This window comes from Parasteatoda tepidariorum, chromosome 1 (assembly GCF_982258835.1).
Source record: "Parasteatoda tepidariorum strain Cologne lab strain chromosome 1, Ptep-v5.0, whole genome shotgun sequence".
In the NCBI taxonomy this organism is placed as follows: domain Eukaryota; kingdom Metazoa; phylum Arthropoda; class Arachnida; order Araneae; family Theridiidae; genus Parasteatoda; species Parasteatoda tepidariorum.
In genome coordinates this window covers 123,623,537-123,767,715 of record NC_141755.1, presented here as the reverse complement: position 1 = coordinate 123,767,715, position 144,179 = coordinate 123,623,537, and the positions used below count along the sequence as shown (strand labels likewise).

General features: G+C 29.5%; 3 protein-coding genes and 2 long non-coding RNA genes across 26 annotated transcripts; 4 read left to right on the top strand and 1 right to left on the bottom strand.

The window, feature by feature from the left end:
- Positions 1-7,057: 7,057 nt before the first annotated feature.
- Positions 7,058-41,534, bottom strand: LOC147816875 (uncharacterized). Of its 15 annotated transcripts, none has more exons than XM_087152122.1 (12): positions 38,895-39,170; positions 37,748-37,865; positions 33,696-33,882; positions 33,487-33,575; positions 32,878-33,016; positions 31,736-31,839; positions 30,881-30,956; positions 28,021-28,100; positions 25,755-25,844; positions 21,661-21,722; positions 16,150-16,357; positions 7,058-9,939 (listed from the first exon to the last, which is right to left on the bottom strand). In XM_087152122.1, the coding sequence occupies exons 5-8, from the start codon at positions 33,008-33,010 to the stop codon at positions 28,057-28,059; spliced, it is 357 nt and encodes a 118-aa protein (XP_087008248.1). In that variant the 5' UTR covers positions 33,011-33,016; positions 33,487-33,575; positions 33,696-33,882; positions 37,748-37,865; positions 38,895-39,170; the 3' UTR covers positions 7,058-9,939; positions 16,150-16,357; positions 21,661-21,722; positions 25,755-25,844; positions 28,021-28,056. The 15 variants fall into 15 exon arrangements, with proteins under 15 accessions (XP_087008248.1, XP_087008278.1, XP_087008247.1 ...); XM_087152152.1 differs by lacking the exon at positions 28,021-28,100 and adding an exon at positions 28,750-28,852 and having other exon boundaries at positions 38,848-39,015; XM_087152121.1 differs by having other exon boundaries at positions 38,848-38,994.
- Positions 41,535-50,597: 9,063 nt separating this feature from the next.
- On the top strand, positions 50,598-87,556 carry LOC147816874 (transformation/transcription domain-associated protein-like). Of its 7 annotated transcripts, XM_087152073.1 has the most exons (7): positions 50,598-50,870; positions 55,508-55,638; positions 57,200-57,488; positions 67,323-67,441; positions 85,742-85,906; positions 86,493-86,542; positions 87,347-87,556. In XM_087152073.1, exons 5-7 carry the CDS (start codon positions 85,801-85,803, stop codon positions 87,521-87,523), a joined length of 333 nt encoding a protein of 110 aa, XP_087008199.1. In that variant the 5' UTR covers positions 50,598-50,870; positions 55,508-55,638; positions 57,200-57,488; positions 67,323-67,441; positions 85,742-85,800; the 3' UTR covers positions 87,524-87,556. The 7 variants fall into 7 exon arrangements, 6 of the variants coding, with proteins under 6 accessions (XP_087008199.1, XP_087008213.1, XP_087008208.1 ...); XR_015429318.1 differs by lacking the exons at positions 85,742-85,906; positions 86,493-86,542; positions 87,347-87,556 and adding an exon at positions 76,488-76,502 and having other exon boundaries at positions 50,602-50,870; XM_087152087.1 differs by lacking the exons at positions 50,598-50,870; positions 55,508-55,638; positions 57,200-57,488; positions 67,323-67,441 and adding an exon at positions 83,254-83,550.
- LOC147816873 (uncharacterized) lies at positions 87,552-96,273 on the top strand. Its single transcript, XR_015429319.1, has 3 exons — positions 87,552-92,918; positions 94,568-94,676; positions 95,119-96,273. It is a non-coding gene; the product is annotated as an uncharacterized LOC147816873 (long non-coding RNA).
- Positions 96,274-99,829: 3,556 nt separating this feature from the next.
- On the top strand, positions 99,830-119,025 carry LOC147816872 (uncharacterized). The gene is made up of 9 exons (XM_087157421.1): positions 99,830-101,776; positions 102,076-102,097; positions 103,958-104,045; positions 106,181-106,193; positions 107,486-107,510; positions 108,814-108,844; positions 108,927-109,023; positions 111,386-111,460; positions 118,868-119,025. The coding sequence occupies exons 1-9, from the start codon at positions 99,830-99,832 to the stop codon at positions 118,937-118,939; spliced, it is 2,370 nt and encodes a 789-aa protein (XP_087013547.1). The 3' UTR covers positions 118,940-119,025.
- A 1,747-nt stretch (positions 119,026-120,772) lies between these two features.
- On the top strand, positions 120,773-129,625 carry LOC147816871 (uncharacterized). Of its 2 annotated transcripts, XR_015429313.1 has the most exons (4): positions 120,773-121,803; positions 122,646-122,784; positions 125,000-125,076; positions 128,398-129,625. It is a non-coding gene; the product is annotated as an uncharacterized LOC147816871 (long non-coding RNA). The 2 variants fall into 2 exon arrangements; XR_015429312.1 differs by lacking the exon at positions 120,773-121,803 and having other exon boundaries at positions 122,150-122,784.
- The last annotated feature ends 14,554 nt before the right edge of the window (positions 129,626-144,179 follow it).

Genomic DNA, 144,179 nt, shown 5'->3' with positions numbered 1-144,179 from the left:
AAAATAAAGTAAATAGAAGAAAAAATTTAAAATTAATCCGAGACCAGGACCGAAACCCTGACCACCGAGTCAAAAAACTTCTTTACCCACAGCGCTAACAACCACACCACGACTCACACGTTGCTTCCTCGAATATATAGCTTAAAGCACTTCCTTCCGGTTAATTAACAAAATCTATTTTGGCCCTTTATGTGCCCCCTAATTAGTGTATAAAAATTCTCTTTGGTACGATTGTTTGGTATATAACACTCTAATTTCTGGCTGAGTTTGAAAATTATAAGTTAATATTAAAGAGAGTTACGGAGTGAATGGTGTGCGTAGCTCCGGAGTCGAAATATATCCTTTTTTCAGCTATTAATCCATCTTTCCCGAAGAAAAATAATTCTTTTTATTTATAAATAACTCTTTAATCACGTTGAAATATCTAAAAATAAATTTAAAAAAATAAAATAAAGTAAATAGAAAAAAAAATTTAAAATTAATCCGAGACCAGGACCGAAACCCTGACCACTGAGTCAAAAAACTTCTTTACCCACAGCGCTAACAACCACACCACGACTCACACGTTGCTTCCACGAATATATAGCTTAAAGCACTTCCTTCCGGTTAATTAACAAAATCTATTTTGGCCCTTTATGTGCCCCCTAATTAGTGTATAAAAATTCTCTTTGGTACGATTGTTTGGTATATAACACTCTACGTTCTGGCAGAGTTTGAAAATTATAAGTTAATATTAAAGGGAGTTACGGAGTGAATGGTGTGCGTAGCTCCGGAGTCGAAATTTATCCGTTTTTCAGCTATTAATCCTACTTTCCCGATGAAAAATAATTCTTTTTATATATATATAACACTTTAATCACGTTGAAATATCGAAAAATTAATTTAAAAAATAAAATAAGTAAAAAGAAAAAAAAATTAAAAATTAATCCGTGACCAGGACCGAACCCCTGACCACCGAATCTACAAACTTCTTTACCCATTGCGCTAACAACCACACCACGACTCACACGTTGCTTCCACGAATATATAGCTTAAAGAACTTCCTTCCGGTTAATTAACAAAATCTATTTTGGCCCTTTATGTGCCGACTAATTAGTGTATAAAAATTCTCTTTGGTACGATTGTTTGGTATATAACACTCTAATTTCTGGCAGAGTTTGAAAATTATAAGTTAATATTAAAGAGAGTTACGGAGTGAATGGTGTGCGTAGCTCCGGAGTCGAAATTTATCCGTTTTTCAGCTATTAATCCCTCTTTCCCGCAGAAAAATAATTCTTTATATATATATATAACACTTTAATCACGTTGAAATATCGAAAAATAAATTTAAAAAAATAAAATAAGTAAAAAGAAAAAAAAATTAAAAATTTTTCCGTGACCAAGACCGAACCCCTGACCACCGAGTCTACAAACTTCTTTACCCACAGCGCTAACAACCACACCACGACTCACACGTTGCTTCCACGAATATACTGCTTAAAGAACTTCCTTCCGGTTAATTAACAAAATCTATTTTGGCCCTTTATGAGCCGCCTAATTAGTGTATAAAAATTCTCTTTGGTACGATTGTTTGGTATATAACACTCTAATTTCTGGCAGAGTTTGAAAATTATAAGTTTATATTAAAGGGAGTTACGGAGTGCATGGTGTGTGTAGCTCCGAAGTCGAAATTTATCCTTTTTTCAGCTATTAATCCATCTTTCCCGAAGAAAAATAATTCTTTTTATTTATAAATAACACTTTAATCACGTTGAAATATCTAAAAATAAATTTAAAAAAATAAAATAAAGTAAATAGAAAAAAAAATTTAAAATTAATCCGAGACCAGGACCGAAACCCTGACCACCGAGTCAAAAAACTTCTTTACCCACAGCGCTAACAACCACACCACGACTCACACGTTGCTTCCACGAATATATAGCTTAAAGCACTTCCTTCCGGTTAATTAACAAAATCTATTTTGGCCCTTTATGTGCCCCCTAATTAGTGTATAAAAATTCTCTTTGGTACGATTGTTTGGTATATAACACTCTACGTTCTGGCAGAGTTTGAAAATTATAAGTTAATATTAAGCTCTATATTCGCGGGCCTGGAATGTGAAGCATGTGTCAATTGGTAGGTCTGTGGGAAAGTTAGATTTGAAGGCACAGAGGTCCCGGGTTCGACACCCTGCAAGGGTCGACTTTTAATTTTTTTCATTTATTTTATATTATGTTTTTTAATATACTTTTCAACAATTTAACGTGAAGCAAGTGTTGTGTATAAAGAAATAACTATTTTTCTTTTCTTAAATAGCGAATAATAGCTAATAAACGGTTAAATTTTGATAATTTTTAATTATTTATTTATTTTATTTTATGTTATTTTTTAACTTCTTTTTCAATATTTTTAAGTGAATAAAGTGTTCTATATATGAAAAGAATAATTTTTCTTTGTTAAAGAGCGAATAATGGCTGAAATAGTGACAAAAGTCGTATCAGGAGCCACGCACACATCACACCCCGTAACTCCCTATAATATTAACCTATAAATGTCAAACTCTGCCTGAAATTAGAGTTTAATGTAGCAAACAATTGTTACAAAGTAATTTGTATAGACCAATTAGTGGGCCCACAATGGGTTAAAATATGTTTTGTTGGCCAACTGGGAAAATGCGTGAATAAGGTGTTCTATATATGAAAAGAATTATTTTTTTGTTAAAGAGCGAATAATGACTGAAAAAGGGACAAAAGTCGTATCAGGAGGCACGCACACATCACACCCCGCTACTTCCTATGATATTAACCTATAAATTTCCAACTCTGCCCGAAATTGGAGTTTATGGTTACAAACAATTGTAGTAAAGGAATTTTTTATAGTCCAATTAATGGGAACTTAATGGGCCAAAATAAGTTTTGTTGACTAACCGGGAGGAGGTGCTTTAAGCTAAATATTCCGCGCGATGTGCCCACTTAAAACTTGGGGGGGGGGAAATTTAGACGAGAGAATTTTTTTTTAAGTACATAAATAAAAGAACCATTGTCATATTATGAGCAAGCAATGTAGCACTATTTAGAACAAGCTATTATGGAAGGGGGAAGTTAGCAAATTTTTTTGGGGGGGGGATGAATGCGTCCAAGTGCTTGGGGGGATGGGGACCACTGCCGCATGCTAGTGTACCCAACCAGAGGAAATAATTATAGGCTTACTAAGGGGTAAACAATATGACACTCAAGTTTAATATGTATGTATATACATAATATAGTGTTTATTATACTACGTTTCACCTTAAGTTGGCACTGCCGGGAAGGGTTGGAAATGTAATAAAAAAGTATATTTTTATTTTTAGCGTTATTTAATTTTCTTATTTAAAATAAATTATTTGTGATACTGAAAAGTGAAATAAGTTCTCTCTATCTCTTTATTACATAAGTATCATTCCTCTATGCTTTGTTATAAAAAAATTAAATAAATTTTTTTTTTTACATTTTATAAAGAAAACTAAATAAAAAGATCATAAATAAATAAATTTCTCATTTAAAAAAGAGGATTGGAACGTGTGCGGGGAGACTGTTTTATTTATTGTGAAGAAAGGGAGAACTCTATCCCCTGAGTCATTTTACCACCTGGAGTAAAATTATTCTTCCTGGATTATTCCTTACTGCCATATTCTCAGTTTGGAGAGGAAAACCACCCACGGTTAGCCTAACGTCAAGTAGACTCTAACCAGTGATCTGTCTATCACTGAGGATATTTTTTATCAGCACTGTGGTCGGTGCAAGTCGGATGCGGAACTTGTATTGACCAGTCATCGCTGGGATTCGAACCCGGTTCACCCCATTGGAAGGTGAACGCTCTATCCCTTGAGCCATCACGGCTCTAGGTAAGTGATATTGGTGAACGCCTTATAAAGCCACTCAGCTTCTTGAAGCTGGGTATATACTTTAGCTGCGAGCTGTCAATTTCTTGACCAACTAAACAGGGGTTCGAATCCCAGCGTTGACACCACACTATTTACTTCATTCCTTCAGCACATCAGGAGTTTCTACTGCCTGGCACTTCTCATATACACGGTAAGGTGAAATGCAATAATATTCATATTTACAAAAAATACGTTTACACAGACCCAGAACCGAAGCAATCAATCCGGAGCTCTCATATAGCTCCCCACGTCACTCTTAGTTGTTTTTTTAATTTTTTTTTTATAATAACCTATTATCAGTCTTTTAAATTTTTCAGGCTTAACATTAAAAAAGAAAGATTCTCGCGTTTTTAATGCATATTTTATTTAAACACAGATAATTTGTGTCGGGTCGAAATATTTAATTTTCGATTGGATTATGCAACAGTAGTTTTTCTTCTGATGTTTAATAATTATGACATACAAATCCTAATACTATCTAAAATTCCTTAAATATCATGGTCCATTTTATAAAATAAATTTTAAATTAAAATCTAAAACTTAAGAGCGCGCATTAATAAATAGTAAAAATGCTTAGCAGAGTTTAGCTCATTATCCAGGTGCGGAACTGCAGCATCAAAAACTGTTCGGCTCCCCTGATCATTGGCTATGAAAGCATTATCTCATTCTAAAATAGTCTGACAATAAATTCCTTTGTTCACCAGATTTTTTATTTAAAATAAATACTTTAGGCTAGGCTTGAATAAACAACGTGAAGGTATCTAAAAAAGAAAATTAATGGCAAAACGTTTTTTAATATATAGAAGATTAGCATTATTTGGTCCTTATCCATGTTTAGCTTTATTTATGATTACATAAAACGTGTCTCATATAAGGCGATTAAAAAAATAATTCACTGAATGATAAACTGAACAATCGTGTGTCTTTTTTTTTTTTGCCCTCAGTTTGGCTTTTAAAATAGTGATTTTGTATTTTGATTTTAGACATTCTGTGAAACTGGCGTAAAAGGAGTCTCGTAATATCGGAAATGACAGAAGGCAATTACATTGGCAAACACCACTCTTTTTGAAAACAACAAATTTTCAAATGTAATTGGGGTTTTCATTTTTCTTTTTCAGACTCTTATGATTTTGCTTCAAAATATTCTGCATTCCAAGAAACCTTTTAACTGTGAATCTTTTATAATAATAAAATAAAAACACTCAATGTTCAATATTTGCATCATAATCACCGTTTGTAATTAGTTTTCTTTTTTTTAATTGATTAAAATACTGTATCAATCATTCATTTTATTTATGAAGATTAAGCAAAGAATCATGTGAAATTTTCAACAAAAAAAAATAAGATAAAATTAATTTACATTTTAAATAGTCTTCTAGATCAATTTTAAAATTTTCCAGTTTTCAATTCTTGAATAAAAACGTCAGTAAATTTAAAAAAAAATTAACTTTGATATCCAGTTAACGGAGATCTGTCTAAGTGAGATCTCTCTGACAAAAACTTATATTATATATCAGGGCTCGAAAAACCACTCGTCCTCGGCGGTCAAAAATTCCCCGCGGACAACGAATTTCTCGAATCCGACGTCCGCGCGGACGGCCATTTTCCCGTTATACATTTCAATGAGTGGTGATATATTTTCAATTTTTGTTATCTTACAAGAGTCTAGCGCCTCACTTCTAAAATGACCCTCTAATCTAGAAATACAGCAACATACTGAGCATGGTGGAATTGATGTTTTCTACTGTCTCCCGTACTGCAGCGGTTGAAAAGGACTTTTCAGCAATGAACTTACAAAAAAAAAATAAGCATTACGTACTGGTCTTAAACAAGAAGCGTTAAACGCAATTATGAACATCTACCTAAATTGAAAACCCCTTTCAGATTTTTGTGCAGAAACCTCTGTAAATCATTAGCTTGATTGTGGAACTGGCAGACGTCATATTTGATTCATTTAAAAAACGCAGTACCCTCGGATAAATTGACATTCCAGATAACTTGACATTTGTCATTTAAATTATTTCATAAAAGAAATAAATTATTTTATAAAAGAAATACTAGGTTCATATTAGTAACCTAGTATTCCTTTTATTACTGTATAATGCAATCCTAGTATTTGTAATCCTAGTAACTACTAATTCATTGTGCAATTAATATAAATGTTTGTAATAAATAAGAGAAAATTATATTTTTATTTATTTAGAAGCGACGGGTTAGTTTCAAAGGAGGACGGGTAAAATTTTTGAGTTTTTTCGAGCCCTGCTATATATAGGTTCCCTGATATGGAAATATATTGATAAAAACTAACTGCAATCAGAGAGCAACGCAAGAATCAAGCAAGCTGATCATGAGACTCTAAACCAGTAATTTTGTCGCTTTTAACGATCTCCAAATTTGACTGCAGACAAAGAAAAAAATAAAATTTAAAAAAATGTTGTTTACTTACCTTTAATACACTGTGAAAAATTACAGGTCAATGAAAATAGGGAAAAAGATAATAATAAAAATCTGGAGAAAAAAAATATATATGATTCACACTATTGTATTGATATATTTTGCTTTGGCTATATTTATACAATATTAGAAAGCACTCCTTTTTGCAGACATAATCGTGTGAGCTGATGAAAAGATTATATCTTTCATTTTCCGGATTTTTCTTAATTTTTTTCCTTCAGATTTTTATTATTATTTTTTTCCCCTTTTTTCATTGTTCTGTAATTTTTTTTCATGTTTTCTCCAGATTTTGAACTTATTTTATGAGTTCTATTTACTTGCAGCTTAAGCGCATCAAATAAAACTTATTGTTTTTCTTCCTTTTGTATTTATTTATTATGCTATATATATATATATATATACCTTGTAACTATTCACATAAAGTGCTGGTCAAAATCTTTTTAATCCAAATGTTGAAACAGAAATTCTGTTACCCCTATAAATATTTAAGAAAAATCTCTGACTAAAAGCCAGAGAAGTTGACAGGTCTATGTTTGTCATGAGATTGCGGATTGGTGCTAATTTTCAAATAAATCTCTTGGCATGATTCATTTATTTTTATTCCTTCATTATTCATTCTGCTTATTTTCTTGATGAATGTAGCAAGGAAAAAGTTATTTTCACAATTTTAAAGTAATATTAAAAAAAATGAAAAAAGATAACTTGTAAAGCCAAACTAAAAATTCTTTATTTAAACTATTAGCAAATGTTGATACATGCCTTCAAATCATATTTAGTACAAAACATTTGAGTTCATTTGAACACTTGCGATAAAAAGTTTTTTATTTTAAATTCTACACATGCAGCAGCCTATGAAGGGTTAAAGCCTACTGAGCCCACACAAGTTTTTGTGGCTCTAGGCTCTGGAGTGCCAGAGCAAATATTGGGTAATCAAACAAGTGGGGAAATCCCCAATGTTTGGTACTCATTCAAGGTTCCCACTCAATTTCAGAAGGAAAAAAATTCCCTGACTTTTCCAGGTATTTCAGGAAAAATTCAGTGAAAAATAAAAAATCAGTGAAAATTTTTCATCAGAAGTGATTTTACTTTTTATTTGTAGTGCCAAGTACTAGATTTTTTGACCAAAACAATATCATTGGAAGAGGAATAAAACATGCAAGTTTGGCTAAAATGTTAAATTTTTGCAACAAATATCTGTAATAGATATCAGAATTATTTAACTCAAAAGTTTACATAAAAACTGTGGTCTACCAGTAAAAAACTTTTTAAGAGAGGGGGAAAAAACTAATTATTGCGAGTAAAAACTTTTTATTTTTTAACATAAATGATACTATCTTGTGATTTTTTTCTATTTTTTGAACATAATTAAACCTATTTTGCAGCAGGCCTCCCACTCAATTTCTGAAGAAAAAAAATTCCCTGACTTTTCCAAGTATACAAAGTAAATTTCAATGGAAATCCAAACCATATTTTATCATACTATGCAATTTTTCATCCGAAAATTTTAAATTTTTTATTTGTAATGTCAAATATTAGATTATGTGAGCAAAAACATATAATAGAATGAGAATGGAAATATAGAAAAGTTTCTCTAAAAAAGGAATTCCAGTTTAGACATACTTTAATATAGTCCTTTTAATATAGACATACTTTATAAAATGACTCTACTAGATGCTAAAATTAACTCGAATCTTCGATAACTGATTACTGTTACTGACAATTCTAAAACTGATCTATTACCAGGTATGTTAAAGAATTTTTCCGGGTATTTTGTAAAAAATTACAACTTTCCCTGACAATTAGAGTCAAAATAAAATTCCCTGAAAATTTTAGGTTTTTCGTGTTCTCCCTGCCATTTTATTGACCCACTGAATGGATGAAAGGCTGTGTCAACCTTGCCTGGTCCGAAGCAAGAACTCTGGACCTAAGAATAAGAGTGCAACTTTACCACTGAGCCACCGGGACTCTCTACAGTTAAAACAAAGGCAAAAGGTATAACAGACAGAAATTTTTTTTAAATACAGGGTATCTGCTACATTTTAGATTTTCAAATCCATGACTTTCCAAGAATTTTTCTTTACTTACAATTGAAGTTACAATTTTCGCCAACAAAAACACAACCATAAATTTGAAAAAGCATTGTAATAACATTAATTGAAATGATAGGTATAACTAAAACTGTTATACTCTGCATTTTCATATTAATAGATATTAAACTTAAAAAACAGAGTAAAGAAAGAGTTGCAGCAATAAAATAGCTGAAAAAAAATACAAAAGCAAATAACTAAATACAGTCAGATATATGTTGTTATTTAAAGTTGTTTTATTTCTTCTTAAAAATGTTATCTAAAAAGCTTAAACTAGAATTTTAAATTGATAAAATAAAAAAAATAAATAAAAAAAAAATTATGAAATCACATAAGTTTAAAAGTTAATTAATTCACTCTAGAAATGATGTTCTTTCCTTTATTTTTTGAAAGAACACTATACTTTTTAAAGAATAGGTTAAAAACATTTTATATTTTAATAAAATATGACTGTGAGTGGGGATTTTGCTACAAATTTAGATATTCGTTTTATTGGAACACTGTGAAATTGGGAAAATTCTATTTTAAAAATTACATTTGTCGGCGACCTAAATCCATGACGTATCATGCTTTTTTTTTTTAAATAGTTAAAATCATAAGATTTTATCACAAATTTTGTTCATTACCGAAATCTATGACTTTCCATGATTTCTCATGACTTTCTAGGTGCGCAGTAGAGATTTTTTTCCTTTGAGGCACAGTAAAAAGTAGCTGCTATTTTTTAATTATTCAAAACTATTATAAGCTCTCGAGTTTTAGTAATATTTCTTATGATAGTTAGAGCCTATAATATATTAGTAAAATTATTATAAGCTCTCAAGTTTAGCAATAGTCAAGTTTAGATTATCAGTGTTTATAGAAATATTTATCTGTATCAACGAACATTTATAAATGTATTCTTAAAAAATGCAACGTTGTTTTTAAACGAATATTTAAAACTAAAATGAAACAATATTTATTTTTTTATTAACAGGAAAACCATTCAGAAAATATTTTGATTATTTACAGTATTATGGGCTTTAAGACAGCTTTGGAAGAAAATCTCAAGTGATACTGTCAAAAACCAGTTTACGACATCCAAAAATTTCAACCTCCACGGTATAAAATCCTCTTTTTTTAAAATCCAGACACAAATCATCACTTTTGTTCTCTTTTTTTTACAATAAAAATACTGTATTTCTTTACTTAAAAGGATTAATTAAAATGAGCACTGCATAACACTCATATAAACAAACTGCAATTAGATTAAATGTTTAAAAAAAATTATCTCTCGTTTGCAATTAAATTGACACTTAGTCATTAATATAAAGTGACTTTAATTCAAGTTAAAAAGAAATCAAAAATTTAATAAATATCTTCATTATAGAAATATTTCACAAAAAACAATCTGTGTTCAAAAGTCGTATTCTTCTATCTCTCATCAAGCAATATCTTGACATTTTCATCCGACTTGTTTGCATTGTTTCCTTCATCAATTGTGATACTCGCTCTCTTCCGCTTCAAAACAAATAGTTAAAAATTTAACATTTTACAAGAATAAAAGTAAGAAATCAATAATGATGAAAATGGGTATCAATAATGGTGAAAATAAAGATCGAAAGATACGGAAATGAGTTTTCCCTACCTTTTAAAAAGATATAGAATAATTTTCAATTAAAAAAAAAAACATCCTTAAACATATGTTTGTATCTCATTAAATTTAAAAAACTGAATTGACAGAATACTACAAAGTATAAAAAAGTCATTAGTATAAACCAAAGTCAAAAAAAATTTTCTGATAATTCAATATACCTTGCACTTTAATGCTGCTTCAAATTTATGTTACAAAATTAAAAAAGAGTAAAAAGAGTAATATTTTTGGAGGGAGAGATGAAATTATTTGCGGTAAGAGTTATTTTCTAAGCATATCTGAAGATTTTCTTAAAGCAAACACAGATTTCTTTTTTAATATTAAAATCAGCAGACAGAAAACTCTATGTTGAAAATTTTAATTACTTTTCGTTAATTCTTTTAAAGATATCAAATTAAATAAAATATTTATTTACAGAATTTCAGAAATTTACATAAAATATGACTTAGTGCTACATTTTTTAATTTATGTACAATTTTCGCTTGATATATGTTAGACTATGCCTAATTTTTGGAATATGAAGAAATGGAATTCTTGAATAAAAGAATATGAAGATTGCACTTCAGATTAACTCTGTAAATTCTGCTGCTTGGTCTATAAGTTGTACAGAGCCAGCATCAAAAATACAAAAGTAATAACCAATCAGAATTTTTAAATGAAGGAATACATTGCATAAAACAGATTGCATAAAACAGTTTGCAATAAAGCATTTAGCATTGATTTAAAATAGTTCTTAAGTATCAAGAACAAAATGCAGCTTTCCAAACTAGCTAACATTTGGTGAATGAAATAATCACCAAGTTACATTAGAAATAATCATACCTGCCAGCATTGGAGAAATGAAATCATTGAGATTTTACTAGCGAAATTTTTTAGGCTACTAGTAAAGTTTTACATCATGCATAACCAAAGTCAAAAAGAGAAATTTCAAATTGGATATAATGAAAGCAGTTACATTTAGCGAGGTAAAAAATATGCGTATAAATCTTAATCTAAAAAATACTTTTTTAAAGCATTATTAATAATTACTTCAAACTATTTTAATTTATAATTGTCGTCTAACAGTCGACCCAATTTTTTGGGTTTACGACTACTTACACTCAATTCCGTAGAATTATAATTTTGAACCATATCCAGAAGACAAAGGAACTCCTGGATCAAGTATTGGGAGAAATTTGTCTTTTTGGAGGACTTTTTGATGGAACTAACCCGCATTTGCGTTACATGGAGAGGAAAACCACAAAACACTGCCACGGTTAGACGGCAAGGGGACTCTACCCTATGATCTGTCAACCACTGAAGATATTTTTACTTAAACTATTCACAATCATTATACTGTAGTACCGGCATTAGTACTATCTGTTGAGGAATAAGAAGTATTTTTGCCATCAAAAAATATTTTATTGCCAAATTTTTTAAAAAATTTCTTCAACAAATACGGAAAAATTTGAGAATATGCAGGTAAACAGGAGATAGTCGTAAAATACAAGAGTTTTGGTTAAAAAAAACAGGAGACTTGTGAGGTATGAATAATGTAACTCCAGAGAAAAAGATCAGAAAGTCTTTTCTTGAGTTAAGATGCGCATTGAAATAAAGATAATAATATTTGTTTTCTTAGAAAGAAAGATGTGTAATTTATGAAAGAGCAAAATGCTTTGCATTTATTTAATTTGCATAAAAACAATACAGTATAACTGTACAACAACAAAGATTTCAATAAAAGTTAGCGTTCACAAATAGTGGAATTCTACAATGCACATATTACTTAATTCTATATATGTATAGAAAAATTTATTTAGGTATATATTTAGAAAAAAAAAATCAATACCTAGGCAAATATACAAAATTAAAAAATATATGACACTTAAATTTTACATTTCAATGTCATTTCATTTAAAATGAAAGAGCTGTGCTTGAAAAAAAACTAGATAACTATATTTAAAAAAAACTATATAAATTTTTAATTGAACATGGAATAATTATTCATTCTAATATTATGGGTTATATTCTTGCATTTTGTTGGGGGGGTTGAATTATTTCCTTCTTCGCATTCTGTAAATTATCATCATAACAAAAAAAAACAACAACAACAAAAAAAAAAACAATTAGAAATCATAAAATCCGTAGAAGTATAATTGCAAAAAAAAGATCAGTCACGAAATCACGCAAATCGGACTCCTCAAATGCATGCTTCGTTTCAAGATCAGGCTGTTGTAATAAATATTGTATGAAAAATATCAGATTTAAAAATCATGGTGAAATTAATAGTAATAACTGCCAAACATTTGATAGAATTATTTCTTTAAAAAATAAATACTCTAATGCACAATTCGAATTTTCCATACTGAAATATATAGGAATACTTAAAATCCAAGTGAAAATCAATATCAACATCTGCTGAAAATACAAACAAAACATTATTTACACACCGACACATCGAATTACGATACTACCAGCATAAATTAAGCAAGTCAAAAAGTTATTATATAAATGCAGGATTCAAATATTACATGTAAATTGTTGTAAAAAAGAAATTTTTTTTTCAAAAGAAAACTCATTCTGCAAGAGAATTGAATAAAAATTAAAAACAGTATAGATACATATGAAAACAGTATACATATTTTTTTTAGTGCATATCTTACCATGTTTAAACCTTTTTTTTCATAAATAAATATTTCTGATAAAAAAAAATTTAATAAATTAACTTTTTAAATAATACATAACTTTATATATAATACTTAACTTTTTAAATAATACATAAATTCTAACACTTAAAAAAATATAAAATGCAGCAAGAATATTTCATTACACATGTTTTTAATCCATAACTAATAAACAGAGAAAAATCAACATGCTATTTACATGTACGTTTTGTTTTAAAAGTTAATTAATTGTATTCCAGAAAAGTTCATTAGTTTTCTATTTTAATTATTATTATATTATCATTGAAAAAGTGACTGAGTACTTTAAAACAGTTTGAAATATATTTTTGAAATTACAAAATATTTACAATTATGAATCTAGATATATTTTAGCCAATAGTGATATCTCTAAATATTTTCAATGAAATTGAAGATATATAAAGATTATGATATATAGACTTGTTTAAAAATGTTTCATGTGTTTTGAAAAATTTACGAGGGTTGTAAATTAAATAGTGGCAACTTAACCTTGAAACTCACAGAAGGACTGGCATGCGCAAATAGGATATGGGAGTGGTGAGGTGGCGCTGTTGTCGATGTGTAGAGTGCAAAATACAGTCAATCTGCTTAGAAGGGTAGTTGTTGTGTGTTGTTAAAGTGAGGAGTTTCGTTTCCATCGCTCTAAAGCATGTTTTAAAAAGGAGATCAGCTGTCGTCGCTTAAAATCGAGGTTGCCCGTGGCAAAAATGCGTCAGAATGCTATCGAGGATAAGTGGAAGCTTGTGTCGCAAATTCTTTACTGTATTGGACAGTAGCACGATGGGTTCAAGCATCTCGTCTTTTTCGTCATTAAGCCTTTTGAAAACATGCTTTAGAGCGATGGAAACGAAACTCCTCACTTTAACGACACACAACAACTACCCTTCTAAGCAGATCAACTGCATTTTGCACTCTACACATCGACAACAGCGCCACCTCACCGCTCTCATATCCTATTTGCGCATGCCAGCCCTTCTGTGAGTTTCAAGGTTAAGTTGCCACTATTTAATTTACGACCTTCATATATTTTTTCACACAAAATACCTATATATAAGTATAATTCAAGGAGTTTACTTTTGCAAATTTTATGATGCTTTTTTTTCTTCACAAAACTAAAAATATATATATATATATATATATATATGACATAAAAAGACACATTTTGGAGTAGATAGGGGCTTTTCCTTGTTATTTCAAAGTAAACCAAAAATGAGTTCAAAAATGTTTCAAAGTAAACCACAATTCTGACAATATTAAAATTCCGACAGCACTAAGTGGAATTTTAAATCTGTTGCTTCAAAAATTTATCTGAATGCTGGATTAAATAAAAAAAAATCACAGTTAAAACATTTACTAAAATTCTACTGAATTAAAATGTAACATAGTATTTGAAGTAATATTTTCAAAAAAAATTTGAATTCTCCAATCTTTTCATGAAAGCTGACAGCTACGCATTCTAAATAATTTTTTTATATCTAGAGTTACAACGAAACATACAATGACTATTACTTTAATTTCATAGATATCAGAATAGATTTTTGTTTTTTTCTATTCAGCCATTCTCTAGCACTAAGTGATGGGGTAGGCGCAGCAGTGTCAGGAACAAATCTTCTTGAAATTGTTCTGACTAATAAGTTCAGACTAATAAAAATAAGTTTTTAATATAATACATAAATAAATATATAAAGCCAGTTATGATATATTTTTGTTACTTAGTGCATAAAATCAAGAAATACCATCAAGTTAAGCGACAATTACAATAAGACATCATGACGAATACATTGTCAGGCAGAGGGTAAAACAGTAACTAGAATCAAAAAAGGAATTCTCTGTTTTAAAGTAGAACTTAAGAGAATTTCCAAGGGTAGTTACGAAATTAGTTGTAAATATGTTAATTACAATATCTTTTATTCCTTTGTGTTTATCATTTTCCCTATGAACGAAAAAGGTAAAAATATAAAAGTTTTTTCATATGAAAAAAAAAAGAAATACAGTCAAACCTCACTAATGCGAAATCACTTAGGGTGAAATATCGCTTTATATGAAATATATGTTTGGTACCATTAGTCAGCAATCAATTATTACTGCATTTAGCATATTTAACATGAAAATTTCAAGCTGACATGAAAGGTCACAACACAGATCAGAAGCATGTGCATAATGTGTCAATTATTCATTTTGAGGAATGCTATTTCTATTATCCACCTTTGTTAGGAGTAGCAGATGGGCAAATAAATAAAATAGTTAAATAAAATTATTAAAATTTTTAAGCTTATTTTAATTTGTTTGGGACATAAGTGTAGTAGACGATATGTATTAATAGTATGAAATAAATTGTTTTCATAATGTATCGGATAAGATGAAATCTGGCTAACATAAATAATTACGATATTAAATTTTTTGTTGTCAATTTCGAGTTCAAGAGGTTCGGCTGCATTAAAAAAAAATTTTGGTACCAGTTTTTAAAATTATTAAATGTTTTCTCTTAAGAAACAAAAGCATCCTTAGTAGTTAATGTGATATTTCACTAAAGGTATAGATAGTAAGGTATACATTATGTAAGGATAAGGTATTTCAACACTTCTACCTTCTAAGCACTACAGCCTGTTGTACATCAAGCCTTTCATTTTCTTCATGTGGCATTAATCGAACACTATGAATCTCCATCTGTTTTAGATCTGGCTATCATGTGGCTAACTTTTGTTTCTCTTCACTGTTTTCTCAACCAAGTAGTTAGGGAAATTTGTTTTGGCAAAGTGATCAACCTTGTGCTAAACCCCCAATCAAAGTTATCTTTGTACAGTATCTTTCCTCTGACCTGGGTTACTCTGTCTAAGCGACTGTATGATAATGCCTCAGTAACCCCAAAAACAATTTATAGTGAAATTAAGCCCAAGAAACATGCGAAATTTCAATGATTTTATAATATGCAGTAAATTAGACATCATATGCAGTAAATTAGACATCATATGCATATTTTTTAAAGCAAATCTATTTTTAGATTAATGAATTTTCTTTTCCAAAAAGAGTAATAAAATGCCCTTTCGTTAAAATCTGTTAATGCATTTTTCTATTTATCTTCATTTACATATTTTTAGTCCAAATCATATTAGGTACTAGTTAAAGATGTAAAAAAAAAATAAATAAATACAGTAATTCTAATAGATAATACTTTTTAATTTTTTCAAGAAAGTTTAATTTCCAAATAGTTACGTTCTCAATAATAAGTAAATCATTATAAAGCATACTATCCAATTCCATATTTGGTCAAAAGTTATTAAATTTTAAAGCTTCTTATAATTTTAAAACTGATACACTTTTATATGAATTTTATAAGGATATTGTATCATAAATGGAAATAAATAATTTAATTAATATGACTTATTAACAACTTACTTTTCTCGGCACAATCATAGAAATAGTTTCAGAGTGGTTTGACAGCATGCAGTTTGTAGAAACGAAACTCTTCACATAGCAAAACATCCAGACCTCTTTTGGGCATGATTCCGAGGCCCTGCAGAGGAAAGCCAGTCAAAAATTGACTCAAATAATAACACCAGGGTGGTTCACAAACTATTTTGTAGTAATGTATGTTTCTGTCACCCTAAAATAAGAAAGACTTTGTTTCGTAATTGTAAAAACAATCAGTTTAAATGTTATTTGTAACAAATTTATATAAACAGATAAAATTCAATATTATTCATAAAAATTATTAATGTATTGCTGCACTTGTGCCAAATCAAATCCATGCAAAGCTATAATAAGCATTCTTCTCATGCACAATGTGTTATATATATTCCTTAACTTTTTTTTCTGTTCCTAAAAGATTTAATTTAAATTAATAACTTAATGCTATTACAGAATTTATATTGTTATTACAGAAAACCAAACTTTTCTTCTTTTTAAAATGAATGTTACAAGTCTTTATTTTCATTTTTTTTAATGATCTATTTTTTAAATACGTAAAATAAAATTAATTAAAAACATGGTCAATATTTATGGCACTCAATATTCCACTAATTAATTTATAAAATTCATTTTTCAGTAATCTAAAGTTAGTCTATAAGAAAGAAAGAAATAATAATAAATAGCAAATAAAATGTATGCTTTTTAACAAAGAAATTTTCAAATAAAAAAGGAATTATTAACAGAAAATTTGAGAAACTTCACAATAAAAAGGAAATTTTTTATAAAAATAAAAAAAAAAATCCAATTCTTTAACCATTGTAGCAGGCTTTAAGTTCATGAAAATATTATGAACAAAACAGTAATTTGGTAGAGAAAACAGTTACACAGTTGGTAGAGAAAATAATTTTAACAAATCATAAATGAATTCATATTTCTAAAATATGTTTAAAAACTTAGTTAATTATATTATTTAAACTAAACCTTTTCAGAAATTAAATATTTTCAATTTATAATTGATAATTAATGAAGCTTTTTTAATTCTTTAATAGACTAAATGACAAACATTAGGCACAGTCATTAAAGGCAGCAACAGCTACTTCATAAAATTTATTTGATAAACTTAAAAAGATTATCCACAATTGTAAAGGCATAGTAAATTTTAATAGTATATGGTCTACTTTTGGCCCACAACATATTGTAGTTAAAATAAAGATTTTGATGGCATTTGCATTTTTGGATACTTATGCAATATTAGAATAAGTTTTTCAATTTATGGGGCATATTATTAGTTTTTGGGAGGTAATTTTTCCTTTTTAGAGCAAATGTATTTTTTTTTTTTTTTAAATTTTGGAAGTACAAATCTGATTTTTACACGTTCCACAGAATTTAACCCCAGTAGACTATTCTAGTTAGAAATAACTTCAAAGAGCTTAGGTTAATTTACAGTTGACACAAAAGTACAGTCTATTTATATACGAATCTGAATTCTCTAAATCTAGCCTGTGGCATTATAGTTCATGTGGCATTATAGTTCATGAATAAACATTCAAGTTTATTCATGAACTATAATGCCACAGTGATGTGTGACGATTTTTTATTTTATTAATTCAATCTCTCTTTTCTTGCGCAATTTATTTTTTCTTTCTTTTTTAGTGTATTTAATTTTTAAATACTCCATCCACCTTTAAAAATAAATTTAATCAAATTTTTCTTGCATTGGAATATTTTTGTCATCGTTCCTCTTTTTGTGAGTCAAGGTCACTTTTACTCTTTCAAGGTTAGTTTTCTCCCCGTCTCATTTTTGCTTTTTTTTTTTTTACCATGACTTTGAATCATCTTCATGTCTTGGGTGACACATTCAATTGGCTCAATCCAGTTTGTTGTCATTCCCCACAACATTCTGACACTGCCTTCAGTCCTGAAATTTTTTCTCCTTCACCAAATTTGGTATGATGTTGGGCTCCAGAGTCCCTGACTACCTCTTCTCATTAGCATGTCAGACTTTCTCTCAAAGAATCACTGTTCTTTTGGAGGGCTTGATAGTTCTCGCCTCTTGGGGACGCAGCACACTTCCTTTGGAGCCTGCTGAACTTTTAAACTGAAATTTTCATTAATGCATTTTTATTTATAGAAACTGCATTGAAAGCAAATCTTGTAGCATTCTTACATAAGTTTAGTATAAAACACATTGTTTAATGTGAAAGATGATGGATGAATCTGATGCTTTATATTTATTAAAGCTTTAATATTCGACTTAAAGTGAATCAGGCTTTACCATAAATTTTCTCAACTAGTATTTAATGTGCTGTTTTATGAAAAATGTTGGCAGCTGCACTGAAACCCTTTTCGAGAGACATGAAAATTTAAAATCTTTTAAAGACTATTATTATGATAATCAATAACTGTAGTAGATAAGTATCTCTCTCTAAATTTAGAATCCTCGGCAAACCTTTTAAGACTATACCTTTTTTTAGCACTTATCCCAAGAAGTTCTTGGATTGGTAAACCACTGTTTTATTTCTAGAGTCAAAATCTCCTAAAGACTGGTTTGAGAGGCTGTATAAAAGTTTTTTAAATAAAAGAACAATACAACATGCTCAAGAAGTTAAAACAATATTAATAGGACTTTAAACATTATCATAATCTTTGTGTAATCAATGAATTCTAAAAGAAAAACTAACATAAATGAATTTTTTGTCAAATAAAAAATATATTACTTTCGTTCGCTATTTACAGAAATATTTTATACCTTCCCATAAATATAGATAATAAATTTTAATATGCTTTTATAACCACTGGCAAGTTCAATATTGATATGAAGTAACTTAAATAAACCTTCATTGTTGTAATTGTAAAAGCAAAATTAAAACAAAAAAAATTAAAAGAGTTTGTTTTTTCTGCTTTAGTTAATTTCTAGGTAATAAAGCCAGAATTTTTTAACTCTCGGAATCTTATCACATAATTTATAAAATATTATTAAAAATATTTTTTATTTTATAAATTAAACAACTTCCAATTCTTCTGCAAAATCTTATTCCTTGGGTGGAACTTGTAATAGAGAATTTATATCTAAATTCCCTTCCTGCTTAGGAAGCATTCCCACTGCAAGCGATTGCCCACACGACACATGTCATGTGAGAGTTTAAGAACTATGTGTAAGATGTTATATGCAAATGTTTGCCAAGATGCAAATTGCACTGATTTAAGACCACGTATGCGAATCGCATGCAGTGAGAATGTTAGATTCTTTAGTCATAGTAATTTTTAGTTCATAGAAAATTTTTGTCGTAATTCTAGAAAAATGACTAATTTCAAGAGAGTTTTCAAATCATCCCCCACAGAGGTGATCCACAACATTATGCTGAATGGTGGAAAAATTCTTAGTTTTAAATATCACAGCAGAAAAAAAAACAGTGCTATAAAGAGCAGTGTTTGAAGGAGGGGAAATCGAACAAGGTCTCCCATTATAGATGAGTTCGAGCTCACTTATGGAGGTCCTGACCTGAATTATATTCCAAAACCACTAGAGCCTGAGATACATAGGATTATTTAGAGCCAGAGATTATATCAGGTCTTACCATTCGACCTTTGATGCCTAAATAAAGAAATTAGCAATTAAAACCTTTTTCACCACTAATCAATAAAATAAAACACAAAGAGGAAAACTGAATCAACTGAAACTCCAAGACAACTAAAACAAAAGTTATAAAAGAAGATCAAAAGAAACAGAGAAAAGCATGGGAAGAAGAGGACATGGAACAAGGTTTCTCTTGAAGGACTTATTCAAGCTCACTTTTGAAGATTGGAACCAGCTCAAGCAAACCAAAACCTGAGATAAATATGATTGCTTGGAGCCTGGGATATATGTCAGATGAAGGTATAAAAAGAAATTAGTATAAAATTTCTTCATCTATTCTTTTTGCATTGTAAATATTTTGATTTTCAAAGTTCAAATAAATGTGTAAATAAGTTTACATAATTATTTCTATGTGATTGTTCTAAAAACATTCTCAACAATTGTCATTCTAAAAAAAATTTATGGAGTTATTAATGTACCTTTCCTGTAAATGGACAACCCTTGTAAGCAGACAATTCTTTCCCTTTGGACAATTTTGTCCCAAGAGTGTTCACTTAACCAAGGTTTCCTTACATATCATAAATTAACTATACATTGAAAATTTGAACAATTGCCAGAAGACAAGCGATAAGTTAACTGCTGGATCAAACATAGGTACAAATATGCCTTCAGAGAAGACATTTTAAATTAAATTTGTGTAATATATGGAAAGGAATCCACAAAAAATTCTAAAGCTTAGCTTGAGGGCAACTCTAAATCATAATTTGTCTATCACTGAAAATATTTTAAACCAGTACTGTGAACAGCTTTGAACCAGTCATTACCGGGATTAGGATTTGCCAATGGTTTTCCTCTCTTTGTCATTTTCTTATTTCTTGTCACTTTACAATATTTAATATTTTTGAGATTACTAAAAAATTACTGCATACCAAAAACTTTTTACAATATGAAGTAAAAGTTATTTATATTTATTGAAGTAAAAGTTAGTTATTTTTAATACAAAAAGAATTTAGAGGAATATAATTTTAAAGAAATTAATATGTATGATAAAGATTTTGATAATTTATATAAGACTGACAACTCAGTTTTTTTTAACTGGATTACTAAGGAATGATTTACTTTTTTATTCTATTTTATTTACTATTCAACAGAGATTATTTTCCTCAAGTGTCTGAAACTAAGAAATAATAAATTTCTTTAAATGTTTCCTACAATTTTTATAAATTAAAAGCAACTTTATCAAAGAAAAAGCGTTATTATTAAAGAAAATTTTAAAAATTCAAATATTGTCTGGTATACAGTTTTTTTATATGATAAAATCAAAATGAAATTATTTTTCAATAATAATGCAAAATATAGAATAAAATAACTTTTGAAAAAAGGATAGTTATTTATTTATTATTTTTATTTCACAAAAAGTAAAAAGAGTGTAGTTAAAAAAAAATTATAAAATAAAATTTGTGACAATTAGATAAAATAGGTATTATTTTCATTTTAAACCAACGTACTAGTTTTGGTTCATAAAATTAATTAATAACTAAATTAATTAGTTTTGAAACTAACAAATTTCAATTTCATACATTTATTATGTTTATCCTAATCTCATTTCAACCAAGATGGTAAAAATTATTACTGAGGTAGATTTATAGCTTAATTTAATTTTAATTAGTACATCTTCTGTGTTTTAAATCACTACAGCAGTGCTTCCCAAAGTGTGGTGCGTGTACCCCAAGCAATAAGCAATAGTAAAATACATTTTAACATACAAATTAAGTTGCATATAATTTGCAAACTCGTATTAACTTAACTCTTAAAGAAAACACAAAGGTTTTAAAGAATTTAAAATTAAAAGAAAGCATCTTTAATTAATAAAATTAAGAAATTTCGCACAGACTAAAACAAAATATATGAGTAGTACGCACTTGACTTTTGCTGCCAGCCGAACATGATGAATATCTTCTCCAAGTTTTAAAACGTCTTTAAACTGTAAAAAAAAATTATTTTAATTGTTAAAAGGTTTCACAAATTTTGGGGGAATATTTCTTCCTTAATACTATTTCTTTTGCTAATTACATGAAAAAAACTTTCTAACACAAAGACTACAGATTAAAACTTAAAAGGCTAATAAATAAATTAATTAAATAAAAAGTTTACTTTAATTTGACTATGATATCAAACCAATCAGTTGGAAACAAAAGTTTCGATAGAGTTCTATTTGTTATTATCAAAAAAATGTACCTTACATTCTTATTAAGCAGACACTGAAAAAATTTGTTACTTTTATCTCTGCCTATTGCCTGAAAATTCGATCATTAGATCAAAAGTTATTAATGTATTCTCTCTCTTTTTTTTTTTTTAGCTCTGTACCCCACAAGTAATTTTAGATTTAAACATAAGAATATCTAAGGTTTCATTAAATTTAATCTACCTAATTGTTTAAGATTTTATAATTTAATAAATAGAAAACTAAGAACAAAAATAAAGACTTCCAATTGAAAGAATAAACTCTAAATGGTGGTAAATTCATGGAAAGATATATTAAACAGACAAGATTTTTTTTTAAATTAAAAGAAAGATTTCTTAAAAATAAAAGTAATAAAAAAATTATAAGCATTATTGCTGTTTTGAACAAAGAATAAAAACGTATTTAATAACAAATATTTTTTAAAATTGTGTTTCACCAAAAGATAATAGAGATGTTTATGTAAAAGGATAATGGTAAAAATATATTGCTTTTATAATTGGATGAAGTTTATTTCTTAGTATGTTTAGTTTTGAAATTAAATAGTTATTTATTGAAATAGTTGTAATGTTTATCATGATTTTTTTTATTCTTATTCATTGTTAACTCAAATAAGAATTTAAAAATTCAGAAAAAAATAAGGTCAAGTATTTATTCAGCAACTTTGCAATAAATTTTTAGAATAATAGAAAAAGTGGGTTGGCAGATATGTGAGCATTGATGAAACTTTATAAGATATAATGTTGAAAAAACTTCATAGTACTTAGTTTCCTCCTTATGAAACTGTTGAATGTATTTAAAATTTGGTTTCTTTTAATTTTTCATGAATTTTCTTTTATCGTTAATAAATGATAAGTCTTTTGTGTAAATTAATTTGTTCTTGGCATTTGTTTTCTTCTCTTATATAAAGGTCACCATTCATTGCATTAATAGATTTGTTACAAAATGTTTTGTATTCGTTTAATTGCATTAAAATGTAAAGATATGATATTAGAAGCAATTTTCTTTTAGCACTGACAATAAACAATATTTTAAGTTTGCGAGCATTTATATTATCAGAATTGTGTTTATTACTTTAATTTTGAATTATTTGACTGAAATTTGAGACAAGTATGTACATTTTTTATTTTCATTATGTTTAAAATAATATAACAGTAAAATAATGATAATAGCAAAAAATTCTTTGATTGATTTAATGTTTAAAATTTAGCTGAAAAACATCTACATTATAGTAAAAGGAAGAAAAAAATATTGAAATCACAGTAGAAAATTAGTTAGGTAGAATTTCAAAAACTGAAAGAATATGACCATTGAAAAAAGTGAAAGGAAATTTTTGGAAGAAAGTAACTTAAAAAATTTTAAAATAGTTTTCTTTATCGACATAATCATTACAGAAAACGATAAATTAAATTATTGCATATATAAATCAATTATTGTTAAAAAAATTAAATTTAAGAAATTAAAGAAATTTTAAAACCTAAGAAATATGCAATGCCATCTCATCATTCACAAAAAACCAGCTGGACACAAAGTATAATTTGCAGGAAGAGGAAGAAAACTGAATGATAGCAGAATTAATTATTATTTAGTATGTACTGCTAAGTAAACAATTAGTGAATGACAAAGCTACTGATCCATGTTTTACTGCTTCACAACAATACAGAAAATTAAGTAAATTTATATTGCTTAAATATTATACTACCATCCAAATCATCCTCCTGTTTATTCCAAAAATATTAATTAATGCAAGATAATAACAGAAAATATAAAATTAGATAGCATCAAAACTTATGCAAAATATTACAGCAAACTCTTAATAATATTATTTTGTATAGAACCTAATATTACATGATGCAGAGAAAACAGTGACCGTTTTGAAAGTCGTGAAAAAGATTTTCTGGCTTTCTAATGTTCAAAGTGACATATAAAAGTTAAGACGGTAGTTCAAAGTGACATATAATACCATATTCCACATAACTTTAAACAAATTTTTGAGTTTGGTAAACATAAATTGAAAATTTATAATAGACTATTTGTTATTGATCAAAACCTTTTGAACCTTATGATGAAACTTTATAAGATATAATGTTGAAAAAACTTCATAGCACAGTAGAGAACCATTTATCCGGTATCCAGATAACCGGGAAACCAGAAAACCGGGAAAAATTTTGATCGGCTTTGCCACCACTTTAAACTAGAACGATTATGAAAAAAAGCGGAAATGAACTCATCCTTGAAGTTGAGTAGAAGAAAATGTAAGGAAGGGGAGAATTTCCCCCCCGTTTACCTCGAGAAACGTCATTTCCTCCGTTACCTTGAAGGCAGGGAAGGAAGGAATGTTTTATTTTCTCCTTTAGGCCGTCAATCAAGTTCAAGGGTGTGGCATGCTGATTTCGTTTTCTGTTTAATTTACGAGGGGGGGGTGGGGAAAATGCATTGCATGCATATCAGTGAACAGAAGATGAAAGAGAAAAATATATTTATCTATTTGACATCGATTAATAAAAATAAAATCTTTTTCTTCTGAATAAATTCAAGTGCAGTATCATTTGCAAGTTTTTATTGATGTGGAATCACATCTGCTGTAATTAAATATTGTGTTTTTATCAACAAAAAAGAAATAAATAAAAGGAGAATAGTTTTTTAATTTAAACATAGGATTATTTTATGAAGCAGATTGCAGTTTTGTTTTTCTGATTCCACTACGTTTGATTTTTTTTTTCTTTTCACGATAAATTTCGGACTTTATAAATTATCTCTTTTTTTTTTCATAAATTTTATCATTAGGTTTTTTTTTAAAATTCCGTTGATCTTGCCTTGTTCCGGGTTTCAATATTTACACTAGTGCCTTTTTTAACTATCGTTTCGGTTCGATAATTTTCAAGTGTTTTTATTTAGATTAATAAGTTTTCCTTTTATTTTATCGTTTCCCCCGTATAATTAGGTATGAAATATATTGCGTTATTTGACCATTGGTTTTGTTTATATTAGTTAATTTAGGAATTATAATTATTCTTAAAAAATAAATACGAGAATTTTGTATTTTTTAATCTTGATTTTCTTGTCTAAACTTGCAAATTTTTTTATTCTTTTAAATGTAATTTTTCTACCATTTTTTTTTTCTTTTTAAAGTTAGGAGTACCTTTCTTTTTTCTCTTACTTTATGCATTACACTTTTTCCTTGTAATTTGGGTTCGATAAAACATCGATTAACGAGACTTTTTGGTCGATCCAGAAAACCGGGAAATTCAGACATCCGGGATAGCGATGGTCCCGAGCATCCCGAATAATTGGTTCTCTACTGTACTTAGTTTCCTCCTTATGAACCTTATGCTTGAACTTTATATATAGACATATTATGTCTATGAAAATCTGAATCTAATTTTTCCTTTAGTTCCATTCTAAAAAATATCTATTCCAAAGCAGGGTTTGAATGAGAAAATTTAAACATCATAAAAAATGAGTATTGAGAATAAAATTAGAATTATATCTGATGCACACTTATTCCACCAACAAGTATAAAAATTAAAGTTATGTATATTTTTATAAAAAAGATGTATTGTTAATGACCTAATATAAAATATTTAATGTTGAAGAATTTTTTTTATAACTTCAAATGGAAAAAAAATATCCTTATCATTAAAAAAATAACTTTGAACACTAAAATTAGAAAAACGTTCTTTAAAAAAAAAATAAAACCATTGTAAAAATGATGGGAATAATTTTAAATACAAATTTCTCATTTTTTGACAATAAATTATAATAAGAAAATACCTCTATTTTTGCTTTTGAGTCACTTATTCTTTCTTGCAATTTATTTTTTTGTAGAATAAAGTTTTAATTCTTTGTTCATAATGAACAATTCTGAAAAAGAAAAATATTTAAAGTGAATGAAATTAGTTATTGCTATTTATTTATTAGAAAAATAACAGCATTACTCAGTCAAACACTCAAAGACTGACAAAGGCAGGGGCATGAGGGGCAGTTGCCCCGGTCCCCACCTCAGAGGGGCTCCCTAAACCGAATTAAAACTTTATTTTAGGTTTCCTTCATAAATGAACTTTTTTTTAACAAAATATGTGTACAGTGTAGAATCAGTCAGTTTCATGTTAACTCCTTCATAAATCTATCATATGAACACAAAAAAAAAATCTATATTTTGTAAATTCATGGCTTTCTAGTGCGGAATTCAGTTAAATTTTCGCAAATACGATGGAAAAATTTGGTCAATCAAAAGCCTGTATTTTTGCGTATAGCAAAATGCGATATAATTACAAAATTACAGGCTTCTGATTGGCTTGAGTGAGACATTGTAATTGCGAAAATTTTGCTCAATTCCGCCCTAATGTCAGCAAGGGTATGAATTTCTTGCAGCCAGATGACAAAGTTAACAATCAAAAGTATTTTATTTTAATTAATTCAACATGATTTTACCTTTTCAATTTTGTTTCATAAAGCTACGGAAATATTTTAAAACAAAGACAACTAATTGACAATTTAAATCAGTGTTTCCCAAAGTGTGGTATGCGTACCCCCAGGGGTAGGGGAACAATTCAGCGGGGGTACACAAAGGCTGAAAGCCCTTATATAGTAAGACGGAAAAGAGCAAAAACTGCTACGAAATACATTTTATTTTAGCATTTTTTCGAGAGAAATAAAATATCTGTAACTATCAATATTTCTTCTATAGTTTTAAGATATAGTAAAACTGCTTCTTTTCCAAGATAAAGAAGAAATTGTTGAATAGTTTTAAAGTAAACTCCTGTCGAAAACTAGCAATAACTGAAATGGTTTTTCTACCAGCCTTTCCTCTTTTCCGTCTCGCTTTCACCCCTGGGGTACACGTTCTTATGCAAAATATCTTGCAACAAACGAAGATTTCAAAAAATTTTACTTAAAAATAAAACTAGCCATGAAACTTTATGATTAAGTATTTTTCTATTGACTATTTTTTGCAGAGATAACAGTTAATAATTAGTGGTATCAACAGCCAGATGTGATTTTTAACTTTAGTGCCATTTTTTTATAGTAAAAAAATCCATTCATTTTTTTATCACTGGTAGACAGCGTTACGAGAAATTTAAAAAAGGTACACAAAAGTCATAAGTTTGGGAAACACTGATTTAAATAATTACAAATATTTCAAGTACATTTAATTTAAATAAACTATAACTTCAATAATAACATTAAAAAAGTTAAAAAAGAAGATTTCGGATTGAAATATATAAAGGACCTGTGAATTGTAATAAACTAAAAAAATAGCATTTTCTATTTAAAAATCTAAGGTCACACTTTTTTAAAAATATATACAATTTTATTGTGATGGCAAAATGAAAACTTTATTTGGCAAGGAGCCACAATAAAACAATTTATATACTTTATCACCCTCAAATAAACTGTACATTTAAAATATTTATATAACATATTTTAAATAAAAAAATTTCCTGAATAAAAAAATACAAACAAGATACTATAATTTTTTCATTTAAATTAATTTTTAAATTCCTTATTAAAAATTTTTGATGAAATCCAAACTGCTCTGATCTATTTTTAAAAGCTGCTTAGATGTAAAAGTTAAATTTAGCTATTATTTTCATTTGTCTTAAGCGATTAATATGTATTTCTTACAAACTTTATTTTTATATACAGTAAAGCATTATTTTTATGTTCCTCACTTATCCTTTTCCCTTATTAACATTTATTATTACCATTATCATCATTTATTTTATTATAACTTTTATTTATCTCTTTCATTTATTTGTCATTTCATAGTATTTCCAGTTTATTCTTAATCTATGCATCTTAATTTTCTTTTATGTTAAAAAAACAATTGGTTACATGTCTCATTTTTTTGAAGTATATAATTTTTTCGCCTGGATTCATAAAGTTCTAAGCAAGGCTCACAAAAGGAATCCTCCCCCCCCCCCCTCCTAATTTGAACTAAGTAAGTCCCATAAAAAAGTAGTAGTTAAGAATAGGGAGTAGGGATTAAATTATTTGCTGAAAAAGAATGAGATATGCATAAAAGATCAGTACTCACAAAAAACTTTGCATAGAAACTTTAAAAAGAACTTCATTATTGAAATCTCATATCTCTGAGCACGGTTTTCAGAAACATTCCTACAAATCAAAAAAATTTTTAAAAGCACAAAACAATTTCACTGACAGATAATTGTAACAGGTGTTTTGTTAACTATATTAATAACCATGTTGATTGTTTTCTACATAATTAATATTAGGTTGAAAACAAGTCATTATTAAAATTTTTATTTCAATGGTGAATTTGCATTTTGTTTCCTTTTAAGTTATACGTCCGTTGGTTTATACACTGATAATATATCGGTCCCCTGACAGACATAAAGAATATGCTTTACTGTACTATAATTTTTTTTTATTTTGCCCTTTTTAAAAAATGGTGGTTTAATGCAGCAAAAAAGTTAAAAAAGTTTTTCTTAACAAGGAACTTTGATTATTAACTGAGACTACCAAAAGAAATTATTTTCTAATATTAAGTCACTTTGGATTTAATATTAAATTGGGGAACGGCGGGATAAATTAATTCAATATAAGACTGGTAATTTTCAGTAAAAAAATTTCATTTTGGCGAACAGTTGGATTTTTATGATATTTCAAGCTTTATTGTATTACAATTCAATTTTAAATATTGCAGAAATAATTTAATTAAATTTTTATTTTCAGTAGAAAAAGATATACCTTAAATTTAGCTTTTAACAAAATCACTTAATAGAAAAAAATAAGGCATACTTGCTTATTTCAAATAAAAATCTATCAGATCTAGCCATATTATCAATTTCTATGCTATGTTCTTCCAAAAGGACTTTTTCCTCATGACTAGGCATAAACTTCAAAAGCTTTAAAACAAGAATAATGATATTAAATAAAAAATTACAAGAAAAAGAGTAACAGGTTGCTACGCAATTTCTGTACTTTATAAATAGTTTTAAAATCCTTGCAAAAATGAAGTAAAAAAATATATGCAATATGAGTTGCAACTTAAAATTTACAGTGAGGTAAAATTACAGTGAGGTAACTTAAGTGGGGAAAAAAATCAGTATTGCTTGAGAAATTTTTTGAGGGAGATAGCTGAATTAAACAACATTCTGAAAAAGATCCTTGGCATCAAGCAATGTACTGTAAAAAAAAAATTTCTTCTGGTGCGTTATTATACAAAATGGCCACCATACAGCTTTTTTTTTTTTGTACTGAAGACTTACTTCTTGAAGGGTGTATGGCTGGACAAGTAGCACAGCGAATTTTTAAGTTAGAATGAAAAAACCGTTTTAATTTACCACAGTGTAAGAAAACATTCCCTAGAACAATCACTAAAAAAACAGTTTATAGCAAGAAAACAATGCAATAAAATAATTTAAATTTTTAAAAAAAAAATCTATTGTCTCAATTATTACAACAATAACAATTTATAAACTCTAGATCTAATTTTATTTTAATGTTTTTGGAAATGACTGACATAGTTACATTTCATGAGAAGAAAAAATTAAGATAAATTTTCAACTAATTCAAATGTAAATTTAACTTTGTAATTATATAGGGTGGTTTTTTATTATGTAGTTTCAGAATCTAAATAATGAATGATAATTATCAAATTGCAAATGGCTTAAATTACGACTTTTTTAAGGCATGTTTTACAAACATTGCAAGAAGAATAAGATTATGTATGAAGAATAAAAGTTGTATAAAGAAATGTATGAAAAATAAAAGTTGAGATATAGTATTATTTCTTAAATAAATTTGAAATATTAAAAAAAAAAAATCATAATATAACATAAGAACAAAAGATATACTTTGGAGTAGGAAAATGGATGGTAATGGGATTCGCTAATATAATTTTATTTAGTATTTCTGTATTGCTAAGTAAATAATACATGGAATGACATTATAAAAACTATTGTTCTATGTTTTACTGCTTCACAGCAATACAGAAAATTAATTAAAACTATATCACCTAATAATTCTACTACCATCCAAATCTTCCTCTGGCTTACTCCAAAAAATAAAAAGCAATACAAGATAATATCAAAATACAAAATCTAACATCATATAGCATCAAAACTAATGCAAACAGTGACTCTTTGTATCTTTTTAATATTAGAAGTTATGCAAGATAACATTAGATTTTATTGATTTTCTGATGATATCTAATATTAGTTGCTACTTTGGTAATGTTGTGTTTAAAAAAAAAGAGGACAGCATCAATGGTCAAAAGAACCAGTAGCTGATGGGTAACCAGGGGCCTCAATCATTAGAAATTAATTTAAATTGATTATTTATTTAGTTACAATGCAAAAAATTATTACAATATTCAAATTCCAAGTAAACTTAATTTGCAGAAACATTAAAAAAAGAACATTTAAGAAAAGAAGCTTATTGTTATAAACCTAAAAACAGTCAGACTGATTAGAAAATATCAAAGAATCCATAGCAAATAATTGAATTTTTCGACTGACCTATGACATATGAAACCTACAAGGGAAGAACAGTTTAAGCGAAATGAGAAAGCTGATACAAAGAAAGATGATTTTGCGTGTGGAAAGGTAGGGTTTTAGCATAGTACCGTCCTTCTTCACTGTGTAATAACACCCAGAAAGAAACTATTTCTCACATGATTACTTTGTCAAAACTTAGCAATGCTCAAAATGCAACAGATGGAGATCCAAGTATCCTTTTTTGAGAAAAATTGACTTAAACTGTTCTTCCCCCTTAATATACATACTTATATATAAAATATCAATTATCTGCTCAACCATATCTTTTGGTAACTGTTCCTTATTATCCATACGCATTTGTATATAGCATACAAATTTCTTCATTTGAGAGTCTTAATTTTGATAACAATATTGTACAATTTTGAACATGCCTACCATCAATGACAGAGAGTTCTCTTGATTTGGCTTTAGTCACCACTGCTGGTATATCTTCTATAACTGAACCAATGCACTACAAATTAATAACAAGTACTTAAGAAAAGCATAATAGGCATTCATTTAAAATATGCAAAATGTACACTTATATAATATAAATGTATACGTTTATAATAGCTTTTAATTTTCTGTAATGCAAGGATAGATCAAAGAGACTGATATTTTTTTAAGAAAAGGTTGAGACTTGTTAATTAGGGTGTGTTTAATTTTTTTTTTTTTTTAAATTTTGAAACCTAACTAATATAGAAAAGCTGCTTCAAAGAAAAACTGATATGACTAATTTTCACAAACCAAACGTAATAATCTTTTAAAATTAACAATAATGTAGAGTAATTCCTATTTCTTTACTATATATACATGTGTATGTATATTTCACCACAGTTTTCAAATTAAAAATAAACAGAAAATCTCAATATTTACGATCGTTCAAGAGTTATGCATTGAGAATAAATTTCAGCAGAAACTTGTCAAAATCTGAAATACTTCATAACTTAAAAGGAATATTACCTATGAACAAACACAAAGAAATTGAGAAAAAAAACACAGAATATATTTTTAATTTTAATCTAAGTTTAAGTTTATACATTAAATCCAATTCAATCAGAGAAAAAAATTATTTTACTAATTTTTATGAAAATGTTACCTGCTGTTTTTGATAAGCACAAAATGTCTTATCAGATTTTTGTAAATCAATATCTTTGTACAGTTTTCCCAAACGGTTCAAATAACATTGGTTATACACTTATGAATTATTTTTTTGAAATGTATATTAATAAGCAAGTTTGTTTTTCTTACTTCTGGTAGTTTACACCAATTAAAGGATTTCAAAGGATTTGATGGCTGAGGAATATTTTTAGACATCACTCTTGACAAATTTAAAGGTTTGTCATTTAATGAACCTAAAAAATTATTCATACAGAAAATAATCACAATAATAAATTAAAGAAGACACAAAAAAACATAATATTCAATAAAATTTCTACAAATAAAAACAGTTGAAAAATTACCATACTAAAATATTTGTTCAGAATTCACTTGACCCTATAAGCATTGAGCTCCTGGGTAATATTGTGCAAAAATTTCCTAGCTATACACTAACATTGAATAACAAGGGGCAGGGATTGATTTTTTGATGCAGTAAAGTTTGCAGCTAAGAAATCATAAAAGCACATAAAACTGCATGAAGCTAAGAAGGAGACTTAGATTTCATTGAAATCATCTCTTTTTACATGAATGTTTTTACAACCAAGAAACAATTTTTAAGTCTAAAGACTGTCATTTATGTGCAGAATTGCCAGAGACTACAGTTTTAAAATTTATGTCATTTGTTAAATTTATAATGGGTTTTTCTTTATTTGTATGAATGGCAAACTAAGTTAATAAATGAATAATTTTTCCCTTAAAACTGTTTCTTTATTTTTATTACCTAACATTTTCAGAAAATTCAATATTTATCAACAATTTTATATGCCTCGATATATTTGTGGTTTTATATCATAGTCAACAACTTGGGGTTAAGAGATTGTTACCGATGTGCATCATCACCAAGAGAAATTTTGGCTTGGATTATTATTTAAGTGTAGGATTGACAGAGAGCATAATTTTAAAAATTGTCTGCTTTATAATGGAAGTTCCTGAAAATTGAAAAAGTTTTAGTTAATATATGCAAAGGTTTCACCTCAAAACTGTACTGTCTTTTTTCTTACATGTCATTCTAACAAAATTCAATATTTTCAAACAATCCTATTTTCCCTAATGTACTTATGGTTGTATATAAAACCATTTCAAAGAATAAATACTTTTAAAATTTTCATATAACTACTAAAAAGTTTGACAGAATTTTGTGTCTTGACTGGATAACAGTGATAACAGAATATTATATTGAAATAGAATGCATTAACACATATTGTATTTATGTGAAATAAAAGCTGTTTTACCGATACGAAATGGAGGTGGTGGAGGAGGACATGGTACTATTCCAGGTGCTGGGGTTATTCCAGCTTTAGCATCATCAGATAAACATCCAGCTTTTGCCAAATTTTCAACTTGAGTCCTTTGTTGTTTTTCCATCTCAAGCTACATTAAAAAAAATTATGAATTAAATAAAGGGGTCCAATAGTAAGGCAAAGTCCATGTATATGTTTAATATTATATACATGATCTTTGCCTTACTTACCTTAATTTATCTCAAGTAATCACAATTTTCAGAATTCACACACATTCTGGCTAATCAAGCTTTTACTATGTATTTATTGTATTCACAAAAGACATTTTAATTTGAGAACAAATTATAAATTGTAAGCAGAAAAAATTTAATGAAATTAATTAAAATCCATGTGGGAGCAAATTAAGAATGTGCTACAACCCATAAAATTTCAAATTTAGAACAGAATTACTAAAGAGGTCAAACACCCTTTTGGGATTTATTGTAGATGCCCTAGTTAATCACTAAAATACTTATTATATTTTAATTAGTGGTATTATATTATATATTATACCATTAAATATCACTACAATACTTGAGCAAAAAGGATTTTAACTTTTACCTATTTGGTTGCATTCTTAGTGCAGTTTTTAAGTTGTCTAAAAGTTTTGCATGGGCTATTATTTCATCCTCTTCACGTGGAAACAATAACTGAAACATACAATAGTAAAATTTTTATTCTGTTAACTGAAGAATAGGGATAAATATTTCAAAAATTAACTACTATGTTAATTTTGTGAATAAAACAAAAACATTTATTTCAAAACTTACTTCAAATAGTGTAGGGTGATTCCAATAGAGATGTGCCAAGTGTTTTTAAAAATACTGTCTTAAACATGAATTTCAAGTGCAACTAAATAGATGATATGGTTGGTAATGTTTCTGATACAAGTACCAGAAGTCATCTAATTTAGCATTTTTATAAAAAGAAAACCCCATGTTTCTTTTTAAATAAAACCTGCAATAGGAGAATCACCAAATGAAATAGAGGTAAATGGAATGTACTTAATTCATGTAAACTAAGAAATATGAAAAAAACTTTTGATTGTTCAATTTTTGCATTAACATAACTAGTAATAGTTCATGTTTAATAAGCTTTGTATTTCCTAAATAGGGTTGATGTTTGTTGCAAGTACATAACAGAATTTATTATAAACTGTCCAGTATGAAGACAGATTTTATACCTAAGCCAGACACAATATACTAAGTTATATTAAGTTATACTATTATACTAAGTTATACCAGACAGTTTTCAACCTAATCACTAAAATCCTGACAAGTATTTTAACATTTACATACCCTGATGGAATGAGTAGTTCATGTTATGAAGAATAAAAAACATAAACTAAATTTAATATTCACTTTTACTTAAACTAATAGCATATAAAGGTTTGAGTGATGGGCATCATTCACAGAAATTTTAGTCATGATTAAATTTAGCCAGAATAAATTTATTCTGAATGATTATTCTATAGCAATTAAAAAATAATTCAATGTACTAGCAGTAAACTCCTTACTCTTTTTTACAAATAGATCTGTAAGCTAACAAATATCACTACTGATGTCATATTTAAAATAGTTGAAAAACTGAACTGTCAAAAGTTAAATTCAAAACAATGGGTACTGCTTAACTAGTCAGAATTTCCTAGTTTGCCTATCCCGCTCGAACAATTCGTCATAGAATGCTATAACACTGACAATGATCTTCTTAGTGCTTTGAATTATATATATGCCAAATTTCATTGCATTTGGCACACAGACTTAGCCCAGACATTCATTTATATATGTATGCATAATAACAAATTTAAAATAACTTTTATGTTTAGAAAACTTAGTACTTACATCATATTTACTCCTTTAATCACAAAACTAAGGAACTAGTAAAACTATGAGCCTTTATTACTTAGAATTTTTAAAGAAAATTATAGAAACATTCTATCAAAATAAGTGAACAGTAAAATATTTAGAGGAAAGCTGTTAATTGTTTAAGTTATAGTTTAAGAAGAAAGAAGTTATAGTTTAAAAAGGTTAGAAGTTACAGTTTAAAGCAAAATGTTGATATTTTAAGTTCAAAGTGAGTTTTTGCAGCTATCTTAAATTTACAGAAGAGGTCAGAGTGGTGCAAAACTTAAACTTTGATATCTAAACAGGGAGGTGTTGTCTCTGATGAATTTGTACATGTAAATAGAACTAAGAGTTTAAAACTTAATGTGATTTAATGAAACAAAAAAAAAAACAAAAAACAAAAAAATTACAAATTTAGACTAACAAATATTTAAGCATCTGACACTGCTGTCTGGGCTAGTGAGGTAATGTTTCATAAGTTTCATTTTCATTTAATTTTCAGTTTTATGTGAAATATTGATTATTAATTTTGCTAAGAATTTTTAATTAAATTTATAACATTAAGTTTTAATTAAATATTTCTTTAAATTAAACTCTTTGGCGAATAAAAATACGCATTGTGGATATATAAGAGCTTTGTGGATACATACGGGAGAAAATCAAAAATTTTATGAGTTTTTAAAGATAACTTTTTCTTCAATGTTTGTTTATAGAATTATGGAAGCCAGGGTGGCACTTTATAGACGGTGTCATGTGATGTGTATATATTTATGTATTATGTTAATATGTATTTATATCTCTATGTAGGATTTATGCAGTGTTTTCCTTAAACAATTTTAGAAGCCCTGTCTACCCTTTGATCCCTATAAATGTACCCTCTTTGCCTTTTCTGTAAAAATAGCCACCATCTCTTAAAAACACTGCCTATTTATTCATATTCCATTTTTAAGAAAAATAAATGATAATTACACAATGGTAAAATTATCTGTGTTCATAGATTTAATTTTTAATACTATTACAAATATTTACTTTGTCAGAATTATTTTTATATGGTAAAATTTGCATAAGTATCTCTTTTTCCGAAAAGAAATATTAATGACTTTTTTTAACCAATTTTAAAGTTATTTTTTAAATAAATACTTTATTTTAAAAAATACACCATTAAATGCTTATTTTCTAATAATTTTCCGTTTGAGTTATACAAAAAAGCTTTCAAGCTGTTTATTGAAAAACAGTTTTCTTGTTTTACTTTTTTTTTACAACTAAATATAGATCAGAGTTAGATTGCATAGTATTCATATAAAGAGAAATTTTTGTATGATGAATTTTCTAAAATAAATTACTTAAAATCTGAAAAATATTTTACATTTTAAAAATATATTTCTAAGATGAGAAGCCAAAAATATTAGGAATTATGAATCAAACTGTGAACTTCAGGATGATTAAACCATAGCCATTCTCAAATAAAAACTAAATTACAATGATTTTAATCATTTATGAAGGAATTTTTCTTCTTAGTTAAGAACTAATTAACTTCTGACCATGTAAGTAAAACTTAATTGTACCTTAAATACATATAATTTTTTAACACCCAAAAGAACATGATCATAAAAGTTTCAATAAAACTCATAAATACCCAGGGGCCCTACCATAAGCTACCGGGAATGGAATGAAGATTCCCGGCTGGAAAGTGAAACTGGGAAAGTTTGGTTCCATGAACCTTCAATACCGTACCATGAACACTCCCTTGGAATCAGACACTCCACGATAACTCGCTCTCAGGGCGTGGCTAAAATTTAACCAATCACACAATTTACTTTAGATTTTCTTTTTGAGTTTGGCAGCAAACATCTCATAATAATCGTCTTGAAAATGGCTCGGGCTTGCTTATCTTTTAGATATTTTGAAATCTTCCCTTATGAAATAGAAAATAATTAAGACATTCATCGGCGAAATATCGTATTTAGTTCTCAAAAATTCACCATTCCCTCCAAGAATGAGGATTCTGGGCAGAAAACCGGTTGTTTCTTGCCAAGAAACTCTTTCCAAGGTGTTCGTGGTGGGGGGAAATAATTCCCGTTGGAACGTGACGTCATTCCCAGATGGAATTTCATTCCATGGAGCTCATGGTAGGGTTCCAGGTATTTATGAATTTTAAGTATTTACCCAGGTAAATACCCAGGGTATTATATAGTATAATATCTAAATAGTTAAATACAAATTTTACAGTATCTTATCTGCTGTAGCGTATTTTACAGATATGACTTAATATTCTATTAAATTAAGGTAGTTGATAAATATGCATTTTACAGTGCTGACACCCTACTTACAACAATGCTCATAGTACTTTTCTAATTCCTGTTATAAAGAAATAGACTAGAAGAATTTAACACTAAGTAAAATTAATGATAGGATGATTTTAAACTTTCAACAAACGATAATTGATCAATATATAACTATACCATTTAAAAAGTGTTTACATAATAGAATGTTAAAAATATAAAAGGTAATGCAAGGTAGTTAAAGGTAAGTAGTAAATGAAACATTTAGGTAGCAAAACTGAAAACCAGCACCTTAGTTACATTTAGCAGGTCTATTATGTTACAAAAATAAATTAATAAATGACCCACATGTTAAAAATTCACATTGTAGGCTCGTCATATAAGAACTCGTTCATTATCAATTAATAAATTTAAAGTTTGGTTTCAGTAGTTATTATAAATTTTAAAACACACAAGAAAGAGAATTATTGGCTTAAGTTATTTTTTAATTATGTAAATATTTTATTATATAATTGCCTTTAACTACCTATTGAAAATTCTTGTGAGTCGTTTTTTCTAAGCATTTACCTCAAGAAGGAAACTTTAAAATACAAGGGAAAAATCTGTACTTTTTCCGGAGCACAATCATCTCTCTAATCTAATCAAAGTTCATAAATTGTATGTATAAATTAAGTTTATTGTTAATTACTAACTAACCATTAGATCAGCTGATAGCCTCTAGTTTTTGACTACCAATGATACCACCATCAATTCTTTCTTGTTTGCAATCTTCAGCTTCCAAAAGAATTTCAAGGATGTCCAACAATTTCATCATCTAGATAAGAAAGAAAAAATATTTTAAATTAAGTACATAAATAAGCATAGCTATCAACATGAAGAAAAAAAACAATCTGAGGATTTTGCAAAACTGTAAATTTTACACCAACCAACTCTCAAACCATATCGATATTTTTTTATGAGCTTTGAAATTTGATAATAAGCTCACTTTAAAACCAATTTCTAGAAAGTACCAATTTTTACTAAGGAACTATTTTTTTTAATTTAAACTAATTATCGCTAAAAAAAAAGTTTCTTAGTGATAAACTTTGTATATTTTGAGTGTCTTAAAAGTCAAGCAAATATTTGTACATAATGCTTTTTTTTATGATGGGTGCCCTTTTTTAGGGGCTCTTTCCAGTTTCCAATGGCCTTTTTAAGGTCTAGAATGAACACCGTAGACTTTGTATCTTTATATAACAGTTACAAAACAATGAAATAAAGATAATATTTCAATTAAAAATAGCAATTGGAATACTGAGAAGTAATGTTTAAAAACATTAGAACATTTCAGATTAACAAAGCTAAGTATTACACAATACACACAAATTTATCAAGAAAATAAATAAACAAATAAACTGGTTCCTCGAATGTTAAGCACTGTTTTAAACTAGCAAATGAATTATTTCAGTTTTGTTATCTCTTACTAATGAGTAAATTTCTTGTTCACTTCGTTACAGAACGATATAATATATATATATACCACACCAAATAGGTTTACACCATTTATAATATCCTACACAATTCAATAATTTTTCTCCAAATAAAACTTCAAAATAAAAGAGAGCACTTATAATAAATTTGAAACTAAAATAGCTCAAAAATAACAAGTGGAATATCGACCTAAATAAAGCAAAAATTGAAATACTAGTACTATTTTGATCTTATGATATATATATATGCCCCATCCCTGCAGATAATTTCGTTTCTGAATATAATATTTATATAAAAATTACTATAACATAAAATTCTCAAGCAACCTATCACTAGTCAACATGCAGAGTAAGTATTAAAAAAGGTTGTGCACCCCAAAATTTGTAGTTTCAAAGAATTTTTTTTATTTTAGTCGAATTTGTTTAATTTAAAAATTATCTTTTTGTTATTTTTTCAATTAATTAATGCTAAATGCAATTCAAATGCTAATCAAATAAAATTGTTGACATTAAATCAGTTTCGAAGGACTGTGTGAAAATATTTTTACGCTTTTAGCTTACTAATTTTCTATCCGTTATTAGTTTTTTTGGAATTCAAATTTTATGAAAGGTAAGATAGCAGTGCGCGGCAGACTATTTGGTAAACATCTTAAAAAAAAGAGTACTAATGTTCAACTCTGTAGTCTTGTAATTTTGAACCCAATACAGACGACAAGGGAACCCCTGGATCAAATATTCGGAGAAATTTTGCCTCCATGACGGACTTTTTTGATGAGACTAACCGCATTATAGTTGCATGGAGAATAAAACAGCAAAAACCTCCCACGGTTAGCCTGACTGCAAAGGAACCCATGATCCGTCTACCACTGAGGACACTCTCTATATTTTATTTTATTTTATTTAACAACCGATCCGATTTTTTGTGTTCACGACTACTCATGTCCAACTCAGTAGTCTTGTAATTTTTAACCAAATCCAGAAGACAAGGGAACACCTAGGCATAGTATTGGGAGAAATTTGCCTACGTGGAGGACTTTATGATAGAACTAACCCGCATTTGAGTTACATGGAAAGGAAATCCCCTGAAAAACTCCCACAGTTTGGTTTTGCCTGACGACGAGCTGAATCTAACCCATGGTCCGTCTACTACTAAGGATACGTTACATCAACACTATGGTTGGTGCGGGCCGGGTGCAGATCTCGAATCAATAAGCCATTGTCGGAATTCGAACCCGTTTCACCGTATTAGAAGTCAAAAACTCTATTCCCTGAGCCACCGTGCTCCAAGTTCTCTGTATTGAGCTATCTGTCTCTCTATTTGACAAAGGTATAATAAGAATAAAGGAGATATTTCCGTATCGTGATCTAAAACGCCAACTACGATCTCTAAGGAGCCAAATTGATTTTAATGGGAAAAATTATTAAGAAAAACATGTAAATGTTTGCTTGGGAGTGGCTATGAGTTACACCCTTCGAGTTAGTCTCATTTTACGACGTTTCTTTTAGTTTCTCGCAGTCCGCTGCCCTGCTGAAGTGGCCAAGACATAGCGATTATTCGATCACGGTACGGAAATCTCCCCAGCCTAAATTGAGCACACAAACCTGCAGATGTAATAAATAATAACCGAATTCTTCAGCAAGTTTGAGTCAATCTTATATGACTTTAAATGTTGCTACAGTTATCAAAGTGCCCTCGAATGATGATCTGTTAAATATTTTCTTTTTCTTGATTAAATTTTCTTTGAGGAATTTGCTTATTATTTTATTAAAGGCATAATAGAGCATGAATTCATTTTTTTTATTATCTATTACTAGCTAAGTACCCGTTTTTGCGTTTTTTCAATTTTTTTTCCATATTTATCAGTAATTAATTCGACTAAAAAAAGTATAATATATCGATATTTGAATATTGGGGAAAAGGAATAGAAATTCTATGAAAAAAAATTGTAATGCTCACTGAAAGAAGAGTAAAATATATATATATATATATATACAAATGTATTTTAATGAGTAATATAAAATCAAATTAAATATCTTTATTGAAGAAAATTTATAGAGTTTAAACAAAAAGCAAAACTTAAAAGCAAAATTTATTATCGCAATAATTGAACAAAAAATGCATTAATTTACGATAAAATTAGCACGAATAAGTAACTATGAGTAATTATTTGAATGTATGATTTATAATTCCCATGATGTAATAAATATCGGAATTTTTTAAATCATCTGGGATTGCATTATAAAAACTGCCAAAAATTAAAGAATAACATGGATTTTCAATAAAAACGGACAAAACACAGTACATTAAAAAGAGATTATTTAAATGTGTGATTTAAAACTCGCGTGTTGTAATGAAACTGAGATTTTTCACACTAAAAGCATGGCAATTACTTAGCATTATTCACGTAGTAACAAAGTATATTAAATTAAAATAAGTTTACGCGATATTAAAATAAGTTTTACGTAAGATTGGAAAGAAGCTTTGGCTCTTAATTTGAAAAAATAATAACTTATAACTTGTCGCAACTTTCTTTTTTAAAAAAATCGTGACTTTCCTCTCCACATAACGCAAATGCTGGTTAGTTTCACAAAAAGTGATGAGGAAAAGATACTTGATCCAGGAGTTCCCTTGTCTTCTGGATCGGGTTCAACTTAGGAATATAGTGAAGTTAATAAATTTTATCTGAAAAAGAGATGTAGTTATTATAGTTAGAAACAGTAATAAAAGTAATAATAAAAAAGCAATAGTTGTTTTAACTTTTCATATAAGAAGTTCAGTGCTATAGCGTAGGTGGAGAGTCCAAAAGCGAGAGTAAAATCTGTAAATTTGCATGAATCGACCACAGTGCTGACTTGAAATATCTTCAGTGGTAGATAGATCATGATTTGGAGTCCCTTTGCAGTCGGGCTAATCGATAGAGGTTTTCATGGTTTTCCTCTCCAAGTAACGCAAATGCTGGTTAGTTCCACCAAATGTCCTCCACGAAGTCAAAATTTCGCCCTATACTTGATCTTAGTTTTCCCTTTTCTTCTGGATTGATTTCAAAATTTGAAGACTACGGAGTTGAAAAATAATAGTCCTAAACTCTAAATCTGGGTCGGCTGTTCAACGACGGTTGTTAAATAAAATAATTTAAAAATGAACCTTTAGTTTAAAGAAAGACCTAAACTAAATTACTAGCACAATTGATTAGTATGTTATTGAAAATATAATTTGCGTGGTTGCGTACATAATAAGATCTTGAAAAATGTGAAAATACAACTAAATAGTTGGTAAAATAGTCACAACACACTGTTCACAACTTGAAAAGTTATTTATTTCAGCTAATTTAAAATCTGATGTATGGTACCTTGTAGTATCTTAGTAGAAGCTCTCTTAAAATATGATAATTTGCCTTTTGTTTATGTTTTATAGTGCATGCAGCCCTTAAAAGCGTAAGCAAATGAAAGTAGATTTTGACTTAATATAGCATTTTAATGTAATTCATGTAAAATTTAAATTTGTTTTTCATGCTAAGTGATTAATGCAATATTCATATAGTATGCTAATATTCATGTAGTAACATAAAATGTTTGTGTGCCCTCTCGACCTCACTTACAACTTTGAAATTTCAGGTGAAAATATGGAAATGTTCGTGTCAACAAAATTCGTTGATTAGTTTCTAAATAATCAAATTTTAAAAAAATGCTTGTTGTAAAATTAAACACGAACTATTCGATCGATTTCGTTCAAATTTGATATTTTACCGGTTAGAATTACATAGAGTGACGTCAAAAAATATATACCTTATCAATTACAGAAAAAAAATTTAAATATTAAAAGCAAAATTAACAACAAAAAAAATTTTTGCTGGGACTGCGTTAACGGATTTTATAATTTTGTGCCAAAATCTGTCAATTCATTAAGAAAATACCCAATATGGCCAAAGTTATGGCGAAGTACAGAAAAGTAAAATGAACATTAAGGGGTTCAAACTTTTGAAAGCTTTGCTGAGCGTATTATTTTCATTCCGAAAGTCATGGCACGTATTAGCAGAAAACTAACATCGAGTTTTGTACCGAAGTGAGAACTTTACGGATTGGTAGAATTTCCGAAGACTGCAGGGCCCTACCATGAGCTACCGAGAATGGAATGAAGATCTCGAAAGTAAAAAGTTTGGTTCCATGAGTGTTCAATACCGTAATATGAATTACATACCGTCGAGAATTACATAAAATTTAACCTATCACACAATTTATTTAACATTTTCTTTTTTAAGTGTAGCTAAATTAGCATGAATAAAATAACGAAATGAGCTTTTGCTATTTAGACAATATTTTTCACTTTAATTTTTTTTAAATTTAAAATAATGTTTTCTTGCTTTCATTAGACTAAAAAAATAGTCATTGTGAATACTTTAGACTAATATTTAATTTATTATATACAAATATATTTATATACACATACTTTTTTTGTATTAAAAATTGTCATATGTATCAATTTATACAATAATAAAACCCTTTTTTCAATAATAAGTGTTTCTGAAACATTCCTTTTATTATTATTATAATTATTTTTTTAAAAGTTCAAATTTTAAATACTGCCTATATTTTAATGAAGTCAAATGCAAAATTCTGTACCTGTACTGCATATGATTTTATTTACAACTTAGTTTTATTTGTTGCATTATTAAAGTGACTGTTTTTACTGATAGTTAAATAAATATGCTCGCATGAAATAACATTAATTTACAGATCTATGTAAAAAAAATTCTTGTGATTTGTAAAATCATTATACGCAGCATAAAATACTTATAAAAGTATAGTTCAATGAGCTACTTTCACAGCTTTTATATTATGCATCTTAATGGAGGAATGAGAATAAAAATTTTTAAAATTAGGAAAAGAAGAAATAAATATTTATTTCCTAAATAGTTTTCGAAACCACTTTATTTTTATTATTTTTTTTGTCATTGTTACTCGCATCTTTTATTGTAAGAAAGTGTTTTCTTCTCCGCACCAAATTCTTTTAAATGTGCTGCCATCTGTGAATCGCATTAAGAAGTATCGTTCGGAATAAAGTGAAATAAAATACTGTTGAATTAAAAGTTCATAATTAGAGAATTAAAAAAAAATGATATGGGCATTAAAAAGACAATTTGGTCAGGGAATGTATCCTGTAACCAGTGGTGTAACTAGCCTATTGAGCCCTTAAAATACCGCCCTTTATATATTATTATCCTCTCATAGGTTGTCAATATTTAGAATCTATGTATTTATAGTTTCATTTTAATATATAAGTGAGAAAGGAAAACAAGCACCTAAATCAGACAAATCAATATCGAGAACCATCTAAGCGTAGGTTCCAGTAAGATAATTAAGAAAATTTAAGGTATATTTAAGGTTGATTTGAGGTATTTTTGAGGTATTAAGGTTGTTTTGAGGTATATTTGAGGTATATTTAAGGTTGCAGAGAAAACAGCAATAAAAATTATACCTCGTAAAGGTTGTAATTAAGGTGTACGGTACGAGGTTGATTTATATATACTTCAGCTTGTTCTGAGGTTGTTTAAAATTCACTTCAAATCAACCAGACTGATAAGGTGATTTTTAAGGTACACCAGGCTTATTTTCTTACACTTGTAACAAAAGAGGTATTTTTGAGGTATAAAAATTTTTACCTTATTTCAACTAACGATAAAAAGGTATTTATTGAGGTATATGAAGTCATTTTATTTATACCTAAGCTTATTTTGAGGTTGTTTTAAATTCACTTCAAATCATCCAGACTGATAAGATGATTTTTAAGGTATACGAGGTTGTTTTTCTTACACTTGTAACAAAAGAGGTATTTATGAGGTATGAAAAAATCAACCTTATTTCAACTAACGAGAGTGAGGTAATTACGAGGTATAAAAAATATACCTTTTTTCTACTAACGATATTGTGGTATTTATGAGGTATAAAAAAATATACCTTATTTCAACTAAAGAGAGTGAGGTATTTATTGAGGTGTTGAAGTCATTTTATTTATACCTAAGCTTGTTTTAAGGTTGCTTAAAGTACACTTCATATTAACTAGCTCACTTCCCAGAGTTCCATGCGAGCCGGCAAATGGCGTGTGTGTTGACAATCGAAAGTCTATTCGAAATTCGGTAAGTGTGCTTCCCATTTATTAATTTAGTTGTATCACTTTTAATCAAATATGCTTCAATTTTGAAACTTAAATTTTATTATTTTTGTTTTAACGACGCGTCCTGATCTTAAATAATTTAAGTTGGAGGATATTCTTCGAGGCTATCGTTGTAGGCTTAGCAATAAGCGAGAATAACCGAAATATTTCTCGTCACTGTTTAGGGTAACATTACTGGTGAATCGCTACAGCAGGTTATGCTCACTATATTTTAGTGTTTGTAGTTCAGTCAAATAGAACTATTCTTTTTATTTTACTTAAATGTATATGTTTTAACGTAGCAGTATGCACGCTGATTAATTGAGAAAAATGTTCACAATTTCTCTTATAAATAAATCATTGAAAATTGAAAGATTTTTAAAATAGCAATTTTGCTTTGAAATTCTACTATAGCTGTATGCTTATCGTTTGGATATTTGTTGCAAAGTTTATATTATTGTTTATATATATATATATATATATATATTTACAGAGCTTATCCACCGTTCCCTGATATTACTGAGATGGCCTAGGCTGTAAATAGCACATGCGCGGTGGCGCAGAAGAAGAGACAAGCAAGCTACTGCTCAGCCTTCCCCTTGGATATAGTTCTGAATTTATACCTAAAAGAAAAACTAATCTCTCCTAATAAACTACAAAATTTGTGTAATTGTTGATAACAATAGTTTGCTAGATATTTGATAATTGAAAACTAGTAACTGTACTAGCTCACTTCTTCATGTTTGATCAGAAAACTGCTATTTTCATTACATGTTATTTTCTCGCATTTTACCCACGTTAATTATTTACTAAGCAGATTGTTATTATTTATTAGAATATTGGGCAGAATTAAATTAAATCCGATTTCAAGTTTATATGACAATTTGTTTCAAGGTTATGAGCTTTTTCATGCAGCTGTTCATGGTTCACTACTTCAAAAATGTGCGAATTTCGGAAATCTTAAATATTTTAGAAATAAGTCAGTATAGTATGCAATTTTAATCCTGAATTGAATAAAATCAATTGCAAATAAAAACATTTATTGTTGAAAGTAATATGCATTATTTTGAGTTTCATCCTATGGGATGTGTATTTATATTTAAGCAAGTGCTTGTAACAACTAACTATTAGTTTTATTCTGCTCGGTATTATAATTTATATAGGAGATATTATACTCAACTTATTTTAAAAGTATTATTTCAAATCATTCTCTCTTAGACATTTTCCTCACATAAAATTACTCACAACTTTAAAATAAATGCTCCTTATCAGAATGCAATTTGTTCTATTCAATTGAGTGTAAAAAAAGAATAAAAATTGGTACATAACTTTAAAATTTAAATTTATTAAACGATTGTAGTTTCTAGATTACATTGATTAAAAATTATTAAAATAACTATTTTTTAAGAAACTCTGATGTGATTGACAATAACATAAATCCTTTTCAGAATCAGCGTCAAAAATTTAAAAAAAAGCTGCTAGTTTCATGAAGTCTGACAAAAAGCTGAAAAATATAGACTAGGTTTATAGAGTTTAAAGATTTTTAAAAAAAGAAAGGGAAGGAAATCTAATTATTAAACTTACAAGTACCATAATGTTACAGATGTATAGAAAAATAAAAAGTGTTAAAATTGCATAATAAGATTGGAATTATACAGGGTGTTTATAAAGTCCCGGACCCATTTTGATGTTTAATAACTCATAAAATAATAAAGATAGATTAAAATTAATAACATTAATGGTTAGATAGACTCAAAAAGTTTCATGACCCTTGTCAATGAACTTCCACGTGTGCCCCCTTCGTCGCACGGAGAATATCAAGTCGATAGTCAGTTTCACGAGAGGTAGCTTTCTTTTTTACAGAAAAGACAATCTCATCAGTCGTATACTTAGACATGTTGGAAAACTTCGTATTTCCACAACTAGAAGAGCTTCAGCCACATGTCTTTTTGCAACAAGATGGTGCACCACCTCATTGGGGTATCATCGTTCGTAGTTCTTTGAATGACCATTTTACAGGAAGATGGTTTGGGCGAGGAGGTCCAATTCCTTGGCCACCCAGATCACCTGATATAACGCCGCTGGACTTTTTTCTGTGGGGATTTAAAAAGGACAATGTTTACAGGAGGATCGTGTCGAACATTGATGGCCTAAAAGCCAGAATTACAACCGCAATAGCCTCTGTGGATGCCGACATGCTTGCCGCTACCTGGCGTGAAATTGACTATCGACTTGATATTCTCCGTGCGACGAAGGACGGAGGAACACGTGGAAGTTCATTGACAAGGTTCATGAAAGTTTTTGAGTCTATCTAACCATTTATGTTATTAATTTTAATCTATCTTTATTATTTTATGAGTTATTAAACATCAAAATGGGTCCGAGACTTTATAAACGCCCTGTATATTTGAATTTCTGTAAATGTTGTTAATGGTAATACTGTCTTCAGTGTATTTTATTTTGTGTCTGTGATACATGTCATGCTTTTTAGCTACGAGGATTGAATAGAAATGGCAGAAGATATTTATCTGAAAAGGAAAATTAATTTCATCCAGTTAATTTAAATCATAAAAAAAATACTTTCTAATATTTTAAGACCAGCCACTATTATTGTAAATATGACTTTCTTACTAATTTATATTTTTTTTCCTTTTAGGTTCCAATAATTACAAGTTTCTACATGTAGACGGAAACAGTATTTAAAATAATTTTGTTGGTTTGTAAAAAAAGTGAAATTTTAGTTTTAAATAAAAGTACTTCGAATTTGAGCTGACTAATTATTTAAATTTGTAGTTTTATAGCTTTAAAAATTCAAGCACCTTAGACAACTATCTTCTAAAAATACGAGTATGAGTTTCCATAAATAATTTTCACTAACTGTGGAATTTGGATAAGTGTTATTTTAAGATGATTTAAATCAATCTATTAAAATTATAGAAGAATTATGCATTTGAAATCTTCTTTTATAGCTTAACAAAAGAAGCAATTACTGCCGAAGGTTTAATATTAAAAATTTCAGGTTGATAAATGATCTCTACTAGTGAAAAAAATGTAATGTACATTATTCTTCATATAATATATATAATATCTTTATATATATATTATATTTTTTATATAGTGAGTCTAAAAATTAATAAACTAGGTGGTCCGTATAACACCTCACCTTCGTAAGTGCTAAAAAAACATCTTTGGTTGATAAATTAACACTTCTAAAAATACAGAAATATATACTTGAGGTTACGAAATAATAATTTAAGGTAGAACATGGAGCACATGGCGCTAATTAAAAATAACCTTTCCAATTGTTGAAAATACACTTCAGGTTGATTTATAACAACCAGAAGTGTAAAATGGCCCACCTTAGGCTGAAAATATATACCTCTACAAGCATAAAATTATATACCTGAAGTTGAAGAATAATTACCTGAGGTAAAACAAAAATACACCTGAGGTTGATTTATAACAACCAGAAGAGTAAAACGACACACCACAGGTTGATAAATATATACCTCTACAAGCATAAAATTATATACCTGAGGTTGAAAAACAATTACCTGATGTCGAACAAAATACACCTGAGGTTGATTTATAATAACCTGAAGTCTAAAATGACACACCTTAGGTTGTTGAATAAATACTTCCACAAGTGTAAAAAAATATACTTCAGGCTGAAACATATATACCTCTGGAGGTATATCACCCCCCCCCCAAAAAAAAAACTAGCCTTATGTAGATATGAGCCCTGACAGTTGGAGAGAAGACAGTAGATTTTCAATAATTCAACTTTTACTCTTTCTTAGTGGTTTCTTACTTAAAATTAGTTTTATATTAAATATAATGTATTCTCCTATATGTATTATAATTTAATTCAGCAAATGCTTATTAGCATTTTGTTTTTGTTGACATTAAATTTGAAGTGGAATTTACCTGTATGAATCCCTTGCACGCTGTTCAATTGTAAGCGCTAAACACAATGAGTGTGAGCGGTTTTGAAGGAGGAACCGGTGACTTTCGGGGCCTCCCTGGCCGAGCGGTATTGCCCGCCGAAAGCAGTGTGAAGCGTGGAGGTGGCGGGTCCGAAACCCGCCATAACCCTAGATGTATTCTTTGTGATGTCCTTATCTAAATTGTTCTATCTGCCCTACTTGACATTGGTTTAGAAGCCTAAATTAAGAAAACAAGCCTGCAAATATAAGTAATTTCAATAAAGCAATAAAACCGGTGACTTTCTTTCTCATTTATACCACCAAGTAGTGGACTGATCGTTAAGACACGGTTCCCAGCAGATTACCGAAGTCAAGCATCACTGGCTGCGGTCAGTGTGCGGGTGGGTGACCACTTGGATCAGACTGCGCAGGGAACGAGGGTGTGCGGTATGGGTCCTCGTTAAACTGTTCTACCGTAAAGTGCTCGACTTTGCTTGCAGGTCGTCGGGCTACCGATTCGGGGTTGCCATCCCCTCTGCAGAGGATCAAAATTGTGAAGGCATGTCTTCGGATCATCCTCAGGGATGTTTCCCAGACCGTCGCCAATAGCCCATTGTGCAGCTCTAGTGTGACGTAAATGAACTACAACAATATCTCCAAGTACTTTTTTTTGGTACTTTATTTACGTCGCTCTAGAGCTGCACAATGGGGTACGGTCTGGGAAACATCCCTGAGGATGATCCAACACACACTTTTTTTGGTCAATGGCTGGCACTTGGATCTATTTCCCAATGGCCTCAGAAATGCCAGAATTGCTACTCTCTTATGGTTACCCTGTGAGCACCTATGGCTAAGCCACGGCGTTGGAGTAGCGTCGCCCACGTCATATAGCCACAAACCCGTTTATAGGGCGGGCAGAAGAAAGGACATAAAACACAAAGAAACATCCATGCCCTGAGCGGGATTCAAATTCGCAACTATCGGCTCCGCAGTCAGGCACGCTAACTAGTCGGCAGATGATCCAGACATATAACATTGCAATTTTTGATCCATTGCAGAGGTGACCGCTCCCCTGCTTTGGAAGCACGAAGTCGAGCACTTTACTGTAGAACAGTTTAACGAGGACCGATACCGTGCTCCATGGTCCCTACGCAGGATGATCAAAGTGGTCACCCACCCGCTTACTGACCGAGATCCATCAGTGATGCTTGACTTGGGTGATCTACCGTAGTCCTTACGATCATTTCACTGCGGGACCCAAGTTGCGACAGAGAATGCTGTTGGTTTAAATTGCTCATCACGAAGAACCTTAGTAGTTACAAACTAATATCCTATAAATCATGTAAAGAATAAAGTAATATGTAAATTATATAGTGCTTTTGAAAGTTTGTCTACTACAAAACACTTAAGCGTGGAATTTTGTAGGTTCGATTCCAATCGTAACCATGTTGCATTAGGCTTTCATGTCCACCTGCATTTTGAATAACTTTACTTTCGAAATTAGAGGCACATTGCCCGTTCTTTGATTTAATTGTACAAGCCTATTAATTTATCTATGATTGATTTTTCTTCAGTTATACTTTATTCCATATTCAGTTATTCAAATATTTGAGTCCCGCAGTGGAAGACACGGTTCCCAGGAGAACGTCGAAGTCAAGCATCACTGACTGCGATCAGTAAGCGGGTGGGTGACCACTTTGATCAATACTCGTAGGGCCGAAGATGTGAGATATCGGTCCCCGTTAAACTACTGCCGTACAGAGAGTGCTCGACTTGGCACGATGGTTATAGGGCCACCAAAGCGAGAGTACCATCGGCAGAGAATCAAAATGGTGATGACATGACCTCGGATCATCCTCAGAGATGTTTCAAAGACAGTTGTTAATAACGCATGGTGGAGCTCTAGTGTGACGTAAATAATGCACTTACCTACCACATCATCAACTCAACTCAACTTTGATAAAAAATAATCGTTATCTACATTAAGGGATATAAAATAAGAGGCACGGCCGGTATCGAATGAGCTCTTCCTGTCTCCGAACTGTAAGGGCCGTACTCCCAGTTCCACTACAACGACCGAAAGTCTCCGAACTGTGTCATTTGTAAATTGTAGTCTTGTGGGTTTAGTCTAATTATTAATGCTAAGATGGATACCTTTATCCCTGAAATTTTCTTCATCCAAAGACTTAGTTTCGTTCTAAAGATCTTCAATCAATAAGTTTATGACCAATATGCTCGTTTATAGATGACTTTTCTCTTGATGTTTTTTTAAAGTAAGTTTTTCTAATTTTTATACTTTTTGCATTTAAGTTTTTCGTGATTATTAGTGGTACGCTTTAATTCTCCATAATTTGTGATTACTTTTTCAAAAAGATTAGTATACCTGTTTTAATAATTGACTCACTTGGATAATTTTAAAAAATATTTTTCTTCGTATTTTTTGAGCATGATTAAAATAAAACTAACAAATACTAAGCGTAATTTTTAAAATTTTGTGTTCTCCAATATTGAATTTTCGAAGCTCGTTTTTGTTTAAAACTGTAATTCCCTCTCAATATTAAGAAATATCGTATATTTATAAATTTGTATACGTATGTATATTTCATACAACGGTATTAACTCGCTATGTTAAACTGAGTTGCATAATTTCATTTTACTCTAAATATTTTTAATCCCACTAATTTGAACTATTTATGATTAACAGTTTAATAAAGATTAATGTATACCAACATTTCTTAAACTAATTTAACTTGCATAAGCTTTAGTTTGGCAAAAGAAAATGTTTTTTTGCAATCAAGTTAGGTTTTTAGGTCTCTCAGATTTTATATTTCACAACTCCCATACTACTTAGTGTCTTTTGACCCCTTCTTTTCCTTGACCAGGTAACACAGTTTAATTTAGTTATTCAGTTAATTAGTTTGCTTGCTGCAGTTGAGCAAATGGTTTCAACTTTTAGCCGGCGGTGTTTTTGCTTCAAACTATTGTCCGGTACACCAGCTAAAATGTAAAGATGTAATATTGAAAATGATTTTTTTGAGAGTGTCAGTTTATAATTTGAAATCAGAATTAAATTCCGGGAATTAAACTAAAACGCTTAGCGTTCGATTCTCAGACAAACCATATTTAGATCAATAGAACTTAGTATCAAATTTTATTTTGGTAATTTCCTAATTAAATATTCGTTAAGTCTTCACCAATTTTAGGATGCGTGATTGTTCTCTCAATATTTGAGAATCTGTTGAAGTAAATGTACTAGTTTCAAAATATAGTCTACGATTAAAATGCACTTTTACATAAATACATAAAAGTTTAGGCCAAGCCTTAAAACAAATGATCCAATAAAATTTATATCTAATTTATAAAATTTTTGCTCATATCTCAATTTTGTCTGCTATTATTAAAATTTACTAAATAAAGTCTTAAACTTGTTTCATTGTAAAATTCAAGCGTGCAATGAAAATCAATTTATTGAATTCACATTCTTTAAAATTAGAAAACTATTTCAGGTATCTAGATGTCTGGAAACCAAAAACTAGAACATACAATATGGCATATTTAGTGTTATTTAAATAAAACACATGGTATTAGTAAAATAACAGTTTTTAATAAATCCCGCCTCGTCAGTAATGTACTGTTATTTCAGAACAAATTTTAATATTTAAGGTAACGCATTCTGTTCCAAATCAAAATATTTATCAGACAATTCAGAATCTGTCTGTAATTACCGCTTACATTATTTAAAACCCTTAAAGCTTAAGACTCGCTGTCACATGACATAGCACAGCATTTTTTAAATTTTATTTTCCCCTTCCAGTCAACCTAAATAGAAAACATTTAATTGCACAAAATTTTTATTGTTTCATGACCCTTGTAAATCTTGGTATCTTTCCTCCCCTTCTGTTTTCCAGACCTTGGACCAGATAACACCGTTTAATTTCGTTATTCAGTTAAGTAGTTTGTTTGCAGTTGTGCAAATGATCTCAACTTTCAGCAATAAATTCAAATGAATGTCTCTTAATTGAAAGTAAATCAATACGAAATGCAGGATTGCTGTAAAATAAGTTTTTCCTTTAATTATTATTTTGTCGGAAAACTTCGTTCCTAATTCAATTGTGCAATTCCTGAGGTGAATAACTAATATATTTGTTGAGAGATTCTAAGTGTAGTAACTTTCTTTGAAATTTATGAAAATTAGAAAGTTGATCTATTAGTATAGAAAACATTAAAGGGTTGCGCAACTTTCAGATTAAAAATCTCTCTTTATAGGGAGATTCTACTCTATTTTAATAGAGCATTTACCCCAAGACATTAAAATCTGAAAACTATTTGTTAATTTCGGTTAAATATCATCACACTGAAACATAAAATCAGATTGTTGTATATAATTTACTGGATGTGTACTAAAGGTTTTGCAATCATTGTTGGCTAATTTTAATTTCATTTGTTTTTTCGTGATATTTAAATGCGTACAGCATTGCAAATTTGTAAAAGGTATTTCTAATCGGGAGGTTATAGCTTACTTCAAGTTTCCATCGCAGCCCAATTTAGCTAAGCTGCGAACACCAATATGGAATTGTGTTCGATAACTATCTGTATCAAGCCATTTTTCAGGATTTCTGTAGTAAACTGATTTAAAATTCTGAGCAGTTAATGTCATTTGAAAATTTGGACTGAATTGAGAATTGTTTTAAAATGAACAAAAATATTAAGTCTTTAAATTCTTTCTTTTCAAAATTTAAGGCTTTAATTTAATGGCATAAATATGCTGCACCGAACTAATCGTAGAACTTATCATAAGTATAAAATTTTCAGCAGCAAACTTAAAAGCAATCCTAACTAAAACAAATCTAAATATTTTGTTTTCTAAAAGTTGAAAATTTCAAAAACTTATGTTCAATGTACTGGAACATTTGTTTAAAAGTTAACGATCGCTTTTGCTTAGACACACCGGTATTGGCTATTGAAATCTTTGGTTTAAATTTTATAAGTTTAATTTTAATTCTTTTTTGGGGGAAAGTAATCTGCATATTCGTTTTATAAAAACCTTCACATTGAATTTCAGGATTTGATATAAATGTCTTTATAATTTTAAGCTAGTGATATGTTAATATTTTTGTATATGGAACCAATATGGAATTGTGTTCGATAACTATCTGTATCGAGCAATTTTTCATGATTTCTGTAGTATACTGATTTAAAATTCTAAACAGTTAATGTCATTCGAAAATTTGGACTAAAGTGAGAATTGTCTTAAAATGAACAAAAATATTAAGTCTTTAAATTCTTTCTTTTCAGAACTTGAGTTTAATATTAGTGATACACTAGTCATAAGTATGCAGTATTAAGCAGCAAATTTAAAATAATTAATTAAAATATTTCTATTTGTTTTAGTTAGGATTGTTCTTATGTTTTTTACAAATCGAAAATTTAAATATCTGATGTTCATTGTACTGGAACATTTGTTTAAAAGTTCACGATGGCTTTTGCTTAGGCGCATCGATATTGACCTAATTATAATCATTGGTTTAACTTTTATAATTAAAAGTTTAATTTTTTAGGGGAAATTTACATATTTGGTTTATAAAAACTTTAATATTCAACTTCAGGTTTTGATATAAATGTCGCTATAATTTTGGGATAGTCATGTGTTATATTAAGTTAATGTTTTGTGGGGATCATATTTTGATTGGTCATTTAATCATACCAACAAGCCTCTCAGTGAAAGGTTAGTGCGAAATGTTTGATAAATGGTAAACTTACGAATACGAAGTGTCTGCAGATTTACGGTACGGTACATTATTTACGTTGCACTAGAGCTGCACAATGGGCAATTAGCTACGGTCTGAGAAACATCCCTGAGGATGATCCGAAGACATGCAATCGCAATTTTGATCCTCTGCTGAGGGGATGACTCTCTTGCTTTGGTAGCCAGACGACCACCACGCGAAGTCTAGCACTTTACTGTAGAACAGCTTAACTGGGACCCATACCGCACACCCTCGGTCCCTACAAAGGCTTTTCAAAGTGGTCACCCACCCGCTTACTGACAGCAGCTAGTGATCCTTGACTTCGGTTTTTTTACTGGAAACCGTGTTATTACGATCAAACCACTGCGTGGGACTGGTCAAATTTTGCAAAGAAATGAAACATTACTTCATTAACTTTACTTCAGGTACAATTTTTTGTTTTCAACAAATGTTTTGTATGCCCAAAACGTTTAGAGTGGCCCTTGGGTATAAAACCAAAGACATCCACTCTACCACCAAGGCTACCAAAACCTAAACTAACAGCTACTATATTTAATGGGCACAGGTTTTTTTGAGGAAAATATTCGGTCAAAAATAGTGTTATTCAAACAAAACTTAGCTATAAGTTTTAGGTCATTTTAAATTTATGAAATTAAAAATATTATACTAAGTTATAATTAAACAATATATTTGCATTTAAAAAAAGGTAGATTTAAATTATTACCTCTTTTTTTTTTTTAGTGCGATACCTTTTCAGGGGGGTTAAAATAGTTTTGCCGTTGTCGTTAGGACTCTGTGCGCACAGCATTATTAACACTAGAGAAACTGAAACTTAGTATATACCTATATTGCCCAAAAGCAGTCTAAATGACTGCATTGTGCAAGAATAACTAATGTGTAAAGAAATTTGTTTTAAAATTAATTATTTCTATACTATTTACAGTTGTATAACAAGTTATAAGTAAATATGAACAAGAAGAGAAAAATTATGTTGTACTAAAAGTTACAAAATTCTAAGAAATTGTGTGATCATTGTTTTTCTAATTGAAATTAAAAAGCAGTCAAAATGACTTCCTTGGGCAATTTAGATTAGTTAAATATTTGACTAATAAAACATAACCATATTAAACGGTTATATTTTAATTAAATTGTCTTTGTTGCAGAATCCAAGAAGCTACCGTGATTTCCTTGAAATTGATGTTTGATACTCTAACAGAGGAAGTAAATTATGCTAGTTTGAAAGAATATACCCTAGAGCAGAATATTGATTATTTACCTGGAAGTTTAGTGATTGGTAAGAATTATTTTGATCTGATCGAGTAATTGTTTAATAAAATTTATTTAATGTATTTAAACTCAAATACAGCATTTGATTAGTGTGTAAAATATTTTATAATTCAATCTCTAAACTATTTCAAAAATCAAATTACTCGGGTATCAAACTGGATAAAAAGGAGAAAATTTTAATTTTTCATTAATGTTTGAACATGGTTTAATTGGCCAAAACATAACTTTTTGTCAGATTCTTAGAATTAAGTTATAGTAGTTTTTTCGTGTGCTGACAAATGGAGTCGGAAGTAGATTCTTAAAAACGAAACTTTATTTGTAACGTTTAGAGTATTTTAACCTTTCCATTTCATTAAATTTTTTAGATTTATTCAGAGGACGAAAATGAATTTTATGAACGTTAAAGTACTCATTTTCTAAGCGTCTATATTAAGATTTTTCATCAGTTTATTATAGAATTTGAGATTATTTGTATGTTGTCAATTATTTGCACTAAAAGCTAGGGTTTGAGTGAATTTCTTAGTGTATTTAAAATTTTTCTTGAAGATTCAATATTCCTAAATATTTTTTTAAAGATTTCAGTTCAAAACACACGTAATTACACTAATCTAGAGAAATTATATTGAATTTTATGAATTATAATTTGTTGTCGAGAATTTAGTATGGCAAGGAAAATTTGGTTTTTGAACTAATTTGTTTTGAAATATACTTTTTAATTTTCGGATTCTTGCTAACAAATTAAATTTAGCCTTTGTAAAAATATGTTGAAACTAGTCTCATACCTTAAGGGAATTTCATTTTTATGAAAACTTGGCTTCCTCTAATTAGTTAAGAATGTTTTGGGGTTTCTCGTATATGTTACCAAGGGGAAGAGAGAGGGGTGTGGACTGGACAGTGTGTAAGCATCGTTGAGGTAAGCATCATTTTAAATAAGCTAGGTAAGTTTTTCAAATATATTAATTTTTTAACTCGTTAGAAGTTAATTGCGTTAACATTGTTCCTTACGTTTAAAACTTATTTCACCTTTTTAGTTTCTTAGTGGGGGGGGGGGTAGGATTTTAACGTCTACTGATTTAATCTGCTTATAACTATTGGGAGGCTAATGAATTCGGCCCAATGTCATTCACCAAATAATTTCAACTCTAATTACCTTTCGAATGCAATATTCCCCATGCATACATGAAAGCTGTTTCACTTACTTTCGTGGTGATTTTAAAATTTTTAGTAATTTAAAATTTCGACTGCACCGTTAGACTCAGGGATTTTCATTTTAACTTTGTCTGCGTTTGTTAATAAATGCTTGTGTTTTACTCCAGTGATTTGGAAAGTACGCACATAGTGCAGAGGACTTGTGAGTAGGAATTGAATGTTTGTACTAATGTGATCATTATGGCCATTTCACAAAAATATCAATTTCAAAAGCTTACCAACGAAGGGGTTGAAACGAATCATTAGCTTGGTAAATGATTATAAAACTTGATTCGACGCACTGATATCGAACACTCTTACTAAAAGACTTGTCTAATTTTACCGTGAAAGTAAGGACATTTTTATTTTTTTTTAACTAGGCTTTGTACTGGATACCTCAACGACGTATAGTAACTCTTAAGGACCCTATTTGCCGAGATCTCCATTTCGGACCTAGTTGCCATAGGAAACATGTGTGCCAAGATGCCCTCGATTACTTAGTGTGATAACTATGTGTGCCAAGATGACCTCAATTACTGACCTAGTTGTCATGAGAACAATGTGTACCAAGATCAGCTTGATTACCAACCTAGTTACCATGATAAACATGTGTGCCAAAATTATTGACTTTTGAAGAGTTAAACCTACCTTATTTCCTCGACTCAAAAGGTTTATTTTTTATATTCTCTAATATGGAAATTCCACACTTGTATTATATGAATATTTAAATATAATTTTTTTAATAAGAATTAAGCTACATATTGTCTTTTGCGAAATCCATATTTTCAATTCCGTGCATGCAATTTAAGAGTACTCAGTAATAAAGTAAATTTATTTCTAAGATTTTTCTTAAATATAATTAATCGAATTGATCTAAAGTTTATTATATCCAAAATTTTGTTCATGAATTATTTTAATAGTAAATTGTTTATCCATTAAATATCATAAATTAAATTTAAAGTCTTAGAGAATGTGCGTCGAATTTGCGGACACTAAGTATTTCATTTATCCTGCGAAGTGTATGTATACGTACACTTAAGTATCAAAACGTTTTAAGACAAGCTTATTGTTAGCTAGTGCTCTCAATAAATTATGACTTAATGTCTTAAAAATAAACCTAGAATATTTATGAGAATTAACTTTCAACGAATAAAAACTAATTTCGATTTATTTGTTTTTTCTTCAAACTGTTGTCCAGTACAAGAGTCAAAATGTAAAGTTGTACTTTTAAAAATTGATTCCTTGAGAGTGCCAGTTTAAATTTGAAATGAAAATTAAATTACGGCAATTAAACTAAATTACTTGGCTTTCGATTCTCAAACAAAACATATTTAAATTAAGAAAGCTTAATATAAAATTTTATTATGGTATAATACTAATTATATATTTTTCAATAAATCTCCACCAAATTTTCAGATGCGTGATTGTTATCGCATTATTTGAGAATCAGTTGAAGTAAATATACTAATTTTAAAATGATATCTACGACTTAGAATACACGTAATATAAGAGTTTAGGCCAAACTTTAAAACAAATTATTTAATAAAATTTATATCTAATCTATAAAATTGATCGCTCAACTCTGTCGGCTATTAAAATATACTAAATAAACTCTTGAACTTACTTCAATGTAAAATTCAAGAGTACAGGGAAAAACCGGAATAGTTTATTGAATACACAATCATTAAAATTAGAAAGTTGAAAAGTATTTGAGGTATCGAGATGCTTGGAAACCAAAGAACTAGAACATACAATATCGCATATTTAGGGTTACCAAAATAAAACGCACGGTATTAATAAAATACTTTTTAATAAATCCCGCCTCGTCAGTAGTGTACTGTTATTCAGTACAAATTTTAATATTTAAGGTAACACATTCTGTTCCAAATAAAAAATTTTATCGGACAATTCAGTGTAATTTGTGTAATTACCGCTTACATTATTTAAAACACTTAAAGCTCACGACTAGCTATCACGTGTCATAGCACTACATTTTAACGTTTCTTTTCGCCTTATAGTGAACTTTAATAAAAACATTAAATGCTGTATATTTGACATGTTAATACTTCACAATTTAGTCTGTCGTCGTATTTTTATGTACGTATTTATAAATATAAATTCCTCTAAACAAAGAAATTAATAATTTGTCAAGCATTTATGTAGTATATATGGGCAATAACAATTATACGTATTCTATTAAAAAAATTAATGTACTCTATATCAAATAGAAGTCTAAGAACGAAACTGTTAAAAAAATTTTAAAAATAAAAAACTAAAGTTATTGTTCAGAAGTATACGTTTCGGCAAAAAAAATTTCGTATTTCGTAACTCTGGAGGAAAAAAACTGCTAGATTTTGGTTGAGCGGAATTTTTTTGATTTATTATCTATAGTTAAAATCTGATGTTTTCTCACCTAATATGAATTGAGGAAGAAATTTTGTAGGAACAAATATTTCAACTTCGTCAGGTAATTCCTTAAGATAAACTGGAATTATATTTCTAATTAAATACGTTCGATATATTTTTATAAATAGACATGTGGGTTTATACAAAACTAGTTTCGTTTTTAATCTTATTTCTCAGCAGAGTCTATTTTGTATAACGAAATTCTTTAAATAGATATGCCTCGATTTGCTTTTCCTCTAAATATTTATAGTGGTATTCATTCAGTGTTTAAAAGTAACTGTTCGATTAAAAGTTTCAACACTGAACAATATTTATTACGGATGATTTGGTCAATTTAGTTATGCCTAGCCAGCTATAAACACCGCGCGTGATAAAAGGATGTTTTAAATTTTTAAAAAGCTTCAATGCTGAAGCTATATCAAGTCGTAGTGTCAAAAAGTAAACAAATTTGGAAGATTAAAATTTAAATTTAGTTCCCTTTTTTTAATGCAATTATGCCTGGATGAGCAAATTTAAAGCAGTTCATGTTTAAGGAATTTCGTTATGCATTCATATTGTTCACTTCATTCATATTCACGTTCACGTCATTCATATTATTCATTCATCACGTTATTTCATTATTTCACTTAATTCTAGCTAATTACTAACATACGACTAACTATAACATATATTTTAACCATAAAACATTAATTCATGGACTCTGCTGCTAAGTAAGTTTAAATAACGGGGCATAATTAAGCAGTATAAGTTATTGAAGTTTTTCTAAATTACGAGATAGCATTTCGTATAACTGAAGTTGTGCAATAGTAAAATGACGCAGAAAATATGTAGAGATTTTTAAAAGAGAGTGTAAATTTTACTAAAATCATGTCTTGTTTCAATGCATAAAATTTTTGAAATTTGTATAAATTAAACAAATTATTTGTAAACGGGACATTATTAGAAATCGACAGAGGAGTTTTAAAACCTTGTATCTATTTTAAATTGAGTGAAAATAGTACTTTTTAAACTAAAAACAAATTAAATCTGTAGACATTCTACAATGACTAGTGAATTTTACTAAGACTGAAATGCCTGTACCAGTTATTCTAAAGGAAACTGAAATTAAAAAAATACAAAAACTTATAAAAATTAAACTTGCCAGCTTTGTTTGTAGGTCTCCTATTAAACAAACCCTAAACAATAATCTGAATACCCTGAAACAGTCTCGTATGTTAGTTCGGGCATTTTTTAAATGTTCGCTATTTTAATACCAATAAGAGAGCAGAATATTGTCTACTTGTAATTACCCATCCTCTTTCACGTGACACTTCTGAATTGTTGAGGTTTCGCTAGATTTTTGAAGAATAAAACAAATCTCAACGTTCACGTTACCGTTTACTTGACGCAAATTTTATAACATTCATCGGAATTTTTTTTAAATTTGGTATTACATTAGGCATTACTTTGCAATTACAAGAGAGGTATTAAGTGATTTGGAGACTTGTGCGCAATTTAAGGTTGGTTGTAAGGTTTGATCAAACATAGAAACGTTTGTAAAAAGACTTATGGCTGAAATTTTCCCCGAAATTTTAATTCTTACGCAGAGTTATCACAAGCTATGAAATTTGCTTAGTGGATACAGGGCTCCAAATGTTAAATTCCTGAGCCTGACTGGCCTAGTTGAGTACATATCCAATGGAGCTTAATTGAAAAATAAATTAACAATCATTACGGAACAGATATCCCTTAATCTGATAAAAAAAATAGTTTTCATAATTTCGAAAATAGGTACATAATTCATAACGTCCTTCGAGATCCAAATCAAATTTTAGAATTTACTTTATGACAAATTTAAAATAAAAGTTAGACAACAAAATTTGAACATTTTAATATCACATCAAAAGTCTAAATCTGTTCGAAAATGTGAAAGAATGTGCCAAGAGATTTATCGAACTTATCCGAATTTAAAAATTAACTATGTTAAAATATGTTAAGAAATAAAATAAATCTTTCAACGTGTATATGTTTCTAATAAAATGCAAAGGATATTTTGTATATGTGTATTTACCTACGTGTCTTAAACATTATAACCAACGTATTTAGTAGAATTTTTAAATGTTAAAGATTTCAAAAATCTGATTTTGATGCAGTGTAAAGTGAATATGTGATAAATCAAGTTATTATTTCAAAATCTCTCGAACGCATATTTTTAAACTAAGCTAGTTATTGCAAATAAATCGATTTGATAAAAAAAAACTAATTACTGTGCGATAGAATACTAAAAATATAGGTTCTTCGTCAGAACAAAAGAAAGTTTCCGCTATAGACATGAATCGACAATTTGAAGAAAAAATCCACGAGGTAAAGTATAAACTAATTTTCTAAATCTATTCATTTTTAAATCCTTTTTTACAGTAAAATTTTCTTATTCTCGTGGTATGTTGATTATGCGTTTAATACTTCTATAAGAATAAATGACACAGATAACAATAAGCTTGTCCAGGAGTTAAAACGCGTGTATTATATGAAATGCAGATTTGCAAATTCCTAAAATTTAATCTCAAAATTTTTATTCATTTACGTTTCAACCTAAGCTAAACATTGTTATAAGGCTAGAAATTTTTACACCAATTTAAAATTCAATAATGTTAGAACACCAGGGTTATATTATACAAAATGTTACCTTTCGGAATCTGAACTGCTTTAAGTCTAACTTTCCAAAAAGTAAAATTAATATGAAATTCTCATCTACTTTTAGGCATTAAACTTTAAAAAATAGTACCACTTAACTCAAAGCAAACAAACAGGGTAACGCCATTGTTAGAAGAGTGCCATAAAAAATTTGATACACCAAAATAAATCTTGAGATACTATATCGAAATTGCAACTGTATCATTTTTATAATTGCAGAGAACCAAATTTAAACCTGATAGCACGTAAATATTAAGACATCGATTATAAGACAGCTGAATGAAGTGCAGTCTTGTAAGCGCGGTTTATAGTTGATGATATAGGTCTACGCAATTTGGGGACATCGATCTGCAGCATAAGTGTGAATCGGTATGTTCTAGACTAGAACCCCTGAATTAGACAGGCTGACTTATCATTTATTTTTGGAGCAAGGAGCTAACATAAGCACGTAACATAACTAATACTAACATAACGTTAACTTGCTAACTTGTTTGCTCCAATATTGCTTGATAGGTCAGCTCTGATAGTATAGGAGCCTTATTCTAGACTAGTGTGTAATATGACGTGAAAGTGGTAGACGGCCGCTCTGCTTTCTCGCCATGCTTCACACTCGTCTTAGCCGTTTCGGAACTTCTCGATTCACACTTTTGTAATGGATCCTCGTGCTGTGAAGAGACCTTAAATCTTTATCGGAAGTATCTATTGATTTAAAGAACATGAAACTAATTTTTTAATATGTGCTCGGTTTTTACTCTTAATATGATGCTGCAATGACTTTTGCGAAGTTCCCAGTCTTCAATCGCTATATTGATCGAACAAAGCGGGTTTTGTAGTAAAAATTAGATAAGTAGCACTCGGGAGTTTAATAAACGCCAGCCGAAAGGGAAAAATTCCGTTCTTAAAAAAAGTCTAAATTTTTGGAAATATTTTTTTCTAACTATGCCTTTTCTTGAAATTGGTAATTTAAAAGCTGGGAAAAATTTAAACTGATAACTTGAAACCTCAAGCGAAAGTAGTGTCTGTTTTATCTAAAAATGAGTCTAGAAATTAAACTAAATGCGCAAATCTGCTTTTCATATATAAAAGTTTAAACATTTTTTTTTTTAATTTATCAGACTAATGGAATAGTTTTAGTTGAAGGAGAAAGTCTTGAAGTAAAATCTTTAGTGTTAACTTTCTGATTTCTATTGTGTAATATGCTACTTAGAAAGAAATAAAATTAATGTAAATTAAAAATTTAAATGTATATAGGTTAATTTTTGTGATGAATGATGCATATTTTTGCAATGAGAATTTTCAATAGAGGATCATAAATATTTTTCACTCTGAATTGTGCAACTGAATAGCAAAGTTGCTGTTTTCATAACTCACTGTTCATTTCATACTTTAAATCCATGTGAGTATAAATATTTTGATGCAAATTATGTAAGATTTTTCTATTTATGTAATAATAGGGCAGAAACTTAATGTTGTTCATGTAAATTTTTAATGAGACTTCATTGTAATTGTGATTAGAGCTCCATGTAAATTAAAGAAGATGTTGTTTAAAACTAATTTGTAAATGAGAGTTTTAAATAATTATATGTATTATAAAATGTTCTTTTTAATAAAAAATATTTGATAGACATAATGGCTTTAATTTCTTTTTATGTGGAAATTTTTATTTCCCACTAAAATAAGTTACTCAGTTTTAAATCACCCCTTTAGAGATAATGAGGATATTGACGCATTTATCCTGATTTTATATAAAATTTGCAATAAGGAATTAGGATGTTAGTTAGACTTTTCTGTAAATACTTATACTTTACGGATAGTTATTACAGCAAATGTAAGTGTCGTCAGAACTAAATTCAGTTTAACATTAAGTCACTAGTTTTAAAAAAACTTGATGCATTTTTATACCAGTCAGTATCTGCTCTTTTTAAAAGGAATGTTTTTCCTAGTTAAAGTGGAGAATCTAATTCAAACAAGTAGATATCGAAAGTAAAATTATCCTCTCCAGCAGGAATGAAAGAGCTTTTTAACAGGTACGAAAATATTTTTAGAGTATTGTTTTCTAAATATCTGAGGAAAATTAAGTGTGGATAATTATCCTAAATTTCTTAATATGGCTTACCTCTTCCGTATCCCGTTTAACCTCAAAAGTGTTAACTCTTTGACGCATTATTTTTATTAAATATTTTGTACTTTTCAATATATTGTATAAAAGTCAAAATAAAATAAAATATTTAGCTTATTTATTAGTTGTGTATTCTTCTATTTCATAACCATACCAGTTTTTTTTTCCTGATAAATTAAAATTCTAACGCGGCTCACTTCTAAACAATTTACACTTATTTGCAGTTAATCAAATCGAAATAGTTATTCATCATAGAAATTTCATCAATTTACAAAATCAATAACCAAGTTTCTGACTATAAAAAAGAACTATTTGGATTATATATTTCAGTACAGATTTCAGATAATTTAACAGACTTTTAATAACTATTAGATAGCTTTCATGATTAAATGTACCAAATATATTTTTACAAGTGTCAAAAATATGTGAAAGGGAAATTATCAAATCTGCATCAAAGGTTAGGGAATTTTTATCATTATAGATTAGTAGGTTAACAAACTAAATTCCGTTATTTTATCTAATTCTTTTTATTCAATGAAAGCTCTTTTGTACTTAGTTACCAAAGTTAAAAAGTTTTGTATTTACTGGATAAACTACAAGTTTCTTAAATTTTAAAGCATTTTTAAAACTTACGAATTCAAAAACTTCAAAACTTTTTTGTAAAATTCTGTGACTAGGTTCAATAGACCAAATTTAATTAACCTGGACAAATAGTTTCTAGTTTCTTCAGAACTTTCTAAATGTTGAAGAGCTAGGAAAAGACCTTTTCAAAATCATTAAATCTCAATCTTACTTTTCCATTATTGCACGAACGTAATATTCCATTCTCCAGATTGATAATCTCGACAGAGAAAATTTTCTTCTGGCGAAAGTGCGCATACTTCAGATTAAGTTTTCTCAACTGTTTTTCATCCTCATAATGCAAGATGGTTTTATTACAGCAGCAAATACTTTCCGTTGCGCCTGAGTTTTTTATTAGCTTTCAAAGTCTTTTATTGTTCGAAAAAAGTCTGATCCATATAAAAGTACAAATTCCTTATTCAAATTCGCATTTCCTTAAAGCTATCAAAAAAATTCGAAAAATGTAACTGAAAATATCCTACCAATTTATACGAAGATGTTATGACTCTACACTTCTGCTACCAGAGCTTTAAATAACAGAAAATTCAATTTTTACATAGAAATATGTAACGATGAAACTCCAAGACATTTGAGTTTAATTTATATTGATCATATTTAAAGAACATTTATTAGCTAATCTGATAAGGCAGGATAAAAAATGAAGACTCCAAAAATTTTTTAGAACAGAGCTGCTCCGTCCCTTGAAATTGGAGCATTGAATAGTACCTGTTACGTTAAACAAGTGGTTCCCAAACTTTTTTTTGATCCCTTTTTATAGTCAAAACTTGCCCACGAATCCCCAGTGCATATATGAACGGCATAAAAATTACAAATTAAAAAAAAACATTTTGTTGAAAAACTATTTATTGAAATCATTTATCTTTTATTACTATTTATTATCTTTTGTTTAAAATAAAATAAAAATTAAAGACTTGGATGAATGTGAGATTTGATTATGTCCGGCTCAATGTTAGTGAGCACTAATTTCTAATCGTTTATATATATTTTTTTTATGATGAGGTTCCCTACGGCACTGAAACTAAGAGAAAAATATTCTCTTCCCAAGTTTTGTTTATACAGAAAAAGTTTTGCAACAAGCGCAGTTTTACGATTTTAGTTTTGATTAAATTTAATTATTCATCTTGTAGTTTCAAATTACTTTCGCTAAGTTTGGCAAATGTACTGAAAATACATTCGCTGCAGCTTGTTTTAAGTTAACCAGAAAACCTTGGTATCTTCGTACCATTGCCGGAGCACCGGCAGTAGCTACAGAAATGATATTAGTCAAGGGTATATCTTTTAATTCAATCAATAGCGTTTCACCTTGCGTATAGCATTTAGCAAGTAACAATTCTTTGTAAAATTTTCATTCTTTTACAAATCTTACATAAGCTAAAAGTAAGAGCTTCGTTTCCTGGATAAGTAGATTCGTCAAGCTGTATAGAAATTCAGATATTTTTAAGTACTCGCGTTAAGAATTTTCTACGCACTGAGATATATTATCAATCTTTCTTTGTTCATTATTATTACTCCGTGGAATTATTTTTACAATGTTAAAAGCTGGTTTGTGCAACCCGGTGAGTATTACTTCACTTACATCTAGTAAAATAAGTTCTTCAATAGTGTGGAGGCTTTCCGAACTTTGCAATCATGTAATATATAGAAAAATGCGAAACTATGAGAAGCATGCAATCCATCGTCACCTCTCTTAGATGTTGTTGCAGTGACGGTGTTTTCAGATATTTTTCTTTGACTGTTTGAATAATAGTTAAATCTTTATCTTTTTTATCACTATGGACTTTTATCAATTATTCGTTAAGCTTGGAATGTTTCATTGGATCACTTGTTATAGTTTTATTACATAGGAGGCACATAGGTAAAGTACAATTTCCTGGTGAAGAAATAAAGACATACTTTAAATATTCAACATTGTATTTTCGGCGTTTTTTCTTCGACTCATTCATACTGTTATCTCTTAAAAAGGGAGCAAAAGATATAAGAAAATTTGTAAATCAACTGTTTAATTTGTAACAAACCACTGCTAATAATTATAAGCACCCACCTTTATTTATAGTTTACTTAGGATGTAAAAATCGCTACGATTTTATTTATCTTAATTTCCTTCATAATAAAAACCAATAACAATTTTATTATTTTATATTAAACCTCACGCGGACTCCCTGACGTTGTTCAGGGACCCCTAGATCAGTTTTTATTTATCACGGACCCCTGGTGGTCCATATGGACCACTTTGGGAAACACTATGTTAAACCATCCCTACAAAGTTCAACGAAGAATGTGAGGAAGTTTCCTCATTTCTAATCGGAATTTTTTTTTTAATTACCTAAAAAAATACTAGATTGGTAACTAAGATATCAGGTTTTTTTTTAAATTAAACGAATCATGTGTTTTCCTGAAAATGCCTTCATTTCCAGCCACGTCGATGGTCTATCCCTTAAACTATTCCAAGCATATCCTGTTTTTTTTCCTCCAACTTGAGCTATCTGCTCCTTAAATTAACAAGGGGTTATTAAGCTGTACTTTGCGCTCACAAAGCCTGCATACATAAAATAAAGATATTTAACAGCTTCAGCAAAGTAAATTTGTCAGACGATATGTCTGGTCCTGAGTGGATACTCACGAGCTCTATACCATACTAACGAGAGGATTTTCATCCATGACAGATTTAACGTGCATCATGTTGGGCGACTGTGAAGATGAACGCCAGTATCGAACCCTGAACCGAAGCTCTCGACTAGCTATGTTCGAACCGACTGCACCACCAGGGAGTCTACATCTAAAGGTTTGTGGTTTCTAAATCCTTGTCAAAAATAATGTAGGCACTTTATTAAAGTCGCCAATAGCACGATGAGCTATTGGCGACGGTCCCGGAAACATCCCATAGGATTATCCGAAGACATGCTATCGCAATTTTAATCCTCTGCAGAGGAGATGGCACCACTTCTTAGGTAGCCCGACGATCTGCACCCGAAGTCGAGCACTTTACGGTAGAACAGTTTAACGAGAACCGATACCGCGCGCTCTCGGTCGCTATGCAGGCTGATCAAATTTGTCACCCACCCGCTTACTGACTGCAGCCAGTGAGGCTTGACTTCGGTGTTCTACTGCGAGCCATGTCTTTACGGTACACAGCTGGACTTTTCAAAGTTCAAGAACGGGTATTACGAGCTACAAACGTGATTTATGTTTTTTTTAAAAATGAAGAAAAAAATATAGTTTCCAAAGAGCAAAACCGCTAAGAATTTTTTTATTTTTTTAAAATTTATATTGAATCAGTGGGCATGATCTATAGCACGAATGTGGAAAGGGTCTCTAGTTTCGAATTTTAGATTTCTCGTGCTTTTTTTAAAATTATTTTTATGTACTGCGGAAAAAATTATTTTAGACCTCCCTCCCTTTTAGATGATTTTTAAGATGCTTGTAATAATTAGCATGTAAATAACAGTATGTAGTAGGAAATTATATTTCGAGTTCAAAATATCTCAATATGCGAAAAATTCATTTAGGTTCGAAAATTAGGTTCATTTTTTCCCATCAGAATTTTTTTTTTTTAAATTATAACAAAGACTACCTATATCAGAATGGTGAATTTGGGCATTTGAATGCTTTTTTTTACTTACTATTTTTAAATTATTTAAGAGAGCGATTTATTACCTATAATTTGCATGAAAAACAAATTTTCTCATAATAGCCTCAAATTTTGACCTATTTACGTATGATAAAAGGGGGGTTTTTTTGAGGGAGGGGGAGTAACGACTAACGTTTTATTTATTTTAGAAATTAGTTTATTCCTACTTTGATGGTATATCATACATTATATGATGTATATTTATTTATATTAAGAGAAGTAAATGCAACACAATTCATAATTTAACCATGAAATTTTTAGATTGAATGATTTATAAGATGACTTTAAAATCAAAAATTATAAAATTTTTATTATGTGTAACAGTATGCCACTTTTTGATATTTTGTACATTTAGGATGATGTGGTCTTCCAATTTAGAAGTCAAATGTTTCAAAGTTCTTTGGGAATCCAGTATAATTTCGAACACGTTCGATAGAAACATACCGAAATATGTTATATTTAAAATTAATTAGTAATTAGAAAAGGATTTTTTGTACGTCGAAGAATTTATTGGTTACTAATCACAAGATTATTATATGAAGCTATTTAACAAAACTTCTACCCAAAACATTTATGTTTTAAGTCAATCAGAATATAAATTTTGAGTAGTTTTAACGCAATGTTAAGTTTCTCTGCTGCTATGAAACGAAAATGAATTAAAACGATTCTAGAAAACTTTTAACACTCAGGAAAAGTATCTTTACAGATTATTACACTGTGATTATATTGAAAATAATTTTAAAAAATTATATTGTGCTTAAATAAAACCAAATAAACTACTAACTATGATTTTAAACTTACAATGATAATACTTTTGCTTCATTGAAATCGTTGATTTGGAATTTAAATAAAATTAATAAAAATTAAATGGTTTTAAAAATATCACTTACATCATAGAGAGAAATTATTTTGTTACATTATATTTTATTTTATAACCGTTGTTGAGCTGCCGAAACAATTTTTGGGTTTACTACTGCTAATGATCAACCACGTAGCCTTGTCATTTTGAACCAAACCCAGAAGACAAGTGAACTTCCGAATCAAGTATTAAGAGAAATGTGCCTTCATGTAGGATTTTTTTATAGAACTAACCAGCATTTGCGTTACATGGAGAGGAAGACCACGAGAACCACCCTCGGTTAGCCTGACGGCAAGAGGACTCTAAGCCGTGATCCATCCACCAATGAGGATATTTCACGTCAGCACTCATTGGAAGGCGGACGCTCTCCTGAGCCATCGCGGCTCCCGATGTTTTATTTCTCATATCTGTAGTTGAACAGCCGATCCAGTTTTTGGGTTTACGGCGACTAATGTTCAAATTCGTATCCTTGTCATTTTGAAGAAATACAGAAGACAAGGGAACTCCTGTATCAGTACTCCCCAGAGGCATAATTTGTTATGCAAATATGGAGGACTTTGTGTCTCGTCAAATTTAACATGCATCAGTCACCATTTACTACACGGGTAGTCTTCGGTGGGCGGGGATCGAATCCACGATCTCTTGGACATGGGCCCAGTGACCTACCAATCCGGCTATCCCGATGTTTCACTGAGGGAATAGAGCGTTCGCCTTCCAGTGAGGCGAACTGAGTTCGAATCCCATTCGATGCGAATTCCCGCCCCACAGGATTTCCCTTTGGTACGATTGTTTAGTAGTTGTTTGGTAGTTGTTAAGAGAATAATAAAAAAAAATTCTTAAATGTCTTAAGGTAATTTCTAAAAGTAAAAACCAAGTGATGGCAGATTTGCCTAGTGCAAGCAGGGCTAAAGAGACAATAGAAAGGCTAGGTCACTCCTTTGAAGAGACTCGTGCCGCTGCGAGCTTCTGATTTCAATCAGTGACGTCACGGCGCACAGCATCTCTCTTTAAAAATAATTTGCTTCCCATATAACTAGCATTTTTTTAAAACTTATTTCAATGCATTCATTGTTTTCTATAGTTTTTGTTTAATTTGAGGTGATTTTCTTCTCATCTGATTGCAAAAACTTTACAGTAGTAGTCAAATATGAGCTTGCGCGATAGCAACCGGCAAGAATTGTTTATGAAACACAAAATGAGTAAACGCGATTTTCCATGTCTTATTTCAGAAAATATAAAGGTGACGTCAAAAGAATAATAAAATGTGCTGGAAGAATTTATAATGCGGTGAATTAAAGCATTATGTTTCGTGTTTTTTGTTGAGACGCTTAAGAACTTTTAATTTCGCCATTGAAATCGATACCGCCTTGTAACTTTAAACAGAAAAGAAAAAAAATGTACAAGGCCGAAAAAAAAGAAAAAAAGAAATGAAGTTCTGAACTTCAGAAGTAAAAGTTATTAATGCTTAAAAATTCGTCCAATTTAATAATATATTTTTTAATGTCATTATTCAAAATATTTATGTTTTAATTATAACGCCTTAACCTTAAGTATTTATGATTGAGTGTAATATTTCCATTATTATATGCTCGAAGATTAATTTTTTTAGTAACTAGCATTTAAGATTTTTGTTTCCTAGTGATAATATATACAAAAAAAATTACTATTACAATTATAAATAAGAAACTATATTAAAATTAGACATTCCAATTAATAAAATAGAAAGACACTTTTATAGTTCAGATTAATATCGGACAAAATGATACTATAAACGTTTTCTTATATGCTTTCATTTATTTAACAGTAAAAGTTGAAAACTAAAATTAGAAAATGATGACGGCAACCATTGAGATATTTTTCTAACTTTAAAATATTTAAAAAAAAAACTATAAGGAATACCCAGAAAATATATGAATACTATATTTTTGAACAGAAATAATTTGTTAGCAGAGTAAAGTTTGATAGCTATTATCAGAAAAGGGTCGAACATTCAACTCATTTCTTCAACAGATTATTTAAATCGTCTGCAGACTAGACCTAAATGGAGTAAGGGAAGCGAAGAGTTTAAAGAAAATGAAGTGGTTTTAGTGAAAGGTGAGGATATTTCAAGGGTACTGAATTGGGTACTGAATTCAAGGGTATTGAAATCTTGCTAAAATAATTAAGGTTCACCCAGGCGATGATAATATAATTAGAGTGGTGACATCAAAAACAAATAAAGGTATCGATAAAAGACCTGTAAATTGTGAAATTATACATTTAATTCTAACCAACTTTAAGTGATTTTTGTATTAGATATTGCACTATAGTTTATGTCTGTCGTTTGTATCTGTTGAATATTGTTTATTTTTGTGAAATTGTCAAGGCGGGTGGCATGTTGTGCCTAGCCACTGTAAAAGCGAGGCTGTAATCGCAAGAGAGAAAGTAAGAGAAACCGAGAGTGTTAATTGTGGAGGAGAGAGTGAAATAAAAATGTGAAAGAAATTCAGTCCATCTGTGGTTTCACAATTTGAGATGTATTTAAAGATTGAGAGCTATCGAGAGACAAAACACCGAGGTTGTTCAATTTTTATGATCTGCTGGACAAATTGTAAACTTTTTGTCACCGCATGATTCATTTGGTTTCATAAGAAGGAATAGACACCCCCTTTTTATGAAAATCAACTCGGTCGGCAATAAATTGTTGTTTTAAAGGCAAAACGATGATAAATTCTGCTTGTAAAGATTTCTTGTAAATTTCTTGTAAAGATTTATGTCTCTTAGCTAGTCCTAAATAGTTTGAATGCAAAATTCTATCCTCACAGACACGAAAATGAATGAGTAACGAAGACAATTATAGGTTATTTTATATTATAGCCCATTGTTGAACTGCCGACCCAATTTTTGTCTTTACGACTACCGTGTTCAACTCCGTAGCCTTTTAGCCCGAGTATCTCCTTGGGAGGCGAGTGTTCTATTCCCTTAGCCACCATTGCTCTAACTACAGATTATTTTTATTTTATAACCGTCGTTGAATAGCCGGCACAATTTTTGGGTTTACGACTACTAATGTTCAACTTCGCAGCCTTGTAATTTTGATTCTAATCCGGAAGACAAGGGAACTCTTCGATCAAATATAGGGAAAAATTTGCCTTCGTGGAGGACTTTTTGATGAAACAAACCCGCATTTGCATTACATGGTGAGAAAAACCTCCCACGGTTAGCCTGACAGTAAGGGGACTCTAACCTCTGATCCGTCTACTACTGTCTATTGTCAGCACTATGGTCGGTGCGAACAGGGTGCGGAATTTGCTTCCGGTTCACTTCATTGGAAGGTGAACGTTCTATTCCCTGAGCCACCACGGCTCATTGCATGTTATTTTACTTTATAGCCGTTGGTGAACAGCCGATCTGAAGATTGGTAGCCGTTTACGTCTACCAATCTTCAATTTCGTAATTTGAAATTTAGAGCTCAACCTAGAAGACAAGGAAACTCCTGGATCTAGCATTAGGAGAAATTTAGTTTCGAGGAGGACTTTTTGATGCACATAACCGCATTTGCGTTGCATGCAGAGGAAACCTTCCCATAGTTAGCCTGACGGTAAGAGGACTCTAAGCCATTATCCATCTACCACTGAGGATAAATTAAGTAACAATACAGGTTATTAGGGAGTTACCATTATAAAATCGGGAGGGGGGAAAAACCTTACTATGTAGTTATTTTTATGGTAGTTAACGTGCAGATTTTTTTTTAATATCAATAAAAGGATTATTTTTCTTAGCTTTCACATTGTTATTTTCAATTTTCGATTATATTCGAGTGTGAAAAATTATAGCAGCATAAAATACAAAGCCTCTCGAATTATCGCGAGTGTGCACAGTTTGGCCTGTTTAGCGCACTCGAATTAACACGAGCGCACAAGTTAAGGGGTTGATTGACGACCCGTTTTACATAAAATAAGCTTTCTAAAACGATTTATTGATAAATTCATGGAATTCAACAGAATGCATGTTTCTAATGTAGCGTACTTGCATTTAAAGTTTTAGCTTACCATGCGGAATAATTTTAATAGAAATTCGTCATTGTTATTCCATTACCCATCAGTATTTTGACAGTCCTAAAAGACAAAATAATTTTCGTATCCCTCCCCTCTTATGCTACACCGGTCAGATTGCCAAACTAAGTTTGGTTCATCCGTTGATAATCTAGTTATCCTTAGTTTAACCTTCAGTTTAAAATTTAATGATATTAAATGAATTTTAAAACAAATATATTTTTAAAATTGCCACATTATAAATTTAATCTTTAAGTGTTTTTTGTAATTCTAAATTCATAAATTTAAAATGGCATGTGTTGGAATTTCACACTTTTAATGGTTCAGGGTATCCCTAACTGTTGAATACTTTAAATCTTATTGCTAAGTATGAAAAATCGCATGAACTAAAAAATAATTAAATATTCTATTAAGTATTTCTTGAGGAATTAAAAGAAATGCCGGAAAGCGTCACTTTTATTTTGTTAGGGTTAATGTACATGGCCCATAATAATTTCTATTAACCCATAGCATTTCCTCGGTCAAGAGTTATGTTATAACATACCACATACACAACTTGTTCTAAATCAGACTGTCAGATACGACTGGTAGGGTTAAGTGGTGCGAAGCCACAAACTGCTAGCTCCGTGGGTCTTGAGTTCACAATTAAAAAACTATGTTTAGTAAAAAAAAAATTGTGTATTTATTTTTATGAATTGAAACGTATACCTAAAAGTATTATTTTTTCCTTTTCTAACTGTGTTAATTACAAAAAAAAAACGTTAAAATAAAGCTATTGTTGCTTAAATACTGTATATATATATATATATATATATATATATATATATATATATATATATATATATATATATATATATATATATATATATATATATATATATATATATATATATATATATATATATATATATATATATATATATAATGGTTCTATATCTTCCCTTATGATTATTTTGTAATTTTCAAACAAGGTCAAGTGTTAAATTATAATATAGCATACCAAAGGAAATAATTACAAACCAATTGGGGGGGGGCAGAATATGGGGTAATATATAAGATTGTATGTGTACATTTCTTAATGCATCAAATGGAAAAATTGTTGCTCATAGTATATATATATTGCCTTAAATCTCCCCTTAATATTAACCTAGAACTGGGTGTTATATAACAATAGACCATAGATTCTCAACCTTTTTAACGTTGCCACCTCCTTAAGGAGGAAAAATCTTTTCAACACCCCCCTTTGTGAAAATCCAGTCTTTTAAGGTTTAAATTTGTTTGGTTTTCTTTCTTTCTTGTTTTTGTTAAATTAATGTGTACGTTAACTCGATACTTTCATCCCGGAGGGTAATCGCAGTCTATTTGTCAAAATCAAAATAAATACGGTAACGGAAATTAAATTTAATAGTAATTTACTCTTAATTAAATAATTAAAAAAACACCCAAAAATAATTTTTTACGTTAAAAAGTAGTATCAACGAAACAATCAAGTAACTATATCAGTATAACGTTCGGTTCAATATTTTTAGTGAGGTGAAGACGCAAGTCCCTTAAAAAGGTAGAAATAGCTGATTTTGTAGGGACGTGTTTGACGTGTCGCCCTTGACCATTAGCACAGGTGTCGCTAAAATCGATAGTGACGCAAATATGATATGAAAAGGGTTAGGAATATTCTTTTTGGCCTACTTTTTAAGTGTTCCGCAGTGGACTGATCGTTACGACACGGTTCCCAGCAGATCACCGAAGTCAAGCATCACTGACTGCAGTCAGTGTGCGGGTGGGAGACCACTTGGATCAGTCTGCGTAGGGACCGAGTTTGTGCGGTATTGGTCCTCGTTAAACTGTTCTACCGTAAAGTGCTCGAATTCGCGTGCAAATCGTCGGGCAACCGAAGCGGGAGTGCCACCCCCTCTGCAGAGGATCGAAATTGTGATGGCATGTCTTGGGATCATACTCAGGGATGTTTCCCTGACCGTCGCCAATAGCCCATTGGGCATCTCTAGTGTGACGTAAATGAACTATAACTACAGCAACTACTTTTTAAGTACACTATTGTCTATTTGAGATAGAGACATTTTTCTCCCTTGCTTTCTAATTAATATCAAATACTGCATTTTAGGGGTCATTTGGCGGACACTTTAATGATTTTTAATATTTTTTTGGTACGCATGAGAACTTTCGTATTAATTTTAAATCATTGCATGTGTGTCAAAATTTTTAATAATATATACATATGCTGAAGAATGTATACTAAACATCTTTAAAAAAAGTTTTATTTTGTCCGAGTCAGCCTAGATTATTAGCACAGGTGTCGCTAAAATCTATTCTTAATCTATCTTGTTAATTAGTCTATATTGTTCTATTTTTATGTTATATACGTCGGCTGTTTTGCAAATAATTGCAGTGTTTATGTTTATAATATTTCCATTTGGAATTTATATGTATATCATGTGATTCTGAATAAATTCTTTAGAACCTATTTTAAAGTAGCTGATTTGATTTGATTTGTTCATTTACTTCGCACTAGAGTTGCACAATGGGCTATTTATTTTATTTTACTTTATAACCGTCGTTGAACAGCCGACCCAATTTAATGGGTTTACGACTATTAATGTTCAACTCCATAGCCTTGTAATTTTGAACCAATCCAGAAGACAAGGAAACTCCTGGATCAGTACCCCCAGAGGTATTGATTTGTTATGGGAACATGGAGGACTTTGAGACTCGACAGATTTAACGTGCATCAGTCACCATTTACTACACGGGGAGTCTTCGCCGGCGAGGATCGAACCCACGACCTCTTGGACTTGGACCCAGTGCCCTACCGACCAGACTATCCCGGCCTACAATGGGCTATTGGCGGCAGTCTAGGAAATATCCCTGAGGATGATCCGAAGACATGCCATCACAATTTTGATCCTCTGCAGAGGGGGTGGCACTCCCGCTCCGGTAGCCCGACTACGTACACGCGAAGTCGAGCACTTTACGGTAGAACAGCTTAACGAGGACCAATACCGCACACCCTCTGTCCCTACGCAGACAGATCCAAGGGGTCACCCACCCGCATATTTTTTTTAATTTTTTTAAAAAAAATTTTTAAAGTAGCAGTTTTATAAATAGACCAATAAAATTATAATTTCTTTATTTGCATCTTTTTGCCATGATAAAACATATTTTTATTTGTCTCGTATTCCCTTCCGTATTAAAATGTATCATACATTACTGCTAAAATGTCGTCGGGAAAACCACATTATTAAAAAAAAATCCAGCTTTTTTATTTAATTTTTATTTGTTATTTTTTTTGTAGATGAGAATAAATTAAAGACGAAAATGTGTTCTTTTTACTTGCACATTACCACCAACTTCCTGTTCACTTTTCCTCAGAAAATTCTGAGAGACAAGTCTTTCGTTTGTTTTCATATAGAAAGTTATTCAACATCCCTGAGGGATGGGAGGAGACAAGAAGACTGTCCTACCCCATCATATCAACACCTACTAGAAAGCTATTCTAGGTGATTATGATCGTATTCATGTTGCCACACTTTTTCAGACTGACTATAATAATGCATGCACTTTCTCCGCATTCAATAAAAAAAAATATTTTGTTAAGCGTCACACCGTTTAATGTAAAGAATTTTATTTTTAAATTACTTGGAAGTAGTGAAGAACTAAGTTTGATCTGTCAATCTTTTTTCTTTTTTTAATTTGCTCTTAAATAGCGTATATACTTATATATGCTAATAAAGTCAATTATAATAGCTCATACACGAATTAAAATATTAAAATGGACTTGTAATATCTACCAAGTTGTCTTATGAACTTCAATAAGGAGGACCTCATTCATTCTGCAGTTAAAGCGCAAGTGCTATTTCCATCAGAAATAGTTTTTCTAATCATGAAAAGACACAATTTTTTTTAATATAATAAAGAAAATTAGGATCAACAAAATGGACATACAAATCAGGATTTTAATCTCTGCTCTCGTCCGAAAAGTTCGTCTTCCTGTCGAAGAAATTTTTTAAAAAAAAAAACGCGACAAAAATAAGAATTTATTCTATTACGCCGAATTTTATTTACTTGTTAGTTTTTTTGTATCGTTATAGACGCCGCTATCTCCAAAATTGTGCGATGGAGGAATGGCAAAACTGCACAGCAACTTCTTTAATCGACATATAGCGCGTTTACATTAAAACGAAATTTATAATACTGCATATTCAATTTTCTGTTGTTTTTTACAACTTAAATAATAAATGTTCTAGAGCCGATATGGCTTCTTTGATAATTGATTCCTATTGATGAGACTTGGGTTCGAATTCCCATGTTAATTCATATACTGTTTTTGGTTAGCACAGTTCCGACATACAATACTTGCATTAGTAAAGATAATAATCTTGCCCTCGAGCTAACCATTTTCACGTTTTTTTTTCTTTTCTTTCTTCAAATGTAAAGCAAATGTGAGCTTCTTTCAATTCTGATGTCCTCCATGAAAGTGAATTTGTCGTAAAACTTTACAAAAAGTTATCTTGTACTCTAAGTTTGGTTCAAAATAGCAAAACTGCTGGTTTTAGTGTTAAGAGCAAAATTCATATGTATGAATTAACACCAGTACTAAAATAAAAGTTAATACCTTAAATCTTGCAATAAATTAATCTTAATCATTTTTTTTTTTTGTTAATATTTATTCACTTATTTTTGGTAAAAGTTAATTCTTTTTATTTATTTAACAAGAATTTTGTATGAAATGAAAAATATTCTCGTTTAATCATTTAGAATTAACTCATTTTTGTTTTGTAAATGTACATACATTGCATTCCCCTTCCCTTCCTTTTTCATTAGTAGTCAATAATACGCATTAAATTTAATATGTTTTAAAATTTAAAAAAAAAACAGTTAAAAAATTCCTAATTTAAATAAAATATAAATATAGTAACTTTTTTCTTGGAAATTTTTAGCAACATATATCAAAACTAGTTTAGTATAATTTTAATACACTTTCCATTGGTACAAATATTTATTCTTTAAACCAAAATTTCCTTTCGTAATTTTGCAAAGTAAAGTTCAGTGAAAGTTTGATATTTTTTATTTCCAATGAGCTGCACAATCAGTCTTGCCGATGAGCAGACCTAGTGTGTTCTCTAGGGGTGGCATCCACTCTTTCAGGACCACCACAATGGGTGAGATACCGTTGGTCATGTTAATTTGGACGTCTAGTTTCTGCCACACTAGATGGCAGCACCGAGACTCTATTTGGATGCTAAAGTGCACTAGGAATGCCGGAAATGCCAAGAGCCAATAAAGCACTCCAGGGATCTTTTACATGCCGCATAATCATACGACATGGCCGCTGAGGATTTTCCCGAGAATCCGGTGTCTGGGCCGGGGATCGAACCCGCAGACTTGGGCTCAGAAGGCCGGCGACAAACCAACTGCGGCACTCATCCACTGAAAGTTTGATATATCGAGATTCATATTGCGAAATGTCCGATATTACGATACCTTAAAAACATTAATATTTAAGGTACAGAAATTCTTTGTTTATAACGAGTTTTAAAAAAATTAGCTTTCCGCAATAGCGGCTTTGGGGAAAATGCATTTTTCTTTTATTAAAATTAACGAAAAATGACAAAATAGAAGACGTTTTTATTTACTTATTTCCGATATTAATATAGAAAGTGAACATCATTTAACATTATTTTCCTCTTCCAATCATAATCCTTAAAGTTTTCAAAGCATATATATATGAGGATTAACCACCAGCTAAATTACCTTTCTATATAAAAAGGAAAAAAATCTTTTACTATTATCAGCAATATTGACATATACTTCAAATAAATCTACAGTGCGCAAAAATTAAATGAACCCACTGGAATAACTTTTGATCTAAAGTTCGGATCTTCATGTTCTAGGATTCGTTCTTAATGGTTCGAGAGGGTGACGTCAAATATACTAATTAATTTGTGCAAACGATATTTTAAGCTAGGAAATAAGGCATAAGGACGTACTTGTACTTTCTCTGATTAAACATACCTTTTTTCGACGAACTAGGATTTCTGGCCCCTAAAATATAGTAGCTTCAATCAGGAAATATTGTTTTAACAGTTTCTTCAGGAGCGCGTTTGAAAGTTTGGACCCTTTAATGTTAACTTTAGTTTTTTCGTAGTTCATTATATCCCCAATTTTTTTTTAAGCGAATTGAAAAAGTTTTGCATTAAATTCCAATCACATCAACCAATTCCAATTCGTTTTTCTAAAGTTAATTTCATGTAAAATATAACTTTTAGTAAACGTTTATTATTATTTTATTTAATGAAAGTCGAAAAACTTTAGAAATGCAAGGTATAAAATTTATTTATCATTTGAAAGAATGCAGTTTTAAATGTCAAAATACAAAATTTAAGCAAAATCGGTCAAATAAATCCTGAGAAATAAAATAAAAACTCATACTTTTCGAAATTTGGTCTCCTAACTCATTAATTATTATTATTATTATTTTGTCTATTTTTGCGACTTAAAATTCTTAACTATAAAAGCAAAAGCAAATTTAAATGGTAGAAGAAAAAGGTGTTTCTCATTGATATGTGGTAAACAATAATTAATTAACTGTGTGAAAGGTTATTCGGTGCAGGCGTATGCCAATATGTAATAAGCTTCTACAGGGCGAAACGGAAATTTTGGTGAAAAGTCTGCTTTCAGCTCTGCAGAGAAACGAAAACATAGGCAGACAAACAGCAGCCATATGTGGCATTTATTTTTAAAATGTAAGTTAGTTAATATTCGTTTCTCGGACTCAAATTTAAAATTTGTAAATTGAAAAATCATTACAAATTTTAACTATATTTTTTTGAATTTTATTTTTTAAGCCGATGGAACTCACTCTTTTTCTCAAATGGAGAAATTAGCATTTTACCAAACATAGATGTTCACTTTGAAAGCATCTTCGAAGCGAAATGGGAATCATAAGGATAAATTTTAAAACTTTCTTTGTATTTATTTGCAATATATATTAACATAAAGTCCCCTGATTAGAATAGACCTTTTTTTGTTCCTAAAATTATATTCTGTAACAATTTAAAAAAATTCGAATTTTACAATTTAACGGGCATAACCATTTCGAAGTTCTCGCAAAGCGGGGCATCATATCCTTAGATAGATAGAATACGTGGATGCAAAAAATGTACTTATAACTTTATTTTCAAAACATTTAAATGATTCAAAACCCAATCGATGCATATAAAAATAACATTTTCATATCAAAATGTTCCTTAAATGCTTTGTTAAATGTGCATGAAAGTCCAATTTTTTATTATCGAATAATTTTTACTTCATGATAGTCAAAAACGTGGAAATTGTTTGAAATGACGGTGACTGCTGCAACTATTTTTCTTTATTGCAGAAGTAATTTTTAAGCTTACAATGTGTGGTAAATTGCATCATACAGTACAAAATACATCGATAACAGAAAAAAATGCGATTTAAATTGACATTAAAATGAATCTGCACATAATGGTATCAATATTAGTGATTTTAGATTCTTAGAAACACATTTGAAAAATATGTGAGAAAAAAATTTAAAGTATAAAATTCGTTTTAATTTAAATATTTTGAATTAATTTGTTTGAGGCCTCCTTTCGGAGGGAGGGGGGTTTGACCCCTTGTTGGACCTTCTACGACAGACGACTACAAACGAATACTGGTCATTCTTTACGAAAGAGCCATTCCTTTCCATTAACCTTCCCTCACTTGGTGATTATCATGGCTCATACTGAACTGCCAATCTAGTCTATGGTTTGGTCGATAGTATGGTGACGTCCATAAGAAGGGGGAATCAGAGGGATTTGGGGAAACGACCCTGACACGTAAATTAATAACCAATAATTATTAAAAATTGAATTTTTTTTCGTGGAATTATCTTAGCAAAAGCGAATTTTACGATTGTATGTGAAAAAATTTTGATTCGTTAAAGAAAGTTTTTCTGATAGGGAGAAATACGCAAAAGCAAAGTTAACATTAATCCAAGCTTTCGGTAGCTCTCCTGGCATATTTTCCAGATTGCTACTATACGGTATAGTCTAACTATATCGTATAGTAGCATATAGTATATATACTATGGTATAGTATAACAACTAAAATCAAGTCTTACCATGTGAAAATTCAATCATTGAATCAAAAGTTATTCTTGGTGTTCCGTTTTTTCTTTTCTTTTATAGCGCAATGTACATATAATGTACATGTGTATGTATAGCGTGTTTGTACATAGCGCAGAAAAAGCAAATGCTTTGAATAATTAAAATTGCAATCGTGGTATTATTTAAACATCGCATATACATTTCAATCAAATTTTGTATTTTCTTTTCCGAAATAACATTTTTAATGTGAAAATCCATATACATGATGTATAATGCATGATATGTAATACCGAGTGTTATAATATCGGTATATAATAAAATGCTCTTCCTCTTTCATCCTTAATTTTCTCACATCGCGGGAAGTTAGGAAGTTAAAATTTGTGGTAAACAGAAAAATTTTAAAGTTTAAATTCGATATTTTGTATTTAAGGGGTGATTATGAGACAGAGATAAAAATATAATATACACAAGTTGGTAATTGGTATTAATTATTATTTTTATGAGTTATTAAAATTATAACTAATGCGAAATAAATACTCAAATTTGGACCACGTGTTCTTTATGGGAGAATAAGAAAAGCTAAAAGAAGGTTACTTTCAGGTTTTTATAATTATCCCAATTACCCCATTAATGCTAAATAACACGTTTTTACCAAGATAGATATAGATTATGTGCTTCTTATGAGACAAAGGAGAAAAATAAAAAAGGAACAATTTTGATATTTTATAACCATCAGGGTAATTAAACTGTTCAACAGTTATGCTAGATAACATGTTTCTTCAAATTATACCCTTGTACTTAGCGCAGCATAGCCATTTCCGACTTTTATTCCATTAAACCGTAAAGAGGTGATTCATGGTAGTGGACGACTATGTAGAACCTTGAATCGATGAGTTTCGTTTGGCAGATGAACTCGCCATCGCAAGCAGGTCTGAAAAAAATTTTAACCCTTCGACTTGAATTTAAAATTCTAGTGCTGAGAATTCAAAGGAAGCGTTGAACTATGATGCAAAGCTGGTCACCGCAGATGGCTCTAAAATTTGGACCATTCACATATTCGAATTTTTCGTATTTAGTGTGAATAATCTTTCGCAGCAATGCTGCCGAAAGCAACCCGAACCAACAAGGAGTCAAGAAGCTGTAAGTTCCTGCAGATAAAGGGTGAGGAACAATGTGGAACCGCGAAGCTCGGAGTTCGTGTAGGTAGGTCAGTGTTTTCCAAACTTATGACTTTTGTGTACCCTTTCTAAATTTTTCGTAACGCTGTGTACCACTAATACAAAAATGAATGCATTTTTTACTATAAAAAAATTTCACAAAAGTTAAAAAGCACAACTGGCTGTTGATACCACTAATTATTAACTGTCAACTCTGCTTGATTGATTTGATTTGATTTGTTCATTTACGTCGCACTAGAGCTGCACAATGGGCTATTGGCGACGGTCTGGGAAACATCCTTGAGGATGATCCGAAGACATGCCATCACAATTTTGATCCTCTGCAGAGGGGATGGCACCCCCGCTTCGGTAGCCCGACAACCTGCACGCGAAGTCGAGTACTTTACGGTAGCACAGTTTAACGAGGACCAATGCCGCACACCCTCGGTCCCTACGCAGACTGATCCAAGTGGTCACCCACCCGCACACTGACCGCAGTCAGTGATGCTTGACTTCGGTGATCTGCTGGGAACCGTGTCTTAACGATCAGTCCACTGCGGGACCTGTCAACTATGCAAAAATAGCCATTAGAAAAATACGTAATCGTAAATTTTCATGGCTAGTTTTATTTTTAAATAAATTTTTTTTAAATTTTCGTTTGTTGCAAGATATTTCGCATAAGAACGCGTACCCCAGCTAAACCGTTCCCGTAGTCCTGGGGGTACGCGTACCACACTTTGGGAAACACTGGTAGGTGATCCAGTTGTTCGCCGAATCAGACTTTCTTTTTCATATTGGTGAAAATTATGAGCGAATATTCACTAGTGATGAACTCGCCTTTGAGATTCACTTTTGCATGCAGTAACAAATGGCTTTTTACAAATTTAGTATTTCCATTTGAACTGGTTAGCAACATTTGCAGAAATAGGCAACCGGAATCTTTACATAATTATGAAATCAGTTCGTAAACAAACAATAGACTGTGATGAACATTTCACTAAGCATGCCCTTAATTATTTAATGAAATAGGTAGTTTGAAATATTCCAGTATGTGCATCAGCTTTAGTCAATGTTAATTAAGATTTCTGTCAATTCTTTTGTTTTATTTTTCATAGTAATAATCGCAATAGCGTTTTTTTAATTTTTCAACATAATCATGTTTAGAATTACTTATTTAAAAGCTCCTCAGCAATTTTGTATTGCACTTTTAAATACAAATAAAATTTTGCGAAGAAAATAATTTTGTGTAACATAAACCCAGTGCCGGTATAAAAGCAGTAGCTTTATCTTCATAATTATACAAGTTCAATGAGCGTGAGCCTAAGTTGCTGTAATGACCGATCTTTTTAATACCTTCCCCCCCCTCCCTTTTTAAAATTGGTTAAACGTAGTTTTTTGCAACCCTATTAAACTTTTATTACTTTAATCACTTATTGCAGTAAGTTTATTATACCTTACTGTAGCTCATTATGGGAAGATTTCTGTGTCCTGATCTATAGCTAAATAAGTTTTCAGGCAGTGGCCCTCTAAAAAAAATAACATAAAGGGGGGTCTACTGAAAATATATTACTCATAGCCATCCTCAGACAAACTTCTACTTGTTTTATTTATTAATAATAGTTTGCAAATTTGAAATAAATTTATAACTTTCATGATTATAGTCGGCATGATACGGAAATATTCCCCTCATTAGTACTAGATAAAAATTAACTAACAATTGTAAATAAAATTCTGTTTTCTTAGTTAATCTATCTGAAAATATTACACAATTGATAAACCTTATGTGAGGGTAAACTTATCAAGGGTAACCAAATTCATGGCTGTTGGAGTATAACTACTGACACTTTTCACTTTACTGGGCACAAGCAAAAAGTTACTAAAAATGTATACATGTGCTTTTCTTAGTTGTTATTATGTGTTTGTGTGAATATGTACTAAAGACCTAATAAATATCCATTTTTAAAAAGATTTTAAGAATATGAGTATCTATGGGTATGAGTATCTCTATCAGTGCCTACACTAAAGTGTTAGCCTATGTTGTACTTAGCATTTTAAAAACAAACTCACCACGATACCTATTTTTGTCAAATTATCTTAAAATGACCAGATCTGAAAGTGTGAGCATGTAAGGGGCAAAAATTTAATTCATAGTTCCATAATATGAGTTTGTAGTTATGTATTGTCTTGATTTTGGATTATAAATCTCAAAATACTTGAAACTCTACTTCTTTTAAAAGGTATCTAGTAAAAAATCTAAGTAAATATGTGCACTACATATTTACTTATTATTATTTTACTTATTATTATTATATTTACTTACTTATTACTATATTATTTCAGTGTTTTCACTACATCGCGAGAATCTCGCTTATTTTTTTCTTTTCTCGCATTAAAAAATTATTAACGCGAGAAGATCGCACACTCTATTAATCAATTTCAAAATGAGCGAATTTTGGAAAAAAATTAGTCTTCTGCCATTTTGAATAATATCCGTTTCACTTTTCTTCCTTGATCTTTCATTATTTTCAACACGGATCCCTGTTATCTAGCTTCCCTATTTACCAGTATTGTTCAGAACAGGTGCGAACAGCAAAACACAATCACCCCCCCCCTCCCCGAATGACGGAACACCTTTCAGAACACATTTATCTGCAACCACGTGTTCACGGAAGGTAAGATTTCTTCATGTAAGACATTAAAATTTTTTTCAATGCTACAAATTTTCTAAGTGATTCCGAATTGTTCAGCATCTGTTACAAGGTCATTTAGCACTCAAAACCGAATTAAGACAAAATATCGTATACAAATGACTGATAAACATTTGAGCAACCTAATGAGAAAAGCTGATGAAAAAGTAGATATAGAACGTTTTCCATATGATGATGCAGCAAAAATATTCAATGCTTTAAAAATTAGAAGATGTTAAAAGTGTATTATAATTAAAGAAATATTTTTTTTCCAAGTCTATTCACGTTTTTTTTAATTTTTAGAAATCTCACTTAACTTTTTGAGAAAGGGTGAGAAATTCTCTCTCATTTTTTTTCTGTAATGAAAACACTGTATTTTATACCATATAACTCAGCTAGAGACTGAAGCTCTAAGTGGTGTTAGGTGAAAACTCTAATATAACATTTCTTGTTCTTATAAAACAGAATAATGTCTGTTTTTTTTTAAAATTTCTAATACATGGTCACTGATTTTGCCTGTGAATAATTGCAGTCCTTACAATTTATGCAAATTCTTAAAAATATTTATTTATTATTATTTTTTTTTTATAGAATTGTTAAAATTGGAGGTGAGTTTTATCATTGAATAGCTTTTTCTGGAGTCCTTACGCATGGCAGGGATACCCGTAATGAGTGTATCAGCACCCATTAATGATCATGTTGCCGTTATGAATGCTTACAGCTCATATGTATCAATGCTCCAAGATCCTGTTGCAAGTAAGTTTAATACCTAATTAGTCATTGGGAATTGAAAAATCAGAATTTATTTTCACTTAAAAATTTCTCATTGCAATTTAGTAATAGAGATTACGTAGATACATTTAGTACTAAAGATGTACTTAATGAATAACTATATATTTATGGCTCATGTTTTTTTATTTTGATAATGTTTACAATTCTCATTCATTGATATTCATAAAAATAAAATGACCAAAGTAACATACTTATAAGTAAATCTTGCTTATCTGCATCAAATACAAAATTATTCTTCAATATTTTTTTGTCTCTTTTTAAACATAACTATATACCAATAAATAAATCATTGTATTTATCTGCACTTGATCAAAAAGCATACTTAAATATTCTTACTTCTCATTTTTAATTTAATCATATCCACATTTCTTTTTAAAGCAAAACCTTGATCAAATATATTTTATGTATTTATTGTAGTAGCCTGCAATTATAGCTTATTTTTTATTTATTTATCTATCATTAATTCACTTAAGTTTATTTATCTATCATTAATTGCTATTGATTTTTATATTGCAAAACTTTAATTTTCTCTTTTTCTTTTCTTTTATAGAGGATGAAAGTAAATTGAAAGCTTTGCAAGAATTAAGTGGAGAGGTTGAAGTAAGGTTTTAATTTAATATAGTAAAATGCTGTATTCATAATGTCATTTTATCAGGTATTCTAAATTAATTTTTTCAGTTTCAGAGATGACAGTTTATTTTTCGTAATTTCACAGGTTATATATGCCACAATTGAAGTCATTGTGCCATTAAGCCCAGCATTCAATTCAATTTTGACTATGGAATTACAGGAACCTTTTAAACCCCACCCCATTTTCTAGTTATTGAAATTGGCCTCTTATTTTTTGTTTTAATTTTTCACTTTTTTGCCAATTTTTTTTTCTTTTACATTAAATGTAATTAGCAGTTTAGTTTACCAATAAACTTATTTATTAAAAATTTAACGTTTTAGTACCAATTGTATCAAGGTCATTGAATTTAATTGAATGGCAAATAAGAATTTAAATTTTAAGAATTAAGAAGCATTAAAGTGATATGTTTAGCTCAAAAGCTTTTTAAAAACTGTTTCAGCAAGCTGAGACATAAAATCACTATCTTCCCTCCTATGTTAGTATTAATAGACTATTAATGGTAAACATGTTATTAGTTTCATTACTCTAATGAAGGGAAAAAAAATATTTATTTTAATACATCACAGTTTGAATTTGATAGTTAAAGACTAGAGGCACACCATTGAAATAAAGCATACTATGTTTATAAAATTATATATATATATTTTTTGAAATAACAAATAAAAATAAAAGAATTTGAATAGATGTTTGACTAACAATAATAAAAAGAATAATATTTAAATAAAATATTTATGTTATAATTTTGTAATTAATGTATCCTTTTATTTTTTCAGACTATTGTTAGCAATCCACAATATCCTTCATTTTTAGATCATGCTAGAAAAAATTTTCATCAGAATTTTCGGAGATGGAGAATCACAATTCATTGCAGTAAAAACTACACATGTATATATTTTCATGTCATACCAATGGATCATTTTGCATATTTTGATGTGTGTGTATATATATAATATATATATATATATATATATATATATATATATATATATATATATATATATATATATATATCAGGGTTCATTCTAGACTAAAAAAAGGGCAGGGTGCTAAAAATTGAAAAGGGCACTATACTTTTAAAAAAAAGGGCAGCAAGTTTAAAAAAGGACATTGTATTTTATAAAAAGGGCAAATATCTTACCCTTCTTTGCATAGTTAAAATGAATAATTATATATAAGTTTACTTTTATCACTAATCACAATTATAATTATCAAATGTATAACTACGATTTTCCAAGGAAAAAAGGCTACAGTTTGAATTGAAAAATTTTAAAAAAAATTCAAACGAGGTTTTTTTCCTTTATCTCAATATTTCTTAGTTCACTAAAAATATATTTAAAATTTTACACATACCTTTGAAAGACCTGGGGAAACAACTGAAATTTTTCAGATATGTTTTTCTTTCTCGAGTTGATGATTAGAATAACTATTTTCAGATAAAATATGAATATTAATCTTGAAAATAAACTTATTATGTATCTGGCTCTCCCTTATAAAAAAATAAAATAAACTGCGTTTTTAAGCTTAACTGTTGAAAACGAAGTTCTGAAGTATATACATAAAAAACAATATTTACAAAAAAAATTGCAAAATAAAATTCATACTTCCAGTCATTTTAAATAAAAAATACTGGAAGTTTTATACTTGAATTCAGTCGCAGCAATAATATCAAACTTACACGTTAATGGCAAATGTAGTAATATTTCTTTTAACATTAGTGTTCTAGTTTTTTTTTATCAATAAACCTAATAATATATTTGTTGAAAATTAAAGTCGTTCAATTATTAGAATTCATTTGAAAATAAAAAAAAACTAATACTTTTAAAAAAAGAAAAAATGCCATTTTTATCAAATCATGCAATACAAAAATTCATTTTAAAGATAAATTCTAATTTAAAAAAAACTTCAATGCTCGCAGAATGAAAGTAAGAAAAAAATTTGTGTTGAATTAAGTAATATAAATTCAAATTAAATATTTTAATTGAAGAAAACTTATAAGTTTTCAACAAAAACCTAAAATAAAAACAAAACTTATAGTTCAAAATAAAATTCAATACTTATTTGGTAATGTACTTTATTATTTCATTTTATTAATTCATAGATTTTTTTTTATCGAAAATGATTACTTAAGCAACAAACAGTGAGCAGTTTAAAAGTGCACGTTTTCCACCACTTATGAATTTCTCAGGTTGCTATCATATTGCATTTAAATTAAGGATTTAATGAGCATTTGGCACTTTAGTCAAAAATTCAGTTGGTTAAATGAGCAGTCAAATATTCCTCAGAATATTTCTTTAAAAATATATTTTTCTGAGTTTTTTTTTTTTCTTCTTTTGAATTTGTATAGATATGATAAAAAATGTAAAATTGTATTTTGACTATATTATAGTATTGTTTATTATAAGAAATAGTTTTAACATAAATTTCAAAAATTTTAAAATCCATGTTTCTGCACATGGCTTGCAAATTTATCTTCTAGAAGACTAAGGGAAAAAAGGAAGTTGGAAAACAAGATTACTTTATTCTGAACCACAAGTTTTTGAATTACTGCTTTTTTTTAGAAAAAAAAATTTTTTTTTTAATCAGACAAATCTATTTTGTTATTTTTTCGATACTTCTAATTCTGAGAATTGAGAACGATTTTTTTTTTTTCATTTTTGCTTTTTTTCTATTCTGTTTCAGAGCATTTCTGTTGACTTAGTTCTTTTTTCTTGACTTTTTCTGCTGCTTTTATTATAACGCAGCATTTTAACAGAACGTCTCATACTATTAATTTATTATCACTCTTTCCCTGTACTGTTATATAAATAACTGGAAATATAGAAAACTGATTTTCAGTGTTAAAAGTTTGTTTTAGGAACCAAGAACAATTTGTTTTTTCTGTTTTTCTTTTTCATTAACTTTTCTTTTTATAGGCATTTTTATTATGACACAGCATTTTTTTCAATGAACGTTATTAATAAACTTTTCTTTAAAAAAAAAAATGAGGAAAAAAATTCCTTTTTGCGTGTTGTAATAACATCGTAGTTACAAAATCACGTGGAAAAGTATGGCAATTCAAAAAAAAAAAAATTTATAATAATTACTTAAATTTATGCTTAACTCAGCAAGAATAAAGTTTGTCGAATGTGAGATTTAAAATTCGCATGTCGTAATGAAATTATAGGAATTTTTTATAGTACGTGGGAATGCATAGCAATAACTACCGAAAAAAAAAATAGCTTAAAAGAAGAAAGAAAAGCAAAAAAAAGAAGGAAAAAAATTACTTAGATTTAAGATTAAATTGTCACAAATAAATTGCACCAAAAAGTGTTTATTGAAATTAATAAAAAATTCAGGATTTTCGAAATCACGTTACAAAGTGGAAATAAGTGTTTAACAAAATAATTTATATTTACGATGAATTCGAATTAAAGAAAGCGCGTTAAACATACGTTTACTATTGAATCTATTAAAATTGAACGTGTCAAAACGCGATGACTCAAAAGTGCGATTAAAATTTTTTATTGTGATCAGTAGCTCTCACGGGCCGAACTACAGTAGTAGGCGGGCCGCAGGTTATGCACCCCTATGATAATTAATTGCAAGGAAAGGGTAAATAAGACTAAAGGAATTTACAGAGCAACAATAAAAAAATAATAGAAAATAAACTTTTTTATAGTTACGAAGCTGTTTAAAAAATTTATACAAATAAATCTGTGTGAAATCAAAATTAAATCCAAATTAATGTAAGAACATTTTTGAACACAAAAGCGCTACCGAAAGCTAGAAACACTACCGTTGTTTTTTAACACAAAAACGCAATAAACAGTTAAAATATCCAATACATGAGCATCAATTAAAATATTAATTATAGGAAAATAAGATTGCAATAAAGTGTTACAATAAAAATAAATTATGCACAAAAAAAAACATTAAAAAAGGCATATTTTTAATATCAAATCACTCTAAAAAGAAACTAACAAATCAAAGTACAAGCAAAAAAAAAATAAAAGATAAAATTGCATATTTTTGTCTGCTAAAAAATAAAATAAATTATCCTAAAATATGAAACAAAGCTGCAAGACAACGAAAAATAAACGGAGGAATTATTAATAAAAAATAAACAAACTAATAAATAAAAAAACTTCTCAAAAGCTAAGTCATTCTGTAAAAATTTAATAAAAATACTACCCAATAATCTGCATTGAAGCGAAGTAAAATCGTACTTCATCAATTCATGAACTTTTGCAGGAAGAGAAGGAAAAAAACCCGAAAAAAAAATAATAAAAATGCACTTAGTCAAGATTTTCTGTTACAAAAAAAATTATTATAAATAAGATGGATAAATAGATAAAAAAAGAAGTATAAATTAAGATGTTAAAGAAACGAAATTAATAATAAATAACTAAAAAAAAGAAAATTGCTTTCATGATAAATACTAAATCAGCACAAAAAGTAATACTATATATTAAAAAAAAAAAAAAATGTATATAACTTATAACTTATCTGAAGTGTAAGAAACTAACGCTCGCACTGTTCAATTTTCTTAACCATTGAATGACCATGGAACAGCCTAAGTGATTCTCTATTATAAATCACTGTCACTGAGGGAAACACACATTGAGGGAAATTTATGGTGTTTTTAAATGAAATTTAAAGATGTCTGGTGAGTATATTAACAAATTTTCCTTAATATTTAGGCATTTTTCTTTAGAAAATTATAAAAATATAAAGTTTAGTTATTGTTCATGTTTTGAAAAAATCGACTTTTGTTTTTGTTATGCAATGAATAAGTTGGATTTTAGCATTCTTCAAATTGAAAACAGTTGCTTGTATGATAAAAAATGTATTGTAATGTTATATTTATTCAATCTGAAATATATTTTATATGTTTTTTAATGTACAGTCTGTCCTCTATTTAACGTTGTCACTAAATCCGATTAATAAGTTGGTTATATGGAAAATTCATTAAGTAGAAAATCACCTGTTGACGTACTTAAACAACACAAAACGAGTTTTTAAATTCGTAAACACTGGAGATGATAAAAAAAGCAATTGATACACTTGAAAACTAGTATCTACTATTTATTTTATAAATCTTAATCATTAAAGAAATCTGCATTGGAAACAGGAAAAGAACTAAACATTATCTAGTGTTACACTATCATGCTAAATATTTTTAACCAAAAAAAGCTAAATTTGTGTATAAAATTATTGTTGCATTTATAATAAAAGTAATTTTAAATATACGTAAGCGTATGCGCTCTTAACTTTAATTACTAGCGATAAAATCCATTAAGTTTGTCTGAGTTTTTCGTTTGAAATACAAACAACGAGAGAAAGGAATTTTACTGCTTTCTTTAAAAGTTAAGTGGCATCAAAAATCAATTCAAAGTCATATCCCCCATAAAATGAGCTAACAAGTTTGAAATCTTTTGGGAAAGTGGATCTCAAAGGAAAGTACGTTAAATAGAAAATTCACTTTGCTATTTCAAAGTTATTTTATGAAGAAATTTCCAAAATTTTCTTAATTCCTCGAGAAAAAAAATCTCAAAATAGAGAAGTTCGTTAAATAGAAGTTATTAAAAAAAAAACTTTATTAAGAAAAAAAAAAGGAATGGAAAAAAATTTACATTTTTTTTTCTTTACAGGATGCAGCTGCCAATTAAAAATACACTAATCAGATCATTTCTTATTATATTATGGAAGATAAATTAATTTCTAATTTTTTATGGTGATGAATTCAGGGGTCATGCACTTATTTCTTGTTTTCAACAGGTGCAGTAATAAACTTTGTAGGGGTTAGTTCACAATTATTGATGTGCCTCTTTTATTTAGTTCTTAAAATGATCAATTCTAATATTGTCTTTTAATTGGGGAAATTAGGTTTATTCACTAAAGCACATTAAGCAGCATATTTACTGTGTTCGAGATTATTTTAAGCAAAATGGAACATTAAATAATTAATGTATGAATAAATACTTTAGATAATTATGTGTTAATGCAACTAGAACTTCTTTGATAGTTAAGGATTTCCTTTTCTTTTTGTCCTTTAAAAATATTTTTTATTTATAACAGTTTTAGACCAGGCTCGTCTTATGTTGTATAGAGAAATGAAAGTTGGTATGAAAACTGGGTACTAACCTTTTAGTTAAAATCTATATAATTTGTATACTTCTACAAAATTCATTGAGTAAAAATTATTGCATCAAATATTGTTGTATTGCACACACCTGTTAATAAAGCATGTTTCTTATTCACCTCGTGTAGCAAGGTATTCAGCGAGAGCAAAGAACGAAGGAAATGTTCCGTCTGCAGTCTGGTACAGCCGAAGAAATCAATAAGCATGTGGCTTTCTGCATACAGGTTCATTTATTCATTCTTCTTTTAAATAAAATTTGCTGTTTCTCTTGGTTGTTGCCATTGTCCCTATAACTAGTAATTTAAATATCACAATGTATTGTCAAAAAATATCTATAATAGTTTTACAATTTAACTAATTCCTATTATTCTTGCATCTGTCAATTTTTTCGTTGTCCAAATAAAATTTATCAACACTCACAATATCGTGTTTATTAATTATCATTACGTGTAATATTTTTCATTGCTACTTTTTGATGTTTGATATCTTGTGACAGGATTTTTTCCCTAAAGAATAACATATTGAATGTTCACACAAGTTCGAAAAGGTTTTTAGTATTTGATATCACTGCAATATGAAGGGGGGGGGGAAATAATAAAACTAGTGATTACGCATCATATGAAGATTTTTACGAGCTTACCATATTATTGCTTTATTTTTAGGCAAACATGTTGATTTCCGGATAATTTCTTTTCCAAGAAAAGAAAACGTTTTTAGCAAGTTAAAACTATTTTATTTTATTTGTGGAAAAGATAAATGTGTTCAAAAGTTTTTATTTTCATCTTTACTATGACTTGGAATATCAAAAACTTTTACAGTTGTAGTATCTGCTTTTGTCCTGTACCTTAAAAAATGATTAGGTAAATATGAAATTGTTTATAGATTTGTAGGAAAGGTTTTATTAATTATGCCATCTATCTTAAGGTATCCCAACATAGAATAGAGTTAATATGACTGGTGAGTTGGAGTTGTATTTTTGTAGTGGTAGACACACTACAGTACTTTCCCATCAAAATTTTTATCTGTGATAGAATTCAATGAGGGATACCGCCAGTTGATTTATTGCTGCTTCATGCTAAGCCGGGAGAGCTGTATTAAGATCACCAGGCTTTGAGAGCTGTATTAAGTTCGCAGCTGCTCTTGTGTTGCAAAAAGCAGTTGAGTGTATGTAAGCCGACACCTTGCGTGATGAGGGCAATTATGCAGTCACAAATAGCAAGAGAACTGTTTGATGTTTACTATCTGCCGAAGAAGGCGCATTCAAATCAAAATAGGTGTGTACAGATGGCATCTCAAAAGTAGGGCAAGTATTATCGACCGTGCCATCTTTCATCAATCTAAAGGTACCAGAAATTGAGACAATTTGCAGACTTGATCTCTAGAAATACTGGACTGATTTTAATGACATTTGATATGTACATATATTGATACAATACAAAACAAGTAACCATTCAACAATTGTAATACACATGCATAATCGTGCGTAACGCTCGTTGGAGTATTAAATTGCCTCAGGAAATGATAATGTGCCTTATTTCACATATGAAATCACGCTGCAAGGCCTGTATATCTGTGAGAGAGGACCATACCCCCTATTAACTTTTTTGTTTTGTTAATTCAGCAACCACTATTTAATATCTTCTGGCTCCAACGAGTGTTTCGCACGATCATGCCTGTGCATTACAATTGTGAAATGGTTGTTTTGTATTGTATCAATGTATGTACAGAGATAATCGACCAAGTTTGCAAATTCTCTTAATTTCTTACACCAGTGTGGAATTGAGTTAACTTGTTTTATACTAATGAATTATAATTGTATTTTTGTAGTTGTAGACAGACTATAGATTTAACTAAATCTTCTTCTTTTTTGAAGGGCGAAGATTCTGATGTTAATGTTGATGATACTGACAGCTTCGAAAAGTATGAAATGGGTGATGAGACTGGAATACGACCTTTTAGTTTAGTTCCTGGAGGATATAGATGTAAGAATTACTTCCTGTTTTTTTTTTTCTCTATAAAACGTATAAACATACATTTTCTTTTGATTAATCTGTATTTTATTGAATTCAGGGTATCCGCACACCTGGAAAGTCATGAATTTCGGTATTGAACAAAATTTGTCACGAAATGTCATAATTTTTACTATTTTTTTAAAAAGATCACCGAAAAATCTTATTTTTAAAATGGAATGTACCCCCTCCCTCCAATTTCATGGTGTTCCGAATATCTGAATTTGTAACAAAACCCCCCTCACAGTCATATTTTATTGAAACATAAAATGTTATTTTCATGTTCTTTAAAAATCATGGTGTTCTTTAAAGAAAATGAAAGAAAAAGCATCTCTAGAGCAAATTATCTTTTAAACTTCTGTGATTTCAGAATTTTTGTTATTATTATTTTTATTTTGTCAATTTACAATTTTAGCTGAAGCAAGCCAGTCATTGGCAGATTTTTTCATTCCGAAATGAGAACAGAAAAATCAGGAGTATTTCTTTCCGATGAACAATAAAAGTATCTTAAGACTGTAATTCCGCAGAAAAAAAGAAGAAAAAATTATTTGCTTTTGTATTTTTTTCAGCTATTTTAGTGCTTCATCTCTTTCTTTACTCTGTTTTTTTAAATTTAAAATCTGTAAATATAAAGATGCAAAGTTATGGTTATACCTATCAGTTCAATGAATGTTATTATAATGCTTTTTTTAATTTATTGTTGTGTTTTTGTCGGGGGAAATAGTAACTTCGTTAAGTCATGAAAAATTCTTGGAATTAATCATGGAAAGTCATGAATTTGAAAATCTAAAATGTAGCAGATACCCTGTGAATTCAGCATATTTTTTAATTTTAGTATTGGGAATTCAGTAAACTCTAGGTTCATTTCTTTAACACGTTGAATGCCACATTAATTTTACATGTCTTGCCTGTCTGCCAAAATGATTTTCTCAGTATGCATTGCATATTTTGATGAAATATTATGTACAACAAAACATTTAATTTTTGCAATCATTCGTGTAATCAAAATTTACTCGAATTATGTGTTTCTAAAAATCTTGGCTTTGCCAGTCACCAGTGACCCCCATGGCATTCAACGTGTTAAATCAACTTGACTTAACTCATTTTAGGCCAACCATATACATTTTATAGAATGTGGTGTTATTTTCATTGAAATATGCTTATATTACATTCATTAAGACACACAAAAAAGTTTCATGCATGAAAAATTATATTTTATTTAAGAAATAAAATGGGGCGTATAGGCACCATTCACCAAATTAATGAACAAACCATTTAGTTAAACACTTGCTTTTTCTATGGAATTTTTTCATTTACTGACTTGCAACTTTAATCCATCATAAGAACCTAATGATAAATCTCAAAAGGACTAATTATACATTTCCAAAAAATTTCATTTGTCAATAACCATTTTAAGTTGAAAAACTTTGGCAGTTTTAAAATTTCTCAACAAAAAGTGTTTACTCCAATTGAATTACTATTAATTTTTAGGGTGTCTTAAGAACCCTTGACAATAGCAGAAAAATAAAATTAGTGAAAAATATACGTCACAGTGAATAAAATGTTTTTTATTTAAATGGTGTGTTTGTGCCCCTTTCTCCAAAAATGAGTTACATCAATTTGTTGAAGCCGGTATGAATGTAGTAATAGTAGCGCCACCTACATTAATTAGAAAAAAGAGTCAGTTAATGTAAAACAACCAAAGAGCATACACGCTCGGTGTTTGCATCTCCGCAGCGCTACCAGCCCACCCGCAAAATGAATTATATACAGTCCATTGTCTAAGTTTGATTTTATACACCCCGCAAGCTATCGCACAACATCTGGTCCGAACGATCAGGAGAATAAAGATCCAGTATATCGCAAATTTACAATAAAAAACCCGCATTCATTATTGGACTGACCACGCATCGCATCAGAAATAACGCAGCATATCTCCAGCCATCGAATTAGTGAAAGGTAGGCAAATTTTCATCATTTATTTACCGCATAATTTCATTTAATAAATAATGGATAACATCGAGAAATGTAGAAAGAAACGCGCTACAATCAGAACTAGCGCTACAAAACTAATAACAAAAGCAGATACTATAATACAAAGTGACACTAAAGAAATAACAGAACTAAATGAAATATTTGAGCAATTAAGTCAAAAGGAGAGTATTTTGACATCATTAAATTCTGAAATTGAAAATTTAATTTCGGTTCCAGCAGAATTCGAAACTGAAATTAGCGCTAGCGAAGAATACAGCGAAAAAATCATCAGTGCTAAGTGCAAAATTAAAAATTGCTTAACGTATTTAGAATCAGTTAATCAAGTGAAATTAACTCCCGCAAGTTTTGTAAACAATAGTGTTAGCATAAAATTACCAGAAATTCCGCTTCCGAAATTTTCGGGTAAATGTGAAGAATGGAGTACTTTCAAATTGCAATTCAATAATGTTATTACATCCAATAATCAGTTGACAAATGCACAAAAACTACACTATTTAAATGCAGCTTTAATCGGAGAAGCTAAAAATCTTATTACATTAGATGATACATTCACTTCATTATATACAGCTTTAGAAGAAAGATACGAAAACAAAAGGTTAATAGTAGAATCTCACGTTAAATCAATATTAGATATTGAAAAATTAACGCATGAGTCGGCTAAAGACTTACGTAATTTAATTGATTGTGTAAAGAAAAATATAAGAGCATTAAAAATTTTGGAGTATAATCGCAATGATCTTTCTGATATTTTTGTTTTAAATATAGTACTTCAAAAATTGGATAGGGAAACTCGAAGGCAGTATGAATTAAATATTAGCTCAAACGATGTTCCTAAATTAGATGATTTATTTTCATTTTTGGAAAAACGAGCTCAAATATTAGAAAATGTTAGCAAAACCACTCCTTTCAGATTTAAGTTAAGTCAAGAGAGAAATCCAAAAACGAAAACATTTCTGATTAATAAAAGTGTAACTCAATCATGCATTTTGTGTAAAATGAATCATCCTATCTTTAAGTGCGATTCTTTTTTGAAATTGAATAGTCATCAGAGAAGTGAGCTGGTATCAAAACATAAATTGTGTTTAAATTGCCTAAGCAGTCAACACAAGTTATTGAATTGCAAATCGAAACATTTATGCTACATATGCCACTCAAAGCATAATACACTACTCCATAAAGAACGCGAAACTATAAACAATTCTGCGGTTTTGGCTTCTTCTTCTCACGGTCATGACCTCAATCCCGAAGCAGCGGTATTTAATATTCATCAAAAAAATAATGAAATTGTTTCTGCTTCTTTATCTTGCATTAATTCGAAAAATAAAACAGGGCTTCTTCCGACTGTTTTAATTTGGGTTTTAAATCCTTTAAATGGATCTTATATGCAATGTAGGGCGATATTAGATTCAGGCAGCATGTCGAATATTTGTACAGCTAATTTCGCTAATAAATTAGGTGTACCTCAAGAAAAAATAAATTATCGGGTTTCGAGTTTGGGTGGAAACGAAACTACAATAAGATCAAAAATACAAGCTACAATTTGTAATGGTAATAGCTCCTTTTTGAAAACTCTTGATTTTTTAGTGATATCCAAAATTACCGATTTTCTTCCTGTTACATCCTTCAGAGTAGATAAGTTAGAAATTCCGCAACAATTAGCAGATCCTAATTTCGCGGTAACTGGAAGAATAGATATGCTTTTAGGCGCGGAGGTAATTTTCGAAATTATCAAGGTTGGAGATATCCGCGTTGCAAACAGTGATTTGGTGTTTCGCAATACTGTTTTTGGATACATTGCAACTGGAGCAATAAATACCCGCACTCCAGAAATTCACTGCGGTTTCATAACCACTCAAACAGAAGTCGAAGACTGCTTAGAAAAATTCTGGAGAATAGAGGATATAGACTATAAAATAAAAATTCAGAGTGAAGAAGAGAAGTATTGTGAATCACATTTTCAGAATACTTATCGCAGAGATGAGCATGGACGATTCATCGTAGAGATGCCAGTTAAGGACGTTGAGCATTTAGGAGAGTCCAAAGACTTAGCTGTGCGACGTCTGAATCAACTATGGAAAAGATTATCCAGAAATCAAGAAATGCAAGATTTATACAAATCATTTATGCAGGAGTACTTAGACATGAATCATATGGAAAAATATGATGATAATGAAAGCAATTCCGGTAGTCAAATTACCTATTACCTCCCACATCACGGTGTTTATCGTCCAGAGAAGGCAACCACTAAGTTACGTGTTGTGTTCAACGCTTCATCAAGTACCTCAACGGGTGTGAGCTTGAATGATGTCATTTTGAAGGGGGACGTGGTCGAGGACATTTTCGAAATCATGACTCGATTTCGTAAACATAAATATGCTTTCACGGCAGACATCCAAAAGATGTTTCGACAAATCAAAATAGATCCATCGCAGCTTGATTTTCTAAGAATTGTTTGGAAAGATTCAGAGTACGCAAAACCTGTAACATTCAGACTCAAGACAGTCACTTACGGAACTGCTTGCGCTCCATTTCTCGCAATCAGAACTCTCAAGCAGTTGGCTAAAGATGAATTACGATTTCCACTGGCATCATTAGTTCTTTTGGAAGATATTTATATGGATGACATCGCTTCAGGTGCTCAAAGTTTAGAAGGTGCTCAGAAAGTGCAACAACAGCTGAACGATATTCTAGCAACTTGTGGAATGTCTCTTCATAAGTGGAACTCTAATTCAAGGGAGTTAAGGAACAGTTTACCATTAGGTGACCCAGCAGAGCATGATTTTGCATCAGAAGTTGATGCGAGCGTCAAAACTTTGGGTGTAAGGTGGAATTCAATTGAAGATCAATTTACGTTTAAAGTATGCATTCCAGAAATGACCACCAAATTCACTAAGCGTGAAGTGCTGAGTTTTATAGCAAGACTGTATGACCCATTAGGCCTTTTGCAACCTGTCATCACGAAAGCAAAGATGTTTCTCCAAAAATTGTGGGTACATAAACTGTCGTGGGACGATCCCCTTCCACCACAAATCGCAGGTCAGTGGCTTAATTTTGCATCTTCTATGCAACATATAGAAACTATTCGCATTAATAGATACATTTTAACTGACTTTTTCACGAAAACTGTTTTAATGGGTTACGCTGATGCCTCGGAATTAGCGTATGGAGCTGTGGTTTACATGTATTGCCCAGGCCTAGCTGAATCAAACACTTGCCATATTATTGCAAGCAAATCTCGTGTTGCACCCATTAAAGTAATTTCTATACCACGTTTAGAACTATCAGCTTGCTTACTTCTTTCTCAACTCGTAAGAAAGGTTTATAATTCTCTTAAAATGGACATTGACGAAGTCATTTTGCATACAGACTCGACCATCGCACTTGCATGGATTAAAACGCCAGCCCACCAGCTTAAAACCTTTGTTGGAAACCGAGTCTCCAAGATCCAAACCTTGACTGAGAACTACCAGTGGAGACATATTTTCACTCATAACAATCCCGCAGATCTCATTTCCCGTGGCTTGAATCCTCAAGAACTTTCCTCATCAGACTTGTGGTGGTCGGGACCATCTTGGATGAAAAGTGGTGAAATATCGCATTTGGAGGAAATCCCCCTCTCAACAGACGCTCTCAAAGAAGAACTCAAAAAGACATCGTGCTTGATTGAAACAACTCCTATTGACTTTCCGATCATTTACAATGTTTCATCATACGTTAAGTTAAAAAGAATTATAGCTTGGTGTCTCCGCTTCATAATGAACTGTAAATCTCCGAGCAATCGCATAAATGGTTATTTAACTAGTAGTGAGATAAAACTAGCTAGAAACGTTTTGGTCAAAATAGTCCAAAAACAAGAATTTCCAAACGAATATCACCAGCTAAAAAATAGCAAACCAATTTCTTCGAGTAGTAAGATCCTCTCCTTGAATCCGTTTTTGGATGAAGAGGGCCTTATCCGTGTTGGCGGTAGGTTAGAAAATACACAATTATCGAATGAAAGAAAACATCCTATTCTCCTACCGAAAAAACATTACTTAACTAATCTAATTATAATTCATTATCATGAATCCTTCTTGCATGCTGGAGCACTTTTACTATTATCAGTTATTCGCAAAGAATTTTGGATAGTAAATGCTAGATCAGTTATAAAAAAGCAAATCTGGAAATGCATAAAATGCTTTCGATTAAAAGAAAAAACCGCGACACAGATAATGGCTCAATTACCACCTTCAAGAGTAACGCCTTCTAGAGTATTTTCCATGACTGGTCTGGATTATGCAGGTCCATTTTTTGTGAAACCGCGATCTGGACGTGGAGTTAGATCAGTTAAAATGTACATTTGTATATTTGTGTGTTTCGCGACAAAGGCGGTGCACATCGAAGTTGTTGGAAATTTAACCGCTGAATCATTTATTGCAGCTCTAAAAAGATTTGTTGCGCGAAGAGGAAAACCAAATGAATTATTTTCAGACTGTGGTTCAAATTTTGTTGCTGCAAATAAGGAAATTAATCGAGTAGTTAAATCTCTTCAAAAAGAAGAATCCATCCATCAGTATTTTGCCGATGAGCAAATTAAATGGCACTTTAACCCACCTTCAGCACCTCACTTTGGAGGAATTTGGGAAGCTGCTGTGAAATCCGCAAAATCGCATTTGAAAAGAACAATAGGTGATCATAAATTGACCCTTGAAGAGTTTTTAACTCTTACTGCACAAATTGAATCCTGCTTGAACTCTCGTCCTTTGTGTCCAGTATCGGACGATCCCGCTGAGCTTTCAGCACTTACCCCAGGACATTTCCTTGTAGGAACCGCTCTTTCCTCTATACCAGAAGAGAACCTTCTAAGCGAAAACATATCCCCATTAAAACGTTGGCAGTTGACTCAAAAACTTTTCCAGAATTTTTGGAAAAGATGGGTTAACGAGTATATTTCCAGCTTACAGCAGCGCCCCAAATGGTTGCGAGAACAGCCTAATTTGAAAATTAACGATTTAGTTCTCATTAAAGAGGACAATATTCCACCTTTGAAGTGGAAATTAGGGCGTATACAAGAAGTTTTTCCTAGTGCTGATGCTAAGGTAAGAGTGGTCAGTGTCAAAACTGAGACTGGAACTTATAAAAGACCCATTCACAAATTGTCAGTTTTACCTATTGACTGATTAACTTTCTTTATTTTATTTTAGACTTTTACTTTTCTTTTTGTTTTGTGTTATAGTTATCCGGTTTATACCAAGGAATCTATACATCTGTTTATAATTATATATATTTTAATTTTAGGTATGTTGCATTAGTTTTATAATTATCTTTTTATTAGATGTGTATAGTTTAATTTTGTTTTTTGTCAATTTATGTGCAAATTTTGAAACTATGTTTCAAGGTGGCCCGGTATGTTGAAGCCGGTATGAATGTAGTAATAGTAGCGCCACCTACATTAATTAGAAAAAAGAGTCAGTTAATGTAAAACAACCAAAGAGCATACACGCTCGGTGTTTGCATCTCCGCAGCGCTACCAGCGCACCCGCAAAATAAATTATATACAGTCCATTGTCCAAGTTTGATTTTATACACCCCGCAAGCTATCGCACAACACAATTAAAATCAACTAATATTTTTAAAAATCATTAGTTTGAATCAAATTTTTTTACAAAAAAAATCTTTCAATGAAATTTTCATAGTTTTATTTATAAATATATTGCTCTGCTAATAAGTTTTAAGCAAAATTACGTTAGTACTAATTCCTATGCATTTTAAAACTAGGGATGGATAATTTAACTGTTTAAAAACACATTCTTAAAAAGTGCAATTAATTTTAATATTACAAATATATTTTTATATCATAAAATTATCTTTGTTTAAAGTGTAATTTTTTAAGAAAAAAAATTTATTACTTTATATTTAGAGATGATTGTGCTCTGGATTTCCGGACTTTTCGCTAACCATGATCCGTAGGTTTCTGGAAATCCAAGGTTCAGAAGTTTCAAGAAATCATTGACCTCATTAATGTATAAAAATTCTTGTATATTTTATTTAAAAATATTAGAACTAGAATTTATACTTGGCATTTCTTTCATTTATAAATATATTTTCTCGAAGAATAATAAATGTGATTAGAGATAAAAGTAAACTTATACATAATTCTTCATTTAAATTATGCTCTATATAATTTATTTAGAATTTCATGTTTTGAAGATATCAATGGTTTAAATTTATTAAGACATTAATTTTTTGAAATGGGTTATTAATGATTTTACTCAAGAAAATTTCAGGATTTTTGAGTTAGGTTCACAATCACCCCTGTATATTTGTAAACCTTTAATAAAAGTATAAAAGGTAAGGGAGTCTCTATTTAGACATTTCCAAAAATTAACTTAATGACCATGAAATTATTGCATTGATTCATTTGTTATCTTTAATTTTTTCAGTAGTTCATTATGATGCATTTGTATATATTATGTGCGATAAAATAGATTTTTGTGCAATAATATTGTTCGAAATTATTTTAAATAATATTTTTTACTATAATTGCCTTTATAAAATTTATCTGATTAATTAAATTTAATTATTCATTTCTAAAATAATCCCTTTTTTTATGTCTATTTGTGGCAAGCAGAGATTTAGGACACATTTTAAACCGTCCTGTCCGAAACCATTGAATTCACAATTTTAAAAAAAGGCGAAAAATGAAAGGTTAATTTTTGAACAGAATGAAGAAAAAATTTTGTTTTATTAAAAAAGTTTATTATTGTTTTTAATATAGCATTATTTATCCTTATGCAAAAGCATAATTTATCAGTATTAAAAGCATATTTATTCATATTTAAAGGTATTCACTTTTGTTGTTCATTGAATTGTGGAGCTTCATAAGTTATAAATCTTTTCTTATTTCCATTAAAAAGTTACAGCAAATTGTATAAAAAGTTTACAATATTTATTAATCTATGTAATTATGTGTACAATAGTTATTCATGTAGAATTTTTACCTTTCTCCAACGTTCAAGGTTTAGGACATTCTAAGACAGTTTTGAACACCCATAAGTCTTGTCCAAATTTTGCATCTAAAACCTCAACCCTGATTTCAAGTGAACAATGATTGTGTAAAATTTGAATTCCATTTAAATTATCTTTTGTTCTTTAAAATGAATTTTAAGTAATTTTTTAATTTGTGTGAAAGGAACTGAGTATATTTTTATGATGGCCATTCCAAGAAATCAGTGTTTATGTGAAATTGTAATTCTTTAATTTCCTTTATGTTTTAACAGCTCTGCATGGAGATTCTGTTAGACAGGCAGCTGAAGATGAAGATCTGAATATAGATGTTGATGATACAATATTCTATGGGGACCCTCAGTATCCTTTTTATTCCATCAATACCTAATTTGTATTTTAATGTCATTTTACAAAGGTATTTTTATTTGTGAAACTAGCAGGGAAAAGGTTAGCCTGGAAAAAATTCTTGAGTAGGTCCACCCTGGGCTGTCGAGCCATTGATGATGATTTTTATTTGGAAATTTCATTTACTTTTCTTGTGGTGCCCAAGATACCTTTACTTTTATAATTTTATGTTGAGCAATTATTGTTGCTTGAATCTGGTGCATAGCATTTTTGAAAGGTGTTTAAAGGTGCTTATTTTCGTTTTTTAAAAGACCTTAAAGTTGCTTTATTCATTGGGTGTTTTTAAAAAGTGCTTAGTTTTCCCTTTTCTAAAATAAGATTTTTTTTCTTTACTATGTCTATTTTCGCCACATATTATGCAAAAGCTTGCTTTTCACTTTGTATTCAATGTTTTCACAATTCATTCAACCACAATCCATTTTCACCTACTGTAGGTCAATAGTAAGGTCAAATTATTTTACATGTTTGATGAAATGCTTGCGAGTCTACTGAGCTGATTTCAGTGAGATTTTGGCATTCTCGTGCTATCCTACTTCATTTTGCAAAATATTCTCAATTTCAGTCTTCATTTTCCACCCTCTGAAATCGAATCGAAAAATCTCTCGATCTTTTTATGGTGACTGATATAATCAAGAAAAGTAATTATTTTATCATGATCATGAAAAGTATTTTGTGTTTTGTTAATGTACATAGTGCTTAAAAATATTTTTTGAGTACTTAAAATGACTTAAAAGGAGCTTATTTTTGTTGAAAGATTTGGCCACGCAGCCAGGCTATATATTAGTGAAATTGGCACTTATTTTTTGAGGAATATCATTTCAAAGGCAAAATAAAAATAAATACATACAATAAGTTATCTAAAATAAAACTTTCTTCTGCCATGAGGCCTTTGAAATATGGAATTCTAGAAAATTCCATATTTCAAGGTCCTTGTGGCAGAAGAATATATTATTTTATAGAATTATTATTTTTTTTTCTGGGCAGTTTTACATCTTTTTCTTTTTTATTTTCAAAGGGGTTAATCCTAAACTGCTAATTTCTGTTTTATTTAAATAATATAGGAGTAGTAAGAAATATTTTTGCTTTAATTAAGTATTTAAATTTGAAACCCTTTTACTATGAATAAATATCTTAAACTGTGTTCCTTTTATTATTATTTTCAGTACTTTTTAAGCAAAATAATTATTTGATATAAGTTTTTTGATTGCAAAAAAAAAATGGTTTTTAATAATATATTTTTTTGCAAAATGTGAAAGAATTTTATAAAATTCATACTTCATTTTGTTTTTAGTCCAACAGGTGTTTTTTATTTTACAGTCAAATGACAGAATATTTGATTTCAAATCCCAGTTTGTTGCTGCATCATTTTGTACTAATAACTGAACAAATTTAGCTGAAAAACAGTTTAGTTACTCTATTTGCAATTAAAAAAAAGTATATCATATTATAAGGAAGCTTTTGTGATGTTTGTATGATAGCAGATAAAATATTTTTTAACCAGATAAAAGGGACAATTTGCACTTTATACTATACATCTAGTTTGTCTATGGTAAGAACTCCCCTTGCCACAAAGTCTGAGGCTTTCTGCTGCTATGGAAACAAGACTAGCGCATTTCAGGGAGGGTAGCTTCTCGTCACTCTAGAGCTAACACAATAGACCGAAGAAAAAGTTCATTTCTCTTGCTGACTGGAGCCAAAACTTATCCTAAACAGTGACCCCACACCCCTACTTGAAATAGTTTTACCTCGTTACCAAAGTCACCGCCGCAGGTCCAGACGAGTGGCATGGGACTTCAGACAAACTCTATTTGTTTGATAACCATTGGTTAAAAGTTACATTGTAAATTCGTTCTGTAGCTCCACAGCATGTTATTGTATACTTCTCTAATTACAATGTTTCCTTAAATAAAATTTGATATTCTGAAATTGATGTGATTCCTAATACGTCATCTGAAAAAGATAGATCAGATTTGGAACAGCTTCGAAAGGCGGTGTAGTTATTACTTTTATTTTATTTGTATATATTGGCATGCTTTATTTTCAATGTTAGCTATACTATTATTTTTCAAGAAATGTTTTGATAATTTCAGTGTACCTTATAAGGTTGGTATATTGCTGCACACTAGTACAAGATTCTGTCCTTTTTTTAATAATTTAATCAAGTAAAAATGAAATCTAAATTTTTGAAAAATTCATATTGATTTAATATTTCTCCCCGGCTTGCTTCGGAACAAGTTATTACTCAATAATGAAGTGAGCTATCTATGGGCAGAACTTTATCCATAGAATTGATGGTGACTCATGGTCTGAAACCATGAGTATGATTGCTCCCCCTTGTCACTTGATTTAATTTTATATTTTAAAACCGTAGTTGATCAGTCGACCCAATTTTGGGTTTGCGTCTACTGATGTCCAACTCCATAGTCTTATACTTTTAAACCCAATCTAGAAGACAAGGAAGCTCCTATATCAGTATCCCCAGAGGTGTGATTTGTTATGGGAACACGGAGGACTTTGTGACTCAACGATCTTTTGGACATGGGCCCAGTGCCCTACCGTTACTACAGCTACTAATTCTGCATGCATTATTATTATTATTTTTTTATGCTTATACATAGCTGCAAACTCAATTGCATTTTCCAATAGGCTACAGTATTTTGCAAGTTTCTTCTGGTTTAATAAAAATTCTCCCGGTTTTACTGCATTTTAGAAAATTCCCTAAAATTGAGTAAGTTTCCTTAAAAAAGTCCCTATTGAAATAGAATTTTTGTGCAGATTATTGCTTGCTTGAATATTTAAATAAGTGTCACTAATTTTAATTATTAATTGCTAATTTTAATTATTAATTGCTAATTTTAATTATTAATTATTGATTCTAATTTTAATTATTAATTGCCCAAAAGAGAATAACATAAAAAAATATGGGGTTTAACTATTCACAAGGAAACAATCATAGATTTTAGCTTTCTTGTATTGATATCAGAAATAAATTAAATGAACCCTTTTTGTATAATATTGCTCATGCTTCAGAAAAATGTGTTTTTACAAAAAATTTAGATTTAGTCCTTACTAATTTTTAACTCTTTCAATTTTTGTATCTACAATATAAGCATTTTGAGAATGACTTTGAAATTTGTCATGATAGCAAACATGTCCAGTTTTTACTCTTATTTTTTTATAGCATTAAGTTACAAAATTACTTTAGTTAGTTAAAATAATAGTGCTGATATTGTTTTCATTGTAAAGTTCTGTTGGAAAAAAAGTTGCATTTCGGGTTAGTAGCGTGTGTGCTTAAAAAAGAGTTAGTACAACTATCATGCATTACCTGCAAAAATATTAAGTTTGTATTTTTTTTTCCTTCCAGAGATTCATCTGCACGTCCTCAAAATTGAGAGATAAGTCATAAATGGTCTAAAGCAGGTAAGTAATTAGTTTTATCTTCTTACATTAATTTTTTGTTTATGTGCTTAGATACAGATAAGTTTGATAATATTTATAGGTAAAAGGGGGCAATAGAGGGCACTGACCAGGGAAAATGTGTATTGATATTATTTGATAAATTGTGATTGATTAAATGTGTTCTATATTTTAGTCACTGACCCACAGACCAGTAATATTTTATTTTCTCAATTTCTACCTCCATAAGTATGGTTCCCTGTTACATACCTGTCAAGCTTCCTGTTTTTTAACGAAAACTCCAGTATTTTATGATTATCTCCTGTTTATCTGTATATTCTCGAATTTCTCCGTATTTGCTGAAGAAATTGTAATAAAAAAAGTTTGGTAATAAAATATCCGCTGATGGCAAAAATACTTCACTTATTCGTCAACAAATAGTGCTATTGCCAGTTCTGCAGTAGTAATTATAGATAATGGTTTAAAAAATCTTCTTTATATTAAGATTTATATATATATTTATTACTTTGCTGAATGTAAATGCTTAAATTATTTCCAATTTTGAATTTCTCTTTTTGACTGACATGATAATGCATGATGTATCAAAATTTTACTCATAGCCCTAAAAAATGTCATTTGTAAAATCTCCGTTATTTTTTTATCTTCTCCAATGTTGACTTGTATTCTGTTATTTTTATACAGGCCTAACACTTTTATTTTGAAAATTAGGTAGTTTAGTAGTTACTGCAGTATTTTGTCTCTTCATTTAGCAACATTTTTTAGCCTCGAGATGGTTGGCATCGATAAATTACCTTCTCAAAACAGTGCTATTAGATTGAGGTTATGGTGACCTATAGTTTGTCTGTGATAAGAACTCTCCTGACTCAAAGTCTGCTGCTATGGAAATAAAAATGGCGCATTTCCTGGAGTTTCTCTTCAATCTAGGACTAACACAATGGAAAAAAATTCCCTTTCTTTCACTGAACCGAGTGATACCCTGTCCTAAACAGTGACCCCACAGTACTTAAAATAGTTATACCTCGTTACCATATTCACCGAAAAATGGCTAAGAGAGTTCTTACTTTAGCTGGCTTTTCCTTCTTGTGAAGTGCATGCTTGTAACAAATTTTGAGCAGATCAATTAAAATTGACTAGAGAATATATATAAATTCTGATATCATATTGTTTTAATCTTTTATTATCTTCAGTGTTAAGAATATTTAGAATAATATTATGAAATACTTTCACTAAAAGTATTTCATAATATTCTAAATAAAATTATTATTATGATATAAGATTATACTTATTTCGTGGATTTTTCTTACAGACTCAGATACTGAAATCTCAGAGTTATCAAAGTGAGAAAACATATTTGTTTTTACCTCTATTATCAAGGTTCCCTTTTTGTTCTGTAAGGTAAAAGATTTTTATTTGTTCTAGAAGTCTAACTGATTCAGATCCAGTGGTTTCATCATTGAAAGAAAAGATCAAATCTCTTGAAGATCAAGATAAGAATGTTCGGTGTCTCATTTGTTTGGTAAACATCATTTTATGCATTTACATTCTTTTTTTAAAATAAGTATATTTTATTTGATATGTGGCAGAATCGTGGTGACACAGCGACATTGTTGCAGAACATTCCTGAGTTCTTGTAGAAAGATTTTTCCTTTGGGAAGTAAAAAAACTTTGGTTTTCTTTTCTTCAGAAATTTTTAAAAGAATTTTCTTATCTCCACAGAATTATAGTCAAACAATACCTTTCTTGCGCATTGGAGTGAAAAAAGAAATATTAGTGATTTTTCTGTCATTTGAGAATAATGAAAGAGTAATGAAGTAAAAATCTTTGATTTTCTTGTCTGCAGAAATTTTCGTCCTTTTTTTTAATGCAAATATTACTATTGATTTCAACGTAGTTTTAAAAATAAAATATTTTTAATTCTGTATTATTTGTTACAGCAACTGAATCTAAAAAAATGAATTTAGTAACCCGTTTTTGAAGAGTCTGATTTGCGTGATTTTGAAGTCGATCTTTTGTAACAGTAGTTAATGCTGCGGATGTCATGATTTTTTTAATGGGATGAGGATTTACAAAAGCCGAGAAAAATAAATAATTAGTTCTTCCCCCCCCCCTACAAAGTGCAAGACTATCTACATAGTATTAGAATAATAAAAAATATTACGTATTCAATTAAAAAAGTTTTTTTCTTTCTTTGAAATTGACGTTTCTGTTTTTTCAATTTAGTAACATGTTATTTTTCAAAGTATTTTGCAGAAAGATATTAGTATTAGAGGGGCATGTCGCAGAAAGCCCAAAACAATTCTGCCACAGGGTAATTGGGAAATGAAAAGTAAGAGTTTTCTTTAAAAAAAAAAAATTGTTTAGATGTTAATCACTTGTGTGGAAAAATTATTTGATAAAGCTGATTTATGTTTTCAGTATCGGACTTTTAATTCTTCTAATTTTGAACACGAATTCAAACTAAGCTAACTAGCCTACTGTTACCCTTATCGTTAAATAATTACAACATCTATTACAATTCAATTATTTCATAAAATTTTACCTTTTAGCGAAACTTTTCCATGTTTCCATTCTTCTCATTCTATTATTTGTCATACCTGCCAAGTCTCCCGTTTATGAACAAAGACTCCTGTATTTTACGACTATCTCCTGTTTACTTGTATATTCTCAATTTTCTCCGGATTTGTCTAAGAAATTTTGGTGATACGAGTAAAATATCTACTGAGGAAAAAGATGCTTCTCTTATTCTTCAATAGATGGTACTATTGCCAGTTCTACATCATATTGAATGTTTACAGTTTAAGTAATTATAAATAATGGTTTAAAAAATCTTCTTTAGATGAAGATTTATATACATTTTTTTTTACTTCCGAAATGTAATTATTGTATATTATTTCCAATTTTGACTTACATAATTAACCATGATGTATCAAAACTTTACTAGTAGCCCAAAAAAATTTTACTAGTAAATTCTTCGTTTTATTATTTTTCCAATGTTGGCGGGTATGATATGTTTTTGCTCAGAAAATGTTATATTTGACCAAACAAATAAAGTAAAGACATTTTCTTATGAAAAATTGCATAGTATAGATAAAATACAGTATGGATTACGTGATATATATCTTGAAAAGTCATGGAATTTTTTTCTTAAAATTGAGTTATTTTAATGTCATTTTAAAATATGTGAATGAGAAAAAATAGTTATCTGCAATTTCGTACTTATTAATAATTAGTAAAGTTGTAAACCAATGAAAAAAAAAAAATTTCAAACATTTCTCTTTAACGAAATAATTGAAATTTTCAAATGACTTTAGAAGCTGTAACTAGACCTTTTCCCTACTGTCCAAGTGTCAGGGCACTAGAAATACTGAACCAAGTTACAAATTTTATTAAAAATTTAATAAGGGACATTCACTAATTTACATTTGTAATCTAAATCTATTAAGATGTTCCTAGTTTGCTTGATTCCTTACATATCTTTATAAATTCAGTATGATCGATAATATTAATCTTGTTAATGTTTTTGGTCAATGTACATTTATAAATAACTCTTATTTAAATCTAAAATATTCAATCGATAACTTTTTTAAATAATATTTTAACTAATTATTAATTTGAATTAAAATTATTTTTTACATAATCAAATAAAGTTGTTATTAAATTTAAAAATAGAATAAAATCTCAATATGAATTTGTGCATAAATTGTTATTATTGTGGAGCTCTTTAAAAAGAAAAGAGCCTTTTCTCAGAAACTAGTTATTTTATTATGATCATGTAAAGTCTGTAAAAATGATTTTGCATTATGTTGGCAGGTATATATAAGAAATTCTTTTTTTTTTCTTTTCGAAATTAAGGTGATAAATGTGGTTTTTCTTTGTAGGAATCTTGTACAAAACCTGTTGTATCCACCACCTGTTGGCATGTGCATTGTGAAGAATGTTGGCTCATGACAATGGTAACTATATTTCCTTCCTCAGAAGGCACTTACTTAAGCCTTCTGATAAAAGATATATTAATAATCATTTTTTTTTTAATTACTGAACAAAACTTTCATAAATGCAGATTTAGCAATTTTTAAATCAATACAAATCTTTAATATTTTAAAAACTTTTCAAACAAAAAACAATATTTAATATTAACTCAATAAATTAAATTTACATTTTTTATTTTTTACATTTGTTTTTTCCTCTCACTGTTGTATTACTATAAGCTGTTATGTTAAAAAATGCTATAAAAAAAATGGTCAAGTTTATATTTTTGGTTTCTTTTATGATTTAGTTTTTATTCAATTCCTATTATTACAGTTCACACTCTCCTTCTATCTTTTTCAAATTTTCAATCGTTTATAAAATACTTTTTTTTTCATCCACTTAAGTTCAAATACATTTTGTTTTTAAACTTGTAGTGGGTGTGACACTTGATGCTAATACAGTTTTTTCAATTACTAATTCATTCATTAAATGTAATTGATTAATTTTAGTTTTACTTGATAAGAAAAATTGTAATTATTTAATAAAAAGTAACTAAAATAAAATTTTTCTAGTTTACTTTTTTTTTTTTTTTTTTTTTTTTTTTTAAGTCTACTTGAAGTAAAATATTTAATTTTTTGAACATTTAATTAAATTAAAACTATGTAATTCTGTTTTAATTGATGTGTAAGTTTTTTTCTTTCGTGACATATTTTATAGCATTTTGACAAATGTATAGAATATTTACGTATATATATATATATATATATATATACAGTGGGTGATCGGTTAACGAACTGATCGGTCAACGAACAAATCGGTTAACGAACACTTTCACGAAAGATTTTTGTGTTCGGATAACGAACACATATTCAGATAACGAACACTTTCAAGAAAAAGTTTTTGAGTTCGGACAACGAATACATATTCGGATAATGAACAAAACGAATTCTAACGAACACTTCTCGGCCTGAAAAAAAATAATATTAAACATTTGTTATAATTTTGCATACAAAATAAGATCAATACACACTTGAATACTTCAATTTCAGTATGAATATCAATATTTTCTGGCAGCTAATAAGTTATGGGCGAGTGGATTTGCTGACATGGCGAATAAATTAAGCGAATTCTTCTTAATTTTTTCGAACAGTGCAGACTATAAAATATAAAGGTGCCAATGACGCGCTACCGCCGTAAAAATACGTGAAATATGAGAAACGGACTAAAAATCGTTTTTCATCTCTCTTCAATTATGTTGCTTACCTATTAATTTTCGAAGTTCTATTGAAAAAAAAAATTCCAATAGAATATTCATACAAATTAGACCATCAGTTTCGGTTTTAATTTCAATATAAACAGAAAAATATTTCGTTTTGAGCGCTCCCCCCCCCTCGTTCATTCGCCGTCCCATTCATTTTCTTGAATTGCAAGAGGGCAAACTCCTTTCCAAATATAGTCAATCGCCTTTTAGTCGCCACTGGCAACCCTGAATGTGGTAATAACGCACGTGCGGTGCTAGTGTGCGTCGAAACTTTGTCAATTGTGTACACTAGTTGGTTCCTGTTCCTCTGAAATTTTCGTGTGTGCTTTTCTGAACCCCTTATAAAAAAACTGAAAATCTGACAATATTATGGGTCCCAAAAAGCATGGAGTGTGAAGAACTGTGCTCACTTTAAACACCAAGCGAGAAATGATAGCCAAAGTTGAGAGTGGACAGAAACTGACTGATGTTGCGAAACAGTATGGCTTGAACAGGTCTACAGCATGCACAATATTAGCTAAGAAAGATATCATCAAGAAGACTCAAGCAGCTGAAGGAGTAATGAAAATCACATCTGCGAAGCAAAGAAGTGCCATCCATGATAAAATGGAGAAGTTGCTTTTAGTTTGTATGAATGAACGGGAAATGAAACGAGATGTAACTAGTATGCCTATCATTCAAGGGAAGGCTAGAGAAATTTTTGAGAAATTGAAAGAACAAACTCCAGGTTCGTCATCCGAGGAGTTAGAATTCAAGGCTACCACTGGCTAGTTTACAAAGTTTAAAAGAAGGTCTGGAATTAAACATGTATTAATGCATGGTGAGTCTGCTAGTGCAGATAAAGAAGCAGCTGAGAAGTACCTACTGTCTCAAATTTCAAGAATTCATTGAAACAAAAGGGTATCGTCCACAACAAATATTTAATTGTGATGAAACTGGTTTGTTTTGGAAGCGCATGCCGAACCGTACCTACATCACGAAAGATGAAAAAATTGCTCCTGGGCATAAACCTATGAAAGACCGATTGACGTTACTTTTGGGAGCTAACGCTAGTGGTGATATGAAGCTAAAACCAGTTCTCGTTTACCACTCTGAGAATCCTAGAGCATTAAAAAAAATTCCATAATTAAGGGCAAACTGCCAGTAATGTGGAGATCGAATCAGAGGGCATGGGTCACTCAGTATCTTTTCAAAGAATGGCTATTTAAAGTTTGTGCCCCGAGCATCGAAGACTACCTTGATACCAATGACTTGCCGTTGAAAGCACAGCTGCTATTGGACAATGCACCAGGACACCCAAAGGATCTTGAAGATAATTTGTTGACAGACTTTCCCTGGCTGACAGTTAAGTTTTTACCTCTGAATACGACTTTGCTGATTCAGCCGATGGATCAGGAGGTTATTGCGGCTTTCAAGAAATTGTACACTCGCGTGCTGTTTCGTCGGTGTTTTGAAGCAAGTCAATTCTCCTCAACAATGACTTTAAAAAATTTTGGATAGAAAAATTTGACATTCTTGAAGCTATTCGTATCATTCAAAAGGCGTGGTCAGAAGTCACACAGTGACAGTTGATTTCTGCTTGGCGGAAGCTGTGTCCATCCTTCGTTCAAGGAGACGGGGGTGATCAGGGAGACACCCCTGAAATTATGGATGAAATTTTGACAACTGCTAGAGATCTGGAATTGGAGGTGAACGAGGATGACATAGAAGAGCTCATAATGGGACATGAAGATGAACTGACGACAGAAGAACTCCAAGAAATTTTGAATGAAGAACACCAAGAAACACAGCGAAATGTGTCTCCTTCTGAACAGGAGGAAGACGAAAGAGGACCAATGCCGACATCTGCAATTAAAGATCTTTTGAAAAAGTGGGAGGATGTCAGAGCAATGGTCTTAGAATGGCACCCAAACCAAGCTGATGTCAGTAGGGTTGGGGATCTTTACAACGACAATGCTATTAATTACTTCCGGAAAATCCTGAAAAAGAGAGAAAAGCAATCGACATTGGACATGTTCTTCAACGCCCCATAAGCAAAAAATGAAAAGGACTGATTAATATGCAAGACTATACGTATGTATTTTTTTTAAAAAACTTGCTATGAAATTATACATTTTTTAAAATTTAATTTTTAGGGTCCCCAGAACGAATTAATCGATTTCACATAGAAGTCTATGGTGAATCAATGATCGGTTAACAAACAATTCGGATAGCGAACATAGTCTTAGAACGGATTAAGTTCGTTAACCGATCACCCACTGTATATTCAAAAGTAGAGAAAACATGGAAAATATTACAGAACAAAGAAAAAAGGGGGGAAATTAAAAAAAATTTGGAAAATAAAAGATTATATTTTATTTTATAAAATTATTAGAAAAGATTTTATAATTTTTTGCGGATTTTTATAATTTTTTTTCGGATTTCTATTACTATTTTTCTTTTTTTCATTGTTCTGTAATTTTTTCCATTTTTTCTCTACTTTTTGAACTTATTTTATCAGTTCTATTTGCTTGCAGCTTATGCACAGTAAATAAAATTTTTTGTTTTTTTCTTTTTGTCTTTATTTATTATGCTATATGTATGTATATATATATATATTGTTGCTTTAACGCTATATGATATACCAAATATGATACAGAAACGTTAGTTTTTGGTTCGACAATTGATTGTTAGGTGGAGCACTGGCAGTATGAATTTCTTAATTGGCTTTTAAATATTGATCTATATTTCAGATATGCTAAAGCAGTTTTGTAAAAACAGCTGAACTTTTAGCGCTATAATGCAACAATTATATTTACTATGTTAAATAAACATGATCACTATACTTTGTACATAAATTAGATTCAATTATTTTAACAATTCAATACGTAACAAACAGAGAATGAGGATATGAGAAAAAGCAAGCAACTACTTTACAAAGAAAATTATGTTAACTTCATTCTTTTGTTTTCAGTACTTTTAACCATTGATACAAGCTTCCTTTTGTGTTTAATTTGCTGAATTATTTATTGTTTAATTTGTTTATTTCTGATAGTTTTAATTTTATTGTTGGAAATGATTTTTTCTTTTAAAACAATTCTTGCTTAACCTCCAAATCTTTTTGATATGTCATTCTTGCTCATTTTAATTTATGACACAACTTGCCATGAAGGTTGGACAAAATAACAGAAGCACTTCTATGCAAACAGATTTTTTAATATTTTTCAAAAAATACTTAGAAAATTATTTAATAACTTTAGATGTGTTTAGTTCATGCGATTTCTCATACATATTAATAAAGTTTAAAGCTTTCAAAGGTTTGAGGAACTGACAATAAATTGCAATCGAAAAATAGTGTTTTTTAACACACTATGCAATAACAGCATAAAATTTCGTAAGCCTAACTTAAACATTCATGGAAATATAGACATTTAAAAGAAAAAAAATATTGAAAATGCAAAAAGTTTCTAGTAATTTTGTTGTTTCTAGTAATTTAAAATTCCGAAATTGATATGAGGGCTGTAACTGCAATCTGGAAAATATGATCGTCATTGTCAAGAGAGCAATAAAAATTCTCCTCAATTTTAATGATTTTACTAATAATTGAATTACTATAATTATATGTATTATTATAGTAATGTAAATTTAATAACTCCTTAATATTAATTTCATTCTTTGCATATTTCACCATGTCTGTAACGGAGAAAACATCATTTTTAAAGACTCTTATTCTATGCACAGAGTGCAAAAAGGTTTCTTTAAAAATGGAACCTTTTTGCACTCTGTGCATAGAATAAGAGTTAGATTAATCATTATCATCAATGGCTCGATAACCCTGGGTGGACCTTGGCCTTCTGAAGATGTTTTTTCCAGTTTAACCTTTTTCCTGCTAGCGTTTTCCAGTTTTTAGTTTTTAAGATCAAAAGGTCTTTTTCTAGGCCAATCTCAAATTTTGCCAGCTCTCTTTTGTGGTACGGTCTTCGTCCATTCTGATAGTGTGTCCTGCCCATTTTATTTTTTGTCGTTTAATAAAGTTAATAATGTCAGGTTCTTTATATGAGTGATAAAGCTCTAAATTTGTTCTTCTAAGCCACACAAACTTCAAAAATACTTCTCAAGTCCTTTCTCTCAAAGGTACCCAAAATAACTTATCCGTACAAGATAGGGTCCAAGTTTCAGAAGCATATGTTAAAATAGATCTTAAAAGAGATTTGTACAATAAAACTTTTGTTTTTCTATGAATTACATAAGATTTATATATTTTCGAATTCCATTCAAACATCTATTGGCAATAATAATTCTCCTTTGTATTTCCATTGTAATATTGTTCCTGTTAAATTAATAGTTTATTAAATAAGAGCAAAAATTTTAAATTCAAAGATATACAAATTTTTATATAACTTTAAATGACAAAATCTGCTGATTTTTACAATTCTGAGTGCAAAATATATTTGACTTGATTAAATAGTTCTACAAATAATTTAATTTATGAAAAAATTATATTTAAAAATCCAAAGTTTCAACTGCTTTCCCGACTAAACTATTCGGACCTAATCTTCCAAAAGGTATATCCATTTGGAAGAAGTACATACTTTTCAAATTTTCTCGGCTAAAAATATTATCTGCTCAAATTAGTTAGAATATGCAGCATGTTTATAAAGTTCCGGACACATTTTGATGTTTAATAACTCATAAAATAATAAAGATGATTAAAATTAATAACATAAAGGGTTAGATAGACTCAAAAACTTCATGACCCTTGTCAATGAACTTCCACGTGTGCCCCCTTTGTCGCACGGAGAATATCAAGTCAATAGTCAATTTCACGCCCGGTAGCGGTAAACATGTTGGCATCCACAGTGGCTACTGCAGTTGTAATTCTGCCTTTTAAGTCATCAATGTTCAACACGATCTTCCTGTAAACATTGTCCTTTATAAATCCCCAAAGAAAAAAGTCCAGCGGTGTTATATCAGGTGATCTGGGTGGCCAAGGAATTGGACCTCCTCGCCGAATCCATCTTCCTGGAAAATGGTCATTCAAAGAGCTACGAACGATGATACCCCAATGAGGTGGTGCACCATCTTGTTTCAAAAAGACATATGGCTGAAGCTCTTCTAGTTGTGGAAATACTAAGTTTTCCAACATGTCTAAGTATAGGACTGATGAGACAGTCTCTTCTGTAAAAAAGAAAGGCCCAATGACTCGGTCCTGAATTAGTCCACACCACACATTAACCTTAGGGAAATCCCTTTGTGTCTCACGGTATTTATGGGGGTTTTCAGATCCCCATATACACACATTATGGTGATTAACAATGCTAGAAACATGAGAGGATGCTTCGTCGGAGAACATTATGCGCTTCAGAAAATCAGCAGCATCTTCTATCCTTCCTAACATATCTGTTGTAAACCTCTAAAAAAGAAGGGGGCGCACATGGAAGTTCATTGACAAGAGTCATGAAACTTTTTGAGTCTATCTAACCATTTATGTTATTAATTTTAATCTATCTTTATTATTTTATGAGTTATTAAACATCAAAATGGGTCCGGGACTTTATAAACACCCTGTATATTGTTAGGCACTCTTATCATTAAGGTTGCATTTTAGTAGGTAAAATTTTGATCAAAAGCGCTTCATTTTTTTTTCTTTTCTTTTTAATTTTATTATTGTTTTTTTTTTCAATTCAATTCCTTTTATTACTTAATACTCTATTTATATCTCGCTCGAATTTGCAATTGTTAATAAAATACTTTTTATTTATCCACTCAAGTTCAAATACACTTTTAGTGGAGGACATTTGATGTTTATACAGTTTTCTCAAATATTAAATCTTCTTTTAAATTCAATTAATTAATTTTTGTAGTATATGGGGAAAAAAATTGTAATTATTTAATAAAAAGTAACTAAAATAAAAATTTTCTTTGTTGACCTCTAAGTAGGAATTGACTTTAAGAAATCTTTTTTTATATTATTTTGCACCACTGAAATGTATTTTTATAATTAATGTTCTTTTCCGACTGCGTCTCATGAGTCTCAAATAAATTAAAACAAGGAATGTTTTATCAGGTCACTTATAGTTGTTTCTCATATGTTAATTTCTAAAATGAATGTTGTCTCAATACTGAATAACTTTTTTTTTTTCATTTATAGGGTGTAAAGAAACTTTGTCCCCAATGTAATAGGATCGTTTTTCCATCAGATTTAAGAAAATTTTATCTATGAATCATCAGCCACAATCATTGTATATTTGTAAATATTTCATCTGAATTGTATGATGTCCAAAGATTAGTAAATATTCTGTTTTTATATGCATTGTTCTGAATTTATTTTTATAAGTTCAAAAAATTATAATATGTTTCAAATATAAACTGCTAGTGAGATATATTATTAAAAATCAAGAATTCTTTTCTTTAATAAACTATTTCTCACAAGTCAGAAAAAATAGCATTATTTTTACAGAATGGAAAGTGACCAATCAGAATTGTCAATAGCAATAATTAAGTTTAATAATTCTATCATGTATTATAATTATTCCGTATAAAAATTCTAGTTCTCAGAAGAATATTTACACTGACTTCATCTAATGATGTTTTGTTTCCTGACAAAATATTTGACGCATAAAACTGACATATTTGACGCAAACTTTTATCTAATTGAAAACATTTTATGTATTTTTTTTCTGACAGTCTAATTACTAGTAGAAACCTTTTTTTCTTAATATAATAAACAGTCTAATAGTTACTAAAAACAGTGTTAGATTATCGGAATTGTAGTTAAGTCCAAAAAAGAGTAGTTTGAAAAATTTATTTTGTAAATTAAAGAAATTTCATACCTAAGCAGGGTTCCCATGGTATTTGAAAGTCCTTGAATTTTGTTGAAAAAAATCTGGGCCCTGAAAAGTCCTTGCATTTTGCACTTGAAAAGTACTTGATTTTGTAGGAATTAAAATAATACCAATCTTTCTTACAAAAAAGTGGTAAAATGTGGTAAATTCAATGGAGGATTATTGAAAAGGGGTTAAAGAAGTTGCAAAACTTTTTTGTCCTAGATTTTTCACACCAGATTATTGTTGATCTCTATGATATTTTGAAAGTTGAAATTTCTAAAAACAATTTAGGTTTTGTAGTCAATAGTTTTTGAATGATATAGGGTGAATCGATTTAGAAACGTGTTTAATGTGTTAACTTCATTATTACGGCAGGTTAATATTGTTATCCTATTTGTTCTTTTAATTTATGAACGAAGGATAATTTTTTATCATTTATGATCAAATTTTTACGTTTAGTTTTTACTGCTAATAAATAAAATTTAATTCGACAGGTTTCATTAATTATGAATAAACATTGTGATTTATATAAAATGTTCTACAAACTGCGATTTTAATGAAAGTGATTAATGAATCACATATTGTGTATTACTTTAAAGTGATTTGCAAATTACTCATCAGGATTCATGTTTTATAAATCACACATCATGATTCACATTAAAGTGATTTATCAATCACACATCATGATTTCAATTAAAGTTATATCTGAATCTAATGTGATACATAAGGAATTAATTTATGAATCATGCCTCAAAGTTCTCATTCTAGTAGTTTACAAATCACGCATTGCAATTCACAAAAGAGAGATTTAAGAATTACCACTCACAATTCTCATCAAAGTGATTTTAGAATCACACATAGATGTTCTATATTAAGAACCTTTCGAATTGCAGTTTGCTTCATTAATGATCACAATTCACATTAAAACTATTAACTGATCACGCAACAGAATTCACATTAAAGTGATTTATGTATCACACATTGTGATTTACGTCTTGTTATTTCGTACCTTTTGTATCATTTGCTATTCATTTACAATTTACAAATCTCACATTGTGATACATGATTCACGCAATCTTTGGGACTTACTTCACCTTTCTTATAATTTTGATTTAAATATAGTATATCTTACATATAGTATATTCATATAAATGCGATTTAAAAATTAAATATATAATCACATTTTATAGATATATTTTAAAGAAAATAAAGGTCGGTAAGTCCTAGTTAGTTATCTGTAAAATATTGTTCTACAATAGATTTTTATTATGTTTAGCATACATTATCGATATTCTGAAGTAACAAAATAGATAATTTGTTATTAAAATTGAAACATGAAAATTGTTAAATGGATACATTTTGAAATTTGATCTAAGATAGTAAAAAAAAAGGCATTTATATTTCAATAACCGTGCAATTACACAAACTTTATCAATTATTTACTAAGGTTGTTTAATGTAATATGCATTATTCATTCATTCAGTTTCTATAATTCTAATTCACTTCATTAAATCTTTCATGAAAAGCTTCACTGATGCTAGTTTTTAAATGTTGGCTTTATCTCAATTGGAATTTTTCAAAATGATTTGAAACAGCAATGTAACTATCAACCATTTGTATTATCAGCTGATAAATTTAATAAATAATTTTTTTTTGGTTGTTAAATAAGCATTTTGCTTTAAATATATAAAATTTCTGCTTCTACGTAATTGTGAAATCTGGTTGACATGTACTTTAGAACATAACTGTAATACCGAATAGATTCTTGAAAAGTTCTTGAATTTTTTTTTTAAAAATTGAGTGGATACCTTGCTATGTTCCCTTATGTTTAAATAATTACAAATAAGTGCAAATTTGTCATACTTGCCAAGGGACACATTATCTACATTTATTTATCCCTGTACTATATATGTCTATCTCACCATCTCAAGTGTTTTCTGATAATTATTTTGTTTCAGAAATATGCTCATCATCTGAAAGTAGAATCGAATGAAGATAGTTTTTAAAAATGATTCATAATTATGATTCTTTTTTTTACTGACCTTTTTATTTATTTTTATTTAAAATTTACTTTTTGTATTTAAAAACTTGTTTTATTTTCTTTTTTTGAGCAAAAGATTTTTTTTTAATTTTCATCATTAGTAGTTATTTTGTTTCCCTGTGCAATTGCTTGACAAATAGCATTAAAAACAGTTCAAAACCCAAAATAATTTTTATTTTATCTTACAGAATATAAAGATATGTGTCATTTACAAATCTGGTAAATACTTCATATTCTCCATGTAAACTTAACTGAACCAGCTGTTGTTATAAATCTTAAAAGAAAATAAAAATTATTATAGTTGTTTTCCAATAATATTATTCAATTTTTCTAATGTGTAATATTAACACATTAGCAGTTTTTACTTAAATGAACTTTTTTTTAAAGATAGAAAAAGAGAGATTTTTAAATTGTAAAAATTTGCAATTTTTAACTATATAACATTTAAAATTTTTGTCAGTCCACTACCTACTTTCTGTTAAAGGTTATTTATATATATATATATATATTTTAATCTTTTAATGAGATACTCTCAGCTAAATTACCTTTCTTTAAATGATATTATTATTTGTCATAACCAATAAATAGTTGCTTACTTTTTACTGATTTAAAGCAACATATTTTTTTATATTTCAATTTTTATATATTTCAGTTTATTTTTGATACCTTATAAATCTTTAATATCCTTTTATAACTTACTTATATGTTTAAGTATATTTTGCATGACAAAACTTTTTTTTTCTATTTTTGTATTAAATAAACTGACGATTGATTATATTGCTATGATTCTTTTATAATTTTTCATATCAACATTAGTCAATATACTTGAACACTTTTGTCCAAGAAAAGCCCCGCATAGTTTTTCACAGTATATTATTTAGAGAACATTTTTCCTGTAAAGAAAAACTATCATATCCTATTGACTTGATTGAAATTATCATTTAAGTGATAATGATAATTACAAGAAATTAAACACTTACAAAAAATTAGAAATACCAATTTTTTAATCAAACATTTATTATTTTGAATGCCTATAATTTTTTTATTCTCTATTTTTTCAGTTCATAATTCGAGAACCCATATTGAGAAAACTTATTTAAAAAAACGCTAGTGAAACAGATTTTGGAAGATTCAAAAGGTCCATCTAGTCCCCAACTTCTTTTGAAACCAAGTATGGAAAATATGTGTTCCTTTCGAATGGTAACTATATATGGTGATAAATTTTATTATTATCCTTTTTTTAAGCTACTTGTAAACAACCTTTGACTTATTGAGTACTTGCAATGCCTAAAGGTTTTTTTTAAATCTATTTTACTCTCTCTTAAACTCTTTTCTTCTTTATTACTCAATATAAAAGATGTATATTGAGGAGAAATGTCAATAAAAATTGACTCAGAAGCAAAATACTCTCCCTGTATAGATTATATAAACTGCGAACAAAGAATTGTAAGTTATTAATTTGTAACATAAGACCAAAAGAGTATATTGCTTAACTGTCAACTCTATTGGATTTAACATAATTACTAACATAGTACTAACATAACTTACGTTAATTTAAACTATATACCCTAATTTGGTTCTTGATCATTTTTACTACTGGCTAAATTAATCTAGATGGTAATATAATAAATATCAGGCTGTTCCAAAATTGTTTCTCTCTTTCTTCTTGCAAAGAATAATGAAATGAATTTTAAGATAATCTTATCATTTGTGTGTATGTGAACTTCAGACGGCAGATAGAAATACTGTTGTTATTCACTATGTATAACAAAATAACATTAAATCAAATGAATAAGGATATAAAAAAATACTTATTTAACCATATAGCCTAGTGAGTAATGACAGATTTACTTATCTGAAAGTAAACAAATAATTTTTTAAATATATAAAAGTTTACTTCTTGCCTGTTACTCTTGATTAAACTGCCAGACTCTACACAAAATTGAAAGTAAGAGCGTACAATAATTTTTGATTGACCAGCCATAAAAACTTTAAAATACAATGTTGATGTTAATACGAAGCTGTTATTCTAAGAGGGAAGCTTGTTTTTAAATTCCATTTGAAAGTAAGATGAAGGTATTACTAATAAATAGTTTTTTTTTCACGCAGCAGCAGGTCTAAGAGATATTAAAATAAAAAAATAGAAAGAATTTAATGTGAATATGTTATGACAGACTTAATTACAAAATAGTTGTACCAAATTTATATCTTTTAAAGTTATAATAGTAACTATATATAATAGTATAATATAATAATATCTAATATATATATATATATAATATATAATAGTATCATATAATAGTAAAGTATAAAATTAAAAGTTATAATATATAAAGTTATAATATATAAAGTTATAATATATTTAAAGATTAATAATATCTTATATCTTTGAAATCCCTTTTTTAAAATTATGAGTAAACAGAATAAGTGTTCATGTTCATTTAATGTGAAATCATAACTGTAAAGTATTGCAATTTTTTCTATTTTGATTACTATAAAAATTCCTAAAATTCCCTATGTGTAAAATATTTAGTTCATTATGCAACAATTATCATGACGTTTGTATCATTTTGTAAAATCTACTGGATTTTTTTCTATCCATGTTGGAATCTATGTCTTAATGTTGACTTTTAAATTTGTGTCCCATTCATTTTGTCCAAAAACAGCCTTTCACTAAAAGAAAGTGGGAAAAACTTTCATTAAAAAAAATGAAAAACTGGATGAAATGAATAAAGAAAATAACTATTTTCAATTTATTTATTTTAGTTTTCTGCAGAATTTTAAAATACATGAATCATTTAGATTTAGTTGCATACTAAACAACATTCAATTACAAAAATAAGAATGGTATTTAATTTGTAATTGTGAATAACTTTTGTTATTTGCAGTAGTATGCAATCTTCAGTATGTGATTTCTTAATTGAAAAGCATTAAAAAAATTGATTATGATACTTTAGCAGTTTATGGCATAAACTGTTGAAATATTATAATAACTGCCTTTTTAGAAAATATAAAAATTTATATTTCATTTCTAACTTTTAAGTAAAATATTAAAACTCTACAATCATTTTAATTTCTTTAGAAATGCATTAAATTTTTTTTTATTCCTAAGTGTTGCTTTTTTATTATATTGATGTATTAAACAGCTTGGAAATTAATACTATTATTTAAACTTCATTGCAATTAAAAACTGTTTTTTCCACTTCGGTTGAAAGAAGCATAATTTATTTCTTACTGAATCTAGAAACTTGAAACGTTTCTTCTTTATTTATATGTTAATTTTAAATTATTTTAATCTCTATTAAGTTATATTTATTTAAAACTAGTATGAAATTTAAATTCTTCTATTATTCATTATATTTTGTTTAAAAAAATTGCATTAAAAAAATAAATGTTTAAATTTTTTTTCTTTTAGGTCTGGTAAAATTCCAAACAGCATTTATAAAAAATACAAGATGTCTTGCCATGACAAACAACAAAATCTTATTGCAAGTAACATTTAAATTGTTTTCTAATTGCACATTTTATCTGTATAGGTTTTATTTTTTGGTTGTTTTATCATAGCAGTTGTTAATTAATGTATTTATTTCCTAACGCTTCATACTACAAACATGTAAAAGTTATATTAAAAACTTCATGTGAGTTTTATGGAGCAGCTAAGGTTTTATTTTGCAATGAGGGATAGCAAAATTCAATCTCAGAAACAAACTTTTCAAATTAAGTTTGATGTTAAAATTAAACCTAGAATGATCTTTTCTTATATAGAGGCTTTTCAATTATTGTGCTATGAGAGTTGATTTTTAGTCTATCAAATACAAATGCTTCATAGTGGCTATATTCTGTTTTGTAACATTTTTGTCTAAAGTACAAATACCACAAAACGGAATTGTTTATATTTAATTTCATTAATAACACTTGAGAAAAATTTTCTTATTTTCCATTGCATGAAATTTTTGAAGGATTCTTCGATACTTTTGTATCGAATACAGCTTTTCTATAGACAACCTTTTTAGTCTATTTTTTGTCGAAATGTGCAAATTTAAAAATGTTGTTTAAAACATGAGATACGTTATACATGGTGTGTAGCGTTTTTAAAAAGTCCTTAAATGTGCTTACTTTCGATTTTCGTTTTTTAAAAGTGCTTTTTTCAATGGGTGTTTTTAAAAAGTGCTTAATTTTCCCTTTTCGAAAATGAGATTTTTTTTTATTTACCATCTCGATTTCCACCACGTATGCAAAAGCGTGGTTTCCACATTGTTCTATTCAATGTTTTCACAATTCAATCTAACATAATGCATTTCGGCGTACCCTCAGTCCGTAGCGTATGAAGGCGACAATCATTTTACATGTTTGCTGAAATACTTGCGGGTCAGCATTTGCGTATACTGAGCTGGGTTCTGTGAGATTCTTGCACTCTTATGTACAACTCTGCTGCAATTGGCAAAAGATTCCCAAGTGCAGGCTTCATTTTCCACCCTCTGAAATCGAACCGAAAAATCTCTCCATCTTTTTATTGTGGTTTATATAATCAAGAAAAGAGTTTTTTTTTTTATCAGAAACTTAGTTATTTTATCATGATCATGTAAAGTCTCTTTAAACTATTTTACATTTTGTTAATGTATATAGTGCTTAAAAAGTACTTAAAATGTGCTTATTTTTTGTTGAAAAATTTGTCTATGCACCCTGTTATATATTTCATGCAACAGAAAAAAAATTTCTTATTTTCTGTTGCATGAAACTTTTGAATGATTCTTTCATACTTTTGTATTGCTATATCAGGGTGGCTACCCACCTGGAATTATCAGGGAATTTTTTTTATACTGGTGAAAACCTGAAAAAATCAGGGAAATTTGGGTAAAAGCCTAGAAAAATCAGGGAATTTTAAAGAAAAGCAGGAATTTTTTTTTTTTCAATTTAAATTAATTTTACCATCAGTTATACCCCCTTTTTTTGGATGGACATTTATTGCCAAACAGTTGGAATATCATCAACTTAGCAATACTTTACTTGTATCAAAATTTGCTCCATTATAACCCTGTTGAACTAGAATACCACATGAAACTCCCATGGCTGCTAAATGAGTGAATAAACCTTTGACCTCTTTGGAGAATATAGGACTGTACAGTTTAGAATGGGCAATGATTGTAGGGAAAGAGGTTAGGATATTTGCTTCTGATAATAAAAGTAGAATTTTTTTTCCCTTCTAGTCTGTGGTCTGAATCCATTTGATGTTCTAGTTTGTTCCTATTTGTTGCTTTTGGGATATTTCTTTTTTGAAAAAATGTTTTAGTATTTTTAACCTAATAAAATTCTCCGGAAATAACTTGGTTATAACCTAATAACAAAAGATTTTATATAGCACTAGCTTTTTTACTCTCATTCAATGAAATCAGTGGATTATTTCTCGGCAAAGCCAATCAATTGCACGTTTTCTTGCAATCACTAACAGCAATGTTTGACAATAAATCGTTTCAATTGTTGCATAAATTCTAATTTTCTCAATTTCATTTTAGACTCTTATTACATATTTTAATTATAAAAAGGTTCTTTTAAGTACCAGCTACAGTAGAGAACCATTTATCCGGGAAATGAGAAAATGGGGAAGAATTTTGCTTGGTTTTCCTGCTATTTTGAAGTACAGTAGAGAACCATTTTTCTGGTATCCAGTAAACCGGGAAACCAGGAAGAATTTTTCTTGGTTTTCCTGCTATTTTGTAGTATAACGATTATTAAAGATAGCAGAAATTTGACTCATCCTCGAAGTTAGTAGAGGGAAAGGGGGGAATTTTTCTCCTTGTTTGCCCAGAGAAACTTCAATTCTTCCCCTGACCGTGAAGATCATTAGATCGAGATGGGGCAGGGAAGGAACAAATGTTTTATTTTCTCCTGTGTGTCAGTTGTTTTTCTGATAAGCGGCCGTCAATCAAACGAGTGGCATGCTGTTTTGGTTTTTTCTTTGGTTTATGAGGGGGTGGGGAATATGCATTGCACATGCAAAATATGTTAACGATAAATATGTTAAGGAACTTGAAACTTCTGGTTAGGAGTACTGACACGTGAGATTTATTTTAAATTCACTTTACTTACTCAGTTATCCTTTATTTATTGTGTTGAATTGTTTTATTATTTCAGATAATGCATTATTGATTACGAGCAAAACGTTTTATAATCACCAGTTATATTCATCTATTTGACATCGATTAGCAAAACAATGTTTTTTTTTTAATAAATTCTGATTTTTTAGAAATGCTGTATCATTAGCAAGTTTGTTTCTTAATGTGGAATCACATCTGCTTTCGATAAAAATAGTCTTTTTGTAAAAAATAAAATAAAAGAGTGTTCATTAATTTAAGCATATAATTATTTGTTAATAAAAGCAGACGATTATTTTATGAAGCAGATAGCAGTTTTCCTTTTTTTAATTTTGATTCTGGTTTCCTGATTCTACTACATTTGAGTTTTTTAATTCCGTTGATCTTATAATATCCTGCCTTGTTCCAGGTTTTAATATTTATGTTAGTGCCTTTTTTAAATGTTGTTTCCATTCGATAATTTTCAAGTGTTGTTTTTCATTTAGATTAATAAGTTTTCTTTTCATCGTTTCCTCCCCATATAATTAAGTATGAAATATATTGCTTCTTTTAATTATTGGTTTTGTTTTATATTAGTTCATTTGGGGATTTTAATTATTATCAAAAAATAAATATGTGAATTTTGTATTTTTTAAACTTGTTTTTCTTGTCTGAACTTGCAAATGTTTTTATCCTTTTAAATGTTATTTTTCTACCATTTTTTTTTTTTTTTTTAATTTAGGAGATCTTTTCGTTTTTTTCTTGTTTCACTTTTTTCTTGTAATTTGGGTTTGATAAAACATCGATTAACGGCACTTTTGGCTGATCCAGAAAACCGGGAAATTCAGTCATCGGGGATAATGATGGTACCGAGCATCCCGGTTAATTAGTTCTCTACTGCATGTGGTAAATATTTGATTTTTGATTCAAAATACGAAATGTGTAGTAATTAAAATGTTGAACGTATGTAAATGTTGTTTGCAATCTAGAGAAATTTCTGAAGCTATTTCTCCTTTTACCTTAAAAACCTGGCAAAGACTGAGAAATGTATAAGAAATATGTTAAGCGATGTATTAATATAAAATCTCAAAGGATTTTATTCATGTGCGGGCAAATAAATGAGCCAACCATTTAAGGTCCAAATATAAAAAGTGTTAATCGAAGGAAAGAGTTCTGTCGCATGATATTGCTTAATACAGCAACAGACATGTGATCTATATTTTTTTTCCTTTACTTTTTTGTTGCTTAAATTATCTGAACTTAATATAATTCTAATTAGTTATGTGACATATCCATAAGAAATTTCTGTAATCGGATAAAATAATAAAGAATTATTAAAAAAAAACTCATATTGATGTAATTTTCATGTTCAATGAGAATATATATTTTTCTTAACTATAGAAAAATTGTTAGCCAAAACACTATTTCTTTCGCTGAATTTACAATTTATCGCATTCAGCAAATATTTTGCTTGGGCTCTACGTCTGTATTTCTTGGAAAGAATGAGAATGATACTTTGTTAGGGACAGGTTTCTAGTTGTAAAAACAATAAACTAATTTAAACTAAAAAACTATGTGGTTAGATCAGAATTCTTTAAATATTTTTATTTCAAATTAGAAAGCGAAATGAATAAGATTTAAAGAATTTTACCATCTTTTTTTATAGAGTGTGCAAGAAGAAATTTGACAATTCTGCATTTGCAACATTCATTTTTGTATTCTGACTATCTCTTATAATAATGCTAATTCCAAACAAACTACATTATCTATACATTGATTTAACTTTAGATACTGATTTAATTAAAATATGATCAATGAATTTTATAAAGAGCACTGTTTAGATAAAATAAAGTACAAAATAGCTTTATATTGAAATATAAATATAGTGTCTCTCAAAAAAGTTCATACACTAATGACTTTCAATGAAATAGGGCTCTGTCTGTTAATTAAAATGAATATTTTAGAATGGATATATATATATATTTATATATATTTATATATATTTATATATATATATATATATATATATATATATATATATATATATATATATATATATATTATATATATATATATATATATATATATATATATATATATATATATATATATATATATATATATATATATCGATAAAAATATACTCTATTCTTGGCAAAACTGCGTGGAATATTTTAAAAACAAAGCAAAAGTTTATTTTTAAGAAAGTCGTCATACACTTTTAAAAAAACTCTGCCTATTGGTAAATATTCTAATTTTTAGTATAATTAGAATATTTACCAATTAAATTTACCAGTAGCAATTTTAATATAAAACAAAGTTACAATAACCAAATTTTTGGCTCATAATTGTAAATTATATTTTAAAATATTTAAATAAACAGGTTTATTCATTATGCCATCAATAAATGACTAATTACCTTATCCTTATGATCTGCACCAACATACAAAGACACCATCATCATGTTTAACTGTTCCAACTGTTTTGGATAAAGTTCCTCTCTGCTTTATAATGCACATCAAAACCCAATGTATTAAGTTTGTTTCCATTCCGATTAAACATTATTACTACGTTAGGAATCTATTTATCATTGAATTTGCAAAGTAAAGCCTCATCGAAAATGAAATTTAAGCAGAATATTTTTATTAAATTTTGCAGAAATTTTTACAACTTTCAAATCTGAATTTATGAATTTTTTCGCAAATTTTATAATTTTAATCTCAGGTCACGCTGATATGAAGTACCTCTTTCAAGCATTTTACCTCATGTTGCACAATGGAATGGGACAAAATAGACTAATTTAGCAATATTCATTACTGATTTACCTCTTATGATGACAAATAATCATCTTTCAAAGGTTGTCAGTTATATAATTATGACTACGAGCCACCTATAAATGATAGAAGAAAATATTATGGAATTAGCCAGCAAAAATTAAAATATAATTTTTCCAACAAAAGTTTGATACTAAATTGCAAATAAATAAATACATGAAAATTAAATTAAAATAATTAAATAAAACAAATTAAAGTGATAGACAATAATTTTAATTCTGAAATCCTAAAGCATTTAAGTGTACAATGATTGTAAAGTAAAATTTTATTACTTTTTTTATTGAGTTCTTAAAAATAAACTTTTGCTTTGTTTTTAAAATATTCCATGAAGTTTTGCTAAGAATAGATTATGCATCTTTTTATTAAATACCCATTCTGAAATATTCATTTTTAGTGAAAAGAGCCCTATTTCAATAAAAGTCATAAGTGTGCGAACACTTTTGGAAGCTACTGTAAAAATAAAAAATTTTTGAGGTATAATTGCTTAGAATCCTTTTCTCTTGCTTAATGAAAATATATTAAACAATACTTATTCAAGGGTTTTTTTTTTTTTTTTTTTGGTCACTCTTTATTTCACATTTGGTACCTACTTAATGTATCATATTAAAACATTTTTTATTCAATAAAAACAATGTATTCTGCTACTTAAAGACATTTTCTCCACATCTGTCTTAATTTTTTAGAAATTTATCCAAACATTAAAAAATAAAAAACAATATCTTACTAAGTTACAAATTATAAGAAACAATATCTTACTTACGAATTAATTTAGTACGATTATTTTTTCTCGGTGATATATTAAAAATATAACATTTTAAATAAAATATTTCATAATATGGATACTTTTCTTGTACCTATCCTGCATTTTATGAGAAAAAAACATGACGACCTGGAAATTTTAATATGTTTATATGAAAAAATTCAGGGAAATTTGAAACTGGATTTAAGTGACCACCCTGCTCAGTGTTGGTTGATGTAAATATAATTGTATTTAATGTAAATTTTTGTCATGTAGAGGTTTGTTTGATTTCAATTTAATCCATTCTACGGTATTTTCCTGATTTTAAACTGGGTCTTATTATTGTTTATTTAACCTTATTTTTCATCTTCTCTAATTATAATTTTCTATTTACAATACCAGTTTGCTTTTTACATTTATATAACTATTCTGCTTTAGATATTTAATAATATTTATGTCATTTCCCTGAAAATGCTCATACGTCATGAATTTTGCAGAAAATTTCCTAAATTGTAAAGGCATTTTTTACAATAAAAAAATTTCGAAGGATGAAAATATTTTTTTAAGATTTATTGCAGTTTTATATTATTATTAGTTTTAAATCTAAAAGATTTTGGGGGATATCTCTTTGTGTGACTGTTACTGGCGTGCAAGAGACTTTTTGGGGTCATGGACTTTTCTTGCCGTGTTTGTTTATTTTGTTGTTCCTCCATTGTGGTGAGTGGTCTTTTGTAACCTTGGCCATTGGAAATAAAAAAAAAATTATATATTGCTTGTATATTAAGATTATAAATTGTATTCTTTTCATGTTAATTGTGCTTCTAACATAGGGAAAGTATTGTAAATAGAGAATAATTTTTTATACATATTTAGATGGTTATACAAATGTTTCAGGAAAGTGGGCTGCAACATAAAAAGCTTTAATCTTTTTATGTTATTTTATTATCTAAATCTTTTTCTTAATTTATTATTCAAAACTAAACATTTTCTCACACTTTATTATTCACTCATAATTTTATTCACGCATATAAATTTTATTCTTTTCATGTTCATTGTACTTCTAACATAGGGAAAATATTGTAAATATAGAGTAATTTTTTATAAATTTGCCTGGAACTTTAATATATATATATATATACATGTATATATTATTGCCATTCATACATTTCATGTTTGAAGTACTTATTGATTTTAATTTTATAGCTTGTGGTCTTTGAAGGTGAAGAATAAATTCTATGTGGTTTTTTTATTATTTTCCTGGCATTTGCCTGGAATTTTTATATTTAATATTTTTTGCTTTTCTTAAATTTTTGCTTCAATTATTTATTGATTTTAATTTACAACTGGTATTATCTACAGATGAAGAAATTGTAGTATGATCGGAAGTTCTCTTTGCTTTCATAATTTCTTTCTAGCATTTGCCTGGAACTTTTATATTTTATATTTTTCTACCTATTATAAATTCCTTGGTTAAGGTGTTAGTTGATTTCAATTTATAGCTTGTGGCCTTGAGATAAAGATGAAATTGCAATATAGTTATTGGACCTACAGTTTTCCTAGCTTCTTGTAAAAAAGGAATTATTACTTTTTTTTTTCTTAAATTATATTGCCTTGTGCTAGAATTTGCAAATTGTACTTTTATTTTTCTGACTTTCATTAATGGTGACATTTCCATAATTCAGTTATTCCTTAATCTTAATTTAATTAAAATGATCTTAAAAATTCAAAGAATCATAATATGATTAACCTGCTGTTTTCCTTGCTACTGAAAGTTTTCTTTTGAGCCTGTAGTTGTTGAGTTGCTATTTTGAAACTAATGTATTTCAGTTTGTAATATAAGATTGTCATAATGCATTTGGATTTGCAGCTATCTTAATTTACTGGTACATGTGTGGTTCACTTTAAGTTTCTATTCTTTGTTTTTATTTGTGCTATAATCCATGAGATATTTTACTAAGAACTTAATCTAGCGTTCTTGATCTCTTCTTTCAAATTTAGCCTACAGACTTGGTTTTAATATTTTCTTTGTTTTATTCTTAGTTTTCTTTTCCTGGAATATCTTCTCCAATTTTTGCGTAGAAACATTTCTTCATTTAGTACTTTTACTATACTATACCTAAAAGTACAGAGTAGTACTTTTTTTGTTATTTCATTTTATTTATTATTTTTTGCTCACACAGCTATGACCTTTTCAGTTTATAAAAATATATACCTTTTAAGTTCATAAATGTATATATACTAATGCATATGTATATATTTTTCCATCTTTCAGCTTTCTCTTGGGTTTAGTCATTGCGCATAATCACATTTTTATTTCCGATTAGTTTAAATGTTTCATGTGGTATCATTCCTTGGGATAAGTGTATGAAGTATCATATAGCCATATATGTATATGGCTAAATAACTAACTCTGTTGAATTGATATTAGTAAACTGTGAAACTCTTTGGAGTTGGTGATATTTAGTCATTAGTTAATGAAAAGGAAGCCAGAATGTTCTGATATTGAAAACTTTGAAGGGTATACTTTTTATTTTCTGTTGATTTGAAGAAGAAAAAAAACATTGTAAAAACTTACAAATGTTAGATTTCTGACTTTAATGTTTTCTTGCTGTTGGATTATTATCATGAACTATTTTCTTCCGGATAATTTATAATTTTACAGCTTTGCTTTTCTTATTAATCATTCATTTAAGTAACTATATTTAAATTTCCGTTCACAATTTTTTTTTATAGTACATTTTATCTTGAAATTCAATTTCATAATATGTGAGTTGCTAACCATGAAGTTTTTTTCCAGATTATTTTTAATGTTCTAAGCATGAAAGTACTCTTTTCCAAAGAATTATCATTCCTGAATGATTTATTATATGCTAAATATTCGTTTCCATTAGAAAAGGTAACATCAAAAACTTTACATAAACCAATTTAGTGCTTAGAAATAAAGTTTCTTGTAATATAAAGTTTCTTTACAATATGAATCCAATTATTTAATTATTCTCTCCTTGCAAACTTGTAATTTTGCAACTGAACTTGCACTTTTTTTCTTGCTCTTTAAATATTTCTTCTTACAATTGTATTTCTACATATAATGATTTTTTTAGCAAGGATTTTTATTATTGGTTAGTTCTGATGGCTATTTATTTTTAAGTTCGTAAATATATTTTACAGCTTGCTCTTTGACTTAGTTAAAACACAAATTTAATTATTTCAAATTACTTTAAATGTTTTGAGTCTTAGAGCACTTTTTCCTTATAATTAGTGTGTGAAGTATCATCCTTTGAGTCATCAAAAAAGATATGGCTAAATAACTGACTCCATTGAAGTTGATGTTAGTAAAACTATGCAACTCTTTGGAGTCAGTGATATTTGGCAAAGAGTTAATGAACCAGAAGCAAGAGAGTTCTTATGATGAAAATTGATTTAATTGACTTTGCCCGGGTATGACTTTTTTTTCCTGTTAATATAAATCAATCCAACATATTTGGTCAAATTTAAAGATATTGAGATTTCTTATTGTAAGATTTCTTTTTAATGTTCTTAAAACTGTTCCTAAATAAAGTTTCTATAATGTTTTTCTAAACTTTTTATACTTGCCTTTTTTATACAAAAAAAAAATTTTTTTTTGGACAATATAGTTTATTAAAAGTAGAGATAATAGATTACAGATTGGAAATCATAATGAACAGATTCTTTTCTAAAATTAATTATTTGACAGAGGCAGAGTTTTCTAGAATATTGCATCAAAAGACTAATAAAGCATAATTTTTATTTGAAAGGTTTTAATGAAAAAACAGTTTTAATACAGTTCTTTCAAAGTTTAACAATTAATTGAAATCAATAGCTCTCCAAATGAATCTATAATAAACTTTTATTTTACGTTTGATTAATGTTTGAACTACTAAAATAGTATGTAACTTTGCGAATTTGTTTTAAAAAAATTTAATAAAGGGAAAAATTAAAAAATAACTTCTGTTTTACTAAAAAACTAAAATAATAAATGTTTGTTTTTGCATGATATATGTTTAGTACGTTTAGCCCCGGTAAATTCTATAACATCACTTTAAAACAAAATAGAGATCAAGCAATTTTTTAAAAATGCCCTCATTTTATGGGTTTGTTTCAAAAAATTAAATTAATTAATCATCAAACAATTTTTCTCTCAAAAATTATATTTGCCTGCTCTATCTTCTGGAAGTTCTTTAAAATCATGGAAAAATCAATACACTCAATTACGTTTAAAAAAAACTCAGCAGATTCTTTAATTTTTTTTAACGATATGCTAAAAACTGACTATTTTGCTTTTTTTAAGATGTTTTTACAGTATTTAAAATTATTTTATCTAAATCCTCTTTGATAAATCGCAAAACTGTTTAATTAATCTTTACTCCCCAGAAGCAGAAAGTGCCTGAAACTGTGACGTACGTCACAGAACAAACGAAATCCTGCAGAACAATTTGTATCTTGAATAGAATTCTCTTTAGCTTTGACCACTTGCTGTTTCCCTGGAGTGATGTTGCTTTAAAAGAGGAACATTCAGCACATTTATCAGTATTCTCCCTCTCCCATATCATTCTGAGGAGGAAATTAAAGAATAAGCTTTTGGCTATAACATTTTTATAAAATGGGTGTATCAGTGTTTAGCAGACAGCAGGAGAAATCGATCACCTATTTTATCGAGAAAGCTTCTAAATCAAGCCGTAAAAGATTTAAATTCCGAGATTTCCAATTTCATAAAGTTTATGACTTTTATATTTTCCATTCCCATTTCAGAAGCAATTTGTGAATCGTGGGGATCCACGATTGACAGAATTGTTTCTGAAAGACCAAATGCTTTTGATGGAGATGAAGAAGTTGTTGGAACAACAGCCAGCGAATGTTTGTGTTTGCAAATGGTGCACCATTTGGGCACTTGTCCCTTCGAAAGATTTTTAAGGCAGCCCTTATTTTAATGTTCGGACCTTCATGTCATAGGTATTTTATTAATAATTCATCATCGTCGCCATTAACAAAATTGATACTTCAAAAGTGATTGAAAAAGTAACAAATCTAGAATGTTTGCCTTGGTTTAAAAAATAATGTGTATCTGTGTATGATCCTGTATTTTAATAAGTGAAAATATAGTATTTTAACTTAAAGTTGACTTTTTTTCGCAGTGAAATGCTTGCAGAACATTTGTATAAATTAATGGGTCCTGTTGCAGAACATTTGAAAATATTCTGCTTATGGGCTTTACTCTATCCAGTTATAAATTAAAATTTTTATCACGCCTAAATAAAAAATGAAACTGCCGTTTTTTATTTTTACATAGATTAACTGAGGATGATTTTTGAGATCACGACGGGAAATAAGAAATTTCTATTTTCTTTACATAAATTGATTTTCTAACAATTTGTAATATTTAATCTGCCATAATTACTAAGAATGATTTCGACCGGCATTTCATGAACACTTAACTGATACTTAAACTCTTCCCTGATTATAATCAGTTAACTCGGATATTTTGCAAATTATTTATCATCCCAAGAAAACTCGGGCTTAGCAGTCAGTACATTTTGTTTTATCACGTTTTTACTCGGTCGGAAGCGAAAAACTTAACCTGCTGTTTGCCAAGTTTTATTTGTATGTTGGACTGCACGCGTGTTTTGTGTGATTGTATAAACGATGGTTGCTGAATTTACATAGCACTAAGAGTAAAAACGAAATGATGTATTCCTTCACTGACGTTTGAAAAGTAACACTTTGTGTTGTGTAAGAACTATCATACAAAGACTAATATTTAACTTTCCCCGAAATAACTCTGGATAGTGAACTGATTTTAAATTAAAGGTTTCTTACACATGAAAAAATTCAAACAACAATTTAAAACTTGTGCAATATCTTTTGTTTTAGTTCCTCGTATTTATTAATAAAATAAAAAAAAATATGTTCATTTTTTGCATTTTTTTCTTTTTTAAAATAATTGGTATGGGAAGTAGTTAAAAGATGGGGGCTATATCTATTTTAGTTGTTCCCAATTAACGCAATCAATGGATTTTTAATCTACTCATATCACATTTGCCGATGGCCGATGTTTTCGCTAACTGTTTGGCAAACTCATCCAAGATTTGCAGTCAGCGCTTTCTTTGTCATCCTCAGATGAGGAGAGAAACGGAGAAGTTCTGCAAATAGGAGTAATGTTTGTTTGGGAGGTTTAAAAAGATCTGATTCCGCTTTCTATGCGTGAGCTGGTAATCCTACCTCTTCAAAAACAATGGTTAGAATAAAGATCTTCATGATTAAAAAAATATAAATCTCAAAACTATAAAAAAAAAATTAGACTTTAACACCTCTTTATATTTAAACTTTATTGATTTCAGTAAAGCCTTTGATTCAGTTAAGAGAGAGAAATTATGGGAAATTTTATCACTTTATAATATACCATCGAAATATATTAACATAATCAAAGACATGTATTATAACAGCAAAGCATGTATAGAAGTAAATGGAGAATTAACTGAATTCTTTTTGGTAAAAACTGGCGTGAGACAGGGATGTATTTTATCAGGATTTTTATTTATACTGGTGATAGACTGGATTATGCGAAACAGCTTGAAAGATGAAAAAAGAGGAATAAGGTGGAATTTCACAACTACTTCAGAAGACCTTGATTTTGCTGATGACATCGTACTTTTTTCATCCAAGTGTACAGACCTTCTGCTTAAAACAGACAAATTCAACAAGTATTCAAATAGTGTAGGTTTATTCATAAACAAGAAGAAAACTAAAGTAATGAGAATAAATCAAAAGAAAAATGACAAAATTAAAATCGAAAATCACGAAATAGATGACTTAGAGTCATTTAGATATTTAGGTTCTATTGTAGATAAAAAAAAAAGGTGGAAGTAGCGAAGATATTAGACAGAGAATAATCAAAGCAAGAACATGTTTTAAGGGATTACATAAATTTCAGTCATATATATTGAAATAAAGACAAAAATAGTTGTTTATAAAGCTATTGTTAGTGCAGTACTATTATATGGCGCAGAAACCCGGAAACAGACTAAGATCGAAATACGAAAATTAGAAACCTTTCAAAACAAATGTTTAAGATTTATTTTTAAAATTTTCTGGCCTTCAAAAGTATCAAGTCAAAATCTATTAAAGAAAGCTAAAATAAAAACAATAGAAGATGAAATTAAAAAACGAAGATGGAGCTGGCTCGGACATATCTTTAGAATGCCCAAAGAAAAAATTACATCTGTCTTACATGGGCCCCTGACGGTAAAAGAACAAGAGAAAGACCCAGACTTAGCATCCAGCGCATGTTTTTGGGCGAATTAAAAGAATGTGGAATATCTGACTGAGAGGAAGCAAGATCTAATTCTAGAGACAGGAGGCGTTGGAGGGATATGCTAGAGGCCTTAAGTGCCCAAAGGCACGTAGAGGATAAGTAAGTAAGCATTAAAAAAAAGAGAAGAAAATAGTAGAAAGTGAAAGTTAAATAAAATTATTGCAATCTCAAGTGAAATGTGTTCTTGTTCCTGTTTAATTTATCTGGTTTTAAATCGGCATTGCCATTTTAAAATGGGAAATAAAGTTATTTAATTGACAAATTATAATTCTGATGGTCAGATAAATTCTTTTCCTCCCTCAGCAGAATTCAAAGTTTGAGCATTAAAATTTTCACAAATGCATACCTTAAACATTTTTAAAACTAATGCATAAAGAAGTTTCCAAAAAGTTAATTACCACAATTACTTTGATTATCCTACATGATTTTGATTAGAAACAACCAGATAAATTTTGCTCAACACTATTCCCTTCTCAAAATGTTATGGAAACAAATTATCCCAATTTTAAAAATATGTTGTTGTTTTTTTCTAATTAAAGTAGTTTTTATTACTGATAATAAAATTTTATAGAATTTTTTTATGAAACTTTTGTATAAAAAATATTTTTTCGTTATTTTAATTGCTTAAGCTTTAATTTGAGATTTACCTTTGTTTATATAAATTATGTTTGTTGAATAAATGATATTTTATATGGTTTATTTCAAATAAAAAAGAATATGTTATGGATTAAGTGTTTCAGCTCCGCTCTACATAATATCGTTATCCTATAAGAAAAGAATAAAACAATGAATTTAAATGAAGATTAATTATTCAACCCAATCGTGTTATTTCCCTGATTTTTGAATTAACAATTTTCTTTTTTTAAGTACATAAACCTGTAAATATATACCATTTTTTGTCAATGAAAGCAAAGGACGTGAAAGAAAAAAAAACATTGAAATTAAAAACGAAATAAAGGTGAGTAGGGAAGGAACAAATAAGGCTTAAGTTTCACATTATAAAAATTTTTTTTTAAAAAATCAGGAAACGTTAGATCTTTAATAGCACACAGAAGAGAGTTTTGTACTGCCTGATACTTTGAAAGGCTACCCTACCTCTACCGAGGTGGGACACCATCGTACACCGCCACACTGAACTTTCTTTCGCCCCACCCAGACAAAAGCATTGCAGGCAACAAAGTGGATATTAGTCAGAAGAAAAAAAAAACATTGAAATTAAAAAAAAAAGGTGAGTAAGGAAGGAACAAATAAGGCTTACGTTTCACATTAGAAAAAAAAAATTTAAAAATGAGGAAACGTTAGATCTTAAATAATAGCACACGGAAGAGAGTTTTGTACTGCCTGATACTTTGAAAGGCTACCCTACCTCTACCGAGGTGGGACACCATTGTACACCACCACAATGAACTTTCTTTCGCCCCACCCAACAAAAGCATTGCATGCACCAAAGTGGATATTTGTCAGAAGGAAAAAAAGCATTGAAAATAAAAATAAAAAAGGTGAGTAAGGAAGGAGCAAATAAGGCTTAGGTTTCACATTAGAAATTTTTTTTTTTAAAAAAATGAGGAAACGTTAGATCTTAAATAATAGCACACGGAAGAGAGTTTTGTACTGCCAGATACTTTGAAAGGCTACCCTACCTCTACCGTGGTGGGACACCATTGTACACCACCACAATGAACTTTCTTTCGTCCCACCCAACAAAAGCATTGCATGCAACAAAGTGGATATTTGTCAGAAGGAAAAAAAGCATTGAAAATAAAAATAAAAAAGGTGAGTAAGGAAGGAGCAAATAAGGCTTAGGTTTCACATTAGAAAAATTTATTTTTTTAAAAATGAGGAAACGTTAGATCTTAAATAATAGCACACGGAAGAGAGTTTTGTACTGCCTGATACTTTGAAAGGCTACCCTACCTCTACCGAGGTGGGACACCATTGTACACCACCACAATGAACTTTCTTTCGCCCCACCCAACAAAAGCATTGCATGCACCAAAGTGGATATTAGTCAGAAGGAAAAAAAGCATTGAAAATAAAAATAAAAAAGGTGAGTAAGGAAGGAGCAAATAAGGCTTAGGTTTCACATTAGAAAAAAAAAAATTTAAAAAATGAGGAAACGTTAGATCTTAAATAATGGCACACGGAAGAGAGTTTTGTACTGCTTACCTCTACCGAGGTAGGACACCATTGTACACCACCACAATGAACTTTCTTTCGCCCCACCCAACAAAAGCATTGCATGCAACAAAGTGGATATTTGTCAGAAGGAAAAAAAGCATTGAAAATAAAAATAAAAAAGGTGAGTAAGGAAGGAGCAAATAAGGCTTAGGTTTCACATTAGAAAAATTTTTTTTTTAAAAATGAGGAAACGTTAGATCTTAAATAATAGCACACGGAAGAGAGTTTTGTACTGCCTGATACTTTGAAAGGCTACCCTACCTCTACCGAGGTGGGACACCATTGTACACCACCACAATGAACTTTCCTTCGCCCCACCCAACAAAAGCATTGCATGCAACAAAGTGGATATTAGTCAGAAGGAAAAAAGCATTGAAAATATAAATAAAAAAGGTGAGTAAGGAAGGAGCAAATAAGGCTTAGGTTTCACATTAGAAAATTTTTTTTTTTTAAAAAATGAGAAAACGTTAGATCTTAAATAATAGCACACGGAAGAGAGTTTTGTACTGCCAGATACTTTGAAAGGCTACCCTACCTCTACCGTGGTGGGACACCATTGTACACCACCACAATGAACTTTCTTTCGTCCCACCCAACAAAAGCATTGCATGCAACAAAGTGGATAATTGTCAGAAGGAAAAAAAGCATTGAAAATAAAAATAAAAAAGGTGAGTAAGGAAGGAGCAAATAAGGCTTAGGTTTCACATTAGAAAAAAAAAATTTTAAAAATGAGGAAACGTTAGATCTTAAATAATAGCCCACGGAAGAGAGTTTTGTACTGCCTGATACTTTGAAAGGCTACCCTACCTCTACCGAGGTGGGACACCACTGTACACCACCACAATGAACTTTCTTTCGCCCCACCCAACAAAAGCATTGCATGCAACAAAGTGGATATTAGTCAGAAGAAAAAAAAACATAGAAATTAAAAAAAAAAAGGTGAGTGAGGAAGGAAAAAATAAGGCTTACGTTTCACATTAGAAAAAAAAAATTTAAAAAACGAGGAAACGTTAGATCTTAAATAATAGCACACAGAAGAGAGTTTTGTACTGCCTGCTACTTTGAAAGGCTACCCTACCTCTACCGAGGTGGGACACCATCGTACACCGCCACATTGAACTTTCTTTCGCCCCACCCAGACAAAAACATTCCAGGCAACAAAGTGGATATTAGTCAGAAGAAGAAAAAACATTGAAATTAAAAAAAAAAAGTGAGTAAGGAAGGAACAAATAAGGCTTACGTTTCACATTAGAAATTTTTTTTTTTAAAAAAATGAGGAAACGTTAGATCTTAAATAAAAGCACACGGAAGAGAGTTTTGTACTGCCAGATACTTTGAAAGGCTACCCTACCTCTACCGTGGTGGGACACCATTGTACACCACCACAATGAACTTTCTTTCGTCCCACCCAACAAAAGCATTGCATGCAACAAAGTGGATATTTGTCAGAAGGAAAAAAAGCATTGAAAATAAAAATAAAAAAGGTGAGTAAGGAAGGAGCAAATAAGGCTTAGGTTTCACATTAGAAAAATTTTTTTTTTTAAAAATGAGGAAACGTTAGATCTTAAATAATAGCACAAGAAAGAGAGTTTTGTACTGCCTGATACTTTGAAAGGCTACCCTTTTTATCATTATTCCATTATGCGTTCTTTAACAAAGAACGATGCACAATTTTACTCAAACACCTTACGCATTAGAAACTGTTCAATATATTGTAAAAATAATTTAAAACAATGGAAATAAGCCAATTTTCCTGGATTTTTCCAGTTTTAACCCATTATTCGCCATTTTCTCAATTTACAAAAATTATTTCCTATACGTAGGATCCTCTAAAATATGGAAAAACACCTTGAAAAAATAATATAATGCAAAATAATCGGAAGAAAAAAAAAAGAAATTTTTTTGAAAAGTTCAAAAAGCTGGGATTCGAACCAGCACCCCCTCGCTCCTGCCGTCAGTTACTAGTCCCGTGTCCTGACCACCATACCACTAGAACACGAGAAGAAAGCCACAATTTCTCTTCAAAAGTCCTCTTTCTGTCAGCTATTCAATAAAACTTTGAGGGCCCCCCTGCTCCCCCTAACTCACCTATAAAAATTTCCTGCTGCAGATATTCTTGGACCATAGACCCCAACTCAGCGTCCGAGTTTCAAAATTACAACTTAATATTAAAGGGAGTTAGACGGCTTCGAAATTCGAACCCCACCCCGCAATTTTTTTTTATTTATTATATTTTTATTATTATTCCATTATGCGTTCTTTAACAAAGAAAGATGCACAATTTTACTCATAGAACACCTTACGCATTAGAAACTGTCGAACATATTGCAAAAATAATTTACAACAATGGAAATAAGCCTATTTTCCAGGATTTTTCCACTTTTTACCCATTAGTCGCCATTTTCTCAATTTAAAAAAAATTATTTCCTATATGTAGGAACTTCTATGATTTGGAAAAACACCTTGAAATAATAATATATTGCAAAATAATCGGAAAGAGAAAAAAAAAAATTTTTTTTGAAAAATTGATAAACCTGGGATTCGAACCTGCGCCCCCTCGTTCCAGCCGTCAGTTACTTGTCCCGTGTCCTGACCACCATACCACTAGAACACGTGAAGCCGGACACAATTTCTCTTCAAAAGTCCTCTTTCTGTCAGCTATTCAACAGAACTTTGAGGGGCCCCCCTGCTCCCCCTAATTCACCTATAAAAATTTCCTGCTGCAGATATTTTTGGACCATAGACCCCAACTCAGCGTCCGAGTTTCGAAATTACAACTTAATATTAAAGGGAGTTAGACGACTTCGAAATTCGAACCCCTCCCCGTAATTTTATTTTATTTATTATATTTTTATTATTATTCCATTATGCGTTCTTTAACAAAGAAAGATGCACAATTTTACTCATACGACACCTTACGCATTAGAAACTGTCGAATATATTGCAAACATAATTTACAACAATGGAAAAAAGCCAATTTTCCTGGATTTTTCCAGTTTTTACCCATTATTCGCCATTTTCTCAATTTAAAAAAAAATATTTCGTTTATGTAGGACCCGCTATGATTTGGAAACACACCTTGAAATTAAAATATAATGCAAAATAATCGGAAGAAGAAAAAAAAGAAATTTTTTTGAAAAGTTGATAAAACTGGGATTCGAACCTGCGCCCCCTCGCTCCTGCCGTCAATTACTTGTCCCGTGTCCTGACCACCATACCACTAGAACACGCGAAGCCGGACACAATTTCTCTTCAAAAGTCCTCTTTCTGTCAGCTATTCAATAGAACTTTGAGGGGCCCCCCTGCTCCCCCTAATTCTGCTATAAAAATTTCCTGCTGCAGATATTTTTGGACCATAGACCCCAACTCAGCGTCCGAGTTTCAAAATTACAACTTAATATTAAAGGGAGTTAGACGGCTTCGAAATTCGAACCCCACCCCGC

Bases quoted from the DNA above. Each gene is read 5' to 3' on its own strand.
- LOC147816875 (XM_087152116.1), bottom strand. The intron at 31,840-32,877 runs GTAAAACAGCTT...ATAATTTTTTAG, and splicing joins ACCACCTCCATTTCGTATCG to GTTCATTAAATGACAAACCT. The intron at 30,957-31,735 runs GTAAGAAAAACA...ATTAATTTGTAG, and splicing joins ATTGGTGTAAACTACCAGAA to TGCATTGGTTCAGTTATAGA.
- LOC147816874 (XM_087152073.1), top strand. From the start codon at position 85,801: ATGGCAGGGATACCCGTAATGAGTGTATCAGCACCCATTAATGATCAT. The intron at 85,907-86,492 runs GTAAGTTTAATA...TTTCTTTTATAG, and splicing joins GCTCCAAGATCCTGTTGCAA to AGGATGAAAGTAAATTGAAA. The intron at 86,543-87,346 runs GTAAGGTTTTAA...TTATTTTTTCAG, and splicing joins AATTAAGTGGAGAGGTTGAA to ACTATTGTTAGCAATCCACA.
- LOC147816872 (XM_087157421.1), top strand. From the start codon at position 99,830: ATGGGTTACGCTGATGCCTCGGAATTAGCGTATGGAGCTGTGGTTTAC. The intron at 107,511-108,813 runs GTAAGTAATTAG...TTTTTCTTACAG, and splicing joins TCATAAATGGTCTAAAGCAG to ACTCAGATACTGAAATCTCA. The intron at 108,845-108,926 runs GTGAGAAAACAT...TATTTGTTCTAG, and splicing joins GAAATCTCAGAGTTATCAAA to AAGTCTAACTGATTCAGATC.